Source organism: Puma concolor, chromosome A1, assembly GCF_028749965.1.
Source record: "Puma concolor isolate L17-30 chromosome A1, mPumCon1.1.hap2, whole genome shotgun sequence".
Taxonomy (NCBI): domain Eukaryota; kingdom Metazoa; phylum Chordata; class Mammalia; order Carnivora; family Felidae; genus Puma; species Puma concolor.
Window position 1 is genome coordinate 63,064,911 of NC_141667.1, and position 143,609 is coordinate 63,208,519.

At 48.6% G+C, this 143,609-nt stretch overlaps 1 protein-coding gene, 1 long non-coding RNA gene and 1 pseudogene across 3 annotated transcripts; all 3 read right to left on the reverse strand.

Annotated features, from left to right (window-relative positions):
* Nucleotides 1–14,833: 14,833 nt before the first annotated feature.
* Nucleotides 14,834–117,970, reverse strand: SH3PXD2B (SH3 and PX domains 2B). 2 transcript variants are annotated; one of them, XM_086716278.1, is made up of 14 exons: nt 117,740–117,970; nt 83,426–83,506; nt 71,590–71,665; nt 65,185–65,261; nt 52,569–52,660; nt 48,610–48,635; nt 40,520–40,654; nt 36,322–36,426; nt 34,604–34,687; nt 31,982–32,103; nt 28,745–28,967; nt 26,802–26,851; nt 25,765–25,890; nt 14,834–18,638 (listed from the first exon to the last, which is right to left on the reverse strand). In XM_086716278.1, exons 1-14 carry the CDS (start codon nt 117,812–117,814, stop codon nt 17,094–17,096), a joined length of 2,817 nt encoding a protein of 938 aa, XP_086572404.1. In that variant the 5' UTR covers nt 117,815–117,970; the 3' UTR covers nt 14,834–17,093. The 2 variants fall into 2 exon arrangements, with proteins under 2 accessions (XP_086572404.1, XP_086572330.1); XM_086716204.1 differs by lacking the exon at nt 34,604–34,687.
* Nucleotides 83,172–83,270, reverse strand: LOC147584194 (U6 spliceosomal RNA; annotated as a pseudogene).
* LOC147584195 (uncharacterized) lies at nt 105,563–117,733 on the reverse strand. The gene is made up of 2 exons (XR_015254594.1): nt 114,474–117,733; nt 105,563–105,733 (listed from the first exon to the last, which is right to left on the reverse strand). It is a non-coding gene; the product is annotated as an uncharacterized LOC147584195 (long non-coding RNA).
* Nucleotides 117,971–143,609: the final 25,639 nt, after the last annotated feature.

A 143,609-nucleotide genomic window follows, 5' to 3' on the forward strand; every position in this document is an offset into this window, starting at 1 on the left:
TTTCCGTGCGGGGCGTGTTCACGGGAAGTAGAGAGGCTGGTGGCAGAAAGAGTGTCCAACTGGAGAGTGTCTGTGTGCTTGTCCCTAGGGGTTGGCGCAGTTAGGGGGAGGGTTAGAAAGACAGTATTTCTTGGGGATAAAACTTATCTAGAAGAATGTTTAAATTTTGCATTTTCATTTTGATGATTTTTAAACATTTTTTTAAACGTTTATTTATTATTGAGAGACAGAGACAGAGCATGAGCAGGGGAGGGGCAGAGAGAGTGGGAGACCCGGAATCCGAAGCAGGCTCCAGGCTCTGAGCTGTCAGCACAGAGCCCGATGAGGGTCTCAAACCCACGAACCATGAAATCATGACCTGAGCCGAAGTCGGACACCTAACCGGTGGAACCACCCAGGTGTCCTGAGAATTGTGCCCTTTTGAAAGCACAGGTCAGAGAATCAACTTGCTTTCTTTCCACGATGTGAGGATACCATCAGAAGACAGCCGTCTGTTACCCAGAAGAGGGCTTTCACTAGAACCTGAACCTGCTGGCACCATGACCTCAGATTTCCAGCCTCTAGGGCTGTGAGAAATAAATTTCGGTTGTTTCAAAGTCACCCGGTCTACGGTACTTTGTTAGAGGAGCCTGAACAAACTAAGACAATACCTAAGTGAAGTATTTGCACCAAATTAGGGCTAATGGCAGCACGATGTATCCTGCCTTACTGAAGGTTTTCCTAGCATTTCCATTGTAGAAAGAGGAATTGTCACCATGCACAGGGTATGTAGGTCAACCGACTGAAAAAACCTTCCTCCAATGTGCTTGGCTTCATCCAGTCATTGTGAGGGGAGGTACGGTTTTGCCAAAGCGGCATCAGCCCTTCTATATATTTTACCATAAAAAAGAATCCAAAAAAGCAGCATTAATTTTCTTATTAACGGTAAGATAAACTCTATTGGTTTTGTAGATGGGTGTTTAACTTCTAAAAGTGTTCATTTTTACATTTTTATACTAGCTCTCTTTACAAAGAGATCATGTTTGTGCCTGGTTTATGTTAGATAATGCTATAATGAAAAACCATTTCAGTCCAGACACCGGAAGTCTCTAAGACTTTTGTTATCTTTATTGTTTTATTTTATTTTTTGAGAGAGAGAGAGTGTGCGCAAGGGACGGGCAGAGGGAGAAAGAGAAAGAATCTTAAGCAGGCTCCAATGCCCAGTGCAGAGCCTGATGCGGGGTTCGATCCCACAACCCTGGGATCATGACCTAGGCTAATGCATCTGACTGAAATCAAGACTTGGACACTTAACCCACTGAACCACCCAGGTGCCCCAAGACTTTTGTTATCTTCAAAGTGAGTAGGTACAAAATCAAATTTGAAAAATCATTTTTTTAAATGTTTATTTTTGAGAGAGAGAGAGAGACAGACAGAGTACGAGCCAGGGAGAGGCAGAGAGAGAGAGGGAGACACAGAACCTGAAGCAGGCTCCAGGCTCTGAGCTGTCAACACATAGCCCGATGCGGGGCTTGAACTCACGGACCGTGAGAGCATGACCTCAGCCGAAGTCAGACACTTAACCGACTGAACCACCCAGGTGCCCTGAAAAATTATTAAAAAAATTTTTTTTAACGTTTATTTATTTTTGAGACAGAGAGAGACAGAGCATGAATGGGGGAGGGGCAGAGGGAGAGGGAGACACATAATCCGAAACAGGCTCCAGGCTCTGAGCAGTCAGCACAGAGCCCGACGCGGGGCTCGAACCCATGGACCATGAGATCATGACCTGAGCTGAAGTCAGACGCTTAACCGACTGAGCCACCCAGGCGCCCCTAAAAAATTATTATTATTTTTTTTTTTAATTTTTTTTCAACGTTTATTTATTTTTGGGACAGAGAGAGACAGAGCATGAACAGGGGAGGGGCAGAGAGAGAGGGAGACACAGATTCGGAAACAGGCTCCAGGCTCTGAGCCATCAGCCCAGAGCCCGACGCGGGGCTCGAACTCACGGACCGCGAGATCGTGACCTGGCTGAAGTCGGACGCTTAACCGACTGCGCCACCCAGGCGCCCCTGAAAAATTATTTTTAAACATAAGAAGCTCCATGTCAAAAATGTGGCCCATGGCCACTCTTGCCAGTTTTACTCAACACAATATTGGAAGTCCTAGCCAGAACAATTAGGCAAGGGGAAAAAAAAATAAATCACATCCAAATTGCAAAGGCAGAATAAAACTGTCACTATTTTCATATGACATGATATTATGTCTGAAAAACTCTAAAGATACCACTTAAAAACTGTCAGAACTAATAAATGAATGCAGCCAAATTGCAAGGTACAAAATCAATATACAAAATCTGTTGTTTCTATACATTAATAATGAACTCTCAGATAAAGAAATTCCCCTTTTCAACTGCATCAAAAAGAATAAAGTGCCTAGAAATAAATTTCACCAAGGAGATGAAAGACCTGTATGAACCCTGAACACTATGACACCGATGAAAAAAACTGAAGGCACAAATCAGTGGGAAGATATACTGTGTTCATGGACTGGAATAATTAATAGTGTTAACATGTCCATACTAACCAAAGCAATTTACCGATTCAGTGCACTCCCTATCAAAATTCTGATGGAAATTGTTTCCCCCACAGAAACAGAACGAACAATCCTAAAATTTGTGTGGAACCACAAGAGGCTCCAAATAGCCAAAGCAACCTTGAGAAGAAGAAAAGAAGAACAAAGCCAGAGGCATCATGTTCCCTTTCAAACTATATTACAAAGCTATAATAATGAAAACAGTAGGGTATTGGTATAAAAACAGACACATAGATCAATGGAACAGAATAGAGAGCCAAGAAACGGATCCGCAGATATGGTCCATTAATTTACAACACAGGAGTCAGGAATATACAATAGGGAGAGCACAGTCTCTTCAATAAATGGTGCTGGGAAAACTGGACAGCCACATGCAAAAAAATGAAACAGGACCACTATCTTATACCATACACAAAATTAATCCAAAATGGATTAAAGACTTGAATGTAAGACCTGAAACTATAAAATTCCTAGAAGAAAAAATAGGTGGTAGGTAAGCTCCATGATATTAGTCTTGCAATGAGTTTTTGGATTTGACACCAAGAACGAAGGCAACAAATCAAAAATAAACAAGGAGGACTACATCAAACTAAAAAGCTTCTACACAGCACAGGAAACCAGCAACAAAGTGAAAAGGCAACCTACCAACTGGGAGAAACTATTTGCAAATCATATATCTGAAGGGGTTAAGATCCAAAATATGTAAAGACCTCATACAATTTAATAGCAAAAAACCACAATTTGATTGAAAAACGGGCAGAGTATCTGGTTAGACCCTTTTTCAAAGAAGAGATACAGATGGCCAACAGGTACATGAAAAAGTACTCAACATCACTAATCATCAGGGAAATGCAAATCAAAACCGTGATGAAATATCACTTAATACCTGTTAGAATGGCTGTTTTTAATTTTTTTTTCAACGTTTTTTATTTATTTTTGGGACAGAGAGAGACAGAGCATGAACGGGGGAGGGGCAGAGAGAGAGGGAGACACAGAATCGGAAACAGGCTCCAGGCTCCGAGCCATCAGCCCAGAGCCTGATGCGGGGCTCAAACTCACGGACCGCGACATCGTGACCTGGCTGAAGTCGGACGCTTAACCGACTGCGCCACCCAGGCGCCCCGGGAATGGCTGTTTTTAAAAAGACAAGAGGTAACAAGTGTTAGCAAGGATATGGAGAAAAGGGAATCTTTATACACTTGTGGTGGGAATTTAAATTGGTACAGTCACTATGGACAAAGGTATGGTGGTTCTTCAGGAGCACCCGGGTGGCTCAGTTGGTTAAGTGTTTGACTTCGGCTCAGGTCATGATCTCATGATTTATGGGTTCGAGCCCGGCATCGTGCTCTGTGCTGACAGCTCAGAGTCTAGAGTCTGCTTCGGATTCGGTGTCTCCCTTTCTCTCTGCCCCACCCCTACTCATGCTCTGTCTCTGTCTCAAAAAGAAATAAACATTAAAAAAAGTTAAAAATAAAGATACTATATGATCCAGCGGTTCCACTTACGGGTATGTATTCAAAGGAAATGAAAACACTAGCTTGAACCCGTGTTCATCCCAGTTCACTGCAGCATTGTTTACAACAGCCAAGGCATGGAAGCAACCTAAGTGTCCATCAATAGATGAATAAAGAAAATGTGGCATATAAAGTAGTGGAATATTACTCAACCATAGAAAAGAAGGACATTTTGCCATTTGTGACAGCATAGATAGACCCTGACAGCATTATGCTAAGTGAAATAAGTCAGACAGAGGAAGATAAATACCATGTGATCTCACTTACCTGTGGAATCTAAAATAAACAACAGAACTCATAGATACGGAAAACAGGCAATTACCACAGGTGGGGAGCAGAGGGTGGGCAAGATGAGAGAAGGGGGTCAAAAGGAACACACTTCCAGTTGTAAAATAAATAAGTCACGGGGATGTAAGGTACAGCGTGATGACTATAGTTAATAGTACTGCATTGTAGGGGCGCCTGGGTGGCGCAGTCGGTTAAGCGTCCGACTTCAGCCAGGTCACGATCTTGCGGTCCGTGAGTTCGAGCCCCGCGTCGGGCTCTGGTCTGATGGCTCGGAGCCTGGAGCCTGCTTCCGATTCTGTGTCTCCCTCTCTCTCTGCCCCTCCCCCGTTCATGCTCTGTCTCTCTGTCTCAGAAATAAATAAATGTTAAAAAAATTAAAAAAAAAATAGTACTGCATTGTATATTTCAGAGCTGCCAAAGGAGTAGACCTTAGATGGTTTTATCACAAGTAAAAAAAAATTTTTGTAACTATGTGTGGTAATGGATGCTAAGTAGATTGTGGTGATCATTTCACAATAATACAAATAGGCAACATTACGTTAAACACCTGAAACTGTTGTTTTATATCTCAGTAAAAAAATGTGGTCCAGAAATGAACAACGGACACGGTTGAAGGTGCAGCCACTGTGGAAAATAGTATGTCCGTTCCTTAAAAAAATCAAACATAGAATTACATAGGATCCAGCAGTGTCACTGCTGAATATATACCCAAAAGGATTGAAAGCAGGGACTGAACCAGATATTTGTACGCTCATGTACATTGCAACATTATTCACAATAGCTGAAAGACGGAAGCAATCCAAGCATCCATCGACAGATGAATGAATAAACAAAACGTGCTACAAATATGGAATATTATTCGGCCTTAAAAAGGAAGGAAATTCTGTAAAATAATTTTTTTAATGTTTATTTTTGAGAGAGCACAAGCCAGGGAAGGGCAAAGAGAGAGGGAGACACAGAATCCGAAGCAGGCTCCAGGCTCCCAGCTGTCAGCACAGAGCCCGATGTGGGGCTTGAACTCACGAACTGCGAGATCGTGACCTGAGCTTAAGTCAGACGCTTAACCGACTGAGCCACCCAGGCGCCCCAAAAAAGGAAGGAAATTCTGACACTGCCACAATATAGATGAACTTTGAAGACATTATGTTGAGTGAAATAAACCAGCCACAGAAAGATAGGATTCCACTTACGTGAGGTACCTGGAAGAGTCAAACTCAGAGGCAGAAAGCAGAATGGTGCTTAGCAGGGGGTGGGGAGAAGTGGATATCGGAGTTGGTGGTAAGGGGGACGGAGCTTCAGTTGGGGAAGATGAAAAAGTTCTGGAGATGGATGGTGGTGATTGTTATGCAACATAGTGATGTACTTAATGTCACTGACCTGTATGTACATTTAAAAATGGTAGACATGAGGGGCGCCTGGGTGGCTCAGTCGGTTAAGCGTCCGACTTCAGCTCAGGTCATAATCTCACGTTCTGTGAGTTTGAGCCCCGAGTCGGGCTCTGGGCTGATGGCTCAGAGCCTGGAGCCTGCTTCCGGTTCTGTGTCTCCCTCTCTCTCTGCCCCTCCCCCGTTCATGCTCTGTCTCTCTCTGTCTCAAAAATAAATAAACGTTAAAAAAAAAATTAAAAAAATAAATAAAAATGGTAGACATGATAAACACTATGCTATGTGCATCTCACCATAATAAAAGGAATCCATAGTGACAGTAATTTAGCACATCCAGGTTCCTGGCAACAAGGACATGGCCTGGCTCTCAGATCTCCTCCAAGAACACACAGGGCACAATTCCCAGGGCACACAGGGGCTATATGAAGCGTCTTGATCCTTCTAACAGGGACTTCCTTAACATTCTCCAAGTGAACATTCTTACGGTCCTAAAATAAACACAGGGAGAAAAGTCAGCAAAGTCTATAGTTCTTTCAAACTAAAGACCAAGTTGGCCTGGTTACTCTGCTGAAGATAGTAACTAACACACACGATCCAAGTCAGATTCCTCAGATGTATGCATTACGGGGCACAAATACAATTTATGCAGGGAAATGCTGAATAATGGTTACCTTCTAGGATCTACAGCAGAATTTTCCGAAGTCTATTCGGTGGCCGGGGGTATAGCTCAGGGGCAGAGCATCTGAATGCAAAGTATATTCTGTGGGATATTCTTAGATGTTACATGAAAAAGAGAATTCTATTATCAAATACATTTTGGAAATTCTGGATTAAACCAGGGTAAACAGCTTCCTTACCGCAGGATTCTCAGAGCCGTTAACGTGCTAGCGTGTCACAGGGATCTCCAAGGAAAGAGGCTTGGAAGATACTCACACAAGTGTTTGCCAAATGGATTTGACCACATGATGCTTTTTCATGATCATGTGAGGGGCTGATGTTCTCACAAACACACTTTGGAAAACTTTCATTTAGAGAACAGTAATAAAATAGAAGATGAACATAGACTAGGCCAAGGGTCAGCAGTCTAGCCCTTGGGCCTAATCCTCCCAGCGGCATATTTTTTCAGAGCAAAGGATGGTTTTTACATGTTCAAATGGTTACATTTTAAATAGTTATGTAAGTTCTTGCATAACATTCTAGTTTTGACTCTTGCCTCCCAAAGCCTGAAATATTTACTATGTAACTCTTTGAGAAAAAGTGCTAACTCCTGTCCCAGGCGATGAAAATATCTGAAGACTGTTAATTCTTTTTACTTTTTCTAGAAACAATGATAATTATGATGCGTTATTAGAAGTGCCTGCTATGTGCTAGGCATACATTGTTTCCATTAATCTTCACAACTGTGTGAGATTATTGTCCCCATTTTATAGATAAGGATGCTAAGTATCAGAAAGACAAAGTGTGTTATCGGAGCCAGAATTCAAAACCAGGTCTGTTTAATCCCAAAGGCCATAATGGTCGCTTTGTCAGTGTTTTGCAAAGTGGGGTCCACACAGCCCAGGAGGTGGATGGGACAAGTCACTGGAGCGAAGCTGAATTCGAAACACTTGTTTTCTGCCTGTGTCTCCTGTGTTTTTCCTTCCTGTGTGTGTCGTCTACTACTCACACAGAAAACTTTACTTCTGACATTTCTGGTCACCAAATGTATGTTCCCTGCCCCAAGCAATTCCCTGCAACATCAGCTGGGTGTCCTATCACTTAACTTGATTTTAACACTACCTACCTGGAGACAGTATCAGATACCCCAGGTTAAGGGTTCAGTCCCACAAGACTACCCCACCCCCACCTCAAATGCTAACTGTGTTAGGTCCCCAGGGTACCTACAACTTCTGTCTGATTTGTCTGCAAACTGGAGGTTCCCATGACCCCCTCCTCAGGTTCAATCAATTTGCTAGAGAGGCTCACAGAACTCAGGGAAACACTTACATTTACCAGTTTATTAAAGGATATGATGAAGGATATAAATGAACAGCCAGATGGAAGAGATCTACATAGTGAGGTCTGGTAGGGTCCTGAGTGCAGGAGCTTCTGTCCTTGTGGAATTAGGGTGCGTTACCCTCTGGGTGTGGATGTGTTTGCCGATTTTGAAGCTCTTGGAGCCCCATACTACTGGGATTTCTGTGGAGTCTTCATCTCGTAGGCACATTGATCATTAACCCCATTTTCAGCCCCTCTCCTCTCTCAAGAGAAAGGGGATGGGCTGAAAATGCCCAGTTTCTAATCACGGCTTGGTCTTTCTGGTGACCACACCCCTTCCGGAGCCATCCAGGAGCTTACCCAGAAGAACCTTATTAGAACCAGAGCTATGCCTCCCACCTGGGAGATCACAAGGGTTTCAGGAGCTCTGTTTCGGGAACCTGGGATCAAAGACCAACTATTAGAACAAACATGTTCCCTGTACTCTTATCATTCAGGCAATTTACAAGGGTTTTAGGAGCTCTCTGTGGGAACTTGGGGCAGAGACCAATATAAATCTCTTATTATCTCACAGTAGTGAGAAACTATGTCTTTTAATTATATATATTTTTAGCTCATCCTTCACTTTCAATTTTACATACGTATTTTATTATAATATAAAAACTGCTATAACAAATCAGCTAAAATTAACTTCATCAGTAGCCAATAGGGTACTATTTAATGTTTATCTACTTTTGACAGAGAAAGGGAGGGAGTGGAGGATGGGCACAGAGACCGGGAGACAGATAATCCCAAGCAGGCTCCATACGGTCAGTGCAAAGCCCGACATGGGGCTCTATCCCATGAACTGTGAGATCGTGACCTGAGCAGAAGCCAAGGATTGAACGCTTAACCAACTGAGCCACCCAAGGCGCCCCTATAGGTGGTTTTTTTTTTTAATTTTTTTTTTAACGTTTATTTATTTTTGAGGCAGAGAGAGACAGAGCATGAACGGGGGAGGGGCAGAGAGAGAGGGAGACACAGAATCGGAAGCAGGCTCCAGGCTCTGAGCCATCAGCCCAGAGCCCGACGTGGGGCTCGAACTCACGGGTCGTGAGATCGTGACCTGAGCTGAAGTCGGACGCTTAACCGACTGAGCCACTCAGGCGCCCCCCTATAGGTGGTTTTTAAGGAGCCTAACATATAACTTGCCTTTCTCCACACCTGAATTTAGAATTGAGGGAGACAGAAGGACCCGGGAATTGGAAAACAAAATGTCAGTTTTCTTCTTGAGACAGCCATGGGAGAATCTGGCTTAGGTGAGATGGGCAGCAGTCATGGGTTTCCTACGCCTGGGTCCTAGAATTAGACGTGCTCCTGGAAAAGCACAGGACTTCTTTTGTGGGGGCTCCTTTTACCACTAAGCCTCCCACTGTCTGGGGCCAGCTGGAAGGGGTGCTCCCCGAAGATATCTGACTCCACACAGGAGAGAAGGAGGAGTGTGCTATGCCCTACAGAACTCCTGCTACCCTAGATATCAATCATCTAGAGAATGTCCTCTTCTTGTCTAGGGAGAAAGAAAGCTGGAGTGTTGAGTGAAGCTTCTTTTTTTTTTTTTTTTAATTTTTAACGTTTATTTATTTTTGAGGGAGAGAGAGAGTGGGGGGGAGGAGCAGAGAGAGAGCGAGACATGGAATCCGAAGCAGACCTCAGGCTCCGAGCTGTCAGCACAGAGCCCGGTGTGGGGCTTGAACTCACAAAGAGTGAGATCATGATCTGAGCCGAAGCCGGATGCTTAACTGACTGAGCCACCCAGGCGCCCCTCTAGTGAAGCTCCCTTTAAGTGGAAGGGAATACCAAGCCTGGACTGGAAGAATCTGCTACCTTAAAAGACAGTCCATGATATATTCATTTCATAAAACATATATAAATATATGCCACACACATGCTAAAATTTTTTATTGATTATACTCAGTGAAAACTGATGATGACTATTGTAAGATACACTCTACATGTGTGGCCAATTTTCATGCAGTTAAAAGGAAGCCAGAGGACATAGTGAATTGTAGGATCTGGGCCCCGAGTCTTAAGAGGAGGTGAATCTAGACTTTATTAACTTGACTTAGAATGCTCTGAATACTGCTATTAACTTAAAGTTATCTCTAAAGGAGAATTTGGTTATGAGGGAGAACACAAACTGCATTCCTGGAGGCTATTTTCTGAACAGTTTCCTACATGGGGCAATTTCACTGTGGAGAAGCCCATTCAGGTTGCTCCAGGTTAGACCAATAGCCAATAAGAAACCTCCACGTTCACGAGCAGCTCCCCATTCAAGGAAGTATTTTGTACTGGTGATGCTGTGAATGTCAGCATTGAGGACTGGGTTGCGGTGCGGGGCAGAGTCACAGCTGGAGTCAGGGTGACGAATCAGCTAAAAATGGTGGTTCAGACAGAATTCAAGGGAGAGTTGAACTGCAAACTTTGACATTTTCCAGAGTTTATTGCATGAAACCAAGCTCCTGCTAGATGCCCTGTGAATGGTTTCACTGTCAAGTCCATTTGAGGGACCCACTATAAATAACCCCCTCTCAGCCGTTCACACTGCATGTTATTATATGAGGCTTTGAGACATCCTGTAATAAGGGAGCTATTTAACTTTACTTAACCCAGTGTTTCTCAAGTTTCCCCATCAGTGTCTTATTTCAGGATATCTATTAACATTTGTTCTGGAAAACACTTTGAAAAATGCTGAATGGAGGGATTACAAATTTGGAAGCTGCGATGGTTTATTAAATTCACGGGCTTTGGAGCTAGATATTGGATAGTTCATCCTCTTACTAGCTGTGACCACAGATAAACTTAATCTCTCAGACTATTAATTTCCATCCATAAAATAGGCACAGCAATTCCTACCCAGAAGAACGGTAGCGGAGGCTTAAGAGATAATTATCTGTAAGGTACCCAGCCAACAGCATGTTCTCAACAAAAGTTAGACCTTTGCCCTTAATTACAGAGTTAGGTTTAGGGAAGAGAAAGTATTCCTTGAACAAGATTTTGAATCCAGGAAATAGTTATAGCAGGATGAGATATGTGCTTTGATTAGCATGCGGGAGGGGGCATAGTATGGCATGAGAGAGTCAGCTTTAGGACGAGACAGCATGCACTAGCTATGTGAGACTTTGGTCCCATGCCTTCACATATAAAATGCGGACATCTACCTTCTAGAGCATTTTGAGGATGAAATCAAAGTGCATGTAGTGTATCCCACAGGCCTGGACCATAGTAAATGCTCAGAAAAATGAGGGTGACATTGCTAATAATAGTGTATGAAGCACCATTTGCAACACTTAGACTACGCCAGGCAATGTGCTGAGTCTGGCCATTTCTCAAAAGCGGAGCATGCAGACCATTTCCTCACAATGTACTTTTAAAGGATGCAGTTTCTTGCTGATTCTGACTTTCAGGGGGTGCAGCCCAGGGGGTGATTGGGAGGCATGGGTTGCAAGATGGTGAGGAATCACACCTGGACCAGATGGATACTAACTAGAGAAGTGATGGACGTTAAACACCTTGGATTCGGAGAAGAGTGGCCGCATGACCTGGGTCTTAGACACACAGCTTTACCATGACCCCTTACAGGAAGGAAGGAGAGTGTGTGCAGGTGTGTGCGTGCAGGTGTTTTGTGCAAGCTGGGTCATGTTTGGCCTGGCACTTCTTAAACAGTATAAAGGGAATGGCGAATGTACCAGTTCCAACTGAGTCCTGAGGGCAATGGGGTAAGAACCCCCCCCCCCCCCCCCCCCGAGAGAGTCAGCCAGGTTTGGTTCCTGACCATGGTCCAATCCCATCCCATCAGGGTCAGGTGCCCCTGCATGCCTGCTCCAGGAATCCCATGCCCTTACCACTTGTATTCTTACGAACAACCACAATTAGTTTGGAAGATTTGGGAGAAAATGCTCCCAAGGGGAGGAGGGGGCTGAAGCACATGATTTTTTTTTTTTTTTTTTAAATGGGAACAGAGACTAATACACAAAGGACCATTATCCTTAAGCAAGGTCCAGAAGGTAATTGCATTCTTTGAAATCTTTCATCCAAGGGAGGGTGAATATCAAATGTAAATTTCCCCTTTTGATGTTTTCTGTTCAGGGACTCTGTTGGTTCTCTTCTTCTCTCCCTAGGAAGGTGGGTGGTGGTGTCATTTTGTTTAATGATTCACCTGAGGCCAAGGAGGCTGGGGGTAGGTTTGGCCTTGCCTGTGCCCTTGGGAGGTGATAACGCGTCAGACAATGCCCTCCCTCTCCCCAGAGCAGATGGCTTGGGCAGTCTCCACAGCCCAAGCGTGGCTGCCCCTCCCCTCCACCCCACACTCTTGCCCATGGGTAGGCAACACCAGCAAGAGGTTCAAGGCACCTTGGATGTGCTAAATTTTCCACCCTTAGGCACAGAGCTGAGGATATGTGGGAGATACCCAGTGAACACAAGGATGTTTTCCCTTAATTTCTGGACATTGTGATTCAAAGAATCAAGATGAACTAGGAGGCTGACAGAGAAGTCCCCCCTCTTGGCCAAACAGCTCACAGGCTTCTGTTCTTTGATTCCCAAAACTCAAGCCCAAAATGCCAGGGCACGAAGCTATGTAATTCTTCTTTAGCCAAATAAAATTCGTAGACACTGCATCTTCACAATGAAGCTTGAAACCAGTCAAGCACTTTTTTATTAAAAAAAAAAAAAAAAGAAAAAAGAAAAAAGTCTAATGGTATATAGTCTATACATGCTACAGCTAAGTGTTCACAACCCTCCCCCCCCTCACATTACATATCCTCGTGTATTTGTGTGTGTTAAAAGGAAACAAAAACCACCACCAGAATTCGTCAGTTTGCCAAGAGGGTAGGAGGAGTGCTGTGACATTCAGGGATCTCCAGTGTCACTCCGTGAGCAGACAGGAGGCGGTGGGGCAGGGTGGTCAGAGCTCCCCTGTTCCTGGAGGGATGTGAGAGATGGCCTAGTTGTTGGTGGCGCTCGGAAGCAAGAAATGCGGGGATCGCTAAGGTGACCATAGTTTATCATCTCCCCTGGACGAGTGAAAGGGGCACTATTGACAGCTACATGGGCACAAAGGCATAGACAGGCACGCACTGGGATAAAATACGGACACCTCAGCTGTGTTAGAATTGCTTATTGCTGTAACAAGCCTGGTGGAGGCACCTCCTTTTGTACGTTTATAGAAGACCTAGAAGTGAAGGCTACTGGCTGTAGCACTGGGTTTGGCCTCTTCAAGGATAACAGCAGTCGAGTCACTGAGAGGCCTAATTTGGAGGAGGGATGCAGACAGGAAGGAAGAGGGAAATGCTGAAGCGTGATGAGGGTGTGGACAGCTTGGCAGGGAAGCACCAGAAACCAGACATTACCCTACGAAGCTGGACGTTCAAGTCTGTGGGAAAGGGTCCTCAGCAGGTGAGGACCACGGAGCCTTCTGGGTTTTCGCTCTGCAGTGCTGGGACTGGTCCGTCTGGGACCCCGACTGTGGTCCGTCTCAATGTCAGAACCTCAGCCAAGTTAGGAGCAATTCCTCCAGGCGAACAGAGGGCATCCTACACCCTCAGGCCTCAGTGTGAGCCAATTTCCCACTCCTCCAGGCCACAGAGTTTGACATTAGGTAATCTTTGGTCTATGGTGTGGTGTGGCTGGTTTGCAGCAGAAGCTTGGACAACCAAGGGGGAGGGATAGGACTGCAGTGCAGGGCTCAGGCTGTCCCATACCCACTGACGCAGTCCAAAGAGAAGGGCAAGACCTCCCAGGGAGCAGCCTGACCCAACACTTAAGAGACTTGGGCACAATGAAAGGATGGCAGCCAAGCCCCGGATGTTCCTGTTCCTGATGATGTCGAATTACCAGCTACTTGAAGGCAGGAGTGACTTCTTGATCCCACACAGTGCTTTGTACTTGATAGAGGCTGTAAAAATACTACACAGTGCGTCCCTCAGCCTAAGGACCATCCAGATCCTGGGGAGATATGGCACCTGCCCTTTCACGAGGCAAGTTTGTTTTCCTACGTTTCGCCTGGTAGTGGGATCCTCGGTGGGCTCAGAAATGTCTTAAGGCCAAGGACTTTGCCTAAGAGATTGGTTACATGGGAAGGCCTTGTGGTGGAGGCTTAAGATGATTGATTAATGGGAGCTCATGTGGGCTCCAGCAATTTTCAGCGGGGTAGGGCGTTAACAGTGGTCCAAGCGAGCGCCCAGCTCCCCCGTCTCAGCCTGGGACAGTGACATAAACCCACGAAATGGCAGAGATTTTTTGCAAAGGCCTAGTCTGCCAAGTGGTGATCCTACAACTCAGATTTTCCAGAGAGTTGGTGGCACTGTAAGCTGTGGTTTGGTTGTAGGACGTAGGCTGAAACAGTCATCACGAGGAACGAAGCAGGGGTGAGAAAAGAAAAGAAAACAAAACCCACCTCCGCCTGCCTTTGGCCTGTGGCCTACTGCTACGTGTGATCACGAGGTGAGGGGAGGAGAAACCGAAATTATGAGCGAGGGTGACCCGCTTCACGCACATTTCATTGCCATTGGCAGAGGAAAAGTCCCGGGACCTGGGGAGAGAGCACCCGTGGACGCGAGTCTCCACTCGATCACAACTTGAATGAAAACTGGGCACGTGGCTTCACCCTGTGAACCTCAACTTTCTCTCCACCGCTCAGGGCTGATCCTATGCCCTCACCGGGCTGTCGTGAGGGTTAAGTTAAAGGAAGGAGTTTAAGCACCAGTGACCTGCCCTGAGCGTGGCATGGGAGTTTTAACTGTGGTCTTGGGCATTTTTCTGTGGGCATCACCTCAGGGGAGTTTTGCATAGGCTTCACCAATTGCTCGCAGAATGGTGGCCACCGGGCTGAATGCTGTAAACCTAAGTTCCCAAGCAAGGACAGCTAGGGAGAGCCACAGGGCCGTCAAGACCCCCTACTTCCAGTTGCCTGAGGAAGGGCCCACCACTGTGGCAAACGGAGCCGGCCCGAGAGAGGAGTCCTCAGGCCCTAGACGTGTCCTGAGCAAAGAACGGTGAACAGAGAGGAATGTGGTTTCAGTACCTTCGGTTCGCGTCAGAATAATACTAATAACAAAAAAGCAAATTCTTTCATTTGCAGGACCACTTCTGCCCACAGGGAGGTGGAACCAGTCTGTTCCCACCCAGCGGACCTTCGGGAGGAGGGAGCGGAGCCAAAGATAACCCCTTCAGTGGAATCAGCAAACAAAAGCCAGAGCTCTTAGAGCCGGGCTTGGAGCCACACGTATCCTGGTGTACCCAGTGCCTAGCACGTGGTAGGCACTCACAAAATACTTGGAAAGGTCAACGGAAGCAGAAGTGAATCAGCAAAAAAGAGACCGAGTTCTGTCTTTGGAAATGTAGTCAAATCCTGCATAACAGCTTCATAAAAGCTGTTTAAACCAAAGTGGGTCAAAAACTCTGAAAAGCATGCTACGGGCTCGCTCCCTTCCAAATGAGGGGATGTCAAAAATGTGGGTGGCCCTCTCCCGGCTCCCCCTTTCCCTGACTACTGTCCTTCCCCACGGTTCTGGGCAGAGGGCCAGGGGGCAAGTGGGCACCGCCAGAAGCACCCCGGGGCCCTGCCCAGGGTCCACGGACCGACTGAAGGAAGGAATAAAGACGCTACTGTGACTCAGGACGCTCCTTCTCCCATAGAAGCATCCAGAGCCCACGTGGCAGCGCGGGCAGCGGAGAGCAGAAGGGGGCTGTTTGCACAGAAGTCTTTGGCACTGCAGGGGGACAGTGGGCGTCCCTGGGAAAGCTGGCCCTGTGGTCCCCAAAGCATCACAGCAGACGATCACTGAATTGGAGATCGCCGAGCTGGATCCTCTTCTGCAGGGTAGGGTGGGTAGCTGTGCCTCCGTGAAGCATAGCTGTCCGAATGGGTGGAAGTGAGATGACAGGGAGGGAGAGTGCATGCAAAAAAAAAAAAAAAAAAAAGAAAGAAAGAAAGAAAAATTGCTCTGTGAATGCCAGAGAGGAGCAGGAAGCAGCAGCAGAGAGGGCCGGGAGGCGTCTGCCTGTGGAGATGCAGCTGCTGGCCCCTGAGCCAGCAGGGCCCCTCAAGGCTGGCATGTGAGACCATCTGAGCTCCCTTGGCTCCACGAGCTTTATCCCCCAGAGCGGGCAGCAGCACAGGAGGAGGAAACAGGGCCCTGTGGCAGCCGCCAGAGCCCTGGGCATCCCCGCGTTGCCGAGGAGTAGCTGTCCACGGTGTAGGGCAGCCTTCGGTGCAAGCTGTGATGGGTTGCAGGCGTGGTGGGTGTGGGAGCAGCTACTGGTGCCCACAGCACGAGGAAGCCCTTGGCCACCTGCTCCTGACACTGTTAGCTTCTTCCTTTCCCCTGCCTGGTTAGCCTCTTACTGGGGGGAAGGGCACCGGCACCGAAGTCACACTAGCTCGATTCAAGTCCTCGTTCTTCTTCTGCCCAGCTCGTGTGCCCCTGGGCACACTGAGTCTGAGGTTCTTTGTCCGTAAAACAGGTATACTACAAGAGAGGGTTGATGTGAGGGTTAAAACATGAATGTAAAGTGCCAAGTACAGAGTCTGGCACCTACTAGCTACTCACAAGGGGCATGGATTGTGATTAGCTCCTTTCAAACCGACTTTGCGATTCTTGCTCTATGGAGACAAAGTGAAATGCCCCATGGTGGGGCGGGGATTCCTATTTAAAAAGCCCTGCTGTGGGAAAGTGAAGCGTGCTGGGGCTGGGACCATGCCCTCAGGATCAGTCAGGGTCCCAAGACAGAAGATGGGAGGCAGAATGGCTCAGCAGACCTTCAGGTCCACTCCTGGGACAGCTGCATCTGGTCAAACCTGAGAGGCTCCCGGGCCCCGAGCCTCGAGGAGGACATCTCCTTGGGATTGGCAACGGAGCCAACTTCCAGGGGATGGAGTTCTTTCTGGTACCAGGCATTTTGGAAACTGAGTAAATAAAGTCACTGGGATTTTAGAAACACGGAGAAGTTGGGGGCCAGCCATCACGTACTGGGTGGGGTGCCAGCAATGAGAGACCCTTTCTGCAGTTTCCAGATCATGGGTTCTGGTCTTGGAGGCGTCGGGAGAGTCACGGTCCCGCTGCTAGGTGGCCTACACAGGGTGGCAATGCCACCGGCCTTAAGGCAGGGATGCTGGCTTGGAGAGGAAGCAGGGGGTGTGGCCTCTGACCCTCTGAGCCTCCAGGGAATGCTGTGATGGGAGGGAAGAAACCACAGTACTCCAGAGCCTTCCTTCCTTTGAAGCTGCATGAAGGTTGATAAATTAAGAGGCATATTAAATATGTGGGTAAAGCCAGCAGGGATGCACGGGACCGCCACACAGGGAAGGAGGTGGCTACGGCTTCTTTCTGAGATAGTTGGAAGGAATCCACCCTTCCCAGGAAGGGGCCCCGCTCAGGACCTGGCAGAACCACCAGCCACTGCTGTTCTTTTCCCGGACCTCGAACACCGTCCCCTCCTGGAAGCTGCTGGTATCTTCGTCTCCTTCAAAGTTGGCCACAGCCACATATAAAGAGTCCTTCGGGCCATCCGCATTGGGGAAGGGGGTTGCGGCTACTTTCTCCCTGTTTTCTCCCATCTTGCCCGCCATCCGTGGTACCGGACCACCTTTGCCTCTCATGTCGTCTTGGCCACCTGAGGAATTGGAAAGGAAAGGTTTGGCTTTAGGAGGGACCAGCAGGGCCCGGCCTGAGGCAGGAGCTGTCTTGCCTTCGTTGGCTTCCCGTTGTGGTCCTCTGACCTCTGGGAGGGGCCTGGAGGATGAGGTGGTTTTCTTGGGGGGCGGTGGTCTGCGGGGCAGGACCACGGGTCTCTGCGGGGAAGCCTCCTGCAGTGGGGCGGGCACACTCTTAGGCACAGGATCTGCGGTCTTGGCTGGCCTCGGAGGGGCTCTGCAGGACATCTCCTTTGGGCTGAGCCCATCCTGTTTGGCCGTCCTGTCCTGGGTGCGGCCAGGCCCGTCGCCTGGGAGGAAGCCCCGGCTGAAGGCTGCATCTTGGCCCCCAGCAGGCTGGTGGCCGCTCTCTCCATCTAGTAGGGGTTTCTCTTGGGACTTGGCAGGCCTCAGCTTGCTCCTGAGGTTGCAGATGTCTACTTGGTCTTCGCCCTGAGGTGGCTCTGTCCTGGGGGAAGGAGTTGGTTTGGGCCTAACCTGAGGTTTGGACTTCAAGAAGGGATTCTGGGGAACAACTTCCGGCTTCTCCTCTGGTGGCTCAGCTTTGGGTCTGGAGATGGGTCGGAGGTTGGGCTTCTTCACTTCCTTGGCCAAGACCTTGTGGCCACACTCCAGCCCCATCTCGTTTTTCAGCTGGAACAACTTGCTTTTGTCAGGTTTGGGCTCTGGTCTCCTGCTGTCTCGGGACGGGGGGGTGTGTTTGGCTGGAATCATGGGCAAAATCATGCCCGGAGGCTTGGGTGAGGAGCCCCGGAGCTGTTCCATCCTCTGCCGCCCCCTCTCCTGCAGCTCCCCTTCCGACTTGACGATGGATTCTTTCCGGGGAGGGAGGCTGGGCTTCTCCTCCAGGTCGGGGCTTGAGATCTCTTCGTAGCCTGCGCACGAGGACATGTCGGAAGACGCCTTCCTCAGGACCTCCTTGCCGCCCTTCCAGTCTTTGGACCACGGTATCCCGGAGTCCGCGGTACCATGTGGCGCGTCGGGCAGGGGCCGGGAGGGGCCGACGGCTTCACTGCCCGTGTTGTTCTCCGCTGCTGCTGCGTCCCCCAGACGGAGCTGGGTCACCTCGTTGGGCAAGGGAGCCAGGAAGTTGGGTCTTGAGGCATTGCTTGTCTTCTTATACTTGTCAATGAAGGTGGCTGGGGCCCACCCTTCCTTATCTTCGATCTGAATGTACCACCAGCCACTCAAGTTCTTCTCGATCACCTGGAGGGAAAGACAGAGGAGAGCATTTAGTAGGGATGGTTTCAGGGCCAGTGGACTAGAACAGTCTGGGAGAACCCACATGTGACTGGATTCTGAAAGCAAGGACTTTTCACTCAGCAGATCCCCAGACAACGGCTGCAGTGGACCATCTATAGAGACCTTACTGTGGGTCAGAAACATCTTACACGGGGCTAGGTTCTGGTCTAATCTTGGATATCCCCCAAAGCAGTCCTGGAGACATGGACTTGGGTACAAGTAATTAATCCGAGAGGTGATTTCAGGAGGTGCAAGTGAGAAAGTGGGAAAAGACAGCCAATTAGGAGTATGTTATTGTTTCGGGCCACGGGGGCTTAATCTGCCAGGACCCTTTGAGACCATGCAGAACTCATCCCAACTTGGGGGGTGGGGACATTTATCTCCTGATTCCTAGTCCCTGCTCCCTCCCACCACCCCCAGGGCATTAATCCCCTGGCCTCTCTGGGTGGTGCCCTAATGGGGGTGTAGGAGATGGGAGGCTGTCATATTCAGGGACCTGTGTGCGGCTGCAGGAGGGTCGGGCTGCAGGACAGGCCACCGGCAGTGTCTGCTCCAATTCCACACTCAGCTCATCTTTAGACAGAGGGGAACCTCTGCTGATGAAGGTAAAAGAAACTTTTATCTCCTCTCCTTCTCCCTCTGGGACAGACACCCATGGGTGGAATCACCCATGGTATTTAAGATCTTATGTTTCCTGTCTCCTTTTTGTTCAGTATCATATGGCTGAATTGGCTGGAAGGTGTGTATGTTGCATGTTATGGGCTGAAGTGTGCTCTCCTCTCTCCAAATTCATAGGTTGAAGCCCCAGCTCCCATGTCTTAGAATGTGACTGCATGTGGAGATAGAACCTTCTAAGAGGTAATTAAGTTAAAATGAGGTCATATGGGTGGGCCTTGATCTAACATGACTGGTGTGCTTATAAGAGGAGATTAGGACACAGAGAACACACAGACTGAGGGACGACCACGTGTGAACACAGTTAAGAAAACAGCGGTCTCTAAGCCAAGGCGAGAGGCCTAGCGAGAGACCAAATCTGCTAACCCTTTGATCTTGGACTTTCAGCCTCCAAAACTGTGAGGAAATAAACCTCTGTTGTTTAAACCACCCAGCCTGTGACATTTCGTGGCAGCAGACTAAGCAAACCAATATTCTGCAGTTCCCTGGCAGGCCCCCTCCACAGGAGACCTGATTAATGCTTGCAACCGCTGTGTGAGATGGGGATTATCATCCCATTTTACAGATGCAGAACTGAGCCTCGGGACAACTGAGGGACTTGCAGAGGGTCTTGCGGAAAGTTAATGGAGGAGGCGGGAGCGAAAGGCAGGTGTGTGCGTTCCAGAGCTGGAGCCTTTACCACTACGCGACCATGGCCGCCGGGAAAGGGGACCTGTCTGGGGAGGAGCTGTATTCGAGGTGAGAAAGTGCTGGGGGCAGAGAGGGCCACGGGTGCAGTCCTGCCGCCGCACTCCTCAGCCCAGCCTAGCGCAGGAGGCAGAGGCCGGGTTCTGAAGCCCGCTTTGTGGGTTCCAGTTCTGGCTTCACCTTTTATCGCCTGCGTGGCCCCGCACAAGCCGCATGCTTGAGATTCCACAGCGTGAGATGGAGGACGGTGGCGAGAACAAGAACACCCCTTACAGGATTTTCAGGAGGACTGCATAAGCGAATGCACACAGTGGCCCTTGGTCAATGCCAAAAGGTAAATGTTTCCTATTACTAAATTACAGTGGAGATCACTGACAAGGCAGGATGCATGTGACAAGTGTATATTTAACAAGCCCTGCTGGTCTCTCAGAAAGGGTATTGATACAGGCAAGCCCTTTGCGTGAGGGTGACCAGCATCTCCCTGACACCCAGTGGCTCTGGTAATAATTAAAGGTGACTCTGGGCATACAAGTCACTGTCGGCACACCCACGAATTCAACCACTCCAAGCGTGTACATGAGAAAATGAAAACAGGACGATAATCGCGGCGAAATACATCAATGAGGATTTGCTAAGCTTACGCTCTATGCAAAGTCCTACGGCAGAAGCACTCAACATGTGTGTTCTTGATCACAACTTATGGGAGTTTTCATTTACCAGAGGGAGGCCGAGAGCTATCATGAATAAAAGCCAATGCCAAATCACAAGAATGAAGGGGAAGGAAAAAAGCCTGGGCTTTAACGCCAGAGACGCCTGGGTTCAAATCCCAGCTCCACTTACTAGCAATACAACCTTGGGCAGTGGACCTAACCTCTCTTTGTCTCAGGTGCATCTGTAGAATAGGCTGAAGATATCGACCTCTTGGGACTTCTGTGAAGACTGTTATCAAGGGCGTAAGGTCCCCGGCACAGAGAGGTGCCTCTATCATCATCAGCAGCAACAGCAGCAGCAGCCGCACATGTTTTGAACATACACAGACCACGCAGGCAAGTAAGGTGATCCTGGGCATCGTGTTGGAACACTGTGGCTCCATTAACGAAATCTGAAGGCTAAGATGAGATTGAAATGAGCCAGGAAGCAAAGTGGGGGAGAAAGTAGAGGATACAGAACTGCTCATGAGAAAAGAATACTTGGGTAAGCCAAAAGCTTTAGTGGCTTCCCACCGGAGGCCCCCAGGCTACCACTGGCAGAGCCGTATGCTGACATCATGGAACAATGAGCAGTTAAGTTTCAAGGTTGGGTTATGTCTGTGTTTTCTGGAAAAGAATGTCGGGTATGTGAGCTTTTAAAATGGATCAGCTTTAGCAAAGAGAGACAGGATAAAGGCCAGAAATAAAAAAGGGGACTGGTTCTAGTTGAAGTGGGGGGTGGAGACTGGTGGGAGGCACCCCAACACCCCCAGGAAACTCCAGGGATCCATGAGCTCCCGGCTGCACGCAGAGTCAGCCCTCAGCTTTGGCGCATGGTCCACGACATCCTGAGCTGCGCTTGGCTGATTTCAGAACATTCTGAGCCAGGTAGCGGTGGTGCCTGTCGGCAAATATTGTTTGCCGATATGCTTGAACAACGGTGTGTGTGTATGTGTGTGTGTGTGTGTGTGTGTGTGTGTGTGTGTGTGTGTGTGTGTACAAAATGCTGGAAACTTATTGTCTTGAAGGAGAAGGTGGTTTTATCATATTTTTCAGCACTCCGAGGAAAAGAAAACCAAACCTTTATACTATGCAAGTTGGATTTCTGGTTTCGAGAGGAGGGTGAATAGCAGCTTCCCCTCGATGCGAAAAAGCCAGGGAAATAAATGAATACAAAGCCAAGCTCAGAAGGAGGAAGGGGAGAAGTTAGCAGACCAGGAATTGTGAGGACTCACAGATGGACAGAGGCAGCAGAGGGAGGCTGTGGCCCAGGGCTGCTGCAGGGGTACCTGCCACCAAAGGTGGAGCAGGGCTGAGGTCCGCCAGACTTCAAGGTGGGGGAGCCTGGGAACAGGGTGCCCAGGAGCAAGCAACAGGGGATTAACTGAGATACCAGAGCAGAAGCAGCCAGGTTGGTTGATTCCTCACAGCCCTTCTTGCCATTCTTTTAGGGCAGGCAGAGTAAAGAAGGTGATTGCTCATAAGTGGAAATGGAATGTGAGAGCTTGGGTCAGAGAGACCCCACACTATTCAGTGGCTGGCTTGGAAGTCTCCAACCTAGCGCTGGAACTGGTGGGAGCTGACCAGCACTTTGTGTACAAGCCCCCTCTGGACTGTCTGACTGCTGCCTCTTCTTGCACAGCCCAAGGCAAGTACTAACACCATGAGAAGAACGGAAATAAACCAACAGCACTGCAAAGGATATACGGCTGAGAAAAGAGATAATGGACTGTAACAGTAGGACCTTAAATTCAACATATTTAATATTCTCAGAGCATGACGGAAGGGCATCGAATTTGCGAAAGAACAGGCTCTGCTGAAACAAGAACAGGCGCCCGGGAAAAAGAATCATTACTGCACTCTCAGAAACGCAAATAATTGTGGAAATAAAACCAGCAACAGACTGAACTGTTAAACAGCAAATGAATGAACTAGAAGATGAGGCACAATGCTGGGGCACCTGGGTGGCTCAGTCGGTTGGGCAACCGACTTTGGCTCAGGTCATGATCTCCTGGTTGATGAGTTCGAGCCCTGCATTGGGCTCTGTGCTGACAGCTCAGAGCCTGGAGCCTGCTTCAGATTCTAGGTGTCCTTCTCTCTCTGCTCCAACCCCGCTTGTACTCTGTCTCTCTCTGTCTCTCAAAAGTAAATAAACGTTAAAAAAAAAAAAAAAAAAAAAGATGAGGCCCAATGCTCCAAGAAGGCAGCAGCAAGGGACAAAGATGGAAACGTGAAGAAAAAGTCAGGAGACGTGGAGAACAGGGCAGAAGGTCACAAAGCTGTTTAATAACTATTCCAGGAGGAAAGAATAAAGAGGGTGAACGGAGGCACTATTTAAAAAAGTAAAAGTGGGGAGCTCTCTAGGAAGATCTCGAGGCCTAGATCAAAAAGGCCCACCACAATGCTAAGCAGGTAAAAATAAAGAAAGTCACACCTAGACGCACTTTTGTGAAATCCAAGCATTTTAAAGATAACGAGCTCCTGCGAGAATCAGAGAAATGACAGATTTTGAACGAGAGAATAAGAATTAGGTAGGTAGTAGCTCGTGACCAGCAGCACTAGATGTGAGAAGAGAACAGAGTGATCTATGCAAAGTGCCAAGGGAAGGGAACTTTCAACTTGGATTACAAAACCCAGTCACTGAAGAAGAAGAAAACAACACTCATCTCTCATTATGTCAAGAAAGCATGTACAGAAGTGATGCTGTACAGATTATGTCAAGAAGCATGTACAGCTTGCTCTCAGCTGAAGACTGAGACATAGGGCCCAGATAAGCCATACAGGGTAGGGAAGGGAAACCAATGTGAATCAGGGGAGGCTTCCTAGAGGATTTAAAGAATGAATTTGATTTTGAGATGCCAAGTTCAGTTCAAAAAATGGCCTTCAGTGCCTTTTGTTTGTTTGTTTACTTATTTATTTTGAGAGAGAGAGAGAGAGAGAGAGAGAGCGAGCACACAAGGTGGGGAGAAGTAGAGAAAAAGAGGAAGTGAGAGAAAATCCTAAGCAGGCTCCACATGGTCAGCACAGAGCCTGATGCGGGGCTCGAACTCATCAACCTGGAGATCATGACCTGAGCTGAGCCACCCAGGCCCTGAGTGCCTTCTATGAGAAGGCAGGTGGAGTGCTAGGAGCTGGGTTAAAGCAAGGTCAGTCCTGGCAGAGAGAGTAAGAGAGCTGGAGAAGGGCCAGCTTGACCAGTGGGGTTCACAGAAAAGCTGTGGAAACAGGCTTTGGTCGGAGACACAGCCTGGGGTGTGAAAAGATGCTAGGAAGAAGGCACATGTTTCATGTCGAATCGGATGTATAGGTTTTACAGCAGCAAAATGGGGAACTGGGCATAGAATGATCTTTTAGCACAAATCAAGATGCCTTGAGTTCTCTGTAGATATGAAGTTGGAAAGGCCAGAAAGGCCAAAAAAAAAAAAAAAAAAAAAAAAAAAAGGCAAGAGGAACAGCTATGAAGTCTTTTTAGAACTTTGTGGGTATTTCTGCTTTCCCCTTAGTCTGTCTACCTAGATTGGGATTTGCATTTTATAAAATTAGCTGGAGAGACTTTAGCTCTCTGCAGATAGCCCCCCCTCAATGGGCTGAAAGACATTTGGTTGAGGATGACTTTCTGGAGATGCCTGGGAAGAATCGGTGGTGGAGAGGCCCAGGACGCAGCACCTTCGGGGAGCCACCTTCTGCTGAGCTGCCTGGGCAGCTGCCCCAGGGCATGAGGGGAAAGAGAGAGAGAGGCAGGAAGTGTCAGAGTGGGAGGGAACCAGCAGGTGCTTTGCAGAGCTCTTAGAGAGTGATTCAAGACCCTCAGGGCAACCACACTTGTGCACTGGCTCAACAGTCATCCATCTACTGCTTATGTCCTTCAATCAGCCAAACGTTCACTTCTAAAGCACCCACTACGGACCAGCCCCAATGCCAGGGCTGTGGGTAAGAATGAAGAAGATACTCCCTGGCCTTCTGAGTGTCAGGCAGGAGGCTAGTGGGGAGACAGATTTTCACTGAATCGACATTTCTTGCAAACCTACCACGTGCCAAGCACTGTGCTAGCTGTAAGGACACAGGAGTGAAAAACAGATAAGGTGCCCGCCCTCCCAACATTCCCAAATGTCCAGCAGATGGCTAACAATAGGAGGTTAACAGTCCTGGCTCAAATCTGGAGACAGACATGGGTTCAAATCCTGCCTCTGCCACCTTTCAGCTGTGTGACTTTGGACAGCACCTTTTTTCCTGAGCCAAAGCTTCCTCATCTGAAAAATGGGGATTGTGAATGGTCCTGCCTCACCAGAGTAAATGATTAAGAGAGAGACTGTGTGTGAAGTGCTGAGCTCAGTGCCTGGCAGCTGACTGCTACAGCATTACTTCCAGGCTCTCCGGGAAATACGGGCAACAGCCTCAAGCTCTGACTCCACGAGGAAAGGAGAAAGAAATGGAAGGAGAGAGAGGATTTGTGTTGGCCTTGGTGCAGGAACAGAGCAGACAAGCAAAGGAGCGGGACGAAAAGGAGAGAGAGAAGCAAGAAGGGAAGTAGGTGGTGATAAAAACAGAATACAAGGCAGACACAAAAGATCACATAGTGTATGATTCCACTTTTATGAAATGTTCACGCAGGCACAGCAACAGAGACAGAAAGCAGATTAGTGGCTGCCTAGGGCTGGGGGCGGGGGGGCCGAGAACAGTTGAGGGGAAACAGGGAGCGGCGGCTAATGCATGCAGCCTTTCTGTTTTGGGTGTTGAGAACGTTCTAACACTGAACGTGGTTGCACAATTCTGTGAATATACTAAAAAACACTGGATTGTATACTTTAAGTCAGTGATGTGTATGGTGTGAATTATGTATCAGTAAAGCTGCCACAAAGAAAGGAGAGAAGGGAGGAAGGGAGAGAGGGAGGGAGAGAGGGAGGAAGAGAGGGAAGAGGGGAGGAAGGAAAAGAAGAAGGGAGGGAGGGAGGGAGGGTGAGGAGAGAAATGAGAGAAGCAGGAGGTGGTGCCGTGGTTCAGGAATCACAAGTAGGCAAAGGGACACCAGGTCCACTCACCTCGACCTTCAGACCCGCCTGGAAGCTGATGCCATCAGGGATGGTTGTCTGGAACTCAGCAATAGTGTAGTACTCTTCCTCCACTTGGGGTGGAACGGGAGGCTTGGGCAGGTTAAGACCTCGAGGCTGGCACAATTAAACACAATGCTAAATCCAGGGTAAGTCCATTGCCATTGGCTGAAGGGGGGAGGCGCTAAGGGTCAGGGGCACACAATCACCCTCGAGGGGAGCTGGTGGACCCATTTGGATTCTAAGGGACAAAACACAGAGGACCATCTGTGCAGATCATCTCCTAGATGGTTCACTGGACCATCAGCTTCAGAGTGAGGAGGAGAAACATGGGACATTTACCTACAATCATGAAAATCTGGGGCAGGACAACAGTCTGAATTCAAGAGGCAGTGAGGGTTGTGGAAAGGACACGGGCTTGCAGGTCAGACCCATCTGGGTTGGAAATACTGCTTATGCGTGCTGTGCACCTTTGGACAAATCACTTCCCCTTCTGGAGCCTCAGTTTCATCTCCTGTAGAATGGGTATCTACCTGGTGGGATCACTGTAAGCATTCAATAGGTCCACGTAATGAAGCACCCAGCACACTGCAGGGTGCCCAACTGGTGCTCAATAAATGGTAGAAGGCTCAACTTTCAAAGTATTGGTTAGAAAAGGTACCTAAAGAATTAAAAACAGAGTCTGAAAGTAAAATACCAGAACGGCACCACAAATACTTATGCCTCATCCCAGCTTTGGTTTCGAGTTACCTTCTCTGAGAAGACTGACCTACAATAAAGCAAAGTGGGCTCAGGAAGCAGAGGGCACATCCTGAGACCTAACCGTGGCAGAGCCATAGGTAACTTGCATCACTCCCAGGGGACCCTAGCCTTTCCCCCTTTGACCAGACCAACACTTGTCTGGTCTGCGACACTTGTCCAGGCAGCTGTGTGGAGAGGCAAGAGAACATCTCTGGAAAGGGCAAGGTGGGAGTGAGGGGCCAGATTCGGATCAGGGCCTGGCTTCCCGGCAGCAAGGGTCCACTTACTATGGTCATATCTCGGCGAGGAGGGGGTCTCTGCCTCATCTTGGGCGATCCTACAAAGAGACGAGAGCTTACTGCACACACATGCAGAATTCTGCAGATGGAATTCTTCAGGGGGACACCAGGCAGGCATTCGTGAGCTGCTGTGACCCTTCTTGTGGGAAGAAACAGCCTGACTGGGAAGGAGCCGCTCAGACTTGGCTTGGGACTATGAGGACTGCCCGTGTGCCGGAGCGGCGTGCGGCTCTCCAGACAGGCCCCACGATGTAGGCTTCGGTGGAACACAGGCGTGGTAATGCCTGCCTGCCACCCAGGGGCAGTGGCAGAGATGAAAGGAAAGGGTGCAAACGAGGCCGGAGGCACCTGGTGGGCGTGCAATGTTAAACCACACGTAAACAGAACAAACAAATGTGGGCTGACGACATCAGGGGTTTCTACTCTGGAACTGGGCTGCCCTTGCTCTGAGTCTCAGGCTCAGGAGGATGACTGCGTAATGGTCCAGGCTCCTGGCTCAAGGCGGAACATGTGTCGTCCCCTGAGCTGGCTCAGCACAGGTCCACACGGAGGGCAAGTCTGGCAGCTGGGATGTGCTAATCTCTTAAATCCCCATCTCCCCTGTCTTCTGTTACAATTAGTTAGCGATGGAGTTTTAGCCTGCCTATGTAAAGACTGCACTTCCCAGACTCCCTTGCAGCTAGGTATTGCCATGTGACTAAGTTCTGGCCAGGGGGACGTGACAGAGTGGAGAGCACGTAACTTCTGAGTCAAGTCCTCCACTCCTCCCTGCCTTCTTCACTGGCTGGACTAGTGGGGCACCACCCTGGACCAGCAAGATGAGGGCAACACAAGATAGCATCTAATAAGACCTTTGACTGCACAGAGCTGCCCCAGCAGCCCTGGAGGCAGAGCCGGACAGCTTTGTGAGAAAGAAATGAACATCTAAATGATCTGAGGCCCTGTTACTGGGCGGCGGGGGGGGGGGGGGGGGGTGTGAGGCAGGGGTAGGGAGAGTTTGCTTGAGCATCGGAACCCATCTCCTAACAAAGACATGGGGGTTCAGATTCTTATTTGCTCAGCGTTAATGGGAATCCTGTGCTCTTGGCCATGATAGATTAGAATCACAGAAGCCAGGGGCTGGCCAGAACCCCCGCCATGGCATGCCAGTGTTTTTTTTTTTTTTTTTCCTGAGACATCAGCTGAGCAGAGAATGGAGAAATTCTTGAGTTTCAAGAATTCACTGACTTTTACGAGTTTGCTGAGCTGCTGTAAACAGTTGGAGAAGTCTAGCTGGGCCAGGGGACTTTCCCAGCAGACGGCTTCCTCCTGCCCTGCACAACTGGGGCAGGGTCACGTGCCTGGGGGTTGGGTCCCATGCTCGCTGCAGACAACAATAAGGAACCCATACTCTCAGGTGTGTTGGGAACATTCAATGGAAGCATATATACAGAAGGCTTTGGAAAGTAAGATGCATAAAGAACTGTTGTTCGAGTCAACTCAACGCAAGGTCAACAACTTCTGGCTCAGAAACGAGGCCCTAAAGAGAGGGCACAGGTGTTGGGGTCAGGTGGGCCTGGGTTCAAGTCCCAGCCCTACTGTTTACTAGCTGGGTGGCCCTGGACAAATCACCTCATCTCTCTGGTTCCTAATCTGTAAAACAAAAGTAATTTAGTCCCTCTGAGGTCGTTACAAGGAGCCAATGAGACTAATTGTAAGATTCCTGGTACATAGTAGGGCTTGAGAGATAGAAGCTATCACGATCAGCGCAAGATCGTGGAAAAACCATGGTCTGGAACAAGCTCCCCAGGGTTTCTGGGCCTGTTTTCCTGTCTACAGGATGTTGGGCAGCAGGGCTGTTGTGAGGATGAGGGACACGTGAGGAGCTCTGAGCACGGAGCCTGGCACATAGTAGGTCCTCAGCCCCCGGAGCTCGGTGGGGCGTCACTCACTCTGCTTGATGTCGCTGTCGGGCCCCGGGCGGCCTTCAAACCGGCCGTCCCTCTGGTTGTTGAGCAGCTCTCTCTCCCTGCCCACCGTGCTCTGCTGCCGGGAAACTCCGTCCAGGTCGAGAACGCCGGTGTGGGCGGACGAGCCGGGGCCCAGCTTCGGGGGTGAGGGCTCCCCACTGCTCTTCTTTAGGTAGGAGGCTGGGGCCCAGCCCTCTTTGCCCTGGTACCTGGGAAGAGGAGGGATGCTGGACAGGCTGCTCTGCCAGACGCACAGAAAGAAGCCGTGTTCCTACCACGCACAGCACTTCAAGTCCCAGACGGCAGGAACGATGGGCCAGAGGCCCTTGCTGACCTCAGCTCGGCATTCAAGGCCTTTCCAACCCGCCCTCTGCCTGCCTCCCCAGCCTCATCTCTTAACAGCAACCCCCATGCCCCTCCTACTGCACAAGACTTGCAGTCTCCCAAACACACCACCATCGTTCACTCCGGCGGCCTCTGTTCTTGGAAACTCTGTGTCGGGAAAGCCCCTTCCCACTGTCCTTCCTGTTCTTTCTTCCCCAGCTCTGCTTACTGGTCATTTCCTTTCTCAAGCCTTTCCTGAGCCTCACAGAGAATGAACCCCTTCCTCCACGGTGACCCAGTGTCTCCCGCACACAACACCACCCTAGCACCTGGGACACACAGTGCACTCAGCTGTGGCGGTTCTGTCTCCCCAGCTAGAACATGAGCTCCTGGGGTACGCTGCACCTGACTGATCTCTGTGTGGCAAGAGCCTTGGTGCCAGGGAGTTGAATAAAGAAATAAAAGGACAAGTGGACAAACTGCCCATGGGCCTGGCAAAGGCGAGCAGCCATAAAGCTCTGCTACACTCACTGTCCCGTTACAGTCATCGCAGAGATGACAACAGTGATAACTGCCACTTAGTGGGCACCTACTATATGCCAGTCTGTTCTACCCACTTTCCCGCTGTTGACATACTTCACGCATCCAACCCTGGGAGGCGGCAGAAACGGACTGAGACCTAGGCAGTTGGCACCAGTCTAGTCTCTGCTCCTAACCTGTTTTGCTGCGTCTTCCCAGCAGCCCCAGCTTCTGGCACAAAGCCTGGCACAGCCAGGGCATGGCTCCAGTCACACTGGTTAACATGTAGATTAAACATGCATTCAGGGGGCGCCTGGGTGGCTCAGTCGGTTAATTGGCAGACTCCTGGTTTTGGCTCAGGTCACAGTCTCAAGTTTTCGTGAGTTTGAGCCCCACGCTGGGCTCTGTGCTGGCAGCATGGAGCCTGAGAGTCTCTCTCTCTCTCTCTCTCTCTCTCTCTCTGCCCTTCCCCCACTCATACTATATCTTTAAAATAAATAAACTTCAAAAATAAAAAATAAAAAAACAACCACCATGCATTCAGCTGGTCAGGAGCTGGTTCCACGACTTGCTAAGAGTCAGCTGTGGTCACTGAACTGCAGAGTGACCGAGACCCTGATGGACAGCTCACTGAATTCCAAAGGATTCAATGAATGCGATCGCTTAATTCTCTGCACAACAGAGCTCAGTTTCATAGCATGAGCTGAGGGGTCAAATTGGACCAGAGGGGTGCTGGAGCCTGCTTGCACCAACTGGTGAGCGTCAACTGCGTTAGTCTCTTCCAAACTCCACATTTAGTGACGTTGCACGGGAGGCTTGGAATCACCCGGTGGGACTATGTACACTTTGGAAAACACCACAACTCAAGGGTAGTTTTCCCTTGAGAACCAGATGTCAACTATTTGCAAGCACCCCGCTGGTCTGGCCCACATAATGCATGCCCACACCTCTGGGGGAGAGTGGAAGAGACCTGAATGGCTGGAGATGATATATGGCAAGGCCAAATCTCTCATCAAGAATCACTTCAAGAACTAAACAGCACTGTGTTTCAGTGACGACAAAGGTCCTTTCTAACTGGAAGCCAATTTACAGGAGACAGAAATCTGCAGGATTTGATGCCTTTCAATCTTAAAATATCTTCTGAGAGGGAGCCAATCTTGTCCTAACTGGAAAATGTCATGCTACCTAGAATCCAGGCCCTCGGCATGAGACAATTCACTGTCTGGGGTCACAAAGCCACAAGCAGAGCAGCACACGTAGAGGTGAGTGGCTCTGGGGTGAGAAAGGTACAGGTTTAAATCCTGGTTTGTCACTTTCCAGCCTCAGCTGAACCTTCAGATGATGGCATGTGTCGCTGACATCCTACCGCAACCTCAGGAGGGACCCAAGTAAGTCACTCCTTGAATTCCAGAGCCACTAAGTTTTGGGACAATTTGTAATGTAGCTGACACCATATGCACTCAGGATATGTTAGGTGTCACTGTCACTACTCCTGCTTCAAACCTCAGTTCTGTAGACCCTTCCCAGGAAGCCATCCTGCCCCCCCTGAGCTCAGGAGCTCCTCTTCTGTGCTCCAGAGTCCCCATGCATCACCACCCTGCCGGGGGACTGAGCCTGCCTGCTGTGCCTGCTGGTGTGAACCTCCGTGTCTTTCTCACTGTTGACTCCCCAACTCCCAGAACAGGGCTTGGCCCAGTACAGATTCTTGGTGTTTGTTGAGTGAATGAATGAAATGCCACAGGCTGAACCCCGATGAATGGCCCTAATATCCTGCATCACATTGCTGTATAGACACCAGGTCCCAAGGACTTCTTTTTTTGCCCTGATGTCTTGTTGCCACTGCCTGCCTCCTAAGGTAACCAAGGAGGGGTTCCCAGGACTAACACTGGTGAAGTGGCAGGCAGGCCAGGAGGAGTTGGCACTCATAGGGTTCTGATTGCATCACATAGGCGAAAGAGCTGTGATAAAAGAGTTCGAAAGCTGGCCTCCAGCTTATACTACTGAACTCTGAGATGAGGGCAATTTTTGGCTCTAGGATGAGTTGCGGTCCTGTGGTGTTATGCATCCTGTTGGGGTCACAGCAGGGCTGGAGTGGGAAATCACCCGCACAGGGCAATGCAGCGTCTCCTTACGAGAAACACATGGGGGTGGAAACCAGTCTTGCTCAACAAGGTTACCGCTATCTGTGGTTTGGGGCCTTTGGAGGTTTTGTCTATTACGGATTTTTAGAGAAGGATCTGGATAGGGAGGGAGTCTAAACGGCACCGAGGAGAAGCATCCTTTTGTGGCTCAGGCCAAAACCTCATCCCATCCATCTGTAATCACTTACAGACCCCCTGAGCAGCCAGAGACCATGTGACCACTCAGTTGCAGCAGGTACCTGATCTTCCACCAGCCTTCCAGGTTCTTCTGGATCACCTCCACCACAGCCCCTCGCTCTAGATTCATTTCATCCTGGTCGCGAGCTGTGTACGGGTAGATGACTGTGTACTTCTCCTCTGCAGGGACAAAGGGATGCTGGGTTAAGTCAAAGACAGTGAGAGTCCTGGGATGCTGACGGCCAAGGCTGTGATACATGAGACGCCCTTGCCCACTGAAAGGAAGGATTTCCTCCAGAAATTTCTGGGGACCCCCTAGGCCCCCATTTAGGCCTGGATGACCCTGTGCAAGCAGCAACAGGACACAGGTCAGGTCCCAATCCCTCTGTCCCTCTGAAATCCCTCAGGGTCATGCAGTCATCCTCATCTTCCTCAAGGTCAAAGCTGTGCTTCAAGGTTACTTTCCTTGACCTTGCTTTATGCAGTATTCCAACTCATGGCAATCTCATCCCCCTTACCCAGGTTTATTTTTTTCCTCATACCAGGAATTACCTTCTAACACACCATACAATTTACCTGGTGATTGTGTTTTGTGTCTGTGTTCTCTGCTAGAATACAAGCACCACGAAGGTAGGGATTTGTGTCTGTCTCAGTTATTCCTCTGTCTCTAGCACTGGGCACGGTACTGGCAATACTGTGTAACTATTTAGTACATTAGTCAACGTTTAGTAAATGAATAGTTCCCAAAGGCCTGGTGGGAGCCACCTAGCTCATGCCAGAGGGGTGAAGTCATCTGTGGCTCCTCCACATTCTTGCCGGTAGAGGGTTCAGGGGTAAGCTAGATTTGGCAACAGATGGTTTCAGGCTGAAATCCCTACCAAGGAGGCTACAGCTAGCAATTTTCTTTCTTCCTTTAATTTTTAAAAGCAATTGTCATTACCTAGTGGGTAACTGACCTTCATTTTTCATTAATTATTTTCAAGCCGCTGGATCCAACCACGCCTGAAGCTTCAATTTTATTTTTAATATTTTGTTTTTTTAATTGAGATATTAATTGACATTTAACACTGTATTCGTTTTAAGCGTGTCACATAATAATTTTATGCACACACATGACCGCACGCGCGCACACACACGTGTGCACAGTGAAATCACTGCCTGCTTCAACTTTCGTTAATGTGACTGGCGTGCCTTCCACCTCACTCTCAGTGGTGCCTCACTCTTTCCCCTCAAAGCCATGGGACTATTTCTCAGGCTCTGCTTGGAGGACTGCTCACTGTCACAAGCTGGCAGGGCCCTCCGGAGAACAAGAGAATAGCTCCCGTGCTCAACACTGTCAGCAGGGACTTCTGAGACAGAACAGATGAGTGTCCCCAGGGACCCTGAAGAGGACACGGAAGGGCTTTCCTATTTAGCTTACATTCCGGCCCCCAGGGAGTGACCGAGCCAGCTGTGGGCTGGTGTTGATGGCCAGCATGTTGGGGCCGACTCTCTTCTCTTTGGGAAAACACCACAAGCTGTCTGTGGCCTGCCCAGCTGGTGTCGAGGGAGGTGGAAAACACAGAGGGAGTTTATTTATTTATTGATCTAGCCCACTGACCTGCTCTGTGGGGGCTGAGCTGACTCAAGTTGCAGATATCCTGCGTACAGCAGAGTCAGCTGCTCCCCTCACTCATGGTAGCTGCAGGGTGGGTGCGGGTGCTGTGAGGAGTGCAGGGGGTAATTCAAACCCGTAGGTGCACAGAAGTTCTCTCTGGTTGGGTGGGAAGGGTTGCTGCTTCAGTCCTAGACTAAATGCTGTCAGTCCTACGGGCCCTGGACTCCTGGGGGCCCACCACTCACCTGAATTAAACACGGAGATTCTCCGGCACCCGGAGGCGCTCTCTGGGCTCCATGAAACACTTAGTGATCCCGAACAAACCTTACAGTGGGAAACCTTGCAGACTGCATGGCAGGTGCCCGCTGACACTGCATGCTTAGCGTCCGTCTGCCCTTTCTCTGTCGCCACTACCAGCCTCCATCCACATGGTTTGGGTAAGGCTGACCTTACCACTGCCTTGGAGGGACGGGGAGGGTGCAGGACCCCGACCTGGCCAAAGTGCTGTCTTCCCCTGGCCACTGTGATTGGTTCAGGGATAGCATGTGGGTCGGTCAGAACCAGTCCCAAGACTTGTGTTGAAGGAGAAGCACTTTCTTTGGTAGGTATCTCTGAAAGGTGCCTGGAATTGCTGTCATGAGAAAATGGTGTCGGCAAGGTAGACAGCAGAGCAGAGGGGAGGAGAGTTAAGTCCCAGATCCCCATAATGTTTTCAAGCCCCTGGATCCAGCCATGCTTGAAGCTAGTCCTTCCCCAGACTTTTCAGTGATGAGCTGATACATTTCCCTTTTGGCCTAGGACAGTTTGATGTGGGTTTCTTCCCCTTGTGATGTGTCTGATAAAAGAAACAGGTCACTGGCTCAGCATTATAGAGGCCCCAGGCATTATTTTTCAACCTGGTAAACTTTAGAGCCCCAGGCCGAGAAATACTGCCCAAACCTACATACCAACACACACAGAACAGGCAAGGTCACGGTTTCTCACATGCAACAGGCATGGGCAGTCCCCGAGCAGGAAGACGCATGCAGACGCAGGGACCCAGCTCCAAACACTGAACAGGGAAGAAAACCCCAAGGTAGGCACCTTGACGCCAGCTGATGGCATACAAGTCCCCCAGAGTCCGGCGGCGGCCCACAGGCCGGGGCAAAGACCAGTACCTCCATGAGACTGGACAGGCAGCATGTAGAGGTGAAGGGCAGAAGGCAGAGGTGAGAAGAAAGCACTCCCAGTGTCTGGAGGCAAAGGGGACGCTGAACGCGCGTTCCCGTTTAGGGGGAATTATTTCTGAGCCTACGCCAAGCCCCAGGTATCTTAAAAGGACCAACTTCCTGAGTATTAACCTTGAACTCGGGTGCAGAGGCCACCAGTAGATATAATTCTATTCCTAGCGTGACTTATAAAGAGGCACTAAAAGAAGGGAGAAGAAAAATGTGCAAACTTAGGAAAATGTGGGATCTCTCCACCTTTTAGCTGTGTGACCCCAAGCAAGTGTCTCTACCTTTCTTTTTTTTTAATTTTTTTTTTTCAACGTTTATTTATTTTTGGGACAGAGAGACAGAGCATGAACGGGGGAGGGGCAGAGAGAGAGGGAGACACAGAATCGGAAACAGGCTCCAGGCTCTGAGCCATCAGCCCAGAGCCCGATGCGGGGCTCGAACTCACGGACCGTGAGATCGTGACCTGGTTGAAGTCGGACGCTTAACCGACTGCACCACCCAGGCGCCCCAAGTGTCTCTACCTTTCTGAGCCTGTCTCCTCATCTATCAGATGGAGTTAACAATCAGTCTCTTACAGCGGGGTGCCCACAATGGTCATCATCAACTGCCTAAGGGAGCTACAGCTCTCATGCAGAACACCACAACCCCTGAATCTGAGTGGATTCTTTGAGTTGGCCCAGCCCCTCAGAGCTTGGGGGCCCCACAAAACCACCAGTAAAACGACATACGTTTTCGATGAGGGGTGCTGGCTATAATAAAACTAAACGCAAACCCACATATACGTTTTTTATTAACCTTTCAGCACAGAATTATCCCCCTTCTTGTCACCCTCTTTTCTGATAAACACAAAAAGTGGTTTTGTGCTTTCCCCCGAACAGTCAGCTAAAAGCCCAAATAGTCACCCCTGGGTAAGGCATAGTTATTGAATAACTGTTCCTAGTTATTTATTGTCTCCGGTTCTTTGCCAAATGCTTTGCATGTGGAATCTCCTTTAATTAAGAAAAAAAAAAATCTCACGGTACAGACACCATCATTTCCATTTTTAGAGGAGGAGGCTGAGGTGGAGAGAGGTTAAGGTGCTGGCCCAACTCAGCTAACTCACATTCAGGTCTGACTCTAAAACCCTTCGATTTATTAGCTAAGATGGACTCCTACTCTAGTCTCAGGAATGCTTCTAGTGGGGAAAACAGAGTCAGCTGGGCGTTAGCATTTTTGGCATTGTAGGAACCACCCTTCAGGACACCTGTAGGGTAAATTCTCCAGGAAACAGAAGTGTGCGTGGAGAGGGTCAGGCCTAATGCTGACACCCAGACTGGTCGCTGAGAAAGCACACGTTGATAGATACTTTCAGATGTCTTGCGAATGAGCTGGAAGGAGCCCAGCATCTTGGCCATCAGAATGGTTCGAGTGAGGAATAGTGAGGTGCTGGGGTGATCAGGCTGGGGCCCTCCTGGGGGTCCCATGGAAGTGTTAGGTCCCCAGCTCTGGCCAGCCTCACCTGGGTTGGCTTCCAAAGGCCCCTAAGGGTCTGCCTGCTGTTAGCCCCAACCCCACGGCAAGTGCAAGGCTCCAACTCCTTCCTACCTTCTTCAGGCTGTAGTGAAAACTCATCCTGCATACCATCCTGCCCTTCCAGGCAGGTTGCGGGGACCCAGCCTTGCTCTTCAGCCGTGCTGACAAACCACCAACCTGGAAAATGAGAGTGCAGACTGATGTTAGTTGGGTCAGATGTGAAGCTTGGGGGTCAGAGTATAATAATATGTTCAGCCACTATGAGTCCATGCTTAGGGTAAGGCAAAAAATTGCCATTTTGTCATGGAACACAGCTACCCATGTTAGCTGCCTGCTAACTGCTAAGAATAGCCTAAGAAGAAACCCACTTCTGGGGCGCCTGGGTGGTTAAGCATCGGACTTCAGCTCAGGTCATGATCTCACAGTTTGTGAGTTTGAGCCCCATATCGGGCTCACTGCTGGCAGCACAGAGCCTGCTTTGGATCCTCTGTTCCCCTCCCTCTGTGCCTGCCCCCCTTCTCTCTCTCTCTCTCTCTCCCTCTCTCACACACACACACACACACACACTCTCTCTCTCTCTCAAAAATAAATAAACATTAAAAAAAAAAAAAAAGAAGGGGCACCTGGGTGGCTGAGTTGGTTAAACGTCTGACTCTTGGTTTCTGCTCAGGTCATAATCTCATGGTTTTTTGAGTTTGAGCCCCACATTGGGCTCTGCGCTGACAGTGTGGAGCCTGCTTGGGATTCTCTGTCTCCCTCTCTCTCTGCCCTTCCCCTGCTCACGCTGTCTTTGTCTCTCTCAAAATAAATAAATAAACTTAAAAAGAAAGAAAGAAAGAAAAAAAAAACCCACTTCTGAGCTGGGACAGGGGAGAGAAAGGTCGTCCTGAATGGTGAGAGTAAAGAATGTAGCTATCTTCACTAAGGTATGCAAGGCACTAACCATTTTACTTACACTCTTTTATATAATCTTCAGATTATCATCCCCATTGCACAGATGAGGAAACTGAGGCTCCAAGAAGTCAGTACACTTGTCCAAGTTCCCATGGCTCAGGGCAAAGCTGCTATGTGCACCCAGGGCTAAGAGATACTGAAGCCACTGCCCTGATGACTTATCTGAGACACTGAGTTTGCATTTGCTCATGTCAAAGTAAATCTGGCTGCAGTGTAACTGAGAGGCCCCTCACCCAGACTCAGGTCCTCCTCCTTTCGAGAAGGGCTTGTACTCTGTGGCAGGCAGAACAGTGACTGGCCAAAGATGTCTGTGTCCTCATCCTGGGAACCTGTGCCTATGTTAAGGAACTAAGGTTGCAGGTGGTGGGATCAAGGTTGCAAAGCAGCTGAACTACAAATAGGGGGTTATCTGGGGTTATCAGGGTGGGCCCCATGCATTACAGGGGAGGCAGAAGAAGAGTCAGGGAGGTGTGGCTGCGGAGGAAAGACGAGAGAGGCACAGTACTGCTGGCTCTGAGGACTGGGGAGGGACCATGAGCCAAGGGATGGGGTGGCCTCTAGAAACTGATCGGAAAAGGCAGAGAAGCAAATCCTATCCAGAACCTGCAGACGGGAACTCAGCCCTGCCAACGCCTTGATGTTAGCCCAGTGGGACCCGATTTGGACTTGAGACCTACAGAACTGTAAGATAAATAATTTACGTGGTTCGAGGCCACTAAGTTTGTGGTACTTCGTCACAATGGCAACCGGAAATTAACACAGGGCCCAACAGGCTCTGCACAGTATAATGGAAAAACAGGATCTGCTCCCCAAGATCACATACCTCCAAGCCCTGGAGACCCCAAAAAAGAAGAGAAGGAAGGGGCAGCCTACTGAGTAGCCTTTCTGGTTTTACAGGGAGGCCTTTGCTTTTGACCTCCCTGACTTGGAAGTCACCTACTTTACTCGGCTGGACACTCCTTTTGCAATACAAGTTTTGGTGGCTGTGTGTGTGCGTGTGTGTGTGTGTGTGTGTGTGTGTGTGTGTGTGTGTGTGCGCTCGCGCGCGTGCGCAAGTGAATGGGGTGGATAAGTCTGTGGAAAACCAGAAATTAGAAGATACACCGTATGTCTTCCTAAGAACTCGTATCTGCCGGTATTTGTGTGGGGGTTCAGGAAACTCACTATATAACAATGACAGTAACGTGTGCCAGACTGTCACAGTGCTTGACATCTGACTGGCGGGATCCTCACAATAGCCCTACAAGCTGCCTACTATTACTGCCCCATTCTACAGATGAGGAAGCCGAGGCTCAGAGAGAGGCAGTGACTTGACTAAGGTCACAAAGAAAGTGGCAGAGCCAGGATTCATTCCTAGGCTGTCCTAGCCTCACAGTCTCAGCTCTTAACTCTGCACCAATGCCTCATGCATTGCTAGAGGGAGAGTAAATTGCCATGACCAGTTTGGAGACAATTTGGCAGGATCTTAAAATTCAAAATATGTGTACCTACGGTCCAGTAGTTCTATGTCTCATTGTCTAACCTAAAGAAACACCAGTGCGCACAGATATTCTATTCATGGTAGAGAAAAATATGGCTTATGTAGATCAACAGTAGGCAGATGTTAAGGGAATAAAAGCTGAATGTTGACTAAAAAGCATGCTGCAGATCAAAATGATCAAAAGGTACAGAATGATAACACTGGGGTTAAACTATAAAGTTATATCAACACACACAAAATGTTGTGTGTGTGTGCATATGGTTACGTATCTATGTATGGGCACACATGTAGACATACAGTTCACACACATACACACATGCACAAAGACACATATATACATATACGTATATGTACGTGTATACAGTTATCAAGAAGGATTCGGAGTGAACCGTTAGAGAGTCTATTTGGGGTTTTGAAAGGGGACTAATGTTGAAGCTAGTGGAAAAAGCAGATTTTAACTTTATGGTTGTTCTAAGAAGAATGTGTCCAGTATTACTTGGCTGGTAAAATACAGTTAAAAATAAATGTTGCCAGTTTTTTGGCCCCAGGAAGATTTCATTGTCTGCCTCCTTTCCCCTGCCGCCTTCTGGACACACCAGGCTTATCCTCAACACCCCATCCTGGCTTCCACTCTCCTCCCAGCCATGGAGTCTTCCCGACTTCACGCAAGCGGGCTGCCCAGAGGGGTGGGGGCTGCCTTCCTTAGTCCCTGAGGAGCACATATTCATTCCCAGGAATCAGAAAGTCACGTGCCCTTGGGGCCAGCTGGAATTGGTTTGGAATTCCAGCTCGGTAACCTGTCATGAGATCTGGGGTGAGTGACCACGTCACTTAGCGTCTTGTTTCTTTGGCTGTGATGCAGGGATGGTAGTTGCTATATTGAGTAATTAACGAGTTTGGTTGGCTAATGCAGATCTCATGACTGTGGTAACATGATTCAGATGCTGCTGCAAACACAGCTTTCCCTCTGTTTGTTGGCCGTTTGTTGGTCCTTAACTGGCCAATGGGGTGTCACAAAGACGGGCCTGCCAATCATATTATTAGGCAAGGTCACATTTTAGCCACAACAAAGCGGGTGGGTTTATGCCACTTTTTCCTGGAGAGGAGCTGCTCACCCCCTACTCCTTGCCCTTTTCTTTCGATAGTGCTGATGGCTACTCTGTGGCTAAGGAAGGCAACCGGGAGGGAAACCCACATCCTTGAGTACCTATTGTGTGCCAGGCACACTCTAGGCACTATCTCATTTGATCCTTACAATAGCTCTTTGAAGTAGCAGCGTTTTCTATTTTGTATATTTTGCATATGAGAGAATTGATGGTCTGAGAGGAGCAGCAAGCTGGACTGCTGTGAGGTGCAGAGTTGAGGCTCAGTGTCGGATCATACCACATTCCGTCCCAGACCTGGCCAGTGTACATGACCAGTGGCCCCCGTGATGACAGGTGGGCCGAAGAGTCAGGTGGCGTGTCCGTCCCACCAGAGCCTACAGCTGGCGGAGCCTTCGTGAAGACTCCCACGGTAATCAAAGGCAATGTTCCAGTGGAATGCTGGACTCCATGTCTCTAAGTGGCTTTGAAACCAGAAGACCCGTTCACGAAATGTGACCCTCAGAATAAATTGGTAACAACGGACCCAACAGGATGCTGGCGAGTTGTGACCAAGGGGGATATCTGAGCACCGTGATCAAACAGAGGCAGCTTTCTAAGAGGTTGTCAGCTGGATCTGTGGAAACGGCCCAGCTCAGATCAGCGATCGCTGTTTCTGTGTTTGTAAACATCTCCTGTCCTAGGGGCTCGGGGACAGCGTAGGGCCGGGAGGGAGATGGTTTAGTTCTCCTACCTGACTCGTTCTTCTCGATGATGTCCACCACCTGCCCCACGCTGAGGCTGATCTCCGAGCTCTCCTGCTTCTGGTAGTCTGCCACCACCACATACTGCTCCAGGACCATGGGGTCCACTGAGGTCAGGTCACCCCCTGTGGATACAAAACCCACATGCAACCACTGCCCACACGTGAAGGAGCGAGAGCCAGGGGAGAAGGGTGGGTCAGGAGAATATTCCAAAGAGAGAAAGAAGCTATCATAGGACTTACCTTGAGGGTCACCTCATCCATTCCTTCCTGCATAATTTGCTCGTGCAACCACCAAAATTTACCAAATACCTATTCTATGCAGACACTGTGCAAGGCACTGGGGATTCAGAGTTGGTCAAGATATGGTACCTGCCTTGAAGAAGCAGACAGCCTGATGGGAAAGTGCATTCATGCATACCAATCCTTCCTTCCATCCATTTATCCGTCCATCCACCCGCCCATCCAAAATCACTCATCTTGTAATTCAGGAAGTCACCAGTGATGTTCCAGACCCTCTATTAGGTGCTGCGGGTACTAAAGTGAATGAAACAGACATGACTCCCAGTCTCAAGGACGTTAACCTAGTTGGGGCACATAAACAAATGTACATCATGACAAGTATACAGGATAATAGAAGTATTAATTTTTGATAGCTACATTGCTGGAAACAACCAGGAAGCTGGACCAAGACTGGGAAAGGGGATGCCACATTCAATGGGGTGGTGAACAAGACCTCCCTAAGACAGGGGCATGAACAGGAGACATGAGAGGATGGGGAAAGAACGGTGCAGGCAGACTCTTGGATGGGAAAGGGCCCGGAGCCTTCTAGGAACTGGGAGGAGGGCAGGGGACTGAAGTCTAGTGAGTGAGGACAGCAGTCCCGTATGAAGACACACAGGCAGGCAAGGGCCAGAGCAGGCAGATAAGAAGTTTGGATTTTTTTCACCCTCAAGTAGAAAGCCAGTAGAGGACTTGAAGAAAGGAATGACAAGTACAAATTTACATCTTTAGAAAGAGAATTCTGGCTGCCACACGGAGCCCGGAAAGAAAGCAGGAAACCAGACGGAGACCAGCTGTCAGGCAGGAGACGGCGGTGGCTTTGGACCATGGCAGTGGCAGTGGGAGAGAAGGGTGTGGACAGGTGCACCAGGAGAGGCAGTTTCCACAGGACGCGGTGGATGGTGCCCTCTGGAGTTGTGTGGTCCTGGTTAAGCAGTAAATCACACCTGCCTAACAAAAGAAAAGATATTGCAGACTATGGCTGATGTAAAGGGAAATCTGCATTCAGAGACTCCAAAGAGAAGGGAATGGCCCTCTTAGAGCAGCAGACGGAATGCGGTGGGAGGGCAGCCTGACATTTCTGGCCACGGGGTCTTCATTTTCTGCAAGTCCTGATTCACAGCATTTCCTCCTATTGTTTCCATAAACAACTGAAATAGCCAGGGAATCCCACCTCTCTGTGTCCAAGCACACCCGGTAACGGAGTGGTGTGCGAGGGCCAGGCCACCCTGAGCCCGTTTTGTGCATCTCTTCCCAGCTCTGTTGGGTGGCGCCTTGCCGGTAGCTTGAAATTGGCCACCGTGGGAGTATTTACACCATGGATATTGGCAAATGCTACAAAGCAGGGCTTTCGATCAGAAAGCTGGTTGTGAAGTATTTACCAGCACGCCAGTGCCCTCCAGCCTCCGGCATCCAGAAAGAGCACAAAAGCCCTTTGTCAGCACCATGCGCTCTGAATTTTTGATGTGGGAAGCTAGAATAGGGCATTGTAGCAGGGTGAAGCGTTACTGCCTCTTGGCTCTGTGACTGAGGCCAGTGCCTCTTCCCAGCTGAGGTTGATGGAGGGAAACAGGAGTGGGAGGGTCCCAGGGCCACCCTGGGTAGAGAAAGCACGGGAACAGAGAAAGAGCAGAGGAGAGAGAGGGAGATGTAGGCTGAAGGTTCGGGAGAGGGTCTGGAGGGAAGCAGCCCCACATGAATGCCTGTCACATCACACGTAAACTGTATGGCCGCACACCATACATAAACTATGTCAACACAACCACCTGGAAGGTGGCTACTACCTTGTTTTACAGACACGAAAAGAGAGGCCCGGAGATATCAAGTGACTTCCCTCGGGTCCCACAGCTGGATGGTGACAAAGCCAGACTTGAATCAGGTCCACCTGGCTCAAAGGCTCCCAGTGTGGGGGTAGGTGAGGAAAGAAAAGACGCTAGGGAAGGAAGTGTGGTCTGAGGCCCGCTTGCTTTCCTTCCCTGTGGGTTCCCATGAGCACCTGTGAGCACCCCCAGGGACCAGTAAGGCCAAGTTTTATTTCCTTGTGTCTCTCAGGGGTATCTTCTCTCCTCCAGCACCTCTCCTGAGGCTGGCCTGCAGGGCTGACTTCCTCACTGCCTTGCACAACAGTCCACCCCAGCCAGCCCAGCTGGGCTTTCAGTCGCCTTCGAGCAAGCTGGTTATTGCCCCTCCCGCTGCCCCCGCTAGATAATAAGCTCTGGACAGCGGAAGTCTTGATGGTGTCCTGAACCACCTGGCACTGGGCCCACAAAGATCCTACCACGTGAGTGAATGGAGGTAGATTCTGGCTTGCTGGAGGCTCCTGGCCATTGAGAGCTGGGGACAATTTCCCCAGGGAATGCAAGAGGTAGAGACTCCAGAGTCTAGAGTTTTTACCCCGGGATATAGCCTGCCTTGGGGATCACAATCCCAGGAATGCAGCTACTCTTCTGATTTGGCCCTCTGGTGGGCTGTATCCAGGCCAACTGTGTTTCTCTGTGCCTTAACTTGAGAGAAAGAACTGGAGAAGACAGGAGAAAAGTATCCACTTCACAGTCAGGTTGGAACTTGTGCCCACTGCTCAGGTGCCCAGGGTCTTCCGGGCAGGAAGTCAGGGGGCTGGTGGAGTCACAGTGCGGCTGTACTCATGCCTGGGGGTTCTCTGCTGCCACCTGGAGGCAGGTCGGTATTCTTTGTCACAGAGCCACAGGTTTGATGCGGGTGGACCTTTTTAGCGCTTTGTCACCTGACTTTACTCACATCCTCTGCACCAGGGACTGAGTGAGGCTTCTTTGGGATGGTGGTGGTGGTGGGTGGGGGGAGGGGGGAAATGACACTTATAACTGGTCTCTATCCTGCCCCTCCGGTCTGTCCTCCATATTGCAGAGTGCTTGCTTCAAAAATGCTACTCTGATCATGCCTCTCCCTGCTCAGCACCTGCTGTGGCTCCCCACTGCCCTCAGGTTCTCTACAATCTGGACTCTGCTGGCCTTTATGGCCGTGTCTTTTGGCTCTCTCATCCCTGGTGTACCTAGAAAACAGCATAGGCTGTTTTCAGGATGCCTTTTCCTCTCCTCTGCATTCACATGGGAACCACCTATTCTTAGCCTCCTAACTCGTCTCTTGCCCCAGCCTTGACTGCTACGATTTGCTCTGGACACAGCAGCTATAGTGATCCTTTCAAAAGATGTGTAAGATCATGTTCCCCAAAGGTCAAGACCCTACAGTGGCTCTGCCTCACTCAGGAAAAGCCCGGTGGCCCATGGGGCCCTGCCTGATCTCTCTGACCATTTCTTCTCCACTGTCCCCGATATGGCATAGGAAATTGCATGGTTCAGCGTCCTGCTCAAGTGGTATCTCATCAACGGAACCTTCTCTTGACCTAATTTTATTTTGCCATAGAGTTAAAAAAAAAAAAACACAGAGTCTGTGTAGTCACTAGTTTTCCTGTCTGTTTTCCCACTCTAGAACATAAGCCCCATGAGTGCAGGCTCTTGTTTAGTGTTGGACTCCCTGCCCAAAGGCTCACAGGCCCATGTGGTCTGCTTTGGTGCAAAGGGAATTTGGAAAGTTGTTCTATTTTTATAGGGTTGTAAAGGAGAAGGAGAGGAAGAGGAAAAATTATTATTGACAGAACCTGTATGTGGCCTGCAAACCCTAAAATATTTGCTTTCTGGCCCTTCAGAGAAAAAGTTTGCCAACATCTGGCCTAGAATGTGAAGGGCACCTACTAGGCTCAATGAACATCTGAAGGAAAAAAAAAAAGAATATTCTAAAACTCATCCTTGGCAGACTTCCTTCCTCAGAAAGAAATGAAAATGTCTTCCTTTGCCATACCTACAACATCTCATTTTCTTTATCCTCCTATTCGTTCTACCAGACTGTAAGAAGGCTTCCCACATCTTGTTTACCTTTGCATTCCCTGGGGGCCTAGAGTACTGTCAGGTACACAGTAGGTGCTTGGTAAACATTTAATCAACAACTGCGTCTGTCCTGTTCACTTGTCACTTAGCACAGACACTCAACAGATATTTGTGGACTGAATCGACAAATGATGAAGGGAAACTTCTAGAAACTCTTTGCTTTGCATGGCGCCAGGCCTCCTCCTGTGTTGAGAGTTACAGAAGGCACCTGTCCATCTTATGGGCAACCAAAGACTGTTCCTTCTTGCCTACAAGTAGGGACAGAGCTTTGATTAAGTCAGGGTCCAGTTAAGTATGGGTGCTCTGTCCAAAAAGTTAATTGTTGCCACCCAGTTTTAACAACTGATGGTGGTACACCTGTACAATATAGTTTTCAGGAATCTGATCAATGGAGTGATCTATTCATTTCTGCACCAACTCTCCCAACCATGCTGCCAAGGGGATTTGGGAGAACCAACAGCAGTGACAGAATCAGAAAATCACGGGACTCACTGCAAACAAGACACAAATCCAGGAAGTGAGGAGGTCAGGGAGCAAGGGTTAGGACTCTGGGCTGGCCATGAGCAGATCTGGTACTGGCACAGGGCTCAGGGCTGGCACTTCCTCCAAGACTCGCTCAGGGGCCACGTCTCTGTCTTACATCTCCTTCTTCTTCTTCTATGACAGCAGCTTTTATACCAAAGTGCCCTGCCATTAAGTGGTTCAGAAAAAAGTGCATGGGGCTGCCTTTCCAGCAGTTCTTTTGCCTTCATTTTACCCAGAGCACTCAACTTATGAAAACCTCATTGGTTTGACTACCAGAATTCTCACACTAGGCTTCAAGCCACACTAGGCTTCAGGCTTTAGGTGGACACCTACCGGTGGACAGCGATATTGCACCCAAGCTCTATAATGCATGTAATAGCAATACCTCAAGTTGATGCAGGTAGTAGCTAAGTACTAGGAGCTACAAGTTTGAAATCAAAGTGTTCCTAGGTAAGCAGTGTCATTCTTGTGGTCCAGCAGGAATAAGAGAAGGAAAAGGTCAGCATAAAGGAGGAGATTCGACAGCAGAAGGGTGATTTTGACATTGAGGAAGTGCTATAACATATTCTCAAGAGGTACAGTGCCTAATCTACCACAGAATTTCCTAGTTGGGATGTTTTGATTCATGATGACATGTTTTGAATTTTATTAAAAATTTTTTTAATGTTTATTTTTGAGAGAGCGAGCAAGCAGGGGAGGGGCAGAGAGAGAGGGAGACACAGAATCTGAAGCAGGCTCCAGGCTCTGAGCTGTCAGCACAGAGACCAATGTCAGGGTCAAACTCATGGACCACAAGATCATGACCTGAGCCGGAGGTGTATGCTTAACCGACTGAGCCACCAGGTGCCCTGACTTGTTTTGAATTTTAAAGATAACTGCCATGGACTGAATTCTGTCCCTCTAAAATTCATATACTGAAGCTTTAACTCCCATGGGATGGCATCTGGAGGTAGGGCCTTTGGGAGGTAATTAGGTTTCGATGAAGTCATGAGGGTGGGGCCCCCAGGATGGGGCTAGTGCCCTTACTAGAAGAGACACCAGAGGGCTCGCTCTTGCTCTCTCTCTGCCATGGGAGGACACAGAGAGAAGGCAGCAGCCTAGAAGCCAGGAAAAGGGCTCTTGCCAGAACCTGATAATGCCGGCACCTTGATCTCAGACTTCCAGGCTCCATACTTGGAAAGAAATAAGCTTCTGTCGTTTAAGCCACTCAGTCAATAGTTTTTTTGTTTTGGCAAAATATAGTGAGCAATGATAAAGTGGGATTTTCTTTCCAGAAATTGACCATACTGCCAGTCTTACTGGAAGAGCCAGTAAATCAGAGTATACTTCAATAAGTAAAGGGTAGAAAAATCAAGAAGAAAGACGCTCCTTAAATAATCAGATGACCTCTTAAATTTTGGTGGGAGGATTTTTTTCTTGCAAGAGGAGCAGAAGTTGAGACCACATTAGCCAAAGTCTGCTGGCAAATTCTGGAGACAGGTGAGCTTTCTTCAGTTCAGAGTACCAGCACAGAAATCTCTGGGTTTGGGCTGTCGACCTTAAATCCCTTTCACACTCAATCAAGAAGGCCATTACTAACACAGAGGAAGAGTTCAAAGGTCAGATAAAAAAATAAGGCTCATCTCCGCATGGGTCCTTAGTCTGAAAAGAAAAATGTTATTTTCCATCCAGCTGAACTATAAATAAATCCACCCCTCCATCATTGCAGGTGAATGATGTAATAGTCATCACCACAAATTAGAGCTTCTTCTCTCTTTTCCAGACCAGTCCCCTCATCAAGCCTGTTCCGACCGGACACTTTGGTTTTTGCAAACTAGAGCTGTCTCTTTCCTCTCTTCCTTCAGCCTTTCCCTCCAGGAAAAGTCTCTGCACACTCAAAGCCAGAAACCCTTGTGATCAGCCCAAGAGTTCCTCTTCTCCTCTCTGTTCTTTTCTAAGAAACGTATCATTATCCTCAGAGCCCAAGGGCCGTGCACAGCTTGAACAGGATGCCATGGCTCTGGCCAGTACTTATTAAACGCAAAGTGCAGCTCTAAACAGACTGGCTGGGGAAAGGCGGGCGTTCGTTCCAGACACGAGACCTTGAGGCAGAGACCTAGCTCCTCTCTACTTTCCCTTGCAAGCACAGCTTGGGCCCTGTAAAGCTGACCACAGGCCCTGTACCCAGGGGGCAGTAAAGGGACCAGGACTACTGAATTTGGAATTTCTACTGATGCTGGACAGGGACATCCATGTGCTTTGAATTAATGGCAGCAGTATAAAGACGGCAGCAAACACGTATCACTTAAAATGTGCCAGGCACTGGTCTGAGTGCTTTATACATATTACTATAAATCCTACAATAACCCTCCAAGATGGATTGCTATTATTATCCCCCATTTTACAGATGAGGAAATGGAGGGCCACGAGGGGAGGCAGGCATCCTTTTTTACTTCTGGGATCTCTGCTTGGCCCTTCTCTCCCCACAGCATTATCAATGCCCTCAAACTTCCTGGAGTCCTAGATACATAAAAGAACTTGGAATTCTGGAAGCTCTGAGGACCATGCTGGCTCCAGGTGTGGTGGTGTGGGTAGGGGACTCTGCAGATATGGGGGGGTGGGGGGCAGATAATACTGGGTTTGCAGAAGAAAAGGTTGGACTATTGTGAGTCTAAAGTTATCAACCCCAGGCCTGCGATGACTCAATCATTCCTCTGTGCATACCTAAATCCCCCCCTTCTCTTTTCCCATCACTGCTCTAGGGAGCGGAAGGGGTGCTGGGAAGGAAGGGAACTGGTGCCCGGGAGAAGGGAGTGAGTGCCAGAGGTGGTGGGAAGAGTGGCCCTTATTGCCCAGCAATAACAGCAGCCCAGAGGCTGGGCCCAAACCTGTGCCTCCCGCCTGCGCACCTCCCCGCAGCCCTAACTGCCCCTTCGCTCTGTGGAAAGCTCCCGTTCACTCTTTAAGACCCAGTGTCCCTCCTTTTGTGACCCCTTCCGACACCTGAGAAGAATGCTCTTAGCTGTGAGTCACCACATTCCTCTGTCTACAGCAGAATAAAGGTATTTAACCCCCTACAGGTGGTCAGGAGCTATCGGGCTCCCCTATTCCTCTGAGGCATTCTCAGGGAAAGACAGCAGGTCTTATCCACTCTAACTTTTTGACACAGGATGCAACAACCTCCAACACTTTTTTTTGGAAAACAGGCTGGGGTATCAACCAATCAATCAAGCATCAACCCATCCATCCACCCATCCACCCACCCAGTCCCATGCTGTATCCCTCAGGCAGTGCCCAGGGACTGGCAACCATCGGTGCAGAGTAGGGGTATGCTCACCATTGAATGAATAGGAGAAAATGGAAAAATATTCTTACCAGATTTCTTTTTCCCAACATGCTCCCTGCACAGGAAAGAAAGGGGTGGGAGAGAATAACAAGTCAGTACTGTTATATAGCGACACGAGTTATTGCATTAGGAAACGGAGATTCTCCATTCCACATCATCTCCAGTGAATGAAGAAAAGCCAAGTCAGCCCCAGGGACCCAGACTCTTCAAAGAAGAAAGAACTCCTTTTCATTTACTCCTTTTGCCTGATAAGTGCTTCGGTGCCCTGGGGACTAGCATCTCCACTCTATTTGTAGAGTAGGGGGCCCTGGGGAGGAGCTGATGTGGGGGCATGCAGTATAAAAGCAAGAGTAGGCCCCCATGTTGCACTGAGCCTGATGCGCACCTCGTCAGGCACAGCAGAGGCCCTGTCCCACCTCCTGGGGGTGCCCTGAGCCATATACACGAAGCAGAAAGCTCTTGGCAGTAAGTGGTGAGGGGAACACACTATAACACTGGGTAGGAGTCTGGATAGCAGTGAAGAAAACACATCTCCCTCGTGGTGACAGAGAGAACACTACCGTGGGCTAGAATTCACACTGAATAGTGAGTAATGTATTTGTCAACCCTTGTATTTGTCAACCACATCAGAATGTGTACATACCGCTGCATCACAAATACAGTATGACAAATCAGGGTTTACACATACTTTTTAAGTAAATTATCCCAGTAGTAAAAAGGTTTCCAATGCTATAAAGAGAAAAGGGAGGTGACAGGGTGGTTGGGTTGAGACAGATGTTGTGGTGGCAATAACATTAGCCAAATGTTATTACCATATGCCAGTACCCTGCTAGATACTGTTTAGTTCACTCACTTAACACTCAGAACAGCCCTTGGGAATAAGTACTCTTTTAATGCTTATTTTATAGATGAGGAAAATGAGGCCCAGAGAGGTTAGGTAACTTGCCTAAGGCTACAGAGCTAGTAAGTAGCAAGCGGAAGCCAGATCTACCTACCTAATTTTTGTTTTATGTTTATTTATTTTTGAGAGAGAGAGAGAGAGAACGCGAGCAAGCAGGCGAGGGGCCGAGAGAGAGGTGGACAGAGGATCGGAAGCAGGCTCCGCGCTGAGAACAGAGAGCCTGACACGGGGCTTGAACTCACTAACCGCGAGATCACGACCTGAGCCGAAGTCAGACACTTAACCAACCAAGCCACCCAGGCGCCCCAGATTTACCTAATTCTCAAAAATTGAGCTATCATTCACACATCATAAAATTCATTGTTTTAAAGTGTAGAGTCCACTGGTTTTTGGCATCTTCGCAAGGTTGTGCAATCATCACCCTAATTCCAAAAAAATATTCATCATTGCATAGGGAAGCCCTGTACCTATAATGGTCACTTGCTATCCCCACCCCTCCGAGTAGCTGGCAAACACTAATTTGCTTGCTGCCTTTAATGACTGGTCTATTCTGGACGTTTCATATGAAAGGGATCATACAGCAAGAGGCTTTTTGTGATGGCCTTCTTTCGGGTGGAATGTTTCCAAGGGCCATCCATGTTGTACCATGTGTCACTATTTCATACCATCTGATGGCTGAATGCTATTCCCTCATGTGGGTAAACCACACTTTGCCGATCTGCTCATCAGCTGATGGGCGTTTGGGTTGTTTCCGCTTTTTGTCCATTATGAATATGTATCTATCAACATCTGAGCTGAGGTCAGATTCTTAACTGACTGAGCCACCCAGGGCCCAAATTTAGTCTCATTTTACAGTCTGGCTTTTTAGCCACCGTGTAATGATGCTTTCACCGTTATCTTGGAAGGGGGTGAGGGGGCTCAGACAATCCCCTGAGCCTGGGGCCACACTCCTGTGCAGCTGGGAGGAGTTGGGCAGGGCCCCAGTGCTGGGCTGCGCAGGTCGGTCGTGATGTCCCCTGGCCAGGCACTACCTCAGTGGGGCTAAACTTCATCACCCGTGCGTGGGGGGTTGGGGGGTGGTGGTGGTTGAGAGCTACGGAGGAATAATGTAGCTCAGGCTTCCTGGCACTTGCTGTGGAGACACTGCTGGTCAGAGCGCTGTATCTGGACCGCCCCAGTGAACCCTCACGACAATCCTCGAGGGTTACTCCATTTCACAGACGGAGACACGGAGGCCCAGGGAGGCGAAGCACCTCAGCCAACATCAGAACCCAGGAGACCTGGCTGGGGCCCACTCTCCTGCCCGAACCCTGGCCTGGCCAGGGGCAGGGGGGGCTGCAGCTGGGGCAGGGGGCTGGGGGCAGGAGGGGGCTCTTGGTTTCCAGCAGCAGCAGCAGCAGCATGTGTGGGCTCACGTAGGCACATTACCTCTCTGTGCGACATGCCTGGCAAGGTCCCAAGTTTTCCCGTGCACGGCAGCAAAAACCTTCCTTTAACAGCACCATTTGGAATCCATCTCCTGTCTGCCTCAAGACTGCTGGGAAAGACCCCCAGTCTCCACCTTCAGCCCTGACTCGGGAACGAGCTTCAGGAGGCTGACCAAGGGACCAGCTGCTTTGCTGCTGTTCATTCCTCCCTAAGCCAACAACCGAGGCCCACCAGGGACTGCCTGAGGGGCCCCAGAGCCATCCCCTGGGCCCTCAGCAACCCTCCTACCTTCCCCTTCAAAGCCCGCTTTAAAGACAGGAAGACGTCACCAGGTAAGTACCTGCCGCGTGCCAGACTCTCCTTTATCGGCAGGGTGGTGTTCAAGCCTCACAACCACGATGCGATCAAGGTCAGCCAAGCCCACCTTGCTGATGAAACAGAAGCTCAAGGAAGTCAAGACGCTTGTTCAAGGGGACAAGTAGGAAAAGGAAACAGAAATTGGGAACTTTTCCTTCTTTCCAGGAAGCCTCTTGGAACTAGATACATATCCTCCAGCAGGATGCTGGTTAGCTGCCGTAGCTGTTACTTTGTGCTTTCTTTGGTACAGTCCAGGCTATGTTTTGTATTTTTAGTGGATGTTCTATTGGTGTGCGTGTGTGTGTGTGTGCACGTGCGCTCTCTCTCTCTCTCTCTCTCTCTCTCTCTCTCTGGTCAAAGAGCCTGGCTGGCACTTCTCAGCCCTTCCTGACAGGTGCTGTCTCTTGCTCCTAGGACCCCATGACGGCCCTGCACCTGTAGGCTGGTCTCCCCTTCCCTCATGGCGACTGCAGACACACATGGTGGTCTCCCCCACAACAAAACTTGTCAAAAAGCACTATGTGCATATCACTGTCTCACTGGCGGGGCATATGGTGCCATCAACTCCTGGTATGTGAAAGCTAGAAGGCAGGTGAGGAAATTCTTTGCCGCATGCCCCAAGCAGTGGGGACTATCGGCTGTGCAAGGACAGGCGCCAGGAAGCGCCGTCTGTCTGCTGTAGGGGCTGTGGTGAACATTCTGGATAGCACTGGACCCTGGACGACCAAGATCAAATCCCAGCCCTGGCCCCGTAACCCTGAGCGGGTCTTGTCACTCACCCGTCCATCTCCCTCACGGTCCTGAGCACATTCACCCTTGTGGGCAAGGCACTGGGATGAATCTCCTGCACAGGCCCTGCCTCAAGGGCCCGTAGCCTCCTGTTTCTAGCATGCTCCATGCGTTCTGTAGTTAAGTGTGGATCTGTAGGGGGTTCCTTCCCTGGGAGGGCCACATGGAGCAAGGCCCCACCAGGGCTCAATCAATGGGATCCAGCACAATTTTTACTTTGCTTTAGCGGCGTCTGGGTGGCTCAGTCCGACTCTTGATTTTGGCTCAGGTCATGATCCCAGTGTCGTGGGATTGAGTCCCACATCAGGCTCTGTGCTGAGTGCAGAGCCTGCTTGGGATTCTCTCTCTCCCTCTCTTTTTGCCCCTCTGCCCCACTCGCATGTTCTCTCTCTCTCTCTCTCAAATTAAGAGAAAATCTTTACTTCGCTATACTCCCGTTCTTCCTGGGGCTGGCCTGGCAGCAGGGATGGCTGTGAGGGCACACTCTGGGAAGCTGTACACACGCCAACTTACTCTTTGGGGGGATTCAGGTCCTCAGGTCTTGTCTCAAAGAACTGCAGCACCTCGTCACACTGAGAGATATAGGGGGGCAGCTGGATCAGGGCCTGGAGAAGAGACACAAGTGAGTCCAGGGGAAGGAAAGGGGTGTCAGGAATGCAATGAGCCAGGGGTTCTCAAACTTGGGTATGATCAGAATCTCTTGGCGGGGGCGGGGGGAGTGTGTGAAAACAGCTGGGGACCAGCCCCAGATTTTCTGATTCAGTAGATCTGGGGTGGGGCCTGAGAATGTGCATGTCTGACACCTTCTCTGGTGCTGCTGCTGGTTTGCGGACCGCACACACACATGCGTGCACACACACGCACTCTGTATACACACACACACACGCGCGCACGCGCATTATGGGCATATCTGAACAAATAACATGCACACATTTAGATAAAACACTCAACTATGGACTTCATGCCACGTCATCATTCTTACACAACTTCGTCTCTACTGGATATTGGGTGTCTACTGCACAAATGTATCCTACTTTACCAACCCAGCTGCCTAGTGGTGAATGCTTAGCTTGTTTCCAACACGCCCGCATGGATGTCTTAACTCACAGATCTGCAGTTTTAAGTGAAGGCGCAGCTTTAGGATTTGGGTAGAGGTTCGAAGTTCCCAAGTTATGGGGCACGTGGGTGGCCTAGTAGATTAAGCATCTGACTTTGGCTCAGGTCATGATCTCACGGTTCATGAGTTTGAGCCCCACATTGGGCTCGCTGCTGTCAGCACAAAGCCCGCTTTGGATCCTCTGTCCCCCCTCCCCCACTCACTCTCTTAGATAAATAAAAAAAAATTTTTTTTTAAGTTTTACTTTTTTATTTTTTTTAATGTTTATTTCTGACAGAGAAAGAGAGAGAGAGAGAATAAGAGAGGAGAGCAGAGAGAGGGAAACACAGAATCTGAAGCAGGCTCCAGGCTCTGAGCTGTCAGCATAGAGCCGGATGTGGGGCTCGAACTCACAAACCATGAGACCATGACCTGAGCCAAAGTCGGACACTTAACTGACTAAGCCACCCAGGTGCCCCCCCCCCCAAAAAAAGTTTTAAAGAAAAGAAGTTCTGAGGTTACTGAGGGGTTGAAACATCTGGTATCTCCCACTGCCCGAGTCATATAAATCTGCCATCCCAGCTCATCAGTTAAAGGACCCTCAGAGGTGTGCCAGCGGATTGGATAAGGAGTGGGAAGAAAGCACAAATGGGACTAGGTGTTGTGCTAATTTACCTACCAATAGGTATCCATTCATTGATTCAACAGACATGATCTTTGTGCCCAGAACTGCATGGTTTCTGTGTCCAATACAAGAAGTATAGGGTACATCCTGATCATGAAGGGATTTGAAACTAAGACATGGCTCCACAACGAATAAACAGCTCAGCTTAACAAATCTATTTAAGCCCCTTCTGGCGCAGCTCCTGAGGACGCGGATCTGTGTGCAGTAATGCAGCTTCGTGCACGCATTTTATTACAAACTTCTATGCAGGGAGGGCGCCTGGGCCCATGCACACATTTGAATAGCACAGGCCATTCTGCCAGCCCACAGTCATGCTCTGGAGTGGGCAGGACTCCCGTACCCCCTTACCATGCTGAGTGTGAGCTGGGCGTGGAAAAATCGTGTCTTGTATTTTCTACATGACAAGCCTCCATAAACTCACCTCCCATTCATCCCCTGCAAAGTGACTCCCCCCCCCAACCCTGCTACAGGGCTGTGATGGACTAATGGGGAGACGGATGCAGGGGAGGTCTCCAATGGCACCCTTCTTGGAGCCTCAGGAGGTATTCTGAGTTATTTTTCTGGTTTTTAAAAAGTTAAAAAAAATTTTTTTTTAACTTTATTCATTTTTGAGAGACAGAGAGAGACAGAGCGTGAGTGGGGGAGGGGCAGAGAGAGAGGGAGACACAGAATCCGAAGCAGGCTCCAGGCTCCGAGCTGTCAGCACAGAGCCCGATGCGGGGCTGGAACTCACGGACCACAAGATCATAACCCGAGCTGGAGTTGGACGCTTAAGTGACTGAGCCACCGGCGCCCCTGGTTTTTAAAAAGTTTTAATTGTGGTAAAAGACACATAAAATTTGCCATTTTCATCATTTTTTTTAAAAGTAGGCCCCATGCCTGACATGGGGCTCGAACTCATGACTCTGAGACCAAGAGGTGCATGCTCTATTGACTGAGCCAGCCAGGTGCTCCATCATCTTAACCATTTTTAAGGATACTGTTCAGTGGCATTAAGTACATCCACTATGTTGTGCAATCATCACCAACACCCATCCCCAGAACTCTATTTTGCAAATCTGAAGCCCTGTACCTATTAAACAATTCCCCCTCTCCCCAGCTCCTGGCAATCATTCTGCTTTCTGTCTGCATGAGTCTGACTACTCTAAGTACCTCATACAAATGGACTGATACATTTGTCCTTTTGTGACAAGCTGCTTTCACTTAGCTAATGGCCTCTAGGTCCATCCATGTGGCAGCATGTGCTGGAATTTCCTTCCTTTTCAAGGCTGAGTAACATTCCACCGGAAGGATATGCCACATTTTGTTTATTCGTTCAGCCAAAGATGGTCACTTGGGTTGCTGACCCTGCACAGCCTTTGAGTCAGGCTCCTGTCCCGGATCTAAAGTGGGAGAACACATGCGAAGCAGGTGGACATGTTTTTAGTAGGGTGATGTCCTCAGTTACTGTCCATGCTCTATCCTTCTGGGATGAAAGATGTTGACCATACGGGGCCTGATATTTGTGGTTCGTTGATTTTATTAGCCTTGAAGTAGCTTCTGCTCTGTAGCAAATCCCCAGGGACTGACCTTTTCCAGGCCGGAGGCAGACAGCCCAAGAGGGAGAGAGTGGGCCCTCCCCTCCCCTGCCTCTGGTCCCTGACCGCCTTCTCCTTCTGGTTTAGAGTATTCATTCTTCCTGGGACGAGCTGCCATCTTGGGGACCCCTGTGGCTCTCTCATTCCTCCGAAACCCTGCAGTTCTTACAGTTAGAACCACATAATGAAAGAGCTGATTATATGCTGGACCGTGGCTGCTTAGTGGGCAGAAATCTTGCGGCTCCCCCCAGACTGCAATAACACCATTCATTCCCTTATGTGGGCTCAGCACTCGATGGCTCCTGAAACGTGCTTGTCTGTGTCATTCCATGTAATCCTGGGAGGGCTGGCCCATTTCAGAGATGGGCAAATGGAAGCTCTGGGGAAGGAGGTAGGACCTGAGAGCCCAGGACTGGCTGACACCAGCTCCTCTACCCCAAATCTACAGAGGGCAGGGGTACATAGTTGCTCATCCTGCACCTTTCCTCATGCCTAGAAAGTGCTGGGGAGACCTTCATACCTGGTTGAAAGTATTCACTGGATCAATGACACGAGGAAATGGCCTGGATGTGGCCACGTGGCCCTGTCTGGGGACAGCAGGGTGGGCCCCGAGGTGGCCATGGCCTCTGCCTACAGGGGCTTCCCAGGGTGCTCCTTGCTGAAATGAGCAGAGGCTCCAGAAGGACCAGCGAGGGAAGGGACAACAAGGCCCACGGAAACTTCCTGCCAATGCCAAGTTCTCTTTTGGTTTTGAGTAATTCCTGGGAAGTAAAAGCCAAACCTCCAAACCATAAAATACAGCCAAGTTACTAATAAAAGGCAGCCAGAACGCTTTGATGTTTGCCCCTTCCATTCTGGAAGGACAGGCTAACAGTAAAAACATGACCTGGGGCAGAGCAATACTCCAGAATCATCTTGTGTTTGGTCAGTAAAGACAAAGAACCATAGTTCCAGGAAAACTCGGTTCTTCCCTGGATAGAGTCCGAGCCTTTTGGATAAATGCGGTTGGTCAATGCAGGGAGGAGAGGAGAGGTAAGAACAAGTGTTGTTCGCTGAGGGTGACGACGAAAGGTCAGACAGACCCAGCTCCTCATTCTGGCTCTAGCCATGTCCCATCACCTCTCTGAGCCTCAGTTTGCTCATCTGTAAAATGGAAATCACTAACATCCATGTCGGAAGGTCGTGCTACAAGACTTTAAGACTTCCATCATACACCAGCCCCTTGGTAACATTAAGTTAACCCTTTGTCTCTCAGTACTGTATCAAGTACAATAGGGTGGTGGTTCCCAGAGGTGGTTTTAGAGCCAGCAAGAGGACTCTTAAATAACAGCGGCTTGGCTAGTGAGGGAGTTTTCTCAGCTTCAAACGAGTGCCCCAGAGAATGAACACTTCTCTTTACATTTTATTTTTATCATGTTTAAAAATTGACTTATTCTGAGTGAGGGGAGAGAGAGAATCCCGAGCAGGCTCCACGCTGTCAGCAGGGAGCCTGATGTGGGCTCGAACTCAAGAACTGTGAGGTCAATGACCTGAGCCCAAATCAAGAGTCGGATGCTTAACCGACTGAGCCACTCAGGTGACCCTCTCTTTATATTTCAACAATTTTATTTTAGGGTGATAAGAACAGTCCCCACGAGATCTACCCTCATAGGAAATTTTAAGCGTACAATACAGTATTGTCGGCTGTAGATCTCTACAGCTTATTCATCTCGCTTGCCTGAAACTTTACGCCCGTAGGTTAGTAACTCTCCATTTTTCCGTCCCTCCAGCCCCTGGTTAGCACCATTTCGCTCTGTGATTCTATGAGTTTGACTATTTTAGATACCTCATGTAAGTGAAATGATGTAGTATCTTATCTTTTTGTGACTGGCTTATTTCACTTTAGCACAGGTTCATCCACACTGCCACACATTCAGAATATCCTTCTTTTTAAAGGTGGAATAGTAGTCTATTGTACGTATATATCACATTTAGGTTGTTTCCACGTCTTGGCTATCATGAAGGGTGCTGCAATGAACATGGGAGTGATTATATCTCTCCCAGATCCTGACTTCAATTTCTTTGGATGTATACCCAAAAGAAGTGCGATTGCTGGATCACATGGTAGTACTATTTTAAGTTTTTTGAGGAACCTCCATACTGTTTTTCATAGTGGATGCATTTTGCATTCCCACCAACAGTATGCAAGGGTTCCAACTGCTCCATATCCTTACCAACACTTGTTTTTTTGTTTTTTAATAATCCTGACAGATGCGAGGTGATATCACATTGTGGTTGTCACTTGCATTCCCCTGATGATTAGTGACATTCAGCAGTTTTTCATATATACAGTTAATCATTTGTAGATCTTCTTTGGAGAAATGTCTGTTCAAGTTCTTAGCCCATTTTAAAATCAGGTTATTAGCTTTTTTTGCTATTGAGATATATGGGTTCTTTATATATTCCGGAGATTGACCCCTTCACAGACACCTGATTTGCAAATATTTTCTCCCATTCTGTAGGTCGCTTTTTTTCCCACTCTGTTGATTATTTCCTTTGCTTTGCAGCTTTTTAGTTTAATACAGTCCCACTTGTTTATTTTTATTTTTGTTGCCTCTGCTTTTGGTATCAGATCCATGAAATCACTGCCAAGAGCCCTGAAATATATCCACACATATGGGCAACTGATTTTTGACAAAAGCGCCAAGAACATACAATGAGGGAAGTGACAGTCTCTTCAACGAGTGGTGCTGGGAGAACAATATCCACACGCAGAAGAATGACATCGGGCTCTCATCTCATACCACACACAAAAATCCACTGCACGGGGATTAAAGATTGAAACATAAGACCCCAAACTCTGGAATTCCCGGAAGAAAAGGCTTTTCTAACTTGGCTCCTAAGAGCAGGACCAGGCTGCATGGAGTTTTGGGCAGGCAGGCAGCAGCAGCTGGCTAGATTTAAAGACATATCCTTTGTTGCTGTCGTTTCATTGCTCTTATTTTTATTTTTACGGCAAATGATGCCAGTTTTATATTATGGTCGTGTTAGAAAACTTCCTCTAAAATGTGTATTTTTAAGAAGTTAAAAAAGTGAGTTCATTTGAATAATAACGATACAGGGGATAGCATATAGTAAAACTCTTGAAGAGAGGTCTCAAATGGCTGGTGTCTGGTGAGCACAGCTGTTAGGTGCCTACAGTTTACTTGTTTTTTAATGTTTATTTATTTTGAGAGAGAGGGAGAGAGCATGCACGCATGTGAGCAGACGAGAGGCAGAGACAGAAGAAGAGAGAAAGAATCCCAAGCTGGGTCAGGGCTGTCAGCACAGAGCCCAGTGCGGGGCTCAAACCCACCAACCGTGAGATCATGATCTGAGCCAAAATCAAGAGTTGGTTGAGTGTCTGACTCTTGATTTCGGCTCAGGTCATGATCCCAGGGTCGTGGGATTGAGCCCCGTGTCAGGCTCCATGATGAGCATGGAGCCTGCTTGGGATTGTGTCTGTCTGTCTGTTTCTCTCTCCCTCTGCCCCTCCCCCCTCTTGTGCTCTCTCTTTAAAAAACAAAACAAGGGGCGCCTGGGTGGCGCAGTCGGCTAAGCGTCCGGCTTCAGCCAGGTCACGATCTCGCGGTCCGTGAGTTCGAGCCCCGCGTCAGGCTCTGGGCTGATGGCTCAGAGCCTGGAGCCTGTTTCCGATTCTGTGTCTCCCTCTCTCTCAGCCCGTTTCCGATTCTGTGTCTCCCTCTCTCTCTGCCCCTCCCCCGTTCATGCTCTGTCTCTCTCTGTCCCAAAAATAAATAAACGTTGAAAAAAAAATTTTTTTAAAAACAAAACAAAACAAAACACTACATTATGGGTGTGCATACTCACGTGTGTGTAAGCTACACTCCAATGATGGTTAAAATCTGAAGCATCTTCACGAGAAATGATCATTTTTAGCAAGTAAAAAACTCTAATCACAAGCCCTCCCTCCTGAAAAGGCTACTTCATGGCTTCTGTTGTCTTCACCTCTGATCAACACCATAGCCTTTATCCACCAGCATAACAGTTGTTAGAAATGAAATTCTTTACTGGTGGAATGAAGAATGTTCTAGAAATATTCTCAGATACTCTAACCCTTGCATAAAAAGAACCTGACACGTCCATCCTCCAAAATGGTGCACCGGGTCTAGGATTCTGAATCCACTGTGTTCTGTTTCTTCTAGGGGATTTTACTGTCACACCAGCTAATCACCAGTGGGATTAGCTGATCCTGGCACAGGGATAATCATTCCATTTGTCTTGAGGAAACGTTCATGTGAAGTGGTGTCAGACAGTTGGCATTCCAGTAAGCTTGCAGAACAACTTGAGAGGCTGTTTAGGGAGGTGCTTGATAATAAATGTTTGTATACGTGGCAGAATTTGGCATGTTTCCACTGTGTTCTTCAATGAACAGAGGTTCTTAAATTTAATGTAGTCAAATAAATCAATCTCTTTATGGTTGGTACTTTGTGCCTTTAGAAAGCCTTCTAAACTTAGAGACTATGACGTTTCCCCCCCTATTTTTACCTTCTAAAGCCATTTATAGTATTGCCTCTTACATTTCGGTCTTTAATTTCCTTGGAAATGATTACATGTGTGGTGTGAGGCAGGGATTAGTTATCTTTTGTTTGTTTTCCTCATAAGGATTCCCATTAAAAATTTTTTTTAATGTTTATTTATTTTTGAGACAGGGAGAGACAGAGCATGTACAGGGGAGGGTCAGAGAGAGGGAGACACAGAATATGAAGCAGGCTCCAGGCTTTGAGCTGTCAGCACAGAGCCCGACGAGGGGCTAGAACTCACAGACCGCAAGATCATGACCTGAGCCGAAGTCAGCTGCCTAACCGACTGAGCCACCCAGGCGCCCCATAAGGATTCCCATTTACTGAAGAATCCAACCTTTCCTCAATGACCTGTAAGGCTGCCTTTGCCAGTATTAAAATGTCCAAATACACACAGGTCTGTTTCTGGATTCTCTATTTTGTTCCAAAGGTTTGTTTCCTTATGCCAACACCATACTATGTTAAGTACTGTAACTTTATAATAGGTCTAGCAGAGCAGAAGGTTTCTTCCTAGCTGGTAACTAGGTCTAGGGATACCTACAGCCTTTGTCTATCTTTCCCTATTGGAGACTACCAATTTCTACTAAAATAAGGCTAAGAGTGATAGATTAAATTGGCTTAAGTCAGCTCACAACAATGTCAATAACAGATACCCAAATGCTAAATAAGTCTATGTAGTCTGTAAAAGATTTTGCAGACTGTGTGAATAGATAGTTTCATCTCCCTCCAGGAGGGCAGTTCCCTTGACGCTAAGCCAGGGAATTTGGCCAACCAAAACCCCAAAATATCTGCTCTGCTTCTTATGATGCATTAATAGCAGGGGGTGGTAACTTCCATGTGGCTCATACAACATAAGCGGCTTCTTCCCTATGGCTAATCCAAGTGAATTCATGATCTCCGTACCATTCCAAGCATCAGCCAGACGCAGGCAGCTGCTGCTATCTGTTCGTTTCAGGGTTTTATTAAATCCCCTTTTCAAAATCAAATGTCTAGAGGTTCGTGACCCCCTGGGTATGAGGAAAGTGTGACTCTGGAGAGGAGTTGGGTGGGCAGAGGAAGAAGCAGGATAGCACAATTTGGTCTGAGAAATCCCCAGCTGGCCCAGGTGACCCCAGAGGTCCAAAGTTCTTGCCAGCAAGGCTGGCACAAAGGACTTTTAGGCTGTAGAGGTTTGAAAAGACACAAAGCACAGATGATCCGAACTTTCCTCTGAGAGCTGGGAGGCAGTAGTAGCATCTTTGTGCCTGGGTGACCTTCTCTGTGCTTCACTCCCCAATCCTTTTTTAAGGGTATCTTTAGGAGAGAAAGAGTCTGAGTTTATCTACGTCTATGAAATATATGCTTGAATATTTTGATCTCTTGAAGTTTTACTTTCTTAAGAGAGGCCATATGTGGTATGTGAGTGCCAAGGCCTAAAAGGCCAGGGTTCAACCATCAAACTCTGTAATACTCTCATTGTAAGTAACTTTGCCGGGCCTCTGTTTCCTCATCTACACAATGGGAATAGTAAAACCTACTTCTCAAGGTTATTGGAGGGATGAAACGAGGTTATGTCCAGTAAAGAGAGGACAGGAGTGATCAGGAATGATTTTCTACCCTTCCATGACATCTCCTGCCAAGACAAGGGTCATCTATGCCCACACTGCCTCCTTTAAATTTTTTTATAGATGTATTGAAGTATAATTTATGTACATAAGAACCACCCATTATAAGTGCACAATTCAATGATATTTAGTAAATTACAGAGTATGCAACCATGACCACAATCCAGTTTTAGAACTTTTCCATCACCTCAAAAATTTCCCCCACCTAATTTGCAGTCCATGTCTGCCTATGCTGTCTTCAGGCCTAGGAAACCACTGATCTGCTTTCTGTCTCCGTAAAGTCGCCTCTTCTGCACATTTCATGTAGATGGAATCATGCAGTATGTAGTCTTTTGCATCTGGCTTTTTTCAGCATCATGTTTTTGAGATTCATCCAAGTTGCAGCATTTATTGGTCTTTCACTGCATTTTACTGTCGAATAATGGTCGATTGTATGATTATTCCACATTTTCTTTATCCATGCGCCTGACGATGGACATTTGGATTGCTTCCAATTTTGGGCTATTATGGATTAGTACTGCTAGAACATGTACATCCGAGTCTTTGTGTGGACATAGTTTTTCAATTCTCTTGAGTAGATATCAAAGAGTAGTTATACGGTAAATTTCACTTTTTGAAGAAACTGCCAAACTGTTTTCCAAAGTGGCTTTCCATCATGTATCCCCTCCAGAATGAGGGCTCTAATTTCTCCATATCTTTACCAGTTCTTGGTTTTGTCTGTCTTGTTGATTATAGCTATTCCAAGGGCTGCATAGGGTATCTCATTATGGTTTTATTTTGCATTGCATAATGAATAAAGAAGCTGAACACCTTGTTATGTGTTTTATGTGTTTCCTAGGTGAAATTTCTGTTCAAATCTTTTGCCTATTTTTAAACCAGGCCATCTTTATTGTTGAGTTGCAAGAGTTCTTCATATAGACTCAATACAAGTCCCTTGTCAGAGATATGATTTACAAATATTTTCTCCTAATCTGTGGTGTGTGTTTTCATTTTCTTCATGGGATCTTTTTGAAGTACAGAGTTCGGAAGTTTAATGAGTCCCATTTATCAATTTTTCTCTTTTGGTGTCACAGCTAGGAACTCTCTGCCTAAACTACGGTCATGAGGATTTTCTCCTATGTTTTCTTCTAGAAGTTTTATAGTTTTAGCTCTTACGTTTAGGTCTGTGATCCATTTTGAGTTGTTTTTTGTGCATGGTGTGAGGTAGGGATCCAACATAATTTTTTTTCTTTTATTTGGTGTATGGATGTCCTATTATCCCACACTGTTAAAAAGATTATCCTTTTCCTACTGAATTTCTTGGCACCATTGCTGAAAATCATTTGACTATAAATTTCACAAAAGTTTATTTCTAGCCTCTTACTTCTGTTCCGCTGATCCACATGCCTATCCTTATGCCAGTACCACACTGTCTTCATTGCTATAGCTTTGTAGGAAGTTTTGAAAATGGATAGTAGAAGCCTCTAATTTTGTTCTTTTTCATAATTGTTTTGGCTATTTTGGGTTCCTTGCATTTCTCCACACAATTTAGGATCAGCTTGTAAATTTCTCTAAAAAAGCTTACTAGGATTTTGCCAGAGATTATATTCAATCTATAGGTCAACTGGGGGAGAACTGCCATTTTATTTTTTTATTTTATTTTATTTTATTTTATTTTATTTTATTTTATTTTATTTGTAGTATCTTTTGTTTTGTTGGTCACTGGGAAGTTTGAGAGAGACAGTGTGAGAGGGGAAGGGGCAGAGAGAGAGAGAGGAAGAGAGAGAGAATCCCAAGCAGGCCCTGCACAGAGCCTGATGCAGGGCTCAAATTCACTAACTGTGAGATCATGACCTGAGCTAAAACCAAGAGTTGGACTCCCACCAACTGAGCCACCCAGGCGCCCTGGGATTTGTTTTTCTTTGTATTTCTAGTCCTGTCTTTCATCCATTTTTCCTATATGGTTGTTTGTCTTTTTCATATCAATTTCTCTACACACACACATACACGTGTATATATTATACACACACACAAATATACAATATATTGTCCTCATTAAGACATTCATCCTAACACTCAAATTCTAATTTGCCCTCCTAGATTTTTAAAAAGTTTTTATTTAAATTCCAGTTAGTTATACAGTGACCCAACACTTCCATACAACACCCGGTGCTCATCGTAAGTACCCTCCTTGATCCTCATCACCAATTTCACCCATCCCCTCCCCCTCCCACCCCTCTGGTAACCACGAGTTTGTTCTCTATAATTCAGAGTCTGTTTCTTGATTTCTCCCTCTCTCTCTCTCTCTCTCTCTCTCTCTCTTTTACCCCTTTGTTCATTTGTTTTGTTTCTTAAATTCCACATGAGTGAAATCATATGGTATTTGTCTTTCTCTGACTGACTTATTTCACTTAGCAATATGCTCTCTAGCTCCTTCCATGTCGTTGCAAAGGCAAGATTTCATTCTTTTTTATGGCTGAGTAACAACTGCCATTTTAACACTATTGAATCTTCCAATCCATGAGTATGGAATGTCTCTCCATTAATTTTGAGCTGGTTTAATTTCTGTCAAGTGTTTTGTAGTTTCAATGTATAAACCTTGTAATTCTTTTATTAAATTTATTCCTAAGTATTTTATTTATTTTGATATTATTGAGAATGGAATTATTTCCTTAATTTCATTTTTGGATTGTTCATGCTTAGTGCTTAGAAATACAATTGATTTTTGATATTGATCTTGTATCCTGTGATCTTACTAAACTTTTGTATTAGTTCTAGTAGGTTTTTTTTGTGTGGATCCCTTAAGATTTTCTACAATAGAATCATGTCATTTGTGAAGGAAGGCAAGTTTTACTTCCTTCTTTCCAACCCATATGCCTTTTATTATTTCTTTTTTTGTCTGCTTACATTGGCTAGATCCTCCAGCAAAATGTAGAACAGAAGTGGCAAGAAAAATGTACTTGCTTTGTTCCTGATCCTAGGGAGAGAGAGCATTTACTGCTCCATTGTGATAGTATTTCTTGCTCTTCCCACCCTCTCCAATCAGAGCTTCTAGTGATTTGAAGCTAGAAAAATAAATACTAAAGATAAGGGAAACTAAACAGAGGAAAAGCATGCTTTTTTCCCCCAACCACAGCCTCCAGTCAAACGAGATACAACCAAAAGGCAGGCACCTTGTGGTTTAGAACATTCAAGGGATTGGAAGCCAGCTGCATTGTCCAACAACAGGGGTTGGCTGAATAACTTCTGGGACATTCACACACAGTAGAATACCATGCAACCAGTTACGGGAGGTTCAAGAGAATGTTTTTATAGCATGGGGAAATTCTTATATTACAATAGTAAAGGAAAAAAAAAGAGCAACAAAAATAACACATGTGGGATAGTGTCAAAACCATAAAGAAATGCATGTAGAGAGAAAAGATAGAAAGGAAACATAAGAACCTTAATAACTGTTGCCTCTGAGTTGAGGGATCATGGGTGGTTGTTTTTCTGTTTTTACATTTCTTTGAACTGCAGATGACTATTTTGTAGCCAGAAAGGGAAAAGAAGGAAAAAAAAAAAAACCACACAACCCAATGAAAGACATGAGACACAGGGCAAGTGTTGGCATTTCTTAGACCGACCTTACAGTATTCATCAATTGGGATCAGGCGTTTGACAGCAACATCCCGGATGTGGCTTCTTCGGAAGAGAATTTTGCCTGCAGAAAATGAAAGCACACGTGACACTGTATGCGAGCAATGACAAGCTGTCAGCAATCCTGGAGGGTGTGGATGTGGCTGCCTCTGTTAGGTGTGAGTGGTACCCAAATTCCTGGCTTCCATTAATATCCCCTGTTGGATGTCCACAGGGCCTGGATGACCCCATGCATGGTCCTCCAAAGCCTTGTTCACAGATCAAGTGCAAGGGCTTGAGTGACTGGGATCGACTACGCAAGTTTTGGTGAGATAAGGGAGGCTGGACCAATCGTGTGGAAGGAAGGGGCTCCTGCCAGATGAAGAAGGTAGGTCAGATCTGATGATCCAACTCCAGGGTTCTCAGATGGGGCAAGCAGTAGAGAGGACACTCTGATATGTCCAACCTAACAGCTCAGTTTCCTTTCTTCCTCTTTCCTCGTACACCTAGTCTAGTCTTACATTCCCCAAATACTCCACAGTCTTCATTATTTTCTGTCTTTTTCTCTGTCTGGAAAACCTTCCCCATCCAACATCACCCACTCTCCCAGTGGGAAACTTTTTACCCACTTTAAATGGACTAAGAGTTCATGTCCCTTTCTGACTGCACACATCACATTGTTGATTTACATCTTCTTCTTTCCTACTAGTCATGGAGCTCTGCAGAAGAAGGGATGGACTGGGCCTTAGTCAATTGTGTGCCCTCACCACATGGCACTCATGTTTGATGAATGTATAAAGGGGGATTTCACTTGCCAAGATGACATCCTTCAATTGACAAATCCTTCAAGATGACAAATTCCTTACAATCAGTTCTAACAGAAGAGTTCCAAGCCTTCCTATTTCACTGAAAACGAACTGAGAATCAATTGATGACTTGCTCGGTGATATCCAGAGCTTCTAGTGTGACATGTGGGCAGGTCACAGGCAAAGACAAGTATATAAACGATGCCACTGAGGATGTCTGGAAATATCCAAGATGCTAAAATGTTATGAGTGAGGTTTGTTTAAAGCAAATTGGTGAGGGGCTCCTGGGTGGCTCAGTCGGTTAAGGGTCTGAATCTTGATTTTGGCTTAGGTCATGATCTCATGGTTTGTGGGAGGGAGCCCAATTCAGGCTCTGCCCTGACAGCACAGAGCCTGCTTGGGATTCTCTCGCTCTGCCCCTCCCCGCTCATGTGTACATGCGCATGCTCTCTCTCTCCCAAAGACATAAATGTTAAAAAAAATTAAGCAAATTGGTGAGTTCCCGTGAGTCTCACAGGGGAGAGTCATGGGCAGATGGTGGTCAAGTACACGCACTGACCATTAAGACAGCTCGGCCTTACCCTTTTGGACCTGTCACACAGGGAGGGGGTGAGCAAAATCAGAAATAAGACACCAAGGGGGGGCCAAAAAGGTGGGGGATGGAGACAAGCTCCTCTGCCAATCTTATCAGAGTGTCAAGAGGTCTCCAGGGGGAAGTCAAAGAGGAAGACACAGGGGGACCATAGCGTTTCAGACAGCAGAGTATGGACAGCTATGGAGAGCTTCACTTACTTCTGGCCTGAGGAGGCAGGTCAAGGAGAGGAATTTGGGCCACAAGCCTGGCAGGGTGAGGAGAGATCAATCAGCATGCCAACATTGCTCTGGTGAGACCGCATAGAATGAGCTTGGGTGAGCAGGAACCGAATAGGAGGAAAGGTCCAAAGGAATTTTCGTAATAGGACAGAACTGGAAATGATGATGGGAGACAGTGTACTGCCTTTGAGATGTTCCATGCAAGCTGGTAAGGGAGATTTGCACCCAAAGAGACCATGTGGCTAATCTAACATTTAAAATTATCTGACCACTTGCTCTTGGGCAAAAGGGCACAATTAGTATATTAGGTAGATACGGTCAGCCTCATAGTGAGGTGTTTTTTTTGGTTGTTGTTGTTTTTTTGCTTAATTTCTACCAATTAGAAAGAAAACAACAACCCACAGTGAGATCAAATACATCTTCCTCATATTCCTTAATAACGAGGAATCTCCTTTGTTTATTATGGTGATTGTTTTAATTCTGCTCATGAGTCAAACTTCGGACATACCATGTCTATTAGGAAAGAAAAAATCGAGAAGAAAATGCATCACAGGATTCAAAGTGCTTGTCTCCAAGGGGTAGAAGACAAGAGCCTTTTTGTTTTCTTCCTTGACTTTCCCCAAATTTCCTACCATAAACATGCATTCCTTCCGGAATCAGAAAATTTTGTCCTTTACAATAAAAAAGTAAATTACGCAGCCAAGCGGGGAGGGTTTACAACCTGGCATCCCTGCTCTTATTCAGTTGATAGATAACAGTCTCCACGTGAGCCCTCTGCGGGCCAGCGCAGGGGGCTGCCCTCTTGGCACTGAGTCAGTGTTTCCCAACAGGGAGGGACCCTGCTGACATTTCGGGTGGGGCAGTCTTTCCTTGTGTGGGAGGGTTCCCCACCCTGCAGGATGTTTAGCATCTGTGGCCCAAATCCAGAGAAAGCGCACAGCCTTCCCAACCCCTTTCCACCCCCAGTCACTGTGATAATCACATTACCACCCTCATGGGTGGGACCATTTGCAGTTTAGAACCCCTAGGAGAATCCTGAGCCTTGAGGAAAAACAAGGAATGCATGCCTGTGAAGAGAAATCTCCTACAGCAAAAACATTTGGTCCCATTTTGATATAACGTCCCTTTCTGTAAATCAGAGGAAGGGTGGAGAGTGGGGTTGTTCAGGCCTCTTACTGGGGAGATCGTGACCCGACTCAAACAATTCACAACAGGCATGCTGCTAGCACCGGCCCATGGGAACAGCACAGGCTGGCCCTGGAGGCACCACCACCAAAGAGAATTCACCCGAGGCCCAGCCTGCAGGGGCGGAGAGAGAAGGATGGAGAACTCAGGCATCTTCAATGTCTCCTGGATGGGTGACACAACAACAAAAGCACCATTCCTCTCCCTGCGTGGCCTCTGTGGGATAGGAGTCTCTGGGTAGATGTCTGGGGACAGGAAGCCCCGTGGCAGCAGTGGCACCTGCCAGGGAGGCCACAGACTCTGCAGTCAGAGAGGCCCTGGGCCAATTCCAAGGTGGTCTCTTACTGACTATGCTGCCTTGGGAAATTCATTTCTCTCTCAGATCCTCAGTCTCCTTATCTGTAAAATGGGAGAGCAGCCCCTATTTCTTAGTAGTACCCTCCATGACACACGCAGCACACGGCCTGGCCCTTCCTAGGTGCTCACAAAAAGAGTAAATCACTTAAAAAAACATGGGTTAGACGATACGGCCTTATATTCTGCAATTAAGAGCACACGTTCTTTCCTCAACCTGCAGCTTAGTTTGTGAAGACCTGTCTCCAATGGGCTAACTCATCGTCTATCCGCAGCAGAACTGGAACCTGGCTCAGGCCCTGGGCTGCGGGGCAGAAGCACGTGGCCAGTACCTCCTTGACCGGTGGCTCTGAGTGAAATGCCAGTTGGGCAACGGCCCCTCGTCTGCACCTGATGCCTTTCGGTGTGAGCTGTAGGGAAGGAGGGTGAGCCCGAGCCTTCCCCGGCAGGCCAGCTTTCCTGGAGTGGAAAGGGTGCTCAGCGGAGAGCACAGCCTTTGGTGGGAATGGGCAGGCTTTTGTTTTCCACAGTGGTGGAAGGCCAAACTGTAAGTCTTATTTTTCAAGCTGCATCCTCTGCCAAGTTGGCTTCCCCAGCTCTTGCTGCGATGGAAAATTGTACAGGGCTCCTTTCCCCTCCCCCTGCCTTTGTGCTAACATGAGACTTGCTTTTGTTCTGCTGACGCGGCAGTCCTGGCAGAAAACTGACCCCGAGGAGAGGGGATGTGTCTCCCGCGTATCCCTGCTGTTGGCCTCGGCTTCAAGGAAAAGCCAAGGGGTGGGCTGGGAAGGAATGCTCTAGGGGTCCTGGGGCCCGACCAGACCACTCCAAGCTGCAAGTCGGTACCCTGAGCAGGGCAAATGGGGCTGAGTCTCTGAGAAGAGCACTTTCATAAATTCGTGGGTGGAAGATTACGTAACCACAAAAGCTTTCAGGGGCTTGGGAGAGGGTCGGTTCAAGTTCTTCCCTGTCCTGGGAAGTTTTTTCAGAGCTGGTTTTGCCTTTCATCCAGTGAAGAGTTACAACTTACTGCTTTCCTTCCTTTCCTTGAAGAAAGGCCTACATTTAGAGTCAAGTTCAACTTGAATATTCAGACTGATCGTTTATGTATGACTCTCAAATATGAATACCAAGACATTCCAAAGGAATATCCCAGGATCCTGGTTCTGACTTTGACAGAGAATCCACTATATCCAAGGGCAAGAAGCTTGTAAAAGGGGAGTCATGGTCCCATTTTATAGATGTAGAAACTGAGGCTCAGGGGCAGGGGGATGTCATCTGCTGGAAGTCACACAACTGGGTCTGTTGGACTTTAAAGCACACGCTGTGGGGCACTGCTATTTGGCAGCTGCAGTCGGTACACTGGGTTTTCTCCAATAGGAAACAAAAATTCCAGGGTGATTGCACACTTTCTCCGTGGAAGAACTAAAAACATTAGCTTTTTTAGGCAAATGATTCTCCCAGTGGACGGGGGCCTGGCAAATACATCTACCCTGTCTCTAAACCCACTCGATGATGCTAACATCTGGAAGAACCCACTCGATGTGTTGCCGACTGCAGAACTCTGGGGTGGGGGAGGGGAGAGTGGGCTCCTGTGTGACCCAGGGAGTCCCCCTCCTCTCTGGGTCTGCTTCCTGTCTGCAAAATGAAAAAGATGGAAAGGGCCCTCCCAGCGCTAAACATTTGTGACTTGGGGCGATTGTCAATTTGCTGATTGTACATAAAAATAGTAAGTGCTTGGTTGCTGCTAGTTCTGTGCCAGTCCCTTAGCTAATCCTCATAACAACTTTATCATTTAAGCATCATTATCATCTCCAATTTGCAAATGGAAATAATGTGCGTGCTTAAATAATTTACCGAAGGTAACCGAGTGGATCCGCAGGGCACTGGGATTTGAACTTGGGCCCTCTGACTTCAGGCATGAATTTTGGGGCCAGCCATACCAGTGTTTAACCCCAGCTCTGCTACTTGTGCAAATGATTATAATTCCTCTGAGCCTCAATTTCCTCATCTGTGAAATGGGCACAGGGTTGTTCTGAAGACTAAATGTGGTAATGAATGTAAAGCACTTAGCCCAGTGACTGGCCTGCAGTAGACATCCAATGTTACTACTTGAAGCAATAACTCTGGTTCGGGCAGCCACATTTTTTGAGCTGAAGCCTTCATGCTGTTCCTTCGGTAAGGTAATTTTTGCAGGGGAAAGGAACACTTAATGTCTTGAGAGCAGGGACCAGCCATGATTGTATTAACTCCTCCACAGTGCCCAGAGTGGTGCTGGGCACTCAGAAGGTGCTTGGTAGCTATGGTAGATAGGCAGGCAGAATTTCTCAAACGGACCCCAAAGACGTCCCATCCTAGTCCCCAGAGCCTGTGAATATGATGAGATCTCATTCCTGGGCTCATGTTACAACATATACCATAATTCACTTTAAGTGAGGGAAATTATGCTGGATTAGCTAGGGAGGTATAGTGTAACTGTATGAGCTCTTAAAAAAAAAAATCTTTTTTAATGTTTATTCATTTTTGAGACACAGAGAGAGACAGAGCGTGAGTGGGGGAAGGGCAGAGAGCGAGGCAGACACCGAATCTGAAGCGGGCTCCAGGCTCTGAGCTGTCAGCACAGAGCCTGATGTGGGGCTCGAACTCACGGATGGCAAGATCATGACCTGAGCTGAAGCTGGATGCCCAACTGACTGAGCCACCCAGGCACACCGGAAATAGTACTTTAGCTCTATAGGTACAAGGAAGTAAATTCTGCCAACAACCTGAATGAGGCTGGAAGTGGATTCTTCCCCAATCCTCCAGCTAAGAGCCAGCTTGGCCAAGATGATGACTTCAGCCTTATGAGACCCTAAACAGAGAACCCAGCAGAACTGCCTGGCCTTCTGACCAACTGAGCTGTGAGATAATAAATGAGTGTGGTTTTAAGCTGTTAAATTGGCATTAATTCGTTATACAGAGATAGCAAATTAATACTGCAACCATAATAAAGATGCCACTCACTACAAAAACTTTATGAGCTCTAATTATTCCCATTTTAGAGACAGAAAAAACTGAGCATCCTGGAGGTGAAATATCTTGCCTAAGTAGATGGTGTGGCATCTAACCCCGAAGCCCATATTCTTAGGCACTAATTTCCACAAATGACTGGGACTCTGGTCATTAGTATTATGCCCCAAGGAAACTGAGCTGAGAGATCTGGGGGCGGTCCTGGAACCCCCAGAAACCCCTTCTGACAGCATGTGTCTCACCTACCTGGCAGAAAGGGAATGATCCGCTGTTTGGGATCCTTCTGTCCTCCTTCCATGGGAAATTTGTCCAACATCTGCATCTAAACAGGGAGAAAATAGCAAAAATGGAAGCCTTTAATATGATACATGCATCTCTGACATTTTAAGGGAGTTATGTGAAATATGTGATTTGATACATAAAGGCTCACTTTGTTCAGCTTTTCAGAAACCCAGACATGTGCACATGGGAAAGACAATGTCAACTGGACTTAGGTTCTCCATGAAAACAGTTCTTTATGTCCACAGCCGCCATATTAGTGAAGGCTCAGAGCTGGGAGAGACCATTCTCAGTTTTCTTGGGGTTCTCTAGCCACAGGACCTGAAATGTGAACAACACCCCCAGAGCCACCAGAATCCCACTGACAGCAGGCCAATCTGCTTCCTAAGAACTGCAGGTTTTGTTAAGTAACAAACCAGTACGACTCAGTCTGGTTAGGTCTATGCCTGTGAATCATTACACTCCCATGCCCCACTAAGACTCCCCAGCTTGGCTCAACAGATACATCTGTGCCTGAATCTGTGCTAGGCGCATGGGGTACAGAGATGGAAAGATGCACAGTCTAGAGAGAGACTGCAAAGGAAACGGATCGTTACAGGGTGGTGTAGGCGGTACCTGCACGGAGAGGCGTAGGCTGCTGTGGGGGTGAGAAAGAACAAGGGCAGAGTACCCGAACTGAAAACCTTTACCAGTGGGACGACGCTTCGGATTTGATACACAAAATCACAAGGACCTGTAGCTGTGGTCTTGGGGAAGCGACATACCTTGGGCTTCAACTTTTAATTGGCCATAATGATACCAACTTGCAGCCTTACTTTATGGATTAAGGCCGGGCCGTGGTAGTGACTAAGGCTGTCGTCAGATTTCTGGTTCTTCTCACGGTAGATGCGCACGTGATAGATTTGTACTTCCCACCCCGCACTTGAGCTGGGACATGGCCAGTTAAACGTGAGGGAGAAAAGACACGCGTCACTTTGGGGTGGACGAGTTACGAGCGGTGCGTGATAACTTCCTTCTGCCCACGTGACCGGCCACACTCCAGACCCTGGCTTCTCTGCCACTGAGGGTCCGGAGCCCCCAACAACCTCTGATGGACAAGCAGCCCAAGGGAGAGCTGACCCTTGTTGTATAGAGAGGCTTTGTCATGGTGGTATGACCATCCTACTGGTATCTGGGCCCAGGATTCAAGCAGAGGGAAAAGGGAGTCTGGGGTGTCCCAGAGCGATGGCTGGAATGTGAGAAGCCTGCTCATCATTTCCCCTCCAGGAGAGAGTCACCCTGGCTTTCAAGATGTCCCTCCAATAGAAGGAGAGAAGCTCTGACTAGCCCTGGAGAAACAAGCAGGGCTCTTGCGCAGGGGGAGGGAGAAGAGGCCGGAAGAGCAAGAGAAGCAGGTTGTCCGTGCCAGGCATAGACTCGATTCTTTAGACACAGGCTCTCACTAAATCTTCAGAATGCTCCTTCAAGGTGGACAAGATTAGCCAGGAAACTGAAGCCCAGAGAGTGGAGAAACCTGCCAGAGGCCTGCAGCCAGCAAGTGGATGGGCCAGAGATGGAAGTCCATGGCTTCTCCGCCGTCGCACACCCCGCCTCTACGAAGCAGCGAAGATAACAACTAACACGGACTGCTCCTCAGGCTCGAGAAATGGGCTGGGGTTTCACACCTCCTCCGCGCTGTCTTATGGGATGCCCTAGGGAGGTGGGTCCCCCTCAGCTTGGCCAGCACCCTGAAGGGCTGCCCGGAGGCCATGGTTTTATATGTGGTTCCCACCCCCCCCCCCCCCCCCCCGGCCCTACTCTGTGCTGTGTGGTGATGGGGAAATGCTTGGTTCACGTCGTTCAGCAACTGGCGAGGCCACGGCGGGCCTTCTGGAAAAGGCAGGCTTCTTGCTTCAAACCCAGGAGTTTTTTCGAAGCCAGCACAAAGTAGGCTCTCAGTAAAAACCGACGAAAGCAACCAATGTTCACTGAGTGAACACTGTGGAGGACAGCTTTACGTGTTTGCCAAGTACCCTACTTAATACTATTCATGTCACCAATATTAAGTAACAATCAGTAACCGCTACTAACATTTGCTTGGCAGTTTACAGTTAACAAGACTTCTCCTATGCGTGATTTTATCTGCCCTTTACGATAACTCTGTGATATAAACGTATGCTCCCCACGTCACAGAGGGGGGGAAACTGGGGAGCAGAGAGCGACGGCTGCCTTAGGTCACCCAGCTAAGTGGCGGTCCGGCCAGTTCAAGTATCTTAATGTAAATCCCATTCCCTTTCCCTAACTGAGGTCACCCTCAGAGGTGGCTTTGGAATGTCATGCCAACGTGAAAACTCAGCCCGAGATGTAGTAGGTGTAACATTCTGGGCACAGGTGAACGCGTTTTCTTTTGAAAAGCGGGGTGACCCATCAGTCCCAGCTGCAGTCCTTTAGCGATTATAGGTGTTGCTAAGACACTGCTGAAACACCATTACAGGGAACTTAGGGGGGGAAAAAAGGGTCTGCACCAGTAATCCATCCACCCTCTCATGCCCGTTCTCCATTCTTCAGGCTTCCTTCCGGGCCCCTGTCTGAATGTGCATGCCAGCTGAAGAGGCCTCCCCCCAGTGTTTCTTATGGTCAACAGTCTGCTTAGGAAGCTATTCTCTCATTCTCTGTCCTGACTTGCTTTTTTTTTTTTTTTTTTTTTTTTTTAACCCAGACAAGCATGGCCCAAAGAGCCGAAGTGTCTCCCCAAGTGTTCTTTATTAATTTGAGGCAGCAGACCTGGGTTTAATGCTGCAAAGAGTAACCACAGATTATTATTACCCCTGGGGACCAGACAGCCCTGGGGTTAAATCCTGATGTTTCCTCATGCCAGCTGTGTGTCAGCGGCCAGACTCCTCACCCAGGGAGCCTGATTCATCATCTGGGGCACAAGGACCACAGCCTGCCTGTCAGGGTCCTTGTGTACATGAATGCTGAATGTGAGCCCTTTAAGGACATACAGGTGCTCGCAAACAGATCCTCCCTCCTTGCACTCTGTTCATAAGGAATACATTATTCTGAAAGTTCTTGGGGAATAATTAGTAGTTTGTGAGGCTGTGATTTTCTTTTTCTTTAATTTTTTTAAAGTTTTATTTACTTATTTAGAGAGAGACAGCATGAACAGGGAAGAGGCAGGGAGAGGGAGAGAGAGAACCCCACGCAGTCTCCGTGCCACCAGCGTGGAGTCCAATGTGGGGCTCAAACTCACGAGTCGTGAGATCACGACCTGAGTCGAAATCAAGAGTTCGACGCCCAACTGACTGAGCCACCCCCGGAACCCCGAGGCTGTGTGTTTTTAAAAACTGTGTTATATACACTTAACATAAACCATTTCGACCATTTTAAACATACAATTATGCGGCATTAAGCACATTCATACTGCTGTGCAACCATTACCATGATCCATTTCCAGAATTTCTCCATCCTCTCAAACTAAAACTCTATCCCCCATTTAACACCAGCTCCCTATTCTCCTCCCTTAGCCCCTGGAAACCACCATTCCACTTTCTATCCGTATGAATCTACCTATTCTAGGTACTGCATATAATGAAACCACACAGTATTTTGTGTCTGGCTTATTTTACTCAACATAATGTCCTCAAGGTTCATCCATGTTGTAGCAGGTGTCAGAATTTCTTCCTTTTTTTTTTTTTTTATGTTTATTTATATCTGAGAGAAACAGAGAGAGAGAGAGAGAGAGAGAGAGAGACAGAGAGACAGAGAGAGAGAAAGTGGCAGAGGGATAGACAGAGAGGGAGACAGAATCTGAAGCGGGCTCCAGGCTCCAAGCTGTCAGCCCAGAGCCCGATGCAGGGCTCGAACTCATGAGCCGTGAGATCAGGACCTGAACCAGTCGGATGCTTAACTGACCGAGCCACCCAGGTGTCTCTTCCTTTTCTTTTTTTTAATGTTTATTTTTGAGAGACAGAGCACATGTGTGTGCGAGTGCACGAGCAGGGGAGGGGCAGAGAGAGAGGGGGACAGAGGATCTGAAGCAGGCTCTGGGCTGACAGCAGAGAGCCCAACGTGAGGCTTAAACTCACGAACTGTGAGATCATGACCTGAGCCATAGTTGGACGCTTAACCGACTGAGCCATCCAGGCGCCCCAGAATTTCCCTCCTTTTTAAAGCTGAAGAACATTCCATTGCAAGGCTGTGTTTTAAACTTAGCAAAACTCCTCAGACTATCCAAGGCCCCCCACAAGCCAGAGCTGGGTTGTCCAACAGAACTTTCTGCAACCATGGAAATGTTCTCTATCTGCATAGACCTTTTACGGTCACCACTAAGCCCTAGGTTGAGTTCCAAGATTGAGCACTTGCAACAAGGCTCTGGAGACTAAAGAATTGAACTTTTAATTTAATTTAATTCTTATTAATTTAAATAGCCTCACATGACTACTGCCATCATAGTGAACAGTGCAGGGCTGGACTAGAACATCCATCCTCCTCGTTTAGCCGTACCCAGGTTTATTTCGCTTTCTTTATCACCCTGGCAATGGCAACTATAGTCTAAGGCTGCTATTTGAAAGGACAGAAGATCAGAGGCTTGGGAGCTGTTTTGCTTCTGGTCTTAGTGTGTCCAGTGTCACAGGCCACAAGCCGCTCCTATCCAGAGAACCGTCATCCTTGGCACCCACAGGCCACATTCCAGACACTCTGTGGGGACCCCCAGACCCAGGCTGTCTGAAGCAGCAGGACCAGAGACATGCCAGGCTAAGTCCCACTGTGGACCGCTCTCCTTGGAAACTAGAAAATCCATGCCCCTCCCCCCAGATAATAAAAGGAAGTGGTGCTCAGGGTGAGGAGGACTGGAAACCAAGGAGGAAAGTGAGTCAGTCTGAGGGGTAGGGAGGGAGAGGGAGCCACGTCAAGTGGCTACACTGCAGGCCTCCGAGGGGGATGAGAGAACCCTCCATCAGCAGTTTTCAAGACATCAGCTTGTGGTAGAGAGAAAGGAGACGTGCTGTCCAAAGAAAACAGCATGGAAGCTGGCATGGAGGGCCACACGTGGTTTGTGTTAGTGGCAGACTGGACTTGGAGGGCTTTCCTCCCTCAGTATCACCAAGCCTCACAACCCGGAAGAGCCAGGGCGGCCCATGGGGACCGTCATGTGCAGCCGCTGGCTGGATAGAGGTCGCGTGGTCCGCAGAGCAGGACACAGCATACCTGGACCTGTGTGACACGGCTCGCTGTCCTTGCGGCTTCTGTCCCCTCGAGGAGCTGGCCTAAAGGTTAGCCTGCTCCGGCGTCCCGGTGGACATGCCACGTGGGGCCCGCCTCGCGTCCCACCGATCCATCTCTCTCTCCCGACTGCCCCTCAGTCCACTGCCTCAGTCTGCCTCCTCACTGGTCTGCCTGCCCGTTGGCCTGCCCCACCACCTCCCCACTGGTGTGTGCCAGCAACTGTGCAAAGAGGGAACGGATGAACGAATGAACGAACAAATGAGTAAAAGAAAGTGGCTATCTGGTTTGGCCAGCCATTGTCCAGGAGAGGGGAAGTTACATTACAATGTTCCAGGTGGAGCAACAGGACCCGGGCTGGGATGCAGAGGCAACTGACCAACACAGTCTCGCTTCCTTCTAGTTTAGAAAGAAAGACTTGCTAACTGTGTGGAAAAGAGCAACGACGGTATTGTCTTCTTAGCGACACACAACTGAGGTGGCAAGAGCTCTTCAGACGGAAGGGAAGGAGGAGTGTATGAAGCGCGTACAACACGTGGGAGGTGCGCTGCGACCTCAGAAGAGAACGTCTGTGGAAAGGAGTGTGCCCGAGCATTTGGATAAATATGCGTGGCGGGCTCCTCAGCCGGCTGTGGGCTAGGATCTCACCGGGAAGCCCCCCCGGGTGGGCAAGGCCCGCCTGGGGAGTGAGAGCTCTTCGGTTCTGCCACCCCTGTACTTGCCCCCAGAAGAGACGAGAAAAACACTCCCTTCCCTTTGGCCCCTGGGGTGGAGCGTGGGGGCTCCTGGGCAGACAGTCCCCAAAGCTCAGAAGTGCACGGGGGGGGGGGGGGCAGTTAGACTCTCAGCAGGGGGACAGCCCAGTCCTGTCTCAATCACAGTGGGAAACAAATGACTTTGCTGTGTGACTTGGGACGGCCTCTCCCATCTCTGGATCTCAGTTCCCTTCTCTGGCGAGAAACAAAGGCGCGGATTGACATGCTGCCTCCAGGTTGCCTCCAGCTCTGAGATGTGCGGCGTCCAGGGCGCAGCATCCCGCGAGAGCCCCTGTGCCTAGGAACAGCCCTCTCTGGGTCCTCAGAGATGGAGCGTTCTTGCACGTGGGACACAAGTGAGCTCCCTGCTGGGCAGAGTGACCCAGCTGGCTCTGTGTTCCCCACCATTGTAATTCTGCAGGGCGCCCTAAAAGTCCTGCTTCCTCACGCCTTTACACCTTTGCACACGCGGTTTCCTCTTTGCAGAAAGCCCTCCCCCCGTCCTGCGGGCAGGTCAACTCCTTACTCCTTATCAAGGCCCTGCTCAGATGTTTGTTCCTCCAGGAAGCAAGCTCTGCCTGGGCTCCCTGGCTGGGACAGAGGTCCCTCTCTGCACACCTGGGGTCTGGCTCAGCACGTGTTTAACCGTGCCTTCTGTGAGGGAAGCCCTGGCTCCAGGGATGACCATGACCCCAGCCCAGGGGATAGAATGAACCAGTGGGAAAACTCAGAGGGCAAAGGTCGCACGGTGCAGTGTAAAGCGGACCCCCTCATGCATCTGAGGCCCATTTGTGAAGGGCTTATGGTCTGCTCAGAGTAGCCCTGAGGATAGGCCCCGCCCACATCTAGAAGGAGTGCCAAATGGGTCTTTGAAGGCCAGCTACAGGCAGAACTCTGAGGCAAAGCTAACTCTGAAGAGACACGGGTGAAGGCAATTCTGGGCCTCAGGGAGGCCGGGGGGCTCCATGGTTAGGAGCCCAGGTTTCAGACTCATTGTGCCGCAGCCTGAATCTTAGCCATGCTGTTTCTGGGCACATGACTCTGCCTCTCTGAGCTTCAGTTTCCCCATCTGTGACATGGGCACAATACCGACTTCGGGCCTGCAAATCAGGACTAAACGAGGCGGCGTAGAAAATGGGCACCTGGCCCATTTCAGTACGTGATTGCTGATACTGTTACTGTGCCACTCAACCAAAATGCATTTTCTCTGGGCACTGCCCTCAACGCTGTGGGCATCTTGCTCAGAGGCCAGCTCCCTCCGTCACACTCTGATGGACTTTCCAACGTGGGCCTAGGCTAGGGCAGAAAGGGAGGTTCAGAGAGGCTGAGTGGCCTGCCCAAGGCCACACAGCTGGGAAGACAGAGGACTAGGACCTGACACCGGGTCTGCCCATTCCAAGCCCAGGGCTCTGTTACCTGCCCCCTCATGTCAACGAGACTTGTGGCCAGATGTCAGCTAGTAGTGGCAGGCATGACGATCAGGGTCCGGCTCCTCTAAGCGTGAGAGGGTTAGGAAATCACATTGGAAGGTGAATTGTCGTAAACAGGACCTTCTCGCTGGTGACTGTGAGTCTCTCTTCCCACAAAGGAACCTGAGTCATGCTCCTTCTTTCTATTCCAGGCAGCCTCTCTGGAGAGGATTTCCTCTGCCTGAATGTCTCGCCCCGACCAGAAGGAACATTTACTGGTTTTTGTCATCTACAGGCGATTTCTCCCTTTCTGGAAGCAGCTGTCTGATTTCTTCCGGGGACTATTTCTACTTCTCAATTAGTCTACACTCATTCTCCTCCAGTCCCTAGGCTGGCCCGGACTGACCCAGCCATCGACCCAAGATAAACCAGTGAGATTTTTGCTTAAATTGTTGGGGGCATTCTTCTTTTTCCTGAAGCCACTGAGCTGACCTGTTGGATACAGCTTGGAGCTGCGGCCACCACTGTATCACACACCACCCTGCTTGGGCATGAAGAAAGCTAAGAAGTGGAGAAAGGCAGGTGGACATTTTTGCTCCTGGATCCAGCCACATCTGCAGCCTAGTACCCTTAGACATCTCAGTTACATTTGGCCGATCAATGCTCTTTTTGAATAATCCATTTTGACTAGGTTTCTGTCATCTGCAACTAAAACAGTTCTGACTAAAACGAGATCTCACAGCCAGTAAGTGGCAGTATTTGGATCAAGGCCCAGGATCTTAGCCACTCTATTAAACTGGCATCGTCGCCTCCTCTGATCTTCATGCCAGTTCCTAGCAGCAACCCATGCCCATCAATAATCCCAACAGCTGACATTTGCTCAGGGCTTGACAGCCCAGAGACTGCTCGCACACATCATCACTCTTTTTAAAAAAGTAATTGAGAGATACTTCATGTACCATAAAATTCGCCCCTTTAAAGTGTACCATTCAGTGGTGTTTAGTACATTCACAAGGCCGCGCAACCAGGGCCATCATCTAATTCCAGAACATTTCCATCACCCCCCAAAAGATACCCAATAACAGCCTCTCCCTTTTTGCCCCTCCCTCCAGCTCCTGGCAACCACTAATCTGCCTTCTGTCTCTACGGATCTGCCTCTTCTGGACACACATCATCACTTTTAACTCCATATAAACTTTGTGAAATAGCCACTAGAGACAGGGGCACTAGACGGCACAATGGCAAAGAGTGTGGTATCTGGTGTCACCCACCCAGTTTCAAATCTAAGTTCGGACATTCACTAGCTGTGTGACCTTGTGCAAATGACTTAACCTCTCTGAGCCTAGAATTCTTCATCTACGTAATTTTTTTTTTTTAATTTTTTTTTTTCAACGTTTATTTTATCTTTGGGACAGAGAGAGACAGAGCATGAACAGGGGAGGGGCACAGAGAGAGGGAGACACAGAATCGGAAACAGGCTCCAGGCTCTGAGCCATCAGCCCAGAGCCTGACGCGGGGCTCGAACTCACGGACCGCGAGATCGTGACCTGGCTGAAGTCGGACGCTTAACCGACTGCGCCACCCAGGCGCCCCTCATCTACGTAATTTAATAAACTTAATATGAGGATTAAGTGAGTCATTCTATCTAGATGCTTAGCAGTCCGTGCTCCAGAAATGCCAGCTGTTTCTTTTGTCATTACCTTGTTACTGGTGAGGACAATCAGGCACAAAGGGGTTAAGAGGCGTGCCCAAGGCCTCATAGCACAGGTGGCTGGGCCCCAAGTCTCCTGACCGAGTCCTCTGCTTTTTCCATTACGCCACATTGGCCTAGCTGTTTCTCCACGAAAGCTTGGCCCTCTCCATACTCTTTTGTGCCAAGTTACTTTTGACAAAGCCAAGGCTACTCGCCAGACAGGAGGAAGGGGAGGGTGGGATCATGAAATCACCTCACTTTAGGGTGTCACGGCCCCACACGGGCCGGCCTCCTTGCCTGCTCCTCGGGAACAGCTGACTTTGGCTGGTGGGATCCCACCCTGCCCTCTTCCAGCTTCCTCCTCTGGGTTTTGGGGGGTGGCTGTCTCTAGGACAGCAGGGCCCTCTGGAATTCTATGACTTTCCCACTCCAGCCACCCATCTGGGCCTCTTTAAGGCTGGCTGAAGCACTGCCTTTGGACTAAGAGGGAGGGGAGTCTGAGGCAGCTATTTATGCTATACCAAACCCCCAATTATTGCCAATTATGCTGAGTGGGGAAGAAAACCTCACTTTTAAGTTCTGGTAGAAACAAGAAAGTTGAGTCAGAACAGGAGAGTGGAGGGAGTACAGGCTTTGGGCCAGGGACACTCGTGATCACGCTCTGGCTCAGGCATTCCCAAATGATGTCACCTCGGGCAAGTCCCTTCTGAACTGAGGGACAGCTAATGGCAGCTAATGTGCTTATTGAGCAAGGCGCAGCTCGATTAACCGTCACCACGAATGCATGAGGAAAGTTCTTTCATTCTTTAACATGCAGATGGGGAGACTGAGTCTCAGAAGCATACAGAGGTGACACCAAGCTGAGACCTGAAACAGGAAGCTGAGACTTGAACCCAGTCTCTCTAACCCCAGAGGTCAAGGTCTAAAGCCGTGGGTATGCCGCCCTGCTGGCTGCAAAACAGCAGCCATGGACATTTCCATATGCCCTTCTCCTCACTCCCGTCTTCATCCAACCTCCTCTTCTAGATGATGCCGGAGCAAACACCCCAACCTCTCTGGCCAAGCTGACAGGCGCGGAGGTACACTCAGGACCCTTGGGACAATCAGATTCTCTCTCTCCTGGAGACTGGACTCAGCACCTAGAAACTCCAGAGGGTTGACAACAGGGAAAAGTGAGGGACTGAGGTGCTGTCTGGGTGATGTGGGCCAATGGGCTAGGGGAGGAAGCCGGTCCAGAGAAGCTAGCAGTTAAAATAGGCTTGATGGGAGACCCTGTGGCCACAATGACAGACGGCTGGGGAGCTGCTGGTCCTCTGAGGGTCAATCAGGTGCTGGTTCTGGGGCCCTGTGGGGCCAGCTTCATTTCCTGCTCTGGGGCTCCATGGGACACACCTGCCTCCTCCCATAAATCTACCCCACTCCTCTCTTCCTGCCTAAGCTGCCCAGTGGCCACTTTGCTCTGTGGATTCCCATAATCCCCGGGACAGCAATCCTGAGTGTCGCCGTTCTCTGTCCCCTCTTATCCTTCATCCTTCTTGGAGGTGTCAGGCAGGCAAGAGGCCTCTGAAAGCAAAATACAGGTGGTCGTCCCTACACAGACCCTCTGTGCGTGAAAAGTCAGTCTAGCAACTTCAATCTCTGAACTGAAGATCTGCTATAATAGATCTGCCTAAGTCACCCCTGCACCTGGCAAAGAGGTGTGGATCTTGGTCCTTCTCAGACAGGACGATGCCTCCAGCTCATCACGTTCAAAGGTGTTGGGCATCATCTTCCCTTCCTTTCCCCCATGGTTCAGCCCTTTCCTGGCCCCCATGCTGCTCCTGCCAAGTCTGTTTTAGCTAGAGTCTCAGCATCCTTACCATATAGTCTCTTTGTGCACTTCTAGGTCTGCTGTAGACTAGAAGAAAAATATAATTTACATATGGTACTGTTTAATTTTGTTGCATTTTGTCGACACAGAACACCACTAATGAGGTCATTGCATTTTAATAATTAGGTAACAGGAGTCTCAGTTGGTTGACATTACACAACGACTCTTGGCAGTTTGTTATGTAGGCGTTTGAGATTGTTTTAGTGATACTGGGGAAACCTGCGAGAAGCACATTATCATCTCCTCTTCCTTTAAAATAATGAAATACAGGTTCTGAAAATTCTTTATTCAACATTTTTAGGAATGGATCAGGTCCATACAACCAAGATGTCGGTGGTTAATATCACCCAAGCTTCTAAAAGAACATGTGGGGTCAAGAGATAGGATGGCGTGCAGGACACTGTGTTTGCTGGGACTTCTGGGAAGTGACCTTTCACTCTTTCCTACTGAGTATAATCCCAGAGCGTTTTGTAACCACGTGGGATCTGAGGATAAAGCCAACACCACTGAAAGTAGGAATGCAGGATGAGAGGACGGAGCTGGGTGAGGTGGTACCATGAAAACCCTGGATCAATCTGTGCCTGAAGCCAGGAAGGTTTTTTTCTCCTGGGATATTCAAACATATGCTCCACAGATTTGCATGTCATTCTTGTATAGGGACCATGTTAATTTCTGTATCATTCTGACTTCAGTAGCTGTGCTGCTCAAGGGAGCACAATGGACATCATTTTTAAGTCTAGGAAATAAAAAAAAAAAAAAACCACTCTGTGTCCACTGTGGGGTGAGCATCTAGACCCTGAAGTCAAAATGGAAAGTTAGTCCAATTAAACTTTCCCAACCCTGCAGCCCATTGGAGACTCCAAATCCTTACCTGGAGGTCAAAGAACTTGCTGTAGCGCCGGTAAATGGCCTCTGTGGAGCCACTGGACCACGTGACCCGGATGATATAGACCTATAGAGAGGGACAGAGGAGACAGGCATTAACACCAAGGGATCTCTTCCAACATCCAGATGGCAAACAGACACGTGAAAAGATGCTCAGTGTCACTCCTCATCAGGGAAAATACAAATCAAAACCACAATGAGATACCACCTCACCCTTGTCAGAATGGCTAAAATGAACAACTCAGGCAACAAGAGATGTTGACCAGGATGCGGAGAAAGAGGAAGCCTTTTGCACTGCTGGTGGGAAGGCAAACTGGTGCAGCCACTCTGGAAAACAGTATGGAGGTTCCTCAAAAAATTAAAAATAGAACTACCCTATGACCCAGCAATTGCACTACTAGGCATTTATCCAAAGGATACAGGAGTGCTGATTCAAAGGGGCACATGCACTTCAATGTTTATAGCAATGCTATTGACAATACAAAGTACAGAAAGAGCCCAAATGTCCATCGGCGGATGAATGGATGAAGAAGATGTGGTATATATATACAATGGAGTATTACTCGGCAATTGAAGAGAATGAAATCTTGCCATTTGCAACTACATGGATGGAACTAGAGGGTATTATGCTAAGTGAAATCAGTCAGAAAAAGACAAATACCATATGATTTCACTCATATGTGGAATTTAAGACACAAAACAGATGAACATAAGGAAGGGAAGGAAAAATAATATAAAAACAGGGGCGCCTGGGTGGCTCAGTTGGTTGAAGGTCTGACTTTGGCTCAGGTCATGATCTCACAGTCTGTGGGTTCCAGCCCCGTGTCAGGCTCTGTGCTGACAGCTCGGAGCCTGGAGCCTGCTTCAGATTCTGTGTCTCCCCCTCTCTCTGCCCCTCCCCTGCTCATGCTCTATCTCTGTCTCTCAAAAATAAATAAATATTAAAAAAATTAAATAATATAAAAACAGGGAGGGAGACAAACCATAAGAGGCTCTTAAATACAGAGAACAAACTCAGGACTGCTGACAGGGTGTTGGGTGGGAAGATGGGCTAAAGGGACGAGGGGCATTAAGGAGGACACTTGTTGGGACGAGCACTGGGTGTGATATGTGAGTGATGAATCACTACATTCTATTCCTGCAGTCATTATTACACTACATGTTAACTAACTTGGATTTAAATGAAAGGAAAGAGTTGGGGGTGGGGGCGGGGAGCTCTTCCATCTCCAGGACTCTGGAGTAAAGCACAGGGCTGTCAGAAAGACCTGGATTTGAATCTAAGTTCTGCTGCTGACCTGCTGTGTGGCTTTGGAGAAGTTACTTGCTTTCTCTGGGCCTCAGCTTCCTCCTCAACAGTATGGGTATAACTCCCACCTCTGAGAATTATACAAAGGATTAAGTGAAATCAAGAATGGAAAACATTAACACCCTGCTCATCTCGGGAGATAGTGTTATTTTCAGCACTGCAGGGACTTCTTGCTTTCCACTCAATCCAGAGAGCCACGGGGCTGTCTATTTTTCCAGTCATTCTTAACACTTTGACTTTTGTCAGAAGTCGCAGAGACCTATGGCTCTTAGCGCTCTGGTATTTCTCATAAGCTAAGCCTCGTGCCACTGCCACCAGTTAGGGGCCTGGGGCCAAGTCATTTTCTCCCTCCAGGTGTGTTTCCTCATTGGTGAATTGGTCTGACAGCATCTGTTCAGGTTGACAGTGTAAGGATCTCACGCGATCGACGATGGGGGGGGCAACCACAGGGCCATGTTTCCAATCATTGGCACAAGTCACGGCACATGCAGAAAATAATATATGATGTCAAATTTGGGCAAACTGAGGTGGCAGCTGGTCAGAGGCGGTACCTCGTGGCCCCGCACACCACCTGGACAATTAAAAAGGATGTATGTGGGGGCGCCTGGGTGGCGCAGTCGGTTAAGCGTCCGACTTCAGCCAGGTCACGATCTCGCAGTCCGTGAGTTCGAGCCCCGCGTCGGGCTCTGGGCTGATGGCTCAGAGCCTGGAGCCTGTTTCCGATTCTGTGTCTCCCTCTCTCTCTGCCCCTCCCCCGTTCATGCTTTGTCTCTCTCTGTCCCAAAAATAAAAAAAAAAAAAAAAAAAAAAAAAAAAAAAGGATGTATGTGAAAGCTCTTTGGAAAGGCGGAAATGCTGTATAAACACGATGGGCTCGACGGTGATGGAGGTCATGAGCTGAGGAGTGGCTGGAGGGACAACACATACGTAAATGAAAATAACCTGTTATTTTTTGCCCAGTACTGATTCCCTTTTCTTCCCACCAAAGCTTTTTTGACTTTTCTCCTGGGACCCTCCTTCCTCACCCCAGCACAGTGCCTTAGATACAGAGGTGGGTGCCATTCATGATCCATGGTGATTGGTTGAGAAATGAGCACGTGACCTGTGCTGGGCCAATCAGAGCCAGCAAGAGTCGGCTCTTTTGCTCCAACCCTTAAAAAAGACAAGCTGTCTTTTCTTTGAAGTTGCTAGGCTGCGAGGCAGTAGATCTGGAGCTGCTGCGGGCCATCTCACTACTGCCTGCAAGGATGCCAACATCAGCAGGTTCCTGGGAACACAGTCGAACCGTTAGATCCAGTTCTGCTTGAAGCTCAATCTACTCCTGGTCTGTCAAGTTTACTGAGCCGAGAAACCTTGGGCCAAACCTGCCCTCTCGAATTATTTCTGAAGCCAGTTTAAGTTGGGTTTTTGACATAGGTAATCTAGTCCTGACCGAGGCAGGATGGGAGGTAGGAGAGAGCTCTCTGAAGCCTGGAGTCATCATGGTGCACTTTGAACGATGTGGAAACTTTACAAGGAAACTTCCATTCAAAATGGAACAGGGTGGAGAAACCATGGGGGGCTGGAGCCAGGAACCAGTGTGAACACCAGGGTCTCACAGAAGACCCCATAGAAGAAATGAATAATGGAAAAGTAATTCAGGACAAGGTGGGGAAGTGCCCTTGAGTGCCAAGCTAAGTCCACCATGAATGACCTCTCCAAATCCAACATGGAATTTATTTCAAAGAAGCATGATGGATAGGAAGAAACCTGGGCTCTAGACTCACACAATTGCCTAACCTTGGGGCCACAGCCTCCTTAACTGTAAAATGGGGTCAGTAAGCCCATCTCACACATTGTTACGATGATTGTAAGAGGCAAAGCTCTGAGCTCTTTGCCTGGCAGAAAGGAAAAGTTCAAGAAACTTTAGTATCCCGCACTCTGATTCCCCAGGGCCTGTCCCACCCTGTTCATAAAAACAGGCTATTTCAACATCAGAGATTTGGGCATCCGGGCCCACCCCCCTCCCTTGTTGGTGCTCCCTGGTCCTGGGAACCTCATGGAGCCAAAGAACAGGTCAAGACATCCTTTAGGAGTCACCTCGGAAAGGTGATTTTCTGACAAAAAAGAACTGTCTCCAAAGCCACCCAGATAGTTGTCAGTTTTATGAAAAAGACATCCATTCAGTTCATCAAGACTCCGGCACAGAGATTCTGAATGGCTCCCATTTGTCATTCATTCATTCATTCACTCTATGACATTTATTAAGTACCTCTTGTGTGCTAGGCACTCTCTGGGTGCTGGGATGTAATGAAGAGCAAGAGCGACCTAGACCTTGCCCTTGGGAAATGGAAAGATGGGCAACAGACCAGCAGACAAGCAAATACGTATGAATTATAAGTTCCAGTCAGTGCTTAGGAAGGATCCAAAGTCTGGTATGATTGTACAATGGGGGAGGCTGGGGTGGATGAGTGTCCCCGGAAGGGAAGGCCCACTGGGGCAAGCAGGCTTTGAACGGAGACCTGAGGGACAAGGAGCTGGCAGGGAGAAGAACTGAGAGAAGAGTATTCCAGGCAGAAAGAAAAGGATGAATAAGGATGCGGATGCCGGATGGTTCAGGACATGTCTGAGGTGCAGGAAGGCCGTCATGGCAAGCAGAGCCGGGGGAGGAAGGAGGCTGGGGCTGGGAGGCAAGCACCAGGGGCATTACGAGGGGCTTGCAGGTCACAGGGAGGAGATGGGCTTCTATTCTGTTAAGGAGTTTCAAAGGGTGGGGTGTGTGTGTGTGTGTGACATGATTGAACGTATGTTTCAAAAAAAGTTTTCCTATGTATCCTTCTGGCTGCTGTGTGAAAAATGGTTTGACAAGGAGCAGGGACATCACTAAGGAGGCTATTTCTGTCACTGAGAGGGACACAGCCAATCCAATGGCCCAACATCCAGATGGGTAAATTGAGGCCCAGAGAATACCATACCAAAAGTCTTGTCACTGGGGGATGCTTAAGCAAAGTCTGGATGACCATCTGTCAAGAATAATACTAATGTGGATTAAAAAGCAAGGGAAAAGGGGCGCCTGGGTAGCTCAGTCAGTTAAACATCCGACTTCAGCTCAGGCCATGATCTCACGGTCCATGAGTTCGAGCCCCGCGTCGGGCTCTGTGTTGTCAGCTCAGAGCCTGGAGCCCGCTTCAGATTCTGGGTCTCCCTTTCTCTCTGTCTCTGCCCCACTCACACTCTGTCTCTCAAAAATGAATAAATGTTAAAAAAAAAAAATAAAGCGAGTATCAAAATAAAGCTCGTTGAGTGAACTAAAAAAAAAAGGGGGGGGGGGGAAAAAAGGTTGACCATCAAAGCTTCATTGTTTTCTGAAAACCAGTAAGAAAAACATTCCCATAAATGGAAAAAAAATTCTGCTTACACAATTCATTTTTGATCTCTTGTTTATAGTTTTTAAAGTTCTGTACATATGGTACAAGGACTCTGCAGCAGGCCTAATTGGCTTAGTGGAACCAACCTGTGAACACAATTTAATGTCTGCATTTTTAGGCACACATCTAATTTTTAACGAGCATTGCCCCAGTGCAGGGTTTTGGTCTTGCCCAGGGTTTGGGGTGGATGAAAGGGCATACTCACTGGCTTCTAATGACAACCCTGTTGCTGAGTGAGACTCACACTCACCAACCTCTCTGGCCGCAGTGTCCTTCTCTCTACTTTCCCTTGAGGATTCACTGTAATCACTAAGGTACATGGGGCTTTGCCCGATGCCTGGCACACAGGACATGTGCAAACAGTCTTTCCTGCATAGCAGCTGTCCGACACATTACTGCTTCTCTGGTTCTCCTCTACTCCTCTTGGTAACAGCACCTGATTTCCCTTGGAAGATCACTCCTCTGCCGCCACCGGGTCTTTGTGACAGGGAATGGGTGGGTGTCCCAGACAACTGTCTACCCCTGGCCTCCACAATGCTTCAGGGATGGGCACATGACCCAAGCCAGGCCAATGAGACTCAATTCTGGGACTTTTGATAGCATGATCTGGAAAGAGCCCCTCTTCCCTACTGTGACAGCTAGCTGGGAGAACCATGTGGGAAGCACCTGCCACACAGAAGCAAGCAGCCAAGAGGGACAGAGAGGGCCTGAGTCCTGCAACATCATTTGAACTCCTGGATCCAGCGTCCCGGTCATTTCATGGACACAAGCCAAAACCTTCCCTTTCTTGTGTAAGCCAGTTTTAGTTTGTATTACTTGCAACCAAAGCAATCCTAACATATCTGACCTCGACTTTTAGATTTTTTTTTTTAACGTTTATTCATTTTTGAGACAGAGACAGAGCATGAACGGGGGAGGGTCAGAGAAAGAGGGAGACACAGAATCTGAAACAGGCTCCAGGCTCTGAGCGGTCAGTACAGAGCCCGGCGCGGGGCTCGAACTCACGGACCGCGAGATCACGACCTGAGCCGAAGTCGGACGCTTAACCGACTGAGCCACCCAGGCGCCCCAACGACTTTTAGATTATATCCCAAATCCAGTTAACGCTCCGTGGCCTGCCGTTGAAGGAATTAAAAGCCGACTTCTTCATGGCAGCATTATTCACAACAGCCAAATGAGGAACAAAATGTGTTGTATACATACAGTGGAATATCACTCAGCCTTAAAAAGGGAGGGCATGCTGACACATGCTAATAACATGAATCATCCCTGAAGACATTATGCTAAGTGAAATCAGCCAGCCACAAAAAAACGAATACTGTACGATTCCACTTATAGGAGGTCCCTACAGGAGTCAAATTCATAGAAACAGAAAGTAGAGTGGGGGTCGCCAGGGGATGGGGTGGGGAAATGGGGAGTTAGTGTTCAATGGTGTTAAATGAAAATATAAGTGTTAATGAAAAAATAAAAGGTCTGGAGACGGATGGTGGTAGCAGTTGCACAACAAAGCGAATGCACCTAATGCCACTGAACGGGACACTTAAAAACGGTTGAGGGGTGCCTGGGTGGCTCAGTCGGTTAAGCGTCCGACTTCAGCTCAGGTCACGATCTCGCGGTCCACGAGTTTGAGCCCCGCGTCGGGCTCTGGGCTGATGGCTCAGAGCCTGGAGCCTGCTTCCCATTCTGTGTCTCCCTCTCTCTCTGCCCTGCCCCGTTCATGCTCTCTGTCTCAAAAATAAATAAACGTTAAAAAAAGAAAAATTAGGGGCGCCTGGGTGGCGCAGTCGGTTGAGCGTCCGACTTCAGCCAGGTCACGATCTCGCGGTCCAGGAGTTCGAGCCCCGCGTCAGGCTCTGGGCTGATGGCTCAGAGCCTGGAGCCTGTTTCCGATTCTGTGTCTCCCTCTCTCTCTGCCCCTCCCCCGTTCATGCTCTGTCTCTCTCTGTCCCAAAAATAAATAAACGTTGAAAAAAAAAAAAAAAAAGAAAAATTAAAAAAAAGCAAAAAGAAACAAAAAAAAAACGGTTGAAATGGTAAAATGTTATGTCATATATATTTTATCACAATTAAAAAATAATTAAAAAGGTTTTTTTAGTGTTTATTTACCCTTGAGAGAGAGAGAGAGAGAGAGAGAGAGAGAGAGAGAATGAGCGGGGCAGGGACAGAGAGAGAGGGAGACACAGAATCTGAAACAGCCTCTAGGTCTGAGCTGTCAGCACAGAGCCCGATGCAGGGCTCGAACCCACGAGCCGTGAGATTGCGACCTGAGCCGAAGTCAGACACTTGACCGACTGAGCCACCCAGGTGCCCCTAAAAAAATAATTTTTAACAAAAGCAGATTTATATAGTCCATGTCACGTTCCTCTGGAAATGACACTGAAATGTTCTCCCTGGTACAGCCTTCAAAACATGTGCTGCAGGGGTGCCTGGGTGGTGCAGTCGGTTAAGCGTCCGACTTCAGCCAGGTCACGATCTCGCGGTCCGGGAGTTCGAGCCCCGCGTCGGGCTCTGGGCTGATGGCTCAGAGCCTGGAGCCTGTTTCCGATTCTGTGTCTCCCTCTCTCTCTGCCCCTCCCCCGTTCGTGCTCTGTCTCTCTCTGTCCCAAAAATAAATAAAAAAACATTGAAAAAAAACAAAAACAAAAACATGTGCTGCATATCCAAGAAAGGATTTGTATCCAGAGCTTTTTTTTTTTTTTTTTTTAAACTCTCAAAACTCAACAGTAAGTTAACAACCAACGTGATCACAAGATGGACAAAAGATTTAAACAGACCCTTCACCACAGAGAATATACGGATGCAAAGACATACATGAGAAGATGCCTGACATCATTAACCATCAGAGAAAGGCACGCCGAAACCATGATGAGATTTTACCACGTACCTATCAGAATGGCTAGAATAAAAATTGCTGACAAGAACAAACAAAAAATTACTGAAAACAAATGCTGACAAAAGTGTGTGGTCACCAGAACTCTCACACATTGGTGGGAAAGCAAGATGGCACAGCCACTCTGGATGGAAACGGAACCACCGGGTGAAAGGCTGTTGATCAGGGTAGTCAGATGGTGAAAGGATCACCCCACGGATTACTCTCCCAGCAAGGGGACAAATGTACCGTTTCAATGGAGATCTGGCAGTCAAACTGGAGCCAGGTGACCAAACCCAGCATTACCAATAGAGGCAAGCAGGCACCGCGTGGCCCCCGAGGCGATGCGATGTGGAATCAAGAAAATCTTCTGTCAAGTACTGTCGCCCAAATGTTGAACCTGAATCTCAAGCCTCTTGACCTAACTTCCAATTTACAGAAAACAAAAGAGGATGGGGAACAAGCTAAATGACACCATGAGGAAACAGTCAGACAAATTCAGAATGTGGGCTATTCTAGAAGTCTGCTAACAGGGCATCGTTCAAATGCTACTTCTTCCGGAAAGCTCTCTCAGACTGCTCCTTCCCCACCAATACTGGGTTGGGTCTCCCTGCTACATGTCTCCTTTGGTACCTGTTTCCCCATCACCGTTTCCTCATGTCAGTTAAGCTTTACTGCAATTGCTAGGTGTCTGCTTTCCCTCTAGGTTCTAAGTTTCTTGACAGAAGAGACAATGCCTGTCTTGTTCCCCGGGTGCTGTATGCCCAGCTCTGAGCACAGTGGAAAATCTATGCTTCATGAAAAAAATGAGAAAGAGACGGAGATGCCAGGTGGTCAAGCTCTCACAGGTGGCAATGCCTGCCCGAGGCAGGCCTGAGGTCTGTGGGAAGGGAGCCTGGTCCAGCCGTGTCTCTCAGATGGTCCCTCAGGCTCGCCTATCCTCTGTGCTCCGTGCCCTGCTTCACAACCCCTCCCACCGACCCGTCTGCCTGGAGCAGAGTCTCCCCCAGCAGCCGGGACTCCTTCCCTCTGGGAATGAGGAAGCAGAGACCACACTGGTGTCTGAGGGCCCCCAAGGGTTTGCTCCCGCTCCCTCACAGGAGGCCTTAAACTGGAATTAGCCACCATGGAACCCCCTTCTTATTCAACCTCAGCAGTCAGGCCTGCGTGATTCACAAAGCCCAGACTCCCCAGGCCCGGGTTCCCACCAGGCCCAGAAGTGCTGGGTTTCTTCACTTCCTCTAAGTCAGTACAGAGATGGGACTGGTGGAGGGGAGGGCTGTGGGGGCAGAGTATACCATGACCAGGGTGCTTGGGGTAGAGTTGGGTACATGGCTGGGCCGTGATGTCTCTCAAATTCCCCAGAGCCCGCAGGCTAGGATAACACGTCTCACATTTTCCTAGCCAGCAACGGAGGCACACAAGTGCAGTGACCTGCCTGAGGTCACGAGCTCTGCAGTTCAAAATGAGGACTCTGATCCAGGTTGCCTCTAACCCCGATGGCCTTGCTGCACCAGGGAATCAGGCCTCCACCCCGGCAGCTGGACTGCAGCTGGACTGTGGGCCTACAGGAAGATGCATGCTGGTTCTTCTGTTTTTGAGAGCCCACCAGGAGGCTGTGGGATTCAGGAGTTAAGATGGCCCTGATTCACCTCTGCTTTCAACTACTCAACTAGCTGCGTGGTCTTGGGAAAGTGGTTTAAACTCTCTGTGACTCAGCTTCCTCTCTGGAAGAAATGAGGATCACAATAGTTGCAACCTCAGAGTTGGGGTGATGATGACACGAGAACGTGCACACAGAGTGCCTAGCATGGTGCCTGCACGCAGTAAATGGTCGGTGTAGAGAAGGTACCATTGCCCTCAGCACGGTGAGCTAAGCCCAGGGACACAAAGCTGAGGGAGACCTGGTCTCTGCTCACTGCCTCTACAGATACGCCTCCCACAACCCGCCCACCTGCCCCCATCTCTCCACCCCCTCCAGGACCCTGCCTCTTCTACTGTCTTCTCCAGGCCCCATGAGGGTCAGAAGGACTGGCCCCTGCGTGGCCTGGGAACACAGGCCCAGCTCACCTGAGCCAGGGCACACATTTTCTAGCTGTCAGATGAGTCAGGGCCCTGTCCCCTCCCTGTGAATGTCTGTGGGGAAGGCCCCCGCCACCGCCTACCCCCACCCTGAGCCTCAGCCTCAGTGGAGGGGAGTTCTGTGTCTGGCCCAAATGCAGGGTCACCACATACCTGTGAGCCTGCCTGGTGCCAGGCTTTACCCACCCTGGCCTTTCCTCCTCTACCAAGCGGTGAAGACTGTCCCAGGAGTCCTAGGTCAGTCTAACCTTGCCAGGAGGTACCTCACAAAGGATGAAGAACCCCATCTGCTCATGGATGGTGTTGGGTGGGGCCTTGGCCACAGGGACCCCTGTATTCTGAGGACTACTCTGTTCTGAGGCTTCTAGAAGCTACTTTTCTCAACTTAGACTGCTCTCAGAAGACAGAAAAAAAAAAGCCCTCTGGTAGATGCTGAGAGTCCTTCTTGGACCCCCCATGTGAGAAGCACCACCTGTCCTGCCGGTCTCATGGCCACAACTGGCCACAACTGATCCAGGGCGGGCCAATCAGCTTCTCTCTCTCAGGTATCTAGAATCAGACCACATGTCAGCTCCAGCCAGGGGGTTGGCTGCAGCCTGAGCACCTCCACACTTCATGAGGGCACTCAGTGTGCAGAAAGGGACAAATGAAGGAAAGGCACAGAAAGGAGAGAGAGGGAGAGCCCTGCTTGGCTCCCGCCAGTGCTTCAGTTCCTGCTTCCAGGGCCTGCCTGCCCACCCATGGTTTCTATGACGCACGACAGGGGCCTGGGCCTTCCAGTTAATTCCCCTTTTGGCGAGAAGAGAGTTTTTATGCAACGAAAAGAATTCTACGATGTACAGAAGAAAGTTCAGGCACTATCTTAGGTAAAAAGAACAGGCTAAAAAAATGTAATCTCCATCTTGAAAAAGTTATACGTACTGTATATAAACGTATGTGTGTGTATGCATATACATCATTTGTGGTAGTTATGTTCTATAAAGTCTTTTGTGAACACTGATTTAGCAAATACTGAACCACTGCTCCTGGGGAACTACAAGATTAGGATCCTGCAAGACTCTGGTTCCAACGTTTTCATTAACCAGTCAGTATATAGCCTGGCTGTTTCTGTGTAAAGACACCTTATTTAATGTATATTATAAATTCATTAATACTGAACTCTGGGCCAGTGATACTATATCTCATGCCTAAATGAAGCTTATCTAACACGTGTATTTTCTCTGCTATGACACATCACAGCCTTTCTCAGCTTAGGAACGCTAGACGGCACTTTAGCACTATGTTTGGGGTCATTTTAAAATGTGAAATAACCGGGCGCCCGGGTGGCTCAGTCGGTTAAATGTCTGACTTCAGCTCAGGTCATGATCTCACAGCTTGTGGGTTCGAGTCCTGCGTCAGGCTCTGCGGTGACAGCTCGGAGCCTGGAGCCTACTTCAGATTCTGGGTCTCCCTCGCTGTCTGCCCCTCCCCCGCTTGCACTCTCTTTCTCTCTGTCTCTCAAAAATAAACATTAAAAAAAAAAAAAAGGTGAAATAATCAACAAAAGTACAAAAAAAAATGGCACTAAAGAGATTATGAAAAAGACACTTGTTTAGCGTGTAAGAGCTGAAACCAGAGGGCAGAATGTCGTCCTGTCTAACCTCAGCTGGGAACACGCACACTGTGTGTTTTTGCTGCTGTGCACATGCCCATCGTCTGCAAGCGACCACAAAACTGTGGTACGTTTTGATGCTGGATTACGAATCAATTTTACCAAGTAGGCAAATTCCCAAATATGGAATTTACAAATACTGCAGATTGACTGTAGGGCATATAAATGTGTGTGTGTTATGTGGATAAGCCAGTGAGATACATGTAATATATCATATATATGGTTTGCTTGGGTTGGCAGGAATATGTAGGACTTTTTTTTATTCTGTTCTTGAAGTTTTCTCATATTTTTCAGATTTTCTTTTATAATCAGAAAAAAGGATGCCACTATTCTAGGAAGAGAGAAGGGTCTGTGGCCCACTTTCTTGCCTTGAGCCCCGGGACAGCATCTTCTCTCACTACCCTGGCTCAGTCCTGGGGCCATCCCTCTGGAATATCCTTCCACATCACAGAGCACCTACCGGGTGCTAGCACAGCCGATGGCACAGGTGAGAGTGTGGGGTGGGAGGAAGTTGGGAGTTGGCAGAGGGGGCCTTTGTCCTGACCTTACCGTGAGTTGGGTTAAGTCCTCAGCCTCTTTGAGCCTCTCTGTTCTTTGAAAAATGGGGATAAAAATCCAACCTTACGGCATTGTAAGATCAAATGGGTTTTTTGTTTTTGTTTTTTTTTTTCTAAGCTCCAGAAATGGAACCCGTGTTGTCTGGAATCTCAGCTTATGGCTGGGACACCAGGGAGGGTATTCAATGTGTGCTCCCTAAGCCCTCTGCCCTCACCTCACCTGGCAGGTCCAGCCCTGGCCCAAGGCGGTGAGGGCTCCCAGTGCCTGGAGAGCCCCCATTAAGCATGCAGGAATTTAGACCCCATTTCCAAGAGACAACAGCCAAGGGGCCAATCTGTCCATGAATAAAGATTTAAATCAGAACAAAGCTTTAGAGGCCCCTGAAACACTCCAGGAGCAGTGGCTGGTCTGAAACAAGCCAAGCACCTGGGTAGCTCCCAGCAGCCTGGTTATCTGTCACCCCCATCCCCCGCAGACCCACTGGCCATGGCTGCAGCTTTTGGAAAGGCCCCAGTATTACGGCCCCAGGGCAGCATGATATGAAGCAGCTGTCGCCCTGCCTCAGGAGTGCTCTGATCTCAGACGCTTGCTTTCATCATATGAACTCTCGAAAACATGAGAAGGTGTTTCTGCCCTGTGCATAAAATCTCTGACCCGGGGGAACATCCTCCAACATCACTTCACTTTGCATATGTATTCAGTGGGGTTTTTAGGGTTGACAAAGAACCCAGCTTAAAGTCCCAGCTGATACTATTAGAAGGGGTGGGGCTGCTGCACAAGTCACGGCCAAGTGATTACATTTTGATCTGGATTGCAGTGGCCAGAACTTTGATTTGGTGGGGTGGGGAGGGTCTGGTCCAAGGGCTTTCCAAAGTGACGGTCTTTCCTAAGATCACTGTGTCTCAAGGTCCACAGGAGCTCAGGGCCCACGAGAGGGTACTAGCTGATACGGGATCTCAGCACTAAGCTGCAGGGAATCCCACAGAGGGAAAATTAGTCTCTGACATTCCCCTCCCTTCAGAAGGCTGGCAAAATGGCTTTTTAACACTTTCTCCAACATTTGCTGGTCTCTTCTTAGAAAAGAGGGGACAGCTCAGGGCAGGCAACACTAGCCAGGAACAACTTGAACACACGGCTTTTTCCTTTTCCTTTTTATTTAGTTTCCTTCTATTTCTAGCAAGTGCTAGTTTTCCATTTATGGTAGACAGTGAAAGCCTCACCTTTAAAAATAATTTAAGTAAAAAAATGGAGTCAATCTGAAGAATACTGAATTAAGAATATGTAGCACAGGGGTTTGTGGATATGTCAGACACTGTGACGGGGCCAGAAGGAGGCTCGAGAATGAGGGCAGTACTGTTTCAGTGGAATCCACTGCCATTCTCACTTGGTTTGGAGTTCTGTTGTTTACAGGCCAATAAGCCCACAACATTTCTCAAGTTGGAAGCCCTCTTCTGGCTCTACAGTGCTGGTGGGCAGTCTGGAATGACCTGGGAGATGGAAAAAAAAATTATCTAAAGAGAGGGCACCAGTGGTGCAGAAGGGACTGAGGCTGTTCTGCAGAGGCTGTAAGAAAGGCACATCAGCAAGACAGAGTTCTGTGATCCATTAACAATGTCTGCCACGGGCACAGGGATTGTAGGATGTGTGCTGTATACTCAGCATCCCTAATCTGGATCAACCCCTCCATTTTACAAATGAAGATACGGTTGGGCCAAGAGGTGCAGCAACCTGCCAGCTGTGGACTCTTTCACTTCCACGAGAGTGTCCAAATTTCTATACAGGATCGTCTTGCCCCGGCTCAGGCCTCCTGCACAATGACTTGTCTGGAGAACTTTAGGAGTGATTAAGCCAGTGGCCAAATTGGCCTGTAAGGAGCCCCAGGATCCTGGGGAGGTGGCTGGGTCTCTCTACCTTGGTTTCCACTAGGCAGCACCACTTTAGCTCTTGTATATATGAAGGAGGGTGTAACCCAGCAGCCTACAGGCCCGACTGCCAGAACTTGTGGGTCCGCAAGGCAATCATCAGTGAAGGTTCTGATAGGGCCTGGCCTCTTCCACTGCCCACAGTCCTCACTGCCAACAGCAGGGGGTTCCAAGACTTCAAAATACTTGAAAATCCTGCTCTAGACCATTCCTTATTTTTTATTTTTTAAATTAATTTATTTATTTTGAGAGAGAGAGCGAGAGAATGTGCATGTGAGCAGGGGCGGGCAGAGACAGAGGGAGAGAATCTGCACTGATAGCACAGAGCCTGATGTGAGGCTTGATCCCTCCCATGAACCGTGAGATCCTGACCTGAGCCGAAATCAAGATTTGAACGCTTAACCAAATGCGCCACTCGGGCACCCCAGACCATCCCTTATTTTACAGCTGGGGTTATGAGGCCACAGAGGGGAAGCGACTTGCCCAGGTCACATAGAGGGCAGATAGGAGGGTTGGAACCAGACTCAGAGCTCCTCTTGGGAGGTGCTGAGGACGCAGGAGCTCTGCTCCAGAATGCCATTCTTCAGATCTGAGGAGCAGCCGAGTCCCTTTCAGATGGAGGAAGGAAAAATGGTCTCTTACGCAGCTCACCGAGGGGCTACAGCTTCTGCTTAGAGTCACATAGTTTCTGCAGCGGGTGCTCAGCCAGCGATAACAGAAGCTGTCTTGTGCCGCAACCTTAACTGCAAAAGCACGTGCAGCCCTGAAATCAGGCAGCTGTGTCAGTTTCAAGATCCAGATGAACCCACTTCCTGCAGAGGAGGCTCCTGGGGATATGTCTAAGGGCGCCAAGGAGACGCAGACCCTAGTTTAAGTAAGAAACCAGCTTTAAACTTTAAAAGGCTAGTGCAACCCCCTCTTCCATTAAGCTCCCACACTCATTGGGTTTCTGGGTTGGCGGATCCCGAGGACAGGCTGGTAATGACTGGCCGGGCTCCAGTCTCTGGCAATATGCTGGCCTAAGGTGGGGGAGCCCAGTCTGAGGGGGGTAGGAGGCAGGCAGGGAGAGAGAGAGAGAAAAGGGTGGAGGAGACAGGGAGAGAGCAGGGGCAGTTGGATGGGCTCCGAAGGCTTAACTAATGGGAAACATGATTCTGCCGCTCCCTGTGGAGACCACGAGTTCCCTCTGGTTCCGATCTGTCGGCTCTCCCCAGCTGTCTGCCCAACATCTGGCCTATGTAGGTCAGCACTCCCAACCTCTTTTTGGAATTGCAACACCCTGCAGTTTGTCTGATTCCCAGCACCCCGGAGCAGCGACACCACCGGAAGTGCTGAAGACCGTGTATTTATCTTTTCAGACAAAGTACGTTGAGGCTATTCCTGGGGAAATGCTGCCAAATGTCACGATGTCCTGGAGACCCAGGATGTGATTGCAGGGTGTCACAGTGAGGCAGGACCAAGGCAAGTGGGGGCCCAAGACAAAACTATTGACCATGTTGGGAAATGTGCTGCTAAACACTGGCCCTGTGCTAAGTGCTTTATGAACAGAGTGTGCGATCCTCATGAAATGTCTGCCAAGAAGGTGGGGCCCCCCCTTAGGTCAGGGGAGGGAAACTCAGGCCCAAAGTGGTGATGTGGCATGCCTGAGGTCACGCAGCTGCGAAGGGCAGGTGACTTCAGATTGGATCCTGGCCCCTTCAGCCTCTGAGGTCGTCTCCTCCTAGCTTCCCAGGGCCAGGCCTCAGGTGTCCTGGCCCCAGGCCAGAACTTTCCTGTCCCCACATCGGCATCAGGAATCACCAAGCTCAGGCTCTACAGCAAGTGACACATTGAGGGTGGCTGGCTGCCAATTTTTCTTTTTCTTTTTTTTTTCCCCCAATCTTTTCAATTAAGTGAATGCTTGGAATGGGGCCCAAATCCAAGTGCTTGTGGCGTTAGCTGCAGATAAGATGCTCTGGTTCAGGGCTGTGTTCCGACCGCTCCTTGTCCATAGGGTACGCGGTGAATGTGCAGTGGAGCTGAGGGTCTCTGACCACCCGTGGGCAGAGGAGTGCGAGGCTGGGAGGTGGGACAAAGGGGCACTCTCTCTAAAGTGAAAATCTAATTGTGTCTCTCGCCTCTGCTTCAAACACTTCAGTTCATTCATTCGCTCATGCATTCAGCCAATACGGACAGAGTGCCCACTGTGTACCAGGCTCCCTTCCAAGAGCTGGAGCTCTGGCTATGGAGGAGACAGAGGCCCCCGCCCTTCTGGAGCTTTCAGCCTCGTCAAGCAAGACAACAGCAGCACGCTAGGGGGTTTTAGGGGCTTCCTCCCAGCAAGGCTCTCCCTTGCCTCCTGGCCCTGCACACGCTATGGCCTTTGGCAGGAACACCTCTCCCTTTGCCTGTCTAGTGCCTCTTTACTTCTCAGGGGTCAGCTCAGGAAGCCTTTGAAGACCCCACGTCTGGGTCTGGTCCCATTCTGTGGGTTCCCGCAGCCACTGGGACTGCCCTCTCTCAGTATACATTCCTCTGGGTGTGCCGTTCTGTTTGCACGACTGTCACCCCTTCTCCCCCAGGAGCCTTGAGGGGGCAGGGGCCAAATCCATCTGGTGCACCGTGGCTTTGCCACCCAAATCCCTCTGGGTGACATTAGGCCCTTGGGAGACATCTGGTGAAAGGCAGACGGATGGACAGACAGGCAGGCAGGCAGGCAAAGTGACAAAAAGCCAAGAGAGGGCCACGCAGTCATAAATCAAGGTGACCTCACTCAAGGCTCTCTGTGTCTGGAGAGTGACAATGCTCTTGAAATGGCTGAATGGACAGCTCAACTAGAAACAGAACCAGCTTTGTGACAGAGGAGAATGCAGGCATGGGGCCCAACCCGGGAAGAGAAGTCCACCTCTCACCCCCAGGCTTCTCGGAACAGGCGATGGAGAAAAAGAGCACACCACAGGAGCAAATTCCCATCCCACCAGGCCAGCCTGAGGGAATTCTTTGGCGGGGATGATGGAATTGTTCCATATCCTGTCTGTGGTGGTGGTTATGAGAACCTGCACATGCATAAAAACTCAGGATGCTATACCAAAAGAGGGAGTTTTACCGCACACAACTAAAAACTAAAAATAACAATCACACACACACACACACACACACACACACACACACACACACACACACACACACACATCAATCACTTCTTAATGTCATTAAAAAAACAGGCAGGCACTGGCCTTAGAGTACCGGGTATGAATCTCGGCTCTATAGCTGGAAGCTGTTGTGTGACTTTGCAAGTTCATGCATGGCTCCAGCCTCCATTTTCTCATCTATAAAATGGAGAGAATAGTACCTACTTTTTAGGGTTGGCTAAGGATTACAGGAGCTAATGCACCAAGGTGCCTGGCACACTGCCCGACTCTAGGTAGCTTCCAGCACTATCACTGCTAACCCCATTATAGATGAGGCGCTGGAGGCTCAGACAGTCCGTCTCCCCTGGGGCCAACTCAAATCTTTTCGAGGTAAAGCTATGTTAAAAGGAACAGTCAGGAAGGTCATGCTGCGAAACCCAATCAACCGTCCCCTCCTTGTGTGCCTGCACACGGAGCTGCCCACCCTTGGAGCCTGTCTTTCCCTCACTGCCAGAGTCTTCTCCAGATGGCGGGCAGCAGGAACCACTTCCAGGCTGGCCAGGCTACCTCCCTTCTTCTATACAGAGCCATGGAACTGATGGAAACACTCACTGGGCCGGGTGTGCAGCTCCAGCTTGGGCCTCTGGCTGCCAACACACGTCCTCGCACACATCTGGCCCAGAGCAGCATGGGGAACTTTCCAATGGCAAGCAGAGGTGCTGGCAGCTGGAGCCCAGGCTTGCTGAAACCAACCTGAAGGCTGGCTTTCTAGGAAAGCCTCCAGGGCAGGCACTTAGGGCTTGTGGGGATCTCTAAGGCTGCCAGGCCTCAGAGGAGCCCGGGGCCTTGCAGGAAACAGAGCTGAGAGATTTCAAGTTGGGACCTGTCCTGTGTTAACAGGGCTGACGGGACAGAACCGGGAAGCCCACGTGAGCACCCACTATGTGCAACACATCTGTATGTAGGGATAGTATGTAGGGATATCCCCACAGACAGTAGGGATAAAGCTGCCCAAGTAATGAAAAAGAATCAAAACGGGCCACATTTATTGGGCTGATCGGGGGCTATGCCAAGTACTTCGTTTATGTTATGTCGTGGGATCTGGAGACTCGGAAAGGGCAACTAGCTTACCCAAGGTCACACAGCCACCATGCGACACAGCCAAGATCTAAACCCCAGCAGAGTGACATGGTAGGAAAACCCCAGGATACGTGGTCAGGCAGGCAAGGTCAGGTGGGTCTCAGTTCTTACCGAAAGGGTCCGGCACAGTGCCTGGCACAGAGTGGGTACTCAAGAGAGACGACATCACAGGCCACAGGCTCCCTAGAAGCACTCTATAGACTCTATGGGGGCACAGAGGGGATGAGGGCTAATTTTGCAGGGAGAACTTCAGAGAGGCTTTCCAGATGAAAAACAAACAAACAAAAAACCCCCACAAAAACCAAAAAACCAACTGCTCTGGATCTCGAGGAATCAGTAGGAGTTTTCCAAAGGAGGACCAACACCTAATGACCACTTACTAAATCCCCAGCACTCTGCTGTCAGGAAACCCTATGGAGTGAAATTTACTATCCACCCACTTCACAGCAGAGAAAACCAACATTCAGAGAGGTTAGGTCACTGCCCCAAAGCCATGCAGCTGGTGAAGGAGGATGACAGAATGTGAACCCAGATTTATTTTACTTCAGAATGCCCATTCCTAACCAAGAAGACCAGGTAAAAAGGAGTCACAGGGACCATAAGCAAGTATGTTCATTTCCCCTGGCTCCCAAGAACATCAGAGCCGACCTCGAATCCTGCTTTACCACTTACCAGCCAGGTGACTTTGGGCAACAAGTCTCTGTTTTGAAATGTAAATGAGGCCACATATGCGAAGTCAAAGAGTGCCTGTGAGCAGTAGGCGCTCTCTAATGTACAGATTACATGGGCTCATAAACCAGTGCACGGCCCCAACCACATACCTACTGTCCCCGACAGGTTCGCAAACCTGGCTGCACAGTACATTTGGGGTGCGTTTGAAAACTCCAGAGTGTGACCCCCGTCAAACCCGCCCGAAGCCTGGGTTCAAACCCTGTGACTTCCTAGCTGCATGGGCCTGGGCAAGTCCTATCTCAGCCTGCTTCTCCATTTGTAAAATGGGGGTAATAGTGGTGCCTCCCTCATGGGATGACAGTAAAGATCAGCTGATTCAACGCATGCAAAGCTCTAAGCACAGCACCAGGCACACGGCAGCTACTCAATAAAGAATAGTTGTTACTTCTCCCCCAACCTACAGTTAGTGGGTACAAAGGCAATGAAATGTGTGCAGGTGCCTGGCTATTCTTGATCCGGCAGAAATCAGAAGACCCCAGAAGTCTGGCACCTTCTAAAACAAGGTCACATGGACTTGGGACCTCCAAGCTGGGAGGGAGTTCAGTGGAGGAGGAGATGGGGGCCAGGGTGGCTGGAAAGATGTAGGAGAGAAGACAGAGCAAAGAATCTGGCAGCCAGCTCTCATCCTGGGTCCTCCCCGCCCCGCTGGCTCATGCTGCCTCCTCGCTGGCTATTTCCTCCACCATGCAGCCTCAGCTCAGGCCTGGGCCACCTCATTTTGGATGCAGCGGCTGCTCCCTCCAGGGCCTCCTGCCCCTCTGCTCACCTCAACAGGGATATTTCTAAAACACAGCATCTGACTGGATTTCCTTCCTCCTTAGAGTCTCTCAGGGGCTCCCTCTTAATGAAAAACAGCAAAACAACCACACAGATTCACATTTAAGGAGCACTTCCTTACTACTGGCCATGCTCAGGCCAGTTAATCCTTATTCCCCTATGGGGCAGGACCTACTGTCTTCCCCATTTTATAGATGGGGTAACTGACTCTGGAAAAGCCGATGGCCTTATTTAGTTCAGGCCAACACAGTCACCAGTCTGGGTTTCTGCAAGGGCCCCCTGTCTGGCCTCCTGCCTCTAGTGGCCACTCTGACTCTGCCTCAGTGGGGCTGTGGACAAGGACTGGACGAGGGGGCACTGTGCCTGGATCCAGAGTCTAGACACCAGGATCTACGTGTTGAATCAGGTGAACAGGAGGGCTTGGGAAGAACACTCCCAAAGTTCGGAAGGATAACTGACACAAGTCCTTATCACCCTCCAGTCCTCCAACCAAGGCCAAAGGCACTGCAGCAGAAAACTGTGGAAGCGGAGACAGTCAGAGGGTCAGAAATGTGGGGTCCCCCAGGTGACATCTCAGGGAGCCTCTGGTCCACATCTGCCAGCTGCTGGGCCAGGGGGCCCAAGAGAATGCTGGGAGCTCTTCCAGCAATGAGGTGAGGCGACACCACACAGGACAGGCAGCCCAGCCTCAAGACAGCAACAATGCCAACCACACAGACTCTGAGTTGGACCGACATGGGTTCCGATCCTGCTAAAAACACTTACTCAAGCAAGCTACTGAGGAGCCTCAGTTTCCCCGTCTGTAAAACAGAGATGCTAATAAAAGTATTTCCTGTCTCTCAGGGTTGTTGTAATGCATATGATGGGATAATGTCTGCAACATGTCTGGTATAGTAGTGAACACCAATCCCCTTCCACGCAAGCAGAGCGAGTTCCTTAAGCCCAAATCAAATTCATATCATTAGGTTGAACCCAGTGAAACTGCCATTTGGGTAAAAAATGGACAATTTCATAGGGTTCAACCTAACAGCATCCCAGAGGGTTAGAGGATTCCTTCTGTTTCCAGATAGACTAAGAATTACAGTTACTTTTCTCTTGAGTGTTTACTATGTGTCATGTACTGGGATGACTCCTCCATTTATAAATGAAGAAGATACTGAAGTTCTAAGAGGTTAAGTAACCCGCCCAAAATTGCACAACTAGAAAATGACACAGCCGGGATTTGCATCCAGGTCTGGCTGCCTCCAAAGCCTGTGCCTTAACAGCTATGACAAAAGGCTTGGTCTGGTGGCAAAAGGAGGTCGTCAGGAGGAATCTGATTGTCTCAGCTGAACAATGTCAATGGCCATCGCCCTAGAATCATGGGACCTTGGGACTGAGAGAGCCCAAGCAGTTATGGCTTCAAGGAATACACGTGGCTCCTGTCCTGAGTAAGGCCCTGGACTATGAGGGACTCAGGCCCCGTGGGAGAGAAGACACGTCAGTGGATGACTGGACCCAATATATGGACACTGCAATGGTGCTTGTCCATCGAGAGCCTCAGAATCAAAGCTGGGTGCCCTGGTTGGGTGACAGGCAGAAAGAGGCCAACTAATCTAGAATACTCCCTAAACAACTGCCCCCTACCCCTAAGTCTGGCCTCATCTTGTCCCACTGGGCTTGGGGACATGGAGGAGAAAACAACTAGATGAGAATGTGGAAGGACCGAGCTCTCAGACCCTGGGGACAGCCACCTAGTAGAGGTGTCATAAGGAGAGAGGGATTCTTGCACCAGATAAAGGCGGGGGGGGGGGGTGGGGTGGCTACAGAAGTGGGTTCCAAGCTTTGTACAGACAAGGAGCCCTTTTTCCTGCAAAAACCGTAGTGATTCCTAAGGGTCAAGTTCTGTGAGTATCCTTGGCCACCCCTGTCCCCATATCCTACTGGGCACATCTGGCAGAGAGTATTCCTCCCAGCCTCAATTTGAGCTCCTGTGTGGAATTTTCTGCCAGCTTCTCATGGTTCATACACAAGTCCATGAGACAGGAAAAGGGGGAGCAAGGGAACAGGGTCCCCTCCTTCTCCCTCTCTCTTTCCTGCCTCTGCCATACTACACTGTCCTCTCCCCTCCAGGGAAACATGCGATAACACACAAAAATATAATGCAATATAAAACAATATAATTCTTCACAACGACTAACAGCCTAGATGTACTTCCTATGAGGCTGCATTGTATCGCTGTTTCCATTCTGTAGTGGAGGAAGTAAGGCCTCGGGAGGTCAAGTCACTTGTGCAATCCAGCTGGGAACAAGCCCTAACAGCAAAGTCTGAGGTCTTAAAACTGTCCGTGTTTCCACCACCAGAAATGCTGTTTTGGGCATATTTCTTCCCCAGACTCTTTTCGGAAGTACTCAAGAAATGAAGATCACGTTGTATGTACAATTTGTCTTTTTCACTTGCATTATATGGTGAGCATTTCCCCATCTCGTTAAAAATTCTTTGAACAAACCATGTTTAAAGAACCCTTAATAGTCCACCGAAGGCCATCTATCATTTATCTAATCACATTTCCAACGACAAACATCTAGGCTATTTTCGACATCGCTTTAATTACCACACCGCTGAATATCCGAATATATAAATCATTCAGGAAAACTGCTTTAAATCTCAGGGGGTGCATCCCGGGCTAGTCCATTTAGAGAATGCTTCTCAACGTGCGATCATTCCAGACCACCCGAGTCATATCAGCTGCGTTGCTTGTCTGGAAAGTAATGGTGATAATGATGATGCTAAGACAATACTAACAGGTAACTACCCGGCCCTTTTACAGCCGGGTACTGCTCTAAACCCTTTATGTGAAACAACCCACAGTAGGTGCCATTCTTATTCTCATTTTACAGATGAAAAAAGTGAGGCACAGAGAAGTTAAGACGCTTACTCCAGCTCACACAGCTGGGAACCAGCAGAGCCGGGTCGAACCCATGCCATCTGGCTTCCAAACCCAAAGTTGGAAACTTCTACCCAGAAGTTTTTCATCTTTTTTTTTTTTTTTTTTTTTGTGCTTAGGACCCCGTTGGCAACCTCGCGCAACCCATGGACCACTTCTCAGAATGATCTAGCATTAATAAAATAAAGCACAAAGGATTTCAAATGAAACGGATTACACTGAATTATATATATTGAAAGGGTTTCAAAAACCAAAACGGCACATACAGGTACCCTTTATTAACGAAATCTAGCGGTAGGATGAGTAACACTACAATTCTCAACTAGTGAATGATCTACTTACTACTAGCAGACGATAAGTGAATGATCTTTGGGATCCATGCAATAACTTTAAAGTGATACGACACTACCTCTGGCGACAAAGTCCCAGGTATTACTAACATCACTGAGGGCTGCTGCCTTCGTTCACAAAGAAAGGCAATGCTAAGTTATGGCCAGAGGCTAATGGAAATAAAGATGAACTTTCCCCCTTCCAAGTTCAGGACCCTCTGAATTCTACCCATGTTGAGGATTCCTCTGCCAGTTGGCTTTCCCCCTCCAGAGCAAACCTCTCTGTCCCAGTGAAGAATAGGCAGCCCAGGCCTCAGACCCCTCCCTGTCACCACAGCTCCATGCTATGCCCCATCAGGGCCCCAATGCAGTGGTGATGCATTCCCAACAGACGGTGACCTCCATGGGGACAAAGGCTGCCTGGCTATCTTAGCCTCTCTCCAGCCTGGGGCCAGGCTTGGCCAGGGCAGACAATAAACCCACATCTGTGCAAGGGACTGGCAGCCAAGGCTGGCCCGAAGCCAAAGGCTGCTGATTCACACCTTGGCTGGGGAGGAGGAAATGGTGACGCCACTGTGTGGGTTTCTAGCTGTCTTTGCCAATGCAGTGGGCAGGGGGTCCATGCAATTCTGCTTAATTAAGCAGACTAGAAAATATTATCCTTATGTGCTTTAAGGCAATGTTTCCCTTCATGTCTGGGGAGAGAGACTATACTCTCATTTGTAGTCAATGATGAGCATAGAGCTGAGTGCAATCCTGGGTAAATTATTCCACCTTTCCAAGCCTCAGTTTCCACACTTGTGAAATGGGCTAATAATAGTACCCATGTGGCCGGCATCAATGGTTTCCACCAGCTCCTTCTTCAGCAACAGTACCCTGAATCTCCTACAATGACTGTCTCTCCCACTGCTTGCAATTTAGGGGGAGTATCTATCCCAATATCTGGCCCTTGCTGGGCCAAAGGACGGCCAGGTGATCTTGGGCTTGGCCAATCAGATTCTCTCTTCCTGGAGCTGGACTCCCACAGTCCCCTCTAATATTTCCCTCCCGTCCCTCCCACCCTGACTTCATCTTCACTGCACACAGCCCTTCTGTGGACAGGTGTTTTCTTTCTCCAAGATCCTCCCACTTTTTATCTGTGTTCTGCCCCCTCCATTCTCCTGTGAAAGGCCTTTCTAACCACCCAGCCAGCAGGAGGGGCCCTGACTACCAGCTTCCTGACTACTCCAGTGACTTCCTTTTGGACACCTCTGGCGCCGACCCCTGGCCCCCAGCCCGTGTATACTGGGGCCATGGCCTTCTTGAGCGTGGCGTCCATGCTTTGTATTCTTTTCTTTGTATTCGTTTGTGGTTGCTGGCCCACTCAGGAGCCCCCAGGTCCTTCTGGCCTGCACCTGCCAGGCACGCTGCATCTCTGTCACTCAAAGCTCTCCTGCTTTTCTCAAACACACTTTATGCTGGGGTTTCCATTTCTTCGCCTTCCTGTTCTCTGCCTGAAATTCCCCTCCCTTTCTCCACTTGTGGAATCCCTCCCCGGCTTTGTGATGGGCCTTGGATCACCTCTGCTGTGCCGCCTCGTCCAAGTCCAACTTCCCCAGAACCCAAGTGCCTACTCCCCAAGTTCCAGACTAGCTCCGAAACACCCTGTCTACCTGTCTTCTCTCAGAACGCTGACCTCCTTGAAGTCTGAATTCCTGGTTTGTTTGTCTGTATATCACCCCTGCATGTCAAAGTGCCGGGCTCCTGTAAGGATTTATATTTGTTCAGTGAATTCTCAAGAGACATGGTCGACTACAAAGTGCAAAGGTCTCTTGGTTGTTGTTTCTTTTTGAAAGTGGTGGTTCTGGTGGAACGGCCAGACAAAGTACAGGATGCCTGGTAAAACTTGAATTTCAAATAAAAAATGATTAATTCCGTAGTGTCAGTATGTCCCAAATATCGCATGTTTCTCTAAAGTTCAAATTTAACAGGTCATCCTGTTAAAGTTGGTACATCTGGCAACCCTAAGGATGCCTGAGGATGGCCTGGGATAGGCCTGCAGAGAAGCAGGCAGGAGAGCTCTGTCCACCTGCACACAATAGATGCACCAATAGTCCCTCCTCCCTTCACCACCTCAAGGGGGCCCTGTGCTTGGGCTCTGTGCCCACCTGCAGGCTTGCATCCAGGCCAGCAAGTATGGGAAGAAAACACCCCGCAGTTTGGAGAAGGGGGCGGAGGAACGATGGACGTGTGACAAAGCTTGGACCTGTGGGCTCCTGGGAGAGTCCCAGAGGAGTGAGCCACACAAGCCCCTGCCCACTGGCCCACTACGAGACACCGAGCCTCCTGACTCAATTACAGCCAGTTCCCATGTCGTGGCAGGGGGCAGCAATGCCAGCTCTAGCCAGGGTCTGGCTAGCCCTGCTGACAAGGGCTCTGGGGAAGGAACCACAGGGCCCCAGTGTCTGGGCATTACCCGAGGCCAGGAAGCTCCAAGGGCAACTGTCCCAGCAGTACTGTCCTCAGGCATTCTGCACAAAAGCTCACTTCATTTGCAAAGCCACCAAAGCCACCCATTCCCAGAGGAGAAGGCTCGAGGCCAACAGTGAGTGAATGGCAGATTCAGACTAGAACTCAGTCTCTGAGGGCAGAAGCCACACTCACAACCCTCCGGCCACGTGGCCTTCTTAACAAGTGTCGCTTCTCTCCTTCAGCTAGGGATGGGTGCCCATGACTCACTGCTTGTATCCACCAGGCTGAGAGGACCCTCAGCCAATGGCCCCCTTTCTTGCAGCTGCAGTGGCCCACGGCTGGCTTTCATCCCCAAGGCGAAGGAAAAAACTGAGTCACGCAAAGCAAGACTATTCCCCCTACCACAGCCCTCCCTCCAGGAAAAAAAGCACTCATCATTTGCAATGAGGATAGCAGTGTCCTAGATGTTCAGTACAACGAATGGTGCGGTCCCCTGGTACTTTTCTGGCAGTGTGATAACTGTACTTTGTGCTGACCCCCATGCGCCTTGGGGTGGGCTAAAAGCGAATGAATGAACACCCAGGGAGGGGGGTGCAGGGCATCCCTCTAATCTGGATGAACTTTCTTGTGCCCAGTGACCTCGGTGCAGACCACAGAACTCAGGCCTGCAATTCTTTCCAACCCTCCTTAGCTGCAGGCGATATGGGAGGAGGGCCTGGACCCGCAGAGCAAACAGCATTTTAACTAGAAAAGTGTCTGCTCAGGCCTTCCCTCGAGGTATTTTAAACTCATTTCTTTCCATGTCTTGGGCTCTCACACTGGAAAGCCACATCCAGAGACCTCCCTCTGCAGCAGGAGTGCGGGAAGAGTCTCGGAGGCCGGCGCCCACCCTGGGAGGACAGGCTCTCTGAGGAGCCGGGAGAACCCCATTGCTTCGGGACAGGATGGGGCAGCAGGATGTGGGAACACGGCTGGAGCCACCCACAGTTTGGCACTGCTTCTTTAAAAAAAAATTTTTTTTTAATCTTTTTTTTAATGTTTATTTATTTTTGAGAGAGACAGAATGCGAGTGGGTTGGGGCAGAGAGAGAGGGAGACACAGACTCCGAAGCAGGCTCTAGGCTCTGAGCCACCAGCACAGAGCCCGACGCGGGGCTCGAACTCACGAGCTGCGAGATCATGAGCTGAGCCGAAGTTGGATGCCCAACTGACGGAGCCACCCAGGCGCCCCGGCACGGCTTCTTTTTTAAAATGAGCATTTGCTGTTTTTTTTATTGTCACTAAAAACAGGAATATGTGTTCACTGCAGAACATTTGGAAAACAGAAAAGCACAGACGAGCAAAAAAAAAAGTGACATTTTATCAGCTATATTTCTGTGCTTATACAGACACATATTTTCATCTTTCATTCGTAATCAGGTGGGAATCAGCCTGGGCATGTTGTTTTGCAACCAGCTTTTACTATTTAATATTCCCATGACAGAAGACAGAATATATTTTTACCATCTTGATGATATCCTAGCATGCGACGGGCGTTTAAGTGGATACCAACTTTTTACTGTTTAAGTGGATACCAACATTTTACTATCATAAATGATACTATGTTTGTATGTTCCTAATAAAGCTCATAGTTGTGAGATGCTAGGCTTGTTTAATCCTCACATCCGCCCTATGATATTGGAACTGTTATTATTCCCATTTTACAGAGATGAAGAAAGGGTAAGTAATTTGTCTGAAGTCACACTGCTGGTAGGTGGCGGAGCAGGGACTTGAACGCAGGCTTTCTGGTGTACTTTCTCTGCTCACCAGAAGCACGGAATGACACAGGTTCAAAGTCTGAACTAAAGTGACATGTAAATAATCTGAAGATATGAGAGCCCCACCCGCCTTGATCTTGAGACAGCTGCAGAAGCCCAGAGTATAATCAGCAGGCTGATATCTTCTGCTGAGATGCCCTATCTAGCTCCTTGCATCTGTGGGCCAGACAGAGCAGGAAGGGGCAATGCAACTGATAAGGTCCACTATTTTTCAATCAGAAGAAAGCAACAGCCATTGAAAACAAAAGCCTACCTAGGGGTGCCTGGGTGGCTCACTCGGTGCAGTGTCGACTCTTGGTTTGTACTCAGGTCATGATCTTGCGGTTTGTGAGTTTGAGCCCCGCGTGGGGCTCTGTGTTTGACAGTGCAGAGCCTGATTGGGATATTCTCTCTCTCTCTCTCTCCTTCCCTGCTCTTGCTTTCTCTCTCTCTCAAAATAAATAAATTAATTTAAAAACAAAATAAAGCCGACCTGAGGGGTCTTAATGTCTACTTCTTTGTGACCCACATAGGGCGCACGACAAGAACCCACCCACAGAGTAGATAGGAAGGCTCAGCCTTGCTCAAGGGCCTATGCCAGTGGCCGTAGGGTGTCCAGCCTGGGGCTGGCACCCTAGAAATGCCTCTTGAATGAAAGAGCATGGAGAACCTGTAGCCTGGCCTCACAGCAGCAGGTAGGAAAGAGGCACAGATTTGGATCATGGCCATTATTACTGTCAATATTATTTTTCATGACTACTATGACTGACTAAGCGCCTCTTATACATGATGCTTCAGACTGAATATTGTGTGACACGAGTGAATCTTCATAACTGCCCACACTTTAGGTAAGGACTATTACCACTCCAGCTCCCTTTTTACATACCCTCAGAGAGCTCTTCTAACTCAGAAGTGCTTGGAGAGGACTCAAAGCTAGGTCTTCTTGGGGTGCCTGGGTGGCTCAGTTGGTTAAGAGACTGACTCCGGCTTAGGTCATCTCGTGGTTGGTGAACTCCAGCCCGACATCAGGCTGTCTGCTGTCAGCACACAGCCTGCTTCGGATCCCCTGTCTCCCTCTGTCTCTCCCCCACTCTGCCCCCCAATATAAACAAACATTAAAAAAAAAAAAAAAAAAAAAAAAAAAAAAAACCTTGGTCTTTTCATAATGAAAGAAATGTGCTAGTCACTGGCATTTACCTCTCCCGGCAGAAGGCATGGAGTATAGATAGAGTCCATACATTATCAAAAACAGCACACAACAGTCTTAGGGGCATTCTACAGATGCAGAAACTAAGGCTGGGGGTGGAGAAACACCCAAGTTCTTTCCACTCAAGTTCGCTGCCCTGTCCTGCATGTTTCTGCAAAAAAGGGGGTGCCAGGTAACTAGTAGCTGGAAACTGAATGCAGCTAATGCAGATTCACAATTTGTTCCAGACCACCAAGCTCACCACCCAGAGGCTTCCTACAGGCTGAGCTGAGATTGCCAGTAATACCTAAGAAGGGCGTGATCAGCAGCTCTGAATAGTGACCCCTGGGCTCTAGGGGCCTGGCAAAGGGAGAAAGGTTTCAAGACTGGTGACACAGGGTCTGCCACCCCATCACTCCAGGGGCACAATCAACCCAGAGCTTCCTGGGGTGAGAATGTTTAGGGCTGGCGGCCGCCCGAGCTGCATCAATCCAGGCTGAGGGAGCAGTGAGATGGGGGGAAGCGCAGGGTGGAGAAACTGGGGTCCAGAAGCCAGGTGACACACCCGACATCACTTGGCTTAGGGGTGGGATCACACAGTTGCCACCTCTCCTAGACCACGTACGTATCTGGCTCAATCCCCATGCTGCCACTCCTCGCTGTGTGACCTTAGGTGCACGCCCTCCCTTCCAGTCTCAAGGGGAGAATAGGAACCCTTAATGTAATAATGTAATAACTTAATAACTTAATAATAACTTAATGTAATAACTACTTGAAGGATTAGGATCTTGACTGTATAAATAAATCGTACCAATTAACAGAAGACAAATAACTCAATATACTGAGAAAGGAGCAAAAGATAAAACAGGCAATTCACAGAAGAGGACACTCAAATGGCCGACAAAGATGTGAAAAGATGCTCAACCTTACCAGCAAGCAGGGAAAAATCCAAACACACACCAACCGTCGGATACTATTCTGCACCCATCAGCTTGGCAAAAACTAAAAAGGCTGACAATTTGGGATGTTAGCTAGGACACGCAGCAAAGGGATGCACAGACACTGCTCTGGGGGCATCTAAATGTAAAGGCTGAAAGTGCACAAACCCCCTGACCCAGCAACTCCACCACGTGCAGGAAGCAGCCACACAGATCTGAACTGCTGGGGACACCCTAAAAGACCCCGCCAGGAGCTAGAATAAATAGTGGTATATTCAAATGGAATATTAAAAAAAATTTTTTTAGTACATTTATTTATTTTTGAGAGGCAGACAGAGACAGAGCGTGAGAGGGGGAGCGGCAGAATCAGAAGCGGGCTCCAGGCTCTCAGCTGTCAGCACAGAGCCCGACGCGGGGCTCGAACCCACAAACCACGAGATCATGACCTGAGCCAAAGTCGGACGCTTAACCGGCTGAGCCACCAGGCGCCCCTCAAGTGGAATATTAAATAGCAGTTAAAATGAAACTGGGGCCACGTGCGTCAGCATAGATCTTGAAAGGGCGATGTTTTTATGTAGTTTTAAAACACTCAATGCAAGATTTGGGGCAGTTAAAAAGGTAAAAAACGTTAAAAGGGGCATAAGGGCTAGGGTGGGAAGGGGACTGACTGCAGACCAGTCCAAGGGATCTTTTTGGGGTTGATGCAAATGTTAAAAAACTGGATTGTAGTGGTGGTCTCACAGCCCTGTAAATTTACTAAAATAATCAGCAAACATACGCTTAAAATGAGTGAATTGTATGGCATGTAAATTATACCTCAATAAAGCTGCTAGAGAAAGAAAATCCTATCTAATAGACCGAATGTTCTATTTTTTTTTTTTTTTTTTAAGCAAATGGGAATGACAAACATCAAACACCAAATGCAGGACACTGGTTCACTTGGGTGGGGGAGGGGGTTGGCGTGAGCTGGGGAGGGTACACAAGGGGCTTTGCATCTGCCATGTTTTATTTCTCAACAAACAAAATTAATGATCTGAAATATGGCAAGATATGAAGTTCTGACAGAGCTGGATGGTGGATAGATACTTTCTGTATTCGTGTATTTGAAACAGTAGATTAATATAATAAAAAAGTACCTATTGTATTATTATTAGTTTTTAAATATGCTCCATGCCCAATGTGGGGCTTGAACTCATGACCCTGAGATCAAGAGTCGGATGCTCCACCAACGGAGACATCCTGGCACCCCCAAGAGTACCTATTTCAAAGGACTGTTATGATGACTAATTATATAGAGAGCTTAATCCAGTGCCTGACCCACCAGGACTGATCATATTTCAGCTGTTGTGATTACTGCTGTTGTAACGACTACTACCGTCTTGCTCCTCTTAACATCTCAAGATCTCGATTAGGCAAGCCAGCATCTCCTAGTTCCTGCAGACAGCACCGTCTTCTGAACCCAAGGCTTCTACACATCCCACTCCAGTGCAGGAAATGGGGTGATCCAAATAAAACCTGCAAAACGTACAGGGAGCACTTCCTCCTCCCCTCAAGTCAGAAAGAAGACAACCTAGCCGGGAAGGGTCTTCCCAGGGTATCGCGCTTGAAAGCCCCCTTTCCATTCATTCAGAAAGCCCTGGGTTCCGGGGCAGGAAAGGTGGCAGCACAAAAATGGAGCAGCTCTCTAAGCCTTTATCTCTCCCTGCCTCTGACAGAGGGTGGTGGCTCCGGGAGAGACTCTCCAAATAATCCTATCCTTATTATCAATATTATCACCAACAAAACCCCCTCTCCAACTGTTAGGCTCTCAGAGGCCCCGGGAGCTTCTGCCCCTGCATTCTCCAGACCTCTTGACCTGTGGCTCTGCCCTTGGGCCCACTGATGATGTCTGTGCCCACAAGCAAAGGAGGCTGGGGCTGGGCAGAGACAGGATGTCACCCTGATCATGGAGATCTGCCCTTTCAGGTGGAACAGGGGGCCCAGCCCTGAGCTCAGATGCAGTTTCTCGATGACCTCTACAGTCCCTGTGACCTGTTCTTTCCAAAGCAACTGAGGGATGAACAGGTGGTAGGCAAGGTAGCTGCAAATGGGGAGGAGGGGGTGGAAAATTACGGGGCATGGCTAACGGAACTCTCCATAACTGATACGTATATTCTAACACAATGGTTGGGGCAGGGGGTTGGGGGGAACCATGGGAGACATGTCCTGGGACATTTTTGGTTGTCACAATTTGGGAGGGGGATGCCACTGGCACCTAGTGGATAGAAGCCAGAGAGGATTCTAAACTTTCTACAGTGCTCAGGACAGCCCTTGGCAACAAGAATGATCTGGCTCAACGTGGCAACAGGGTTGAGGTGAGAAATTCGGTCCTAGGGGGAAGCAGCAGTATTTACAGCTTGCAGATTACAGAAGCTGGAGCTCAGAGAGAGAAACTGAGCAGCCTAAGGTCACACAGCAGAGCTCAGGACTGTCCAACTTCCCTTCTCATGCTTTCCCTCCAGGATGGCTGGGCCAGGTTCTGAGAGGAGGGTACCAAATGGGATGAGAGTCTAGGCCTATGCAATAGGTGCCTCCACACTCTTCCAGAGTGGGGGGGTGGATGTGTTTTGAGAACAGGAGAGGGGGAGGCACTGGCAGTTTCTGGTGGGTTCAGGTCCCCTGCCATCATGGCATTAAATCTGCCCTGTTCCTGTAGATAACTCAGGCTTCAGTTCAACCCATCGCCCCATGTCATCTGACGAACCCAAAAGGCTGGATCCAAGGGAGGGGGCCCCCTTGAGTCACAAGAGTGACTAAACCCACATGCAGAAAAACAAGTTTTTGGTGAAATCCCTCCACATGTGACCTCGGCACACTCCCAATCAGGGTGACATGGACACCATGGAGCAGGGAGGCAGGCTTCTAACAGTGATGGCAAGCCAGCCCTGGTGTCACGTGGTCCCTCCCCCGAGGAAGTGGGCACCATCACCCCCCAGGTACAGACGAGAAAACTGAGGCTCAGAAGCCGCACAGCTATCAAGTTGAGGCCACAATGTGAACCCAAATCCATATTGTAACTTGTCTCAAAGGACCCCGAAAAAAGGATGGAAAAGCAAGCAAGATGCCCCCTAAAGTGGCCGAACCTTCAAACAGCTGGTGGATATGGATCCAACTAAGCAGGGAATGAAAAGCCGCAGGATGATCACAAATGATGGCAGACTTCTTGGTTCTTAAGGGGACTTTGCTTCAGGAAACTATGAAGGTATGGGATCTAGAAAGTGCTGTAGTGGTCAGGTGAAACGCCACCTTTCGATGTCCAACAGACGTGGATTGACATCCTTGCTCTGCCTGTGACTGTGACCTCAGGCAGAAGACCTCACCTTTCTGAGCCTTAGTTTCCTCATCCGTCGAATGGGCTCAAGAACCTCTGCCTCATGTGGTGTGCACCGGGAGCGGACAGGAGAGAGTTAGTGGATGGTGATGCCCACTTCGTGGTGACTGTATCTATTCTGGTTTTGCCAGCTCACAGATTGGGTGGGAGGCAGCATGGAGAATTTTAGACTTCCTCTCGTTGCCATGTTGGTGAAAACTGTCTTCATACCAAAAAGGCAACTCAGTGACACACTCAACAAGCTCAAACAAGAAACCACGATTTGGCAGTATTTGAAACAGTTGACAAAAAAAAAAAAAAAAAAAAAAAAAGAAGAAGAAGGAAAAAAAGACAATTTAGCTCAGCTCTGGAATCAAGGGAGACTTCACTCTATTTAAGGATGCCACAGGTCCAGGAAATTGCTTCCCACAGCCTGGCTAAGGGCTGAATAACTGGCTGCCCAGCCAATAACAATACGGACTCACACAGCACACCCTTTCTCGTGGAGAGTGCAGAGTGGATTCCGGCTATCTCCTTTCAGGATTTTATAAGCTATTCACGGAGGGCATATAGATCTGCTCTGTAAGAATGAGCCTCTTAAGAAAATAGATCCAGAGAAGACTTGCAGGGAGGCCAAGGAGCTGAATTTAGCCAGCCAACGCCCTTTGCTATTCATTGTTCTACACTTCTTTGTTAGGATTTTTTCCCTCCCTCTTGCTTTTTTCCTTCCTGGTTAACTTCTCTGCAGCTAAGCGCTGCCACTGCCCCCTTCTCACCACCAGAGACACCAGAGCCCCCTTCCCTCCAGTAAGGGAGGCCTCCCCAAGGCCTCACCTGGGCCCAACATCCCACAGACCCATTATACCTCCACCCAAAACCTCTGAGGTGATCCCATGGCCCCTGAACCCAGATTCAGCTCCTAGATTGCTGCAGAATCCGTTTCCCATGTGGGGGTCACCGCCTGCCCTGGCACACCTTCCAGAGGCAGGGAAGGCCTGAATGCAGCTCCATGTTCTAGAAGCTGCAGCTTCTCGGAGCCTCAGCCTTCCCATCTGCACAATGAGGTTACTGGCCCATTTTCTCAAGTCCTCACTAGCTCTAAACAAGATTCTCATTTTACAGAGGGAGGTACCAGGAGAAAACTTTCGCACATTTTTTAACAGAAGTTACTGGAGAAAAAGGGCAGAGACTTTTTTTTTTTTTTTTTTTAAACCTTTTCACGGTGCAGGCACTCAAAGGATCCATTCTCAGAGATCGCTCAGGCAGGCTGGCTGGATGCTCCGAAAGGACGGAGCCAAACTTGGCGATCCCTAGAGGGGCTACCTGTGGCTAAGACACTGCGGGTCTGAGGGCCTCTGGACAAGGAGGAACAGGGCGGGCGGCCCGAGAACAGGAGCTTCTATCTGTGTCTCTCTCTTTCCCCCTCCCCCTCTTTCTGTCTCTCTGTCCCCTACACTGCCTGGGCCAGACTTTTCCACAGATGGGCAGGACGGAGTGGGGGGCCGAGGAGAAGACAGTTAAGGGGGAGACGAGCGGCGGAGGGGCGAGGCGGGAGAACGGGAAGGAGGGGAGGAGAACCGGGCAAAAGAGAGGAGGGGGAGGGGGAGGAGCTGGCGAGACCCGGGCTCGAAGCAGCAGGGCCGAGGAGGGGAAAGAAGGAGAGGGTGGGGAGAGAGCAGACGGTTCGGAAGTTTTCAGAGCCGGGGGGGGGCTCTCGGTCGTCCCCGGCGGGGCACGGGCTCGAGGGGGCGTGGGGACCGCGCGGCACTCACATAATGCTTGTTGGGCACCCGCCGCTTCTGCACGTCCAGCACCTTCACCTCCACGATGCTGCGCCGCGGCGGCATGGCCGTCCTCCGCGGGGCCGAGCGCGGGTGCGGGGGGCGCGGGTGCGGGGGGCGCGCCGCCGCGGGCTGCGAGCGGGGTGCCGAGCGCTATCCGGAGCCCGGGCCGAGCACGAGCCGCCGCCGCCGCCGCCCTTCGCTCCGCGCGCCCTCGGGCCCGGCCGGCCGCCGCCGCCCGCCCCCGGCCCGCCCCCGGCCCGCCCCCCGCGCCACCGCCCCGCCCCCCTTAAAGGGCCCGGCCCCGCTCCCGCCCCCGGCGCGCGGACCCGGCTGGCCCACGTCCGGCCTCCGCCGCGCCTTTGTCCCGGCGCCCTGCCCCGGCGGCCGGGGGAGGGGACGGGCGGGCACCCGCCGTCCAGTCACTCACTGGCTCATTCCCGCACGCGCTCGCTCGGGAGTCGCGGTCCAGCGCCGGATCTGAGGGCCTGGCTCCCGGGTTCAAATTCCGACTCTGCCGCTGTCTATTCTGTGGCCTTGGGCGAGTTGCTTCTCCTCTCCGGGTTCAGTTTCTCCATCTGTAAAATGGGCCTGGTACGACTGCCCACCAACCAGGGCTGAGCTCCCCGCGTGAAGATGCACGTGAAGCTGTCGGCAATGTCTGGCCAGGGTATAAAAGTTGGCAGTTTTAAACCCAGACCCGAGCCTCGGAGATTCAGGGAGTAAAATGGCAACAAATACAAGTACAATATAATTGCAAGAGTGGCAGAACAGCGTAGGGTGGTCAGCGAGTGAGGGGCAGTTGGGTGCTTGGTAACAGAGGCCATTGAGTCCCAAATGTGGGGCACTTCTTCCATGCCAGATGCAGAACCTTCTTTCTGCTTTTCCAAAATGTTCCCTTTGAATCCTCAAGACAACTCCGGGAGGAAAAGATGGTTGACCCGTATTACAGAGGAGGTGACTGAGAACAGCCTGCGGACTCACAGAACTGGTGGAAGGAACCCATCACTATCTGGCTCTAGGCATATTTCACAAGCTAAGGGTGGCTGGGGCTGTTCCACATTTCTTCATCCAGTGCCTCCTAGCCCTGGCTTGGCTCAGAGTCATATTCAGATGTTGGCTGAACAAATGTCTGAATGAATGTACACATCGATGCATGGATGGGAGCCTGGCCAATGCTGTCACACTAGTAAGCGGGGGCTCTTTCCAACGAACTGCGTAACTCCCCTCCGGGCCTGAAAGAGCCCAGGGCTCCTTCCCACCCTAGATCTGAGGTCAACCTTTGAAAGACGGTGAGGGTCATCCTGGGGAGGACGCTTCTCGGCAGCCCTGGCCAGGTTCCTGGATGGTTTAGTGCTGATTCATTTTGGATTCACCCCGCCATTTGCCCCTCCAACTTCCTTGCCAGGTTTTGCCACCCTGCCCTGGCCCTAGAGGATGGCCTGTTAGGATTTCAGGGACAGGCTCCCTGTCCTCAGCTTCCTCTTGGGCTTGGCCAATGGGAAGCCCTGGCAGCAGTTTGAGGGCACAAGAAGAGAGAGGTCTAGGTATTAATTTCCTGAGTTCTCTTTTGTCCTGCAGGGTTGTGCCTCCAAGGTGGCCTTCCACATACCTTTTCCCTGAGGGTTCCTGGGGCCACTTTTTCCACTAAACATGTTAACAGTCCCGTCCCCTTTTGGTTCCCCAAGTCCTGCCACACCTTTGCAAGGGAACTTTTCAGTAAACTTCCCCTGGTGGCCCTGTTTGAGGGTGGCATCTGTTTCATGCCAGGACCCTCACTGATACCATTTCTGTAAGGCACATTCCTCTGAAGCACAGTTGCAAGTCGGATTACTTGGAAATGTCCAGTATGTCGAAGGCCTGGCTTTTCTGTTCCTTTTACCTCATCCTGTGAATAAGCCCGGCCTTCCTAATAAGGCAGAACCACAGAACGCAGACGCTAGAGGAAATCTGTGAATCAGCCAGCTTCCTCGGTTTTCCCAGAAAGGCGATGAGACCTGGCCCTAATTGTGTGCTGAGTGGCAAAGTCGGGTCCTCAGCCCGCCTGTGCTCACCTCTTCTGTGGTGGCAGGAATGGCCTGGGAAGGCAAACTTTCTTCTCACCTGCCCGTAGCAGAAGAGGCAATACCTGTATCTTTCCGTACCCTTCCTTGGTCTTCCATTTTCTTCTTTTTTATTGTAGTGAAATATACACAATATAAAATTTACCATTTAAAAAAAATTTGTTTTAACACTTATTTATTTTTGAGACAGAGAGAGACAGAGCATGAACAGGGGAGGGTCAGAGAGAGGGAGACACAGAATCTGAAACAGGCTCCAGGCTCTGAGCTGTCAGCACAGAGCCCAACGCAGGGCTCGAACTCACGGACCGCGAGATCGTGACCTGAGCCGAAGTCGGCCGCTTAACCGACTGAGCCATCCAGGCACCCCTAAAATTTACCATTTTAACCCTTGGTAAGCATACAGTTCTGTGACATTAAGTACATTCACATCATTGTGCAACTGTCACCAACAACCATCTCTAGGACTTTTTTGATCTTCCCAAATTGAAACTCTATACCCTTTAAGCAATAACTCTCCATTCCTCCTTGCCCAGCCCCTGGCAACCACCATTTACCTAGTGTGTGACCTTGGCAAGGCACGCCACCTCTCTGTACTCTATCTCCTGATCTATAAGATGGGATAAGAATAGCCACTGACCTCATTGGCTTGTTCTGTAGTCTAAATGAGATAATGCATGTCAAGTACATGTATTTTTGTTATTTTGCTATTAGCTGATCTGAGATAGCTAAATATCTCCCTTTAAGTGCATCCAAATCTCAAACCTAATTTTAATCCCAACTGCCATGAATTACATCTACTCTTTCCTAGTCTTTTTTTAAAAAAATTTTAATGTTTATTTATTTTTGAGAGAGGGAGAGAGAGAGAGAGACAGGGTGTGAGTGGGGGAGCGGCAGAGAGAGAGGGAGACACAGAATCCGAAGCAGACTCCAGGTTTGAGCTGTCAGCACAGAGCCAGATGCGAGGCTTGAACTCGTGAACCTCGAGATCCTGACCTGAGCCGAAGTCGGATGCTCAACTGACTAAGCCACCCAGGTGCCCCCTTTTAAAAATTTTTTTAAATGTGTATAGGGAAGGAACAGAGAGAGGGAGACATGGAATCCTAAGCAGGCTCCACGCTCTGAGCTGTCAGCACAGAGCCTGGCACAGGGCTAGAACTCACAGACCACAAGACCATGACCTGAGCTGAAGTCAGATGCTTAACCAACTGAGCCACCCAGGTGCCCCTGCTCTTTCCTAGTCTTGACTCTCTTTTTAGCCCCTGATTTTGTGTCCAGCCTCATCTCCCACCAGCTGCTTCCCTGTTCCCCCAAATAGAAATGACTTGTGATCTCCAGAAGGAAATATATTTTTGGTTTTTCCTACCTGCATACCTAAGGGTAAGCGATTCATTTCCCCACCCTGTCTGTCAGTGACTTCTTATTCAGCCTTTAAAGCCCAGGTGGGATGTCACTTCCTCCAGGAAGCCCTGCATCCCAGATATGTAATTGTTTCCCCAACACCCATCCCCTGCAGCTATCACTGTCCCTCGTCATAGCCATTATTTCCTTCTTATAGATCTGATTCCTTTGCCATACTCTGAGCCCCCAAGGAGCTGAAATGGGTCCCATTTGTCTCAGATCCCCCAGCATCTGGCACAAACTAGCACAGAGAGGCCCCTGAGGAAATGCCTGTGGGATGAATGAATCTATCTCCATCTCCTTAATGCTAACCTAACTCCTCTCCAGGGTTGGGCTGGCTTTTGTCCTTACCTGTTCCCCAGAGACCTCTTCACACCAAGCTTCACTGTATCCACACTCCTGGGAACACTGGCATTTTTCCTGATTGGGATGTGAGGAGAACAGGGCAGAGAAAAAGGTAAATTTGTTGCCTTAGCTGACTTCATTCTTCTAAATTTCTGTTCTAGAAGTGCATTTTGCAAACTCAAGAGCTGTAGACCGTAGAAAATCAATGCTGAAGCCAACAGACCGCAGAATTCCATATGGCAGGTTTACTTGAGAGGAGGGCTATACATTCGAGGGGCATTGAGCCCATCAGGCTGAATGAGGCCTCTGGTCATTTGGTGATTTTTGATGTCTGCCTGACTGTCAGGCTTCACTTCTCCCAAATCCCAAGTCCCCAAGACAGACAGCTAGGCCCAGGGAACTGAGGCTCCGCTCCTTTCCTTCCTCTGTCCATCACTGTCTGAGATGGAATCAGACCTCTCTCTTTCCAGAACAGAGGCGGGGGACTGGAAAAGAGGTCCTTTCCCTCCAAGACTGGCACAGCAAGATGCTCGTAGCTAAGCCTACAAGCGCTCAGTGGCCAGGCACACGTGGTCCTGTGGAATGGATTACGGGCTGGGAAGGAAGTGGGCTTTAAAGCAAAGTTCCAGGTGCCCAGGCGGCAGGGCAGAGCCTTGGATGTGGGGGAGGAACTTGAATGAAGTTACATTTCAGCGGCTGGAAGGAGGAGAGCACAGATTCCTTCTATCTTCTTCCTTTTCCTGGCTGCCATAATTATCTTCCTTCTGAAGGAAAGCACTGTCCCCGCCACCCCCTGCTGCTCAGAAACCTTCACTGACCTCGCCACCCCCCCCCCCCACCCCGCCCGGCCTGCTCAAGGTGTTCATGTGCTGTAGATTGGCATTCAAGGCCTCCATGACTTGGACCCTTCAGTACAGCTTTCATCTCTTCCTACTTTGTGTCTATAAATTGCACCTGTTTCTGTCTGTTCCTTACTTTGTAAAGGGATGTGCATGTGTCTTGTAATGTGTCTTTTACTGAGCACCTACCAGGTGCTATGTACAGCCGCAGACATTCTATGCTCATTCCTCTATCCAATTCGTCCAGGAAACCTGCGGTGTGTTATTTTTCCCATTTTCAAGTGAGAAAAGCAAAGTTCAGACAAGTTGCCCAGGGGTCCTAGCACAGAAAAGTGGTGAACCTGGGCTTTAAGCTCAGATCTACTGGGTGCGTGAGCCATGTTTTTTTCTGGAAGCAAGACCCCACTTGAAGATAAGACTGATGTTTCCTTTTCTTTAAATGTTTCTTTATTTACTTGGAGAGACAGAGAGAAAGAGAAAGCATGCACATGCGAGGGAGGGGCAGAGAGAGAGAGAGAGAGAGAGAGAGAGAGAGAATCCTAAGCAGACTCCTCACTGTCAGCACAGAGACTGACACGGGGCTTCATCTCATGAACTGTGAGATCATGACCTGAGCTGAAATCAGGAGTCGGACGCTCAACCGACTGAGCCATCCAGGCGCCCCAGGACTGATGTTTTCTTAATGTTTGTATCCACTCATCTTCATTAAGTAGATATCTTTCTGCTACAGACTGAATGTTTGTGTCCCCATATCCACGTTGAAATCTAATTCCCAAATTGATATAATCTGGAGGTAGGGGTCTCTAGGAGGTGATTAGTTCACAATAGTGGAGCTTTCATGAAGATGATTAGTGCCCTTATAAAAGATATTCTGGAGAGTTCTTTCACCCCTTCTGCCATGCGAGGACACGGTGAAAAGGCAGCTGTTGATGAATTAAGAAGTGGACCCTTACCAGACTCCAAATCAGCACCTTGATCTTGGAATTCCTAGACCCCCGACCTGTGAGAAATTACTTTCTGTTGTTTATAAACCAGCCAGGCTATAATATTCTGTTATTGCAGCCCAAATGGACTGACACCCCTAAAGCCGTTCTATGTCTCCAGCTAGATGGGTCTTTACAAAAAGGAAGTTAGAAAATATCTACAAAGGTTAAGGCCTCACTATGGTCAAGCCTCTGCTGACCTCTTGGCCTCATCTCATCCCCTCCCCCTGGCACACTCCCCTGCAGACTCTCTGGCCTTCTCTCCATTCCTAGAATACTCACCATTTTGCACATGCTGTTCCCTCCTTCTGGCATGCTTTTCCCTCTCATGGCCCATTCCTGTCTTTCAGGCCTTAGTTTAAATATCATCTGTTATGAGACCTTCCCTAAAGTAACCCCTCTCTCCCATGTGCATTTCCTTCACAGCATTTATCATTGTTGTCATGCTCTTTTTTTCTCTGTCAATAGAACATCAGCTCCACCATTTCAATTCAGACTGTCTCATCAGTTATCATCTGTAAGGTCAGCACAGCGCTCATAGGCTCGTAGTGGGTAAATAGTCTTGGAATAAATGAAAGGCTTTCTTCTCCATGAGAAAGGTAGGGCCTCTTCTCCCCCACAGTGTCTGGACCCCTGGCAACTGCTCAGCAAATGTTTGTTGAAGAAATGAATGGAGGGGTGCCTGGGTGGTTCAGTCGGGTAAATGTCCAACTTTTGATTTTGGCTCAGGTCATGAGCTCACGTTCATGAGTTTGAGCCCTGCATCGGGATTCTCTCTCTAACTCTCTCTCTGTCTCTGCCCCTCCCCTGCTCATGCTCTCTCTCTCTCTCTGCCTCTCCCCTGCTCATGCTCTCTCTCTCTCAAAATAAATAAATACATACATACATACTTTTTAAAAATTTCAGTCTTTAAAAAAAAAGAAATGAACAGATGAACAAATGGATGTGAGAGTGTGTGAGAGATCAGATAGATAACGAAAAGGGTTTGGGCTACATTTCAGGTCAATGGGCACATACTCCAGAGACCTTGGAGGGGGACAAGCCTGGTGACTCCCACCTTGTTCACAGAGCCTAAAGAAACTTGAAGAAAGGTATTACAAGGTAGAGATCACCTGTCAGTTTCCCAAAATCAGCCTGGGTGCATTTCCTCACTCAGCCACAGGGTGGCAGCCAGCTTGTCACTCCTGCCAATGCACCGCCCCATTCCCGTCCCAGGTACGACAATTACTGTTTAATCAACCCCAGTGCTTCCCACACCCCACATTAACAGGTGAATCTAACTGCTTGATTACTCTATAAGTTTGTTGCACCGAAGGTTATGGTTCAGCCTTGCCTACTCGTATAAAGTGCATCAGAGCATGATCCCACGAAGGTAGCTCATGGAGCCCAGTTATGTAATCTGATACTTATTTATCGCTTGTAAGCAAATAACTGATCACTTGCATACGCAGTGCTTATTGGGTGTCTAATATGTGCCAGGCACTGCATGAGGTTCTTGGGACATATCAGTTTTACTAAACAGGTTGAGATTTATTTTGGTGGTACTCCTATTCTAGCAATAAACATAAGAAATAGGGAAATTAGAAGGTAAAAAGTGTTCAGAGCAAAATAATAGTGCAAGGTAATGCGGACTAGGAAGCTGGGGGTCAGAAGAGCAGGAAGCAATTTTATACAGGGTGGAACAGGTAGGCTTCATTGAGGAGGTGACCTTGAGTACAGACTTGAAGGTGAGGCGGTGAGCCATGTCTGCGCCTAGGGGAAGAACCATCTAGAAGAGGGGAATAGCCAGTGCAAAAGTGGGACCATGACTGGCACGTCTGAGAACAGAAAGGAGGTCAGTGTGGTTGGAGTGGAGCAGGGAAAGGGAAGTGAGGTAATGGTGCGCTGACTTCCACAGGGTCTTGTAGGGACCATGGAATGCTGGCTTTGACCCTGAGGGGCAGCGTGATCCGATGTATGTTTTACAGAGATCGCTGTGTCTGCTAGAATGAGAATAGATTCCAGCTCTCCCGGACACATGCTTGGATTGCAGTCTGCCACTCCTTATTCAGAGTGGGTTATGAGACTTTCTTGGCCACTGAAATGTGAACCGAAGCAGTGTTTCAACTTCCAGGCAGAAGGGTGAATAGGCAATTTCACCTCTACTCTGTGGCCTGGCAATGCTCCAGATTGTGGCTGCTCTGCCAGCTTGGGTCCCGCAAAGACCACGGTGATGCTATGGACCAAGACAAATGAGCAGAGCCCCTCTCCAGAACTGTGCTGAACGTGAGTGTGGAGCGAAACCATTGCTGGTTAAGTGGCTGGGCTTTTTGGAGTTATCTGTCACTGCAGCATAACCTGGCCTATCCTGACTGCTAGATGCAAGGGGAGAAGGGGAGGACCGCTGGGAGGTTACTCGAATCGTCCAGGGGAGAGATGATGGTGGCCCAGACCAGAGTATTAGCAGTAGAAATGCTGAGGGCGGTAGGTTCTAGATACGGTGAATTTTATCCTGTTGGGTGCTGGATATTCTTATATTCCTATAGACATTTTTGAGCTTTGTTCTGGGATGCAGTTATGTTATGTGGAAATAGTTTGGTCCTTTCAGATCTTATCTTTACGTTTTTTTATGAAGTACCAGAACTGCATTTAATCTAGGGCTAATTTTTCCCCACTTCTGAGGCAAGATCCTTCTTAGATACCTTAATGATGCCCTGAGGCCCTTTAGAAACGAGTGGGAACATCACTAGGAGGCTTTCTGCTCTTGCTGTTGGAGAAAGGCATGATTTCTGCCCCTGCGTGGGCTCTGTGCACACTTTCCTCTAATCTTTAAAGGTAGTTCTTTGCCTGGCCTTGGTAGTTTCCTCACATGCATGTGCTGATAAACTTTCAACTGAATACTCATACGGGACCCTCTGTAGATGTCTGGAATTCTCTCTGAGAATCCTTCTCCTCTCCAATACTCTGTTCTGCAAACTCTAGCTGCCTCGGCTTCCCTACGCTCCCAACTTTTTCTCTGTTGGACTCAGGGAGGCTGCCAAGGTTTCTCTTCTTGAGCTGTGTTTGGGGCACCCTAGGGCTCCCTTCAATTGTTCCATGGCTCCCTGGGGTCACCATCCTTTGTTGTTGGTGTGCCATATTGCGACTGCCATGGTTTCATACACCTTATCCTACTTGTTAGTTATTGCTGATGGAAGGGTAAATCTGGTCTCTGTTAGTTCATCTCGGCCCGAAGCCCTGTACTGCATTTTGATATACTGAAACTCTGCAGAAGATTGCCCATGATTCACCAAGCGATGCTACTGAAGGCAAACTAAATTGCCTGATCTCTTCACATGGTTGAAATCCATTTCAAAGTCACGAGAGGCTCATGTGACCTATTGGCAGCCTAACCTTCTTCTTTTGGTAAGACATCAAATAATGCTATCTCTAATGATTAATGGCATTTTGGAGTTGATAAAATATAGCATTTCACAGTCTGTCTAAGGATTCAACACCCGGGCTTCTATGGGTCTATTTCTGTGGCTGGTCGCTTCTGCTGTTTCTGGTTTATTTTTGTCTGGTCTCCTCATATCTTCCATTTTTTTCCCTAGACATTTTATTTGAGAAAGTATTTGTAGAAATAGTTTGAGGCCCAACATAATATTATCTTCCTTCATAAAGGATTTTGGGGTCCCTTAGCATAAGCTCTGGGCTTAATGCTACAAAGTTAGGCTATAGTCTATCCCATGGCTGGCTTCCTTCTGATCTATAATTATTTCTTGAAGATAGTCTATCAGTCTCAGACCAAATGTGTTGTACTAAGATCCCTGCCTTGATTCTATATTGTGCCCACCTAGCACTTGGAACCTGACAAAAGGGCAATTTAGCCTCTCAATTGATTGCATTGGCAAATACCTCTAGAATAAAACTGGCCTTGAGTTCTTTGGTCACCAATTTGGGTTCCTGGCCAGGGACACATATATTATTACATTTCTGATGCTTTGGGGAGATTTATTTAATTCTTTTAAAGTTTATTTAATTTGAGAGAGAGAGAGAGAGAGAGAGAGAGAGAGAGAGAACGTGAGCGTGAGTAGGAGAGGGGCAGAGAGAAAGGGAGAGAGAGAATCCCAGGATATGGGGCTCGAATTCACTAACCATGAGATCATGACCAGAGCCAAAATCAAGAGTTGGACGCTTAACCAACCGAGCCACCCAGGTATGACATCTTTTGGGGAGATTTAAAAATACTTCCAGCTTAAAAAAAAAACAAAAACCTTCTATTACTATTAACCTGCCATCAATATCACATATGTATTTTTATTTATTTGCTTATTTACATAAACATTGTACTTACCTTGGGCCAGGCACTTCTAAGCCCTGTGTATATAACAAGACAATCCTCACAGCAGGATTATGGGGTAGATACTATTTTTGTTCCCATTTTGCAGACAAAGAAATTGAAAAAGAACGACTTGTTCAAGGTCTCGCAGCTGATGAGTGCCAGAGCCAGAATTTGAACTGAAGCAGTCTGTCTGCAGGTATCATGTGATTTATGTCCATGGCTGCGCGTGAACTTGTGGCCACAGCAGTGACTGGTGTACAAAGGGACCAGTTGTCTGCTGGCTGCCCTAAGGAAGTCATGTTTTGTTTTGTTTTTATTTTTTTTTTAACGTTTATTCATTTTGAGAGACAAAGAGAGCATGAGCAGGGGAGGGGCAGAGAGAGAGGGAGACACAGAATCCGAAGCAGGGTCCAGGCTCTGAGCCATCAGCACAGAGCCCGACGCGGGGCTCGAACCCACGAACCGCGAGATCATGCCCTGAGCCGAAGGCAGACGCTCAATCGACTGAGCCACCCAGGCGCCCCAAGGAAGTCATGTTTAAGTGGAGAACTGATGGATAAGTAGGACTCACCTAATCACATTACTGGGTGGCAGGCCAGAGGTTCAGAGCCGGTACATTCAAGGAATGGTAAGATGCTTCCCCTCTCTTCTCTCCGAAGGATGACTTCTCTGCTGAGCCTGTGAGATGGAGCAGCCAGTCCCCTGAAGCCCTGGCCGCTGGGGGGCATTTTGAATGGCTCCCCCTCCTGCCCTTCCCTCCTGCTCCCTGAATCCCAGTCTTCAGCAAAAGGCTTCCCTTGGCCTCAAGCTCTGCTTTCTCAGGACCCCAGGCTGCACCGAGCCGGTGTACTGGATGGTGGGTCATGTGAAATGGCAGAAAAGGATCACACAGGTTTGTGCAGAGAAACCGGGATGGGAGGTGAACACGGAGTCCTCGCTTCCTTTCAAGCCTGGGTGCAGAGTCGTCTGGAGGCCCAGCTTCATCTCTGCCTTGTAGTTCATCAAGACACGTCAGTGTCCCTTTCATCCCCCTTTTGACTTAATCCGGTTGTAGTAGGTATGGAACTCAGGCCACAGATGTACGTATCCAAGAAAGACCTAATTTCTTAATTTTCTTAAATTAGCTAATTGTTGACTCTCTCTAACCTGCTGGTTATTGGATAAATTCATCTCAGCCACTCTCGAGGCAACCCTTCCCCTAGGCTCTAACAGGGCAACTTCTTTCTGGGTGTCGTGGCCAGCCATTCTTGTGGTGCTGCCCAGGGCTCTAGCCCACGTGGTCCTTTCACGTCCCCTGCCCAGAAGAACATCCACACCCTGCTAGGGGTGCAGGATCTCTGGGGAGGCTTAGGGGGCGCTCTAGGCCAGGATCCAGCCTCTCTGGTAATCCCCAGGATCTCTGCAGAACTCCCATCGCTCTTCAAGGTGCAGCTCAAGAGGGGACACAGATCCCTTCTACAGACCCTCTTGCTCCTCCCCAGCCTGGGGAGGGGGGGCTCTTTTTGTCTTGGGGGAAATCTTAGGTGATGGCCACCAGCCCAAGAGCTCAGGCACACACACCTGTGTGCAAACAGAGTTGGGTGTATCACCTGCTGCGTTGAGCAGGACGCACACAATGGAGAGCTGAGGCATCTGGGTAAGAGAGGTTACGGGGGCTTATTAGAGCGTTGGGGTCTGTGTTAGGGGACATGGGGGTTTGTTTTGGATTGGGTGCTGTCAGGAAGTGGGGTAATTCAGTGATTGGGTGACACTTTGTGCCTGGGAGGTGGGAGGAACTGGGCAGTAATCACTCAGGTGAGGGGGGAGGGGATGTTTGCTAATTTAAGGGATTGCTCGAGGGTCTCTGTTTTTATCTCTGCTTGGGTGTGACTAAGGACTGGTCTTTTTTTGTTCTGTTCCATCACAATCACAGAACGTCCTCATCTGACACTGGTGTTCTAGGAGATTGTGTATGTTCAGGATAGACCAGCACAGTCTGGCCGGGAGCAAGAGACCATCATATTGCTTTTTTATTTTTCATCCCCTTCTTCAAGCTTGTTCTCATTAGGGGAACCCTGTTATTCCTTGGGTTTGGGAAGGGAAAGGTCTTGCTTCAAATCTCCCAAGAGGCAAGGAGGCCCGGAGCCTGCCACCTGCTTGAATTGGGAGAGGAGGCATGTCTATAGAGAGGGGTAGGAATTCATTTGTAGACACGTGTTTCTGGCCTTGTGGGCTTGAGGTTGCTGTGGAGTCTAACCAGGGTCCTGATGGTAGGAATGGGGGTCTTACTTTATAGGACCAAAGTTCAGAGTAGGGAACTGTGGGGTCTAAAGTATATAGTCACCAAGGATTAGTAAACCTGGATTCTAAAAAACTAGTTATTTAGTTGTAGAGAGTCATTTTATGTTGAGAAAGAGATACAATTTCTTTTTTTAAATTTCATTTAAATTTTAGTTAGTTAACATGCAGTGCAATATTGGTTTCAGGAGTAGAATTCAGTGACTCATCACTTACATACAACACCCAGGGCTCATCACAAGGAGTGCCCTCCTTTTTAGAAAAAAAAATTTTTTTTTTTACATTTTATTTACTTTTGGGAGAGAGACAGAGCACAAGTGGGGGAGGGGCAGAGAGAGGGGGAGACACAGAATCCAAAGCAAGCTCCAGGCTCTGAGCTGTCAGCACAGAGCCTGATGCAGGGCTTGAACCCACGAACCGTGAGATCATGGCCTGAGCCAAAGTCAGTTGCTTAACCAACTGAGCCACCCAGGCACCCCACAACAAGTGCCCTCCTTAGAGCCCATCACCTATCTAGCCCATCTCCCATCCACCTCCTTCTATTAACTTTCAGTTTGTTCTCTATCATTAAGAGTATCTTGTGGTTTGTTTCCCTCTCTCGAGAAAGCGGTACAGTTTGCACTGATGATATGAGTCCTAGGCATTGATGTACTGGAAAACATTGCAGCAAAATAGATAAAGCAGAATAGAAAGAAACAGAAAGAAACCCAAGACAGAAGGGTCATGTTAAAACACCCATCTCCATCTTTGACAGGTGAAATAGACAAAAAAAATATACATGGACACAGAACAGTGCTTTTTGACCTTTTTGGAGCATCTAATGTGCTCAATGAACCCTTGCTTCAGAAAAATGCACATCTGCAGGCATGCTGGTACTTTCGTAACTGGGATGGGGGCTGCTCATTATGTCCCCCAGGAGCTCTATGAGTCCCTGATATGGAAGACTTCAATCCTAAACTAGCCTGAGCTTAGCAATCACCTTAAATTTGAATCCCAGCTCCGTGCCTCTCATTGTGTGGCCTTACACAAGTTACTGGACCCCTCTAAGCCGTAGTTTTCTTGTCTGTAAGACGAGGATCACAGAGACATTTCTTGCAGGGTTGTGGGGGATTACATGAGAGAATGTGTGCAAAGGGCACGGCGCAGAGCCTGGCACACAGCAAGCCCTCAGTGGAGGCTGGCTCTTACTTGGTGCCCTGGACATACATGGAACTTTGTACTTTGCAAATAAAAAATGCACCTTCTTTATGTGCCCATACACAAGCTACAAAAATGGATCCTACCTGAAGCCACTAAGAACAGTTAAACACCAAAGGCAGAAAGCATATCATCCGTATCCTTTGCCCACAAGGCAACTGAACAAAGACATAAATAATTTAAACTAAAAGAAAAAGCTCGAACTACTTAGAAATAGAAAAAACAAAAAATAAAAGCTGTTCTGAATAGATGTTGGACCCAAGAGAAAAATCAATGAAATGTGCCCTTGTTGTGATGGAGAAGCTATCAGAGATGCTGCTGCGGGTACCTCGTTTTCCCAGTGTCTGGTGGTCCCTAGGGCCATCTTCTTTTCTCAGCAGAATTAGGGACAGGCGCTGGAGGTTCCTGTGGGCACCAAGAGGTGTGGGAGGACCTGGGGACCAAGTCCAGGATAGATGAGCCTCCCGGGAGTGGAGTCAGGGCCCACATGGCTTTGACTGTGGCAATGGCTTCTGTTGTGGAGTTAATCACAAGGGAAATGGATTCAGGAAGATAGAAGCTTTACAAATGGATGCATTAAATGGCACCGGGGACAACTGAGAAGTGCCACATGGAATGGAGATCAATATTTGTTGCTTTAAACTATATAGGCAAAGAAGCTAGAGAGTAGAATATCAAGATTCTGAATGGCAAGCAAATAAAATAATAAAGAAAATGGGAGAAAAATAATTAATATGTTATGGAGTTAGAAAGGAAACAGGAACAATTCAATGAGAGAAAGATTAGTAATTGAGGTGTATTTAAAAGCTAGCTAGCACAGGGAGGGGCTGGACCAAGTAGAAGGAAGAGCTCAAAGGTGGATGGCTCTAGGTTGGAAGATCGTAAGGCAGGAGGGAGGCAGATCTGCCTGGCAATCCTGAGGTTTCTGCTTTGACAGGAGACGTTCAACGGAAGACAGTTTTTGTAAATGTCCTTTGTGAGTTAGTAGACCGAATGTGAAAAGGAAGCAAGATAATGAAGACAATGATGGCAGGCGATTGAGATCCAATGGAACCCTGTCCAGGGAGGGGTCCTGAAGCTTTGGAGAGTGTGCTGGGGGAAAAGGTAAGATGTGATCACGGACAGAGATGAAGGGAGTTTTGCAAGAATGCAGAATTCTGAGTCTGAGTGAGGAACTTTTTATCTTTCATAAAAGAAGTGAGATTACATTTAAAACAAATCATTGCAGGGCAAAGAGCACCATTGGGCACCCTACATACTCCAGATGGTTGTGGAAAAATCCTGCTTAATGTGAAGACTGTAAGAGGTGCCAAATTAAATATCAACCATACGCTATTGTAGTATTTACTTAATAGCCAGCATTAATCGTGTGCTCCAAACTTCCTAGGCACTATGGTCATAATGACAGCTAATACTCACCTTACGCCTTCTGAGCTCTGGTCTAACCTCTGTATGTATATTAGTTTATTTAATTCTTGCAGCAACACTGAGAGGGAGGTGTTACTGTTTTCCCCATTTTATAGATGAGAAAACTGAGGCACAAAGGGATGAAATAAATGCACGAGATGGGGCCAGGACATTGGTGAGCTAAGTGAAGCACTCACTTCAGATGCAAAAATTTTAAATTAATTAAAAAAAAAATTTTAATTGTTATTTATTTTTGCGAGAGAGAGAGAGTGAGAGAGAGTGTGTGTGTGTGTGGGGTGGGGGGGAGGACAGAGAAAGAGGGAGACACAGAATCCAAAGCAGGCTCCAGGCTCTGAGCTGTCAGCACAAAGCCCGATGCGGGGCTAGAACTCACGAACTGTGAGATCATGACCTGAGGCGAAGTCAGACACTTAACCGACTGAGTCACGCAGGTGCCCCTCAGATGCAAAATTTAAAGGGGGTGCCAAAAACCCTCAGGTACAAAGAGAAAAAATATGTTAATGAAAGATTTATTAATAACAAAATTAATGCGAAAAATATGATGAAGTAGCAGAATCTTTAAAACCTCTTTTTTAATGTTTATTTATTTCTGAGAGAGAAAGAGAGAAACAGAGCGCGAGCAGGGAGGGGCAGAGAGAGAGCGAGACACAGGATCTGAAGCAGGCTCCCAGCTCTGAGCTGTCAGCACAGAACCCAACGTGGGGCTCGAACCCATGAACCGCAAGATCATGACCTGAGCTGAAGTTGGACGCTTAACCGACAGAGCCACCCAGGCGCTCCAGCAGTAGCAGAATCGTAAATAAAGGCAGGATCAGCAAGGTCACACGGCTCCTAAGAGGCAGAGCCAGGATCTGAACCCAGGTAGCTGGCTGTAGAATTCATGCTGTTTACTACCCCATACTGCATTGACCAGCGGGCCACATCTGCCGTTTCCTCCACTCTATGTCCAGTGTCTTGCCCAGGCCTGGAAGGTAGTAGGTCTGCAGTTAGTGTTTGTTGAAAGAATGTTAAATGAAGACATGGGCCCTGTTCTTCTCAAGAGCACCCATATTCACCCAGCACGTGCCAGTCCTAAGGTCATGCTAAGGGCCTGATGTGTGCCACAGACACTATCCATAACCTTACATAGTATTCCTGTTATGATTAAGATATCGGGATAAAGGCTGTACTCTCACTGGCAGCAGGATCATAGGAGTAAGGATGACGTCACTCCCACAATGCCTGCAGGCCTTAAGAGGTGGTTACATTTGGGCCGGGTCTTCAGGAGGTGAAGTATTTCTTCAGATAAGGGAAGGGGGGGACATTACGGAGAGACACAAGTGAATCCTTATGCATTGTTCAGTCAAGAAAGCTGGTCTACAGAATCGTGTTTAAAATATGATACCATCTATGTAAAGAAGCCTTTTCCAAGCGTGTGTATGCTACGTGCATTCATGGGGAGAGGTCTGGGAAGATGATCACCAAACCATGGAGATGGCTTCACAAGGAGGCGGGAGACTGGGGAGATGTTGAGACAGGCTTCAGCCTTCCAGGCTCTGCTTTTATTTTTTTAATTAAAAAAAATTTTTTTTTCAGTTTATTGATTTATTTTGAGAGAGAGTGTGGGTGAGCAGGGGAGGGGCTGAGAGAGAGGGAGAGAGAGAGAGAGAGAGAGAGAGAGAGAGAGAGAGAGAGAGAGAACCCCAAGCAGGCTCTGCACTGTCCTCACAGAGCCCGACGTGGGGCTCGAACCCACGAACCATGAGATCGTGACCTGAGCCAAAACTGAGAGTTGGATGCTTAACTAACTGAGCCACCCAGGCGCCCTGGGTCTGCTTTTAAAGGACAAGCAGAGAGCTATTAGTGTTTGTGTAATTAAAAATTAAAATTTTCAAATAGATCGAGGAGGACCTCTAGGAACTCATCTGGAATAGTTTCTAAGATGTATCTTTAAGTGAGAAAAGGCAAAGCGCAAAAAAGTTCTTGTAACGTGCTCTTTTTGTAGGAAAAAGAAATAAGAACACGCATACATGTGTACATGTATTTGTCCTTTGTTGTTTTGTAAAGATGGAACATGGGGAGAATAAGGTAGAAATAATGAACACAGTCACCTATGGGAGTAAGTATGAATAGGGCAAGAAAGATAGGGTTGGAAGAGTCCCTATCTTTTTATAGCTTTTGACTTTTCAGCCATCTAGTTTCCCTAATTAGAAACAAAAAAACCCCCTGAATAATGATGGAGAAAGCAACCTTAGGATTGAATACAGACAGAAACAAATGAACCTGGCTGTCAACTTGGGGACAGCCGTTCAGACTATGAAAGCATTTCCAGGGCTGTGACTCCATACTCTTAGCCGGATACGGCGAAGGGTGAAAAGAACCTCAAATAGATCACGATCTTTACTCAGTAGGGCTTTTGTGGTTGGTGCTGCGTGTCACGTTGGAGTAGTGATTTGTGCGTACTGTGGAATGGAGTTAATACATTGATGCTATTGTGAGCCAGAGTTCCTCCTCTGGAAGAAGGAAGATGTAGCTATGGAATGGGGGAAAGTGCAGAAGAAATCTATGGTGTTGAACTTGAATCAGAACAAGCATTATAGGGGCGCCTGGGTGGCTCAGTCAGTTAAGTGCTGACTCAGGCCATGATCTTGCTGTCTGTGGGTTCAAGCACCTCATTGGGCTCTGTGCTGACAGCACAGAGCCTGGAGCCTGCTTTGGATTCTGTGTCTCCCTCTCTCTCTGCTCCTTCCCCACTCGTGCTCAGTCTCTCAAAAATAAATAAACATTAAAAAATTTTTTTTAATTAAAAAAAAAAAGCATTATAAACTAATGACTAACACTAAACTAGAGCAGTGGTGAGCACCTCTGGTGAGAAACCAGACCCTGGTTTCTAAATACATCACAAGGAGCTCTGTGGTGAAATGGCCGATTCCAGCGCTGGGGCAGGAAGAGTACAAGGTGAGTCTGGGGCACAAGCAAGTGCTCCAGGACCAATGGGGACAAGAGTAAAGGACAAGAAGGGCACATGAGTCTGCTTGAAAGGGCTCCCACTGGCCAATTTGGGTATGGTTTAAACACCAAAAGGATAGCATTGGGAATGGATCAATATATACTGAATTTTAAAGATGTATGAGCTTATAATGATGCTGAAGAAGAAAGGGGCTCTGTCTTACAATAGAGTGCCGAATAATAAATTTAGAAGGGATGAAAGAAGTAGAAAGCCACCATTTTGCAACCGATAATTGATTCAGGCACAGATCATGAGTGACTACTAAAATCAGTAGGTGAGATGTAGTAGGTGAACAGAATGTTCACACAGGCTTGAAGAACTGCTCCACAGGTTACTTATCAATTACAGGAATGGGGTGCAATGGGGCAATCTGGCAGACATCCCCTTCACTGCCTGTGACAGCCATTGAGTTTGCTCTGTTCAGATCTCCCTTCAAGAGGACCCGCTGTGGGGAGCATATTTGACTTATGGACTCACTTCTGGTCCACTCAGACCACACTTACCCTGGACTGAACACAGTGGGGGTCCAAGAACCAGGCCTTTGTTGCCCTCTGTGGGATGTTCCCCACTGGGCAACGTGGGCTTGGGAAGTCCCCTTAGGCCTGACCAAGAACTTTTTTTTTTTTTTTAAAGAAACAGCAAAGAGAATCCTGAAATTGGTGTGAGCCACAAAAGACCCTGAATAACCAAAGCAATCTTGAGAAAGAAGAACAAAGCTGGAGGCACCACACTCCCTGATTTCAAACTATATGGCAAAGCTATAGTAATCAAAACAGTATGGTACATAGAAACAGACACCTAAACAGTGCAACAGCTCTGGGTCTAGAAATCAGCTAATGTTTGACAAGGGGGCCAAGAATACTCAATGCGGAAAAGATAGTCTCTGCAGTATATGGTGTTGGGAAAACTGGATATTCATATGCAAAAGAATGGAACTGGATGCCTATCTTATGTCACGCACAAAAGTTAACTACTTGAAATGGATTAAAGACTTACATGTAGGACCTAAAATCGTAAAACTCCTAGAAGAAAACATAAGGGGATATCTCTATGACATTGGTCTTGGCAGTAAGCTTTTGGATATGACACTAAAAGCAAAAGAAACCAAAAATAAACAAGTGGGTCTACATCAAACTAAAAAGCGTTTGTATAGCAGAAGAAATAATCAACAAAATGAAAAAGTAACCTACAAAATGGGAGAAAATACTTGCAAACCGTCTATCTGATAAGGGGTTAATATCCAAAAAATATAAGGAACTCATACAACTCAATAGCAAAAAATATATGATCCAATTTAAAAATGGGCACAGGGCTTGAATAGACATTTTCCCAAAGAATATAAACAAATGGCCACAGGCACACGAAAAGGTCTTAACATCACTAATTACCAGGGAAATGCAAATTTGAGGCATCACACTTGTTAGAATGTCCATTATCCAACAGACAAGGATGTGGAGAAAGGGAGGCCCTCGTATACTGTTGGTAGGGATGCATATTTAAAAAAAATTTTTTTAATTTAATTAAAAAATTTTATTTTATTTTTTTAACTTACATCCAAGTTAGTTAGCATATAGTGCAACAATGATTTCAGGAGTAGATTCCTTAATGTCCCTTACCCATTTAGTCCAACCCCCCTCCCACAACCCCTCCAGTAACCCTCTGTTTGTTCTTCATATTTAAGTCTCTCATGTAAAAAAAATTTTTTTAACATTTATTTATTATTGAGAGATAGAGAGAGACAGGGCATGAGCATGGGAGGGGCAGAGAGAGAGGGAGACCCAGAATCCGAAGCAGGCTCCAGGCTCTGAGCTGTCAACACAGAGCCCGATGAGGGGCTCGAACTCACAAACCGCGAGATCATGACCTGAGCTGAAGTTGGACACTTAACCGACTGTGCCATCCAGGCGCCCTGGAATGCATATTGCCGTGGTCACTATGGAAAAGAGTATAGAGGGTTCCTCAAAAAATTAAAACTGGAACTACCACATGACCCAGCAATTCGACTTCTGGGTATACATCCAAAGGAAATGCAATCACTATCTTGAAGAGATATCTGTGCTCCCATGTTCACTGCAATATTATTCACAGTAGGCAAGACATGGAAACAATTCACAGTAGGCAAGACATGGAAACAACCTGCTTACTGATGGATGAATGGATAAAGAAAATGTGATATATATACACATATATACTTACATATACATATATACATACACATGAATGGTGTGCATATGAGGTATGCACATACATATACACAGGAATGTTATTCAGCCATAAAAAGGAGATCCTGCCATTTGTGATAGCATGGATGGGCCTTGCGGGTATGATGCTAGGTGAGATAAGTCAGATAGAGAAAAACAAATACTGTATGATCTCACTTGTACACAGAATCTAAAAACCTGAACTCATGGAATCAGAATAGATTGGTGATTCTCGAGAGATTGCAGGTGGGGGAAATGGGCGTAGGTTATAAGGCACAAACTTCCAGTTATAAGATAAGTTCTGGGGATGTAATGTAGAACGTGGCAACTATAGCTAACAATACCGTTTTGTATGCTTGAGAGTTGCTGAGAGGGTAGATCTTACAAGTTCCTACCACACGCGCACACAAAGGGTAACTATGTAAGGTACTGGATGTGCTAACTAACCTAACTGTGGTAATCATTTTGCAGTATGGACATAAACCAAATCAGCACTTTGTGCACCAGAAACTCACACTGTGTTCTATGTCAGTTATACCTCACTGAAGCTGGGGGTGGGGGAAGAAAAGGGGCGATCTCTTCAGGCTGTTTAATTATGTGCAAGGTCTCACCTCGCCTTGTGAGGCAGGTGGGGTAAAGTGATACATTTCTGTTACTCTAAGCCCCCAGATCTGTGGTGGTTTGCTGCCGCAGCCACAGGACCCTAATGTAATTTCCCATTGTGGATGAGGAAATTGAGAGTAACTCACAAAGCTTACTCAACTTGCTCAGCCCGTGTAGATTGGTCAGAACAGGCTAAGCTCTGCCGTGGTACCCGTCGACCCCTAGATCTCTCGGACAAGTACTCATTCTTACTCAGGGAAGACTGGCTCTGCATCTCAGCGACCCTCCAGGGCTGCTCTTCTCCATGTGGTGACTCAGTGACCAGGCAAATTGGATCCTAAGGCTTTTTTTTTTTTTTTTTTAATCCCCACATGAAGCTCCGTCTGTGGCCATGGAAAGAAAGGGGGCACCTAGAGAATTGCCTGTGTGATTCTCACTGCTTTAGTCTGAAGGTTACGTCTGACATTTCCAGTCGCAAGTCACTGGCCGTACTGGTCACGTGACCCTGCCTCACGGCAGGGGGCTGCGGAATATAAGGAAACAAATGGAATATCTGGTGAGTAATCCTGCCCTCACCGTAACCAGTAATGGTGGAACTGAAATTTAACTAAAATAACCATAGCTAGCACTGACCTAGCACTTTCAATGAGCTAGGCCCTAACTAAATGTTTGGCATGTATCATGTACATGTTATGTACAAATGTACAGTTGTCCCTATTTTAAAGATGAGGAAAGCGAGGCCCAGAAAGCTTCCGTAACCAGACCAAGGCCACACAGCAGGTAAGTGGCAGAGCTGGGACTTGGACCCAGGGGGTCTGGCTTAGAACTGCGTGCTTAGCTCCCGTGCTATTCTGAGGCGAAGGGCGGCCTGGTTGCTAACAGTGAGGGATGTCTGGCATGGCCGGAGTAGGAGCAGTGAGATCAAGGGGCTGTGAGACGTGCAGGGGTCACATCATCAAGGCCCTGCACGGGGCTGGGACTTTGAGCTGAAGGCCCCCGTGGGGACCCTGAGGGCGCTGTGCAGGGAGGCAGACTTTGCATTTCGGCAGGTGCGGGATGGAAAGCAGATCTTCGAAGACAGGGGGAGAGGAAGTGAAGCTGGTTGTTCAGGACGGGTTGGGGGCGCCTAGTGGCGCCGGTGGGGGCGTCCTGTGGGGGAGGAGGGAAAGGAAGAACTTCCGGGTCCAGGGCTGGAGTCTGCCGTTCTGAAACGAACTGAATTCAAGTGGAGTCAGAGGGGCTGGCCAAGCGCTTGGATGAGAGGGTGAGGGAGCGGTGCGTGAACCTCGGGTGCCCACGCGTTCATCTCTAGAATGGGAGTGAGGAGCTGCGGCCCCGGGGGCGGTTGGACGTGGCAGTGAGCGCTCCTCCGAGAGGCCGCAGAGCCGGGAGGTTACAAGCACGGGCTTTGAGCCCCGCTTACCTCTGTGTGACCTGGGGAGGCTATTGATCCCCCACCCCCCCTCCTGCCTCATATATAAACTGGGAATACAAATAGTCCTTCAGGAGGTATCAGGAGGGTTAAATGAGTTGGTCTGGGGAACGCCCCTACAAGAGCACAGCGCGTGACATGTGGGGAGCGCTTGGTAAGTGTTGGCAGCTCTTATTGTAAGGGAGCCATGCTGCCTGGGACACAGATGATGCTCAGGACATGTTTTTTTCATTCTTTTCCTCTCTCTTTTTTTCCATCTGGCAAACAGCCTGGGCTTTGGGACTCGTGGGTCTGGATGTGACCTTGGTTCTGCTACTGAATAAATGGGGTGACCTTGGCCAGACCAGCAACCTTCTCGGAGCCTCAGTTTTCTCTTCTGTAAAATGGTAACCCGAAGGGCTACTGTGAGGATTAACTGAGACTGCTTATGAAAAGAGCTCGGCACATAGTAGGTGCTCATTAAAAGGTAGCTTTTCCTGACTGTTGTGTCAGCTTGGGCCCCTTTGGGCTCTCCGCTCTTAAATCATGAGTCCTGTATTCCTGACTCCCGCCAGATGGGGGCAGCCACGGCTTTGTTATTCCGTACACGCTCAAGGAGGGCCTCCTCCAGCGTCAGGCTGACTTGCCACCAGAGGGCTTTGTCACCTCTCTTAAAAGCATCTTCCGGTGGACAGGGTGCTGGACAATAGGCAAACCCATCAGATTCCAATCTGTTTCTCAATCGATTGTTTCCTCGTCTAAAATGAGGGGCTAAGCAGCCCATCACTCTAAGCTCCGTATGGCTGAGACCAGCACTCACAACGCTGGGTCCCAGTCCTCTAGGGAGAACGTGCCCCGGGCACACAGGTGAGCCCCTGCTGTGCACTCCATGTGAAAGGGGAGTCTCCTGGTGGCGGTGCCGGTGCTGTGCTAGAGCTGCAGAGCCAACGATGTGTACTCAGCCCATTCATCTGCCTTCTGCCGCAGGAGCCCCCACAGATGCCGAAGGTGCAGGGAATGACTCAGCTCCAGCTTTTGTAAGTGGGTTCTTGCTCATTCACAGCTTATTATGGCGTCACCCAGGGGGCTGGGTTGGTGCTTGATGTTACTCCGCAAGGCTCGCTCCTGCAAGAGAGAGAAGGCAGAGATGGGGGGGTTACCTCTTCACTGGGTTCCTACCTGCCCAACGCAATGCTAAGGGCCTTGCGAGGGTCAGAGGGAGAGAGTAACTTGCCCATAGTCACACAGCTAGAGGGGGCAAACTGGATTCGAACCCTGGCCGTTGGGCTCTAGGGAACCGTGATGTGCCCCCATTCCCCATTCAGTTCCAAATTGGCAGCCTCTGTGGAGGGGTCGGCGCTGTGCCCAGGCCTCCGTGGGGGTCTCTGGAAGACCCAGGGATAGTGGCCAGTCCTGCTGGAACATAGGGCACATTTATGGCGGTTATTATTTATTTCCACCTTCTGAAACTCTGATCCTGAGAGAAAAGAGAACCAGGATGGAGGAAGAGGACCAGGGGTTCTTTCTCCTCCTACCCCTACCAAACTGATGATTCAAAAAAAAAAAAAAAAGTTTTCCTTCAATATTTCAGTTTAGGCCTCTTAAAATTGTTCTCTTCTCGTTGTTTAACTAAATATACCTTTCTGTGAACATTTGAACCCATATTTGGTTGACTTGTCATTTTTTCCCTAATGACTGGTGTGGCGGCCAGGGCCCGGGTTCTGGAGTTACGCTGACCTAGTTTTGAATTCTGACTCCGTTGCCAGACAAGCTGTGTGGCCTTGGACAAGTGACCTAACCTCTCTGTCTTACCTCCTTCATCTGTGCAACAGGAAAATTAGAGTTTCTTTTTCACAAGGTTCTTTGGGGAGCTTTCAAAATATACTTTTCATCATGAAGCACTTCAAACACAAATACGAACGTGGGGACTAATACAATCTGAAGTCCCATGTGCCGACCTGTCAGCACAGAGCCCGATGTGGGGCTCGAACCCAGGGACCGCGAGAGATCATGACCTGAGCCTGAAGTTGGATGCTTAACTGACTGAGCCACCCAGGCGTCCCCCCACTGGATTATTTGGAGGCACGTCTCTGTCATCATGGCATTTTATTTATAAATATTGCAGTATATGTCTGTAAAAGATAAGTACTCTCTGTTAAAACAACTTTGGTTTTGTGGAGCCTTTTCTCGGTGGCTAGGATTTTTGGTAAAGTTTCCTTGATGTGACGTCACTCCCATAACCTGCCATTAGAGCTCTTCACGAATAACTATGATAAACATTCCAAACACTTTTAGTTATTGGCTGTTGCTGGATTTTCTTAATGCAACCACATGCAATATTAGACCAGGAGTCTACTGTGTTGTATACTGTTGGGATTATATCCCTGATGACCATTCGTGGAGGAACAATACTGAATGACATGTTTTTACAACCGTTCAGGCAAGAATGACTCATTTTTTCCATAGGCAGGGAAAAAAGAGGCACAGAGCGGTGAAGGATTTTGCCGGGTCACACAGCGGTAAGTGATAGAGTTGGAGATCGAAATCTGTCTGACTCCAGAGCCCATGCTCTTTCCTCTGTCCTACGCTGTTATCTTTGGAATTCTCGTTGGCTTCTCTGTTTCGATTGTAAAGTCGTGAAGGTAAGTGCTCTACCTTAGACTTCTATCCCCATAGTCCCCAGCTGTTTGATGACTGACTAACAGAAAGTCCCAAGTAGTCCCTCCAAATGGGCGTGCGAGTGCAAAGCTTATCATCACCACCCCCATTAACATTGGTTTGCACAAACAAGTGCTTGTCAAATACCTCCATATAGGACTGTACTCAGACCCCATGGAAGGTCGAAGTCACAGTCTCTGTCCTCAAAGTTACTTACACAATCTGCCAGGTATCAATTTGAACGTAATGGCAACAAGATGGGAAAAGGTTGGGTATCTTACTGCCTCTGAGAGTGATTTCTTATCTGTCTGGGTGGCCTCATACTCCACATGAAGGGAAAGATGTGAGTATGAGCTGAACAGATATTTATCTGTGCCCACTTTGGGCCATGATAGTAGGACGTGTGACAATGGGGCAGACAGACAATAATATACAGACGGACAATATACAGCAAATGAATAAATGCACATGATATTTCAAGGTTGTGGTAAGTGCTAGAAGGAACTAAGGAGGTCAATGTAACGGAAAGTAACAGAAGCTAGGGAAACCTACTTTGGACGGGGGTGGTCAAGAAGACACTTCTGAGGAGGCGACATCTGAGCTACGACCTGAAGGTTGAGCTATATACAGCCGAGCAAAAAGCCACAGGAAGGCTCCTTCCAGGCAGAGGGAACTGCACATCCAAAGGCCCTGAGGTGGCATGTTCAAAGGGCCAGTGACTAGAGCATTCTGGGCAAGCAGAGGGGTATAAGGTGGAGCCAGAGATGTCGGTGGGCCAGGACTGGATCACATGGGGCCTGTGAGGCCGGGGGGGGGGAGTTTGGAGTTTACCATCAGAGTGATGAGAAACCACAGGATGATTTTTTTTTTTTTTTAATTTTTTTAAGTTTATTTTATTTTTAACAGGGACAGAGAGCGAGCATGAGCTGGGGAGGGGCAGAGAGAGAGAGGGAGACACAGACTCCGAAGCAGGCTCCAGGCTCCAAGCTATCAGCACAGAGCCTGATGCGGGGCTTGAACTCACAAACCGTGAGATCATGACCTGGGCCGAAGTCGGATGCTTAACTGACTGAGCCACCCAGGCGCCCCGTGAAACCACAGGATGATTTTAGAGGAGGAAGGGGCATGATGTGATCTGACCTTGCCACTTTCCCGAGCAAAGCCCT

Bases quoted from the DNA above. Each gene is read 5' to 3' on its own strand.
- SH3PXD2B (XM_086716278.1), bottom strand. From the start codon at position 117,814: ATGCCGCCGCGGCGCAGCATCGTGGAGGTGAAGGTGCTGGACGTGCAG. The intron at 71,666-83,425 runs GTAAGGATTTGG...CTCCCTGTTTAG, and splicing joins GCAAGTTCTTTGACCTCCAG to ATGCAGATGTTGGACAAATT. The intron at 26,852-28,744 runs GTGAGTGACGCC...GTCTCTTTGTAG, and splicing joins CGACAGCGACATCAAGCAGA to GATCGCCCAAGATGAGGCAG.